This window comes from Bos javanicus, chromosome 10 (assembly GCF_032452875.1).
Source record: "Bos javanicus breed banteng chromosome 10, ARS-OSU_banteng_1.0, whole genome shotgun sequence".
In the NCBI taxonomy this organism is placed as follows: Eukaryota; Metazoa; Chordata; class Mammalia; order Artiodactyla; family Bovidae; genus Bos; species Bos javanicus.
The window spans coordinates 17,256,885-17,401,063 of NC_083877.1; the positions used below are offsets into that span (position 1 = coordinate 17,256,885).

The 144,179-nt window shown below is 47.9% G+C and overlaps 3 long non-coding RNA genes across 9 annotated transcripts; 2 read left to right on the plus strand and 1 right to left on the minus strand.

Moving 5' to 3' along the window:
* Positions 1 to 13,582: 13,582 nt before the first annotated feature.
* LOC133255708 (uncharacterized) lies at positions 13,583 to 19,208 on the plus strand. Of its 2 annotated transcripts, none has more exons than XR_009739024.1 (4): positions 13,583 to 13,668; positions 18,017 to 18,133; positions 18,329 to 18,429; positions 18,917 to 19,208. It is a non-coding gene; the product is annotated as an uncharacterized LOC133255708 (long non-coding RNA). The 2 variants fall into 2 exon arrangements; XR_009739025.1 differs by having other exon boundaries at positions 13,585 to 13,668; positions 18,014 to 18,133.
* A 27,951-nt stretch (positions 19,209 to 47,159) lies between these two features.
* Positions 47,160 to 81,111, minus strand: LOC133255710 (uncharacterized). Of its 6 annotated transcripts, none has more exons than XR_009739031.1 (3): positions 74,788 to 81,111; positions 64,740 to 73,043; positions 47,160 to 64,102 (listed from the first exon to the last, which is right to left on the minus strand). It is a non-coding gene; the product is annotated as an uncharacterized LOC133255710 (long non-coding RNA). The 6 variants fall into 6 exon arrangements; XR_009739028.1 differs by having other exon boundaries at positions 64,740 to 72,136; positions 74,788 to 81,108; XR_009739026.1 differs by lacking the exon at positions 74,788 to 81,111 and adding an exon at positions 74,597 to 74,781 and having other exon boundaries at positions 64,740 to 72,136.
* A 7,547-nt stretch (positions 81,112 to 88,658) lies between these two features.
* On the plus strand, positions 88,659 to 107,228 carry LOC133255711 (uncharacterized). Its single transcript, XR_009739032.1, has 3 exons — positions 88,659 to 96,402; positions 97,405 to 99,767; positions 101,581 to 107,228. It is a non-coding gene; the product is annotated as an uncharacterized LOC133255711 (long non-coding RNA).
* Positions 107,229 to 144,179: the final 36,951 nt, after the last annotated feature.

The window sequence follows — 144,179 nt, forward strand, 5'->3', positions numbered from 1 at the left end:
TGACCTCCCAGCGTCACACAGACTCTGACTGCCTTGAGGATCACTTGCTCATTTCACTTTAATTTTTCTGTTTGAATGGTTTGTTTCTGCAGTCTGATGGGATCTTTGAGAATCCCGTCAGCCACACCTCTGCAAGGCCTGGAGCGTGTCTTGACCCGTGTAAGTACACAGTTAATGTTCCTATTCTTTTAGTGCTAAGGTGTCTGCCCTTGAGGCGATACCCTGAGGAATATTTTGCTAAATGTGTACCCATAGAATTTAGAGCTCAAAGGGACCCAAAAGACCTGTGTCTAGATAAAGAACTACGTCCAGTCCTTGACCCACCTCGAAGGAAGACTAGACTGTAAGGTGAGAAGCAACATTCACTTTTTTTCTGAACCTCAAACTTCAGATGGGGAAAAAAAAACTTAAAAAGTGTTAGCTGGGGGACATCCTTGATGGTCCAATGGCTAAGACTCCACAATCTGAACGCAGGGGGCCCAGGTTGAATCCCTGGCCGGGGAACTAGCTTCCACCTGCTGCAACTAAAGATAAGGTACTATGTGCCACAATACGCCCCCCCCCCCCAAAAAAACCAGCATTGGCTGGGTAGCAGGAGAACTGGATTAGGGTTTAAGTGATGCCATTTGCTTGCTGTGTGACTTTGGGCAAGTCATTTGACCTCTCTGGGCCTCAGTGAGGAATTGGTACAAAATGTACCCCAACGTGTGCACTTTGCTTTAGAATACACACACACACTATTAGTTTTGCTTGCAGAACTTTGTAGGGCATTGTCTCCAGGCTGAGCAGGGGAGAAAGAACTTCATCTTAGAGGAAAACATAGGCAGAACACTCGATGACATAAATCAAAGCAAGATCCTCTATGACCCACCTCCTAGAATAACGGAAATAAAAACAAAAGTAAACAAGTGGGACCTGATTAAACTTAAAAGCTTTTGCACAGCAAAGGAAACTATAAGCAAGGTGAAAAGACAACCCTCGGAATGGGAGAAAATAATATCAAATGAAACAACTGACAAAGGATTAATTTCCAAAATATACAAGCAGCTCATACAATTCAATACCAGGAAAACAAACAACCCAATCAAAAAGTGGGAAAAAGACCTAAACAAACATTTCTCCAAAGAAGACATACAGATGGCTAACAAACACATGAAAAGATGCTCAACATCACTCATTATTAGAGAGATGCAAATCAAAACCACAGTGAGATATCAGCTCACACTGGTCAGAATGGCCATCATCAAAAAGTCTACCAATAATAAATGGTGGAAAGGGTATGGATAAAAGGGAATGCTCTTAAACTGTTGGTGGGAATACAAATTGATATAGCTACTATGGAAGATGGTATGGAGATTCCTTAAAAAACTAGGAATAAAACCAGCATATGACCTCAAAATCCCACTCCTAGGCATATACCCCGAGGAAACCAAAATTGAAAAAGACACATGTATCCCATTGCAGCACTATTTACAATAGCTAGAACATGGAAGCAACCTAGATGCCCATCGACAGATGAACGGATAAAGAAGTTGTACATATACACAATGGAATATTACTCAGCCATAAAAAGGAACTCAATTGAGTCATTTCTGATGAGATGGATGAACCTAGAACAGATGGAAGTGAGTCAGAAAGAGAAAGATAAATATCGTATTCCAACGTGCATATGTGGAATCTAGAAAAATGGTTCTGAAGAATTTATTTACAGGGCAGCAGTGGAGAAACAGACATAGAGAATAGACCTATGGACATGGGGAGAGGGGAGGAGAGGGTGAGATGTATGCAAAGACTAACACCGAAACTTACATTACCGTATGTAAAATAGATAGCCAATGGGAATTTGCTGTATGGCTCAGGAAACTCAAACGGGGGCTCTGTATCAACCTGGAGGGATGGGATGGGGAGGAAGATGGGAGGGAGGTTCAAAAGGGAGGGGATATATGTATACCTATTGGTGATTCATGTTGAGGTTTGACAGAAAACAACAGAATTCTTGAAAGCAATTATCCTTCAATAAAATAATAAATGGAAAAAAAAAAAAGAACTTCATTCACAAGCCTCCTGAATCTAAGCTGTTGAGAAGTGGCCCCGGTGCCTCAGCAGCTTCGAGTTGCCCACACCACAGCTGCCTGCTGTCCTTTCCTCCTCATGCTGTCCCTGAGCCAGTCAGGTGAGCCCCTTTCAAGCCCAGGCTGGCACCTCAGCAAGCCCTGGCTGCTCCCCTACCTTCCCTGAAACCTGGCAAAGCAGGGCCATGGTGGGTCTGGCTCCCTTCTAGACAGGACTCTCATGGAGAATCACCTCGGGCTGGCAGCTTTAGCATCATCTGGACAGGTGGCAGCCGACTGAAGTTTCCCTGACGCCTGTCAGAGGAGCCTGTCGACCTATCCTGGCCCAGCCCTTCCCCTGGTGTGGCCTCAGAGCCTCCACCTCTGTCACCGTGGGAAGCCAAGCCCCAGGTCAGGACAACAGCCTTGTTCTCTGAGGGCACACAGTTTTCTGGAAGAGTCTTGGAGGTTGTGGGGTTGGTGTGGATGGTACCCAACTTGAAGGTATGAAGAGAGGCACTGCTGCTGCTGCTGCTAAGTCGCTTCAGTCGTGTCCGACTCTGTGTGACCCCATAGACAGCAGCCCACCAGGCTCTCTGTCCCTGGGATTCTCCAGGCAAGAACACTGGAGTGGGTTGCCATTTCCTTCTCCAATGCATGAAAGTGAAAAGTGAAAGTGAAGTCGCTCAGTCGTGTCCGACTCTCAGCGACCCCATGGACTGCAGCCCACCAGGCTCCTCCGTCCATGGGATTTTCCAGGCAAGAGTACTGGAGTGGGGTGCCATTGCCTTCTCCAATGAAGAGAGGCAGAGTAAGAGGAAATTCTGAGAGGAGGCCCAGAAGCAAGTTCCTCCCCCAGGGACAATTCAATCGTGCAAGTGCATGCTAAGTCACCTCAGTCGTGTTCGACTCTTTGCCACCCCATGGACTGTAGCCCTCCAGGCCCCTTTGTCCATGGGATTCTTCAGGCAAGAAATACTGGAGTGGGTTGCTATGCCCTCCTCCAAGGGACCTTCCCGACCCAGGGATTGAACTCACATCTCTCACGTCTCCTGCATTGGCAGGTGGGTTCTTTACCACTAGCGCTACCTGGGAAGCCACAATTCAAGCATATCCTTGGGCAATACTAGGCCGGGGTGCCTACCGGTAGGTACAGAATACCCAATAGACAAGAGATCTCTCTTCTTCAACTCTTTATTTTGACAGAGACAGCCACCCATAATCAACAAGGAGAAGACCCCTGGACACTTTCTAAAACAGCCCCCAACTTCCAGAAACATGGAAGGCCATTAATTATTGATCCTTTGGCAAGGCCTTTGCCTCTGTGGGAAGAAGCAGCCCTGAAATGCTCTCCTACATAGACCTGTAATAACCCCCTGTGTTATCACCCACTGGATGGATGAGGAGGGGCCACGTGCAGGCCAGCATTACAGTCTCAGCTCCCTGTCCTCCCAGCCTCCCCTCCAGGTGCAGAGGCCTCAAAGCCAAATAGTTAAAATACTATCACCGTTGCTGTTGCTCAATCTCTCATATTCAACTCTTTGCAACCCCATGGACTGCAGCATGCCAAGCTTCCCTGTGCTTCACTATCTCCCAGGGTTTGCTCAAACTCATGTCCATTGAGTCAATGATGCCATCCAACCATCTCGTTCTCTGTGGCCCCCTTCTCCTCATACCCTCAATGTTTCCCAGCATCACCATTATTGTCTAATTAAAAGAGCCCCAATCCAGGCAGCCCACCTTCCTAATCGGGGCAGCTCATGAAATTCCCATCACAAGCAAGGCCAGGGCTTGAAGATCAAGAAAAACTCAGCACTGAGAAAATAGATACCACCTCGTCCTTGTTTATGATACAGAGCATTTTATATATAAGAAAAGCCGGCCATAATTTGCTTATAAATAATTGACTTCTCCAAGATTAAAATCTCTGGAGGGACTCAGTTTATTCACAACAAGGCGCTTCTGCCTACAGTGCAAATTAGGCCCTTTCAAACCTGTCTTATCTCCACCCCGAACGTTATGAAGAGTGATTTTTTTTCCCTTCATCCCCTGTAATAACCTTCAACTAACCTTTAAACCAGAGTGAATAATTTAAATCTTATTTTCATATCAATGGAGGAGTCAAGCCAAGCAATTATCTTTTATCTGTATATTCTGTCGTCAGAGCGGCAGGCATAATCAAGTTTTCCCAAGCGAGCCAGATGAGAGAGAGAGAGGAAGACTGAGAAAAGTGAGAGATGGTATCTGAAGACATTAACGCAACTATGAATTATTCAATAATGAGTACAAGATCTGTCATAACATACACACACACACACACACACACACACACACACACACAGCCTTATATCTGCCCATTGTCCCAGGCAAGCCAAGGCTGGCGGTCTGGAGGAGGGATACCAGGAAGGGGGCCCGGGCTAAGCATGACAAATCGGCAGATCATCTGCTCAATTAGGACCGAGAGCAGGTGCACGGGTCACTTTTGCAGCCTAGGATGGCACTGTTGTGGGCCAAACAACAGGCGGAGGGAAAACACCTCATTTGCGTGACAGTGATTTAAAGCAGCTCCAGCTATGATTTTGCTAAAAGGGGTTGGGGGAGCAGAAAAAATTTCAGGGAGGGGGTGTGGGAGAGAAAAGGGAAGATAAAAAATAAAATGGAAGTCGAGAAAAGGTTGAAATTCCCCACGGTGCTCATTAAAATTCTACAGCACGCATCGCTTCCCGGGTCCCCCTGGACGGCCCATGATCATTTTTATTAATTCATAAAATATCACACCAGTGATTGAGGCTGATGATTAGTGGGACCGACAAACAGAGGAGCTAGTGAAATATTGCAGCCGCTCCTATCGGGTCCCTCCGAGTGAAAACACAGACGTCACGTGAAAATTCATCCTCCAGCTGGGCGGTGGGCAGCCAGGCTGGCTGGCTGGCTGAGGAAGCAGGCGGAGGGACCAGGGTGTCTGCCATTGCTCCTGCCGCCCCAACTGTCTCCCTCATTCAGACACCCAGTGGTATCGGCAGACATTTCCCGCCCCCACCTCTTGGATTACGGGAAATGCCTGCCTGAGACGGAAGTGTCCTTTAACCTCCCGTGTGAAATGGATTGTCAAGCATTGGCAAGAAGCGGCTTGGAGGTTTGCCCTAGAAGCGAAGCTCCTGGCTTGGCAGCTGTGAGGGCTTGTGTGGGATCAGCAAGAGAGCCGAGATCTCCCACACTCAGCTCAGGCTCTTTTTGAAACATCCAGGCGCCCCTCCCCCCATCCCAGAAATTCCGTTCAATGGCGATAAAGGAACCCCTTCCCTGTGTATCATGTAGTACCACCCCCACTGAACAAGTGTGGAAGCTCGTGGTTGGCTATGTTCAATAGTAAGAGTGATGTCTCACGGGTAGCAAGGGCAGAGGTCCTGGCTGCAGGGAAAGCAGTCAAATTTTGTGTTCAGTTCTACTGTAATTCTTTTGCCTTCTAGTTTCTGATACTATTTTTACTATTTTACTCTTCCTGTGAGTCCATATTTTAAGACACATCAGGGACTTCCCTGGCAGTCCAGTGGTTAAGACTCTGTGCTTCCTCTTCCTTCCAAGGGGCACATGTTCCATCTCTGGGCAGGAAACTAAAATCCTTAATGCCATGCATCTCGGTCACACACCATATACATACTCTGTGATGCTAGGTAGGAAGAAAGAAAGACTAGGTCGGCTTTTCTCAACACTGGCCTCACTCCAAAGGCTTATTAAATGTGAATCTCAAGGAGGACATGAGACATGGGAATCTGTATTTAACCAGCTTGCTAGGTGACTCTCCCTCACTCCCATCTGAGAATCACAGGCCCAGAGAGATCAGAGCTCAAAGTGCAGCCCTGGGTGCGTTTTAGAATCACCAGAAGACCTTGTGAACAAAAAAAATGGTTCCCTTGGGACTTCCCTGGCAGTCCAGTGGTTAAGACTCCATGCTTCCAATGCATGGAGTACACAGATTTGATCCCAGGTCAGGCAATTTTCATCTCATATGCTGAGCGGTACAGCCAAAAAAAGAAAAAAAAAATCACAAAAAAATGTGATCCCTAGAGATTTAGATTCAGTTGATCTGAGATGAGTCCCAGGCACTGGTGTTTGTTAAAAAATTTCCAGGTGTTTCCAGGAGCAGATGAGATTGAGATACACTGAGAAATGACAATACTAGAATCAGTCAGTTCAGTTCAGTCACTCAGTTGTGTCCGACTCTGCGACCCCATGGACTATAGCATGCCAGGCCTCCCTGTCCATCACTAACTCCCTAAGCTTACACAAACTCATGTCCATTGAGTCGGTGATGCCATCCAACCATCTTATGCTCTGTCGTCCCCTTCTCCTCCTACCTTCAGTCTTTCCCTGCATCAGGGTCTTTTCAAAGTAGTCAGTTCTTTGCATCAGGTGGCCAAAGTATTGGAGTTTCAGCTTCCACATCAGTCCTTCCAATAAATATTCAGGACTGATTTCCTTTAGGCTGGACTGGTTGAATCTTCTTGCAGTCCAAGGGACTCTCAAGAGTCTTCTCCAACACCACAGTTCAAAAGCATCAATTCTTCAGCACTCAGCTTTCTTTATAGTCCAACTCTCACGTCCATACATGACTAGTGGAAAAACCATAGCCTTGACTAGATGGTCCTTGGTTGACCAGACTACTAAAACAGTCTCCCTGATTCTACCCTCCCAGATCATCTGTATCTGTTTCCACACACAACCATTTATACAGTGCCCACTAACCTAGGCAGAAAAAAATAAATAAAAGAAGTAGAATGAATTACTTTAAATATATATTTATGATCCTATTCATTTTATCCCTGGACACAGAGCCCAGGCTAATTTGCATGCACAGATGAAATATTTCAGTTTTTACTTAGAAAATAGCGATGCTATCTATTATGTGAGAAGAAAGATGCACTAAGTTCTTGCATGATACACTCAAAATCCTTTCCCTCTCAATTAGCTTGTATAGACATCAAGCTTGCTGGGTATACATTCTGCATTTAATGTATTTGTATAGCTTCTACTGGGATCATTTTAGGATTCTGAGCTCCCAAATCTAGAAGTATACAAAGGCAGTTTTCATCTTATAGGCTTGATTTCAAAGTAAAGCCTTGTTTCTCCTGAGCGGGTAGCTTAATTTTAGACTTAGTGCCAGCATGAATTGTAAAACTGATTGGGTGGCCTTCTTTGCTTTAGCCACTGGGGAACTCAGGGCCAAATGTATATGCTGCGTATATTAACCTTTATCTCCTCTTTCTGCCTTAGGATGTAAGAACACAAATACAGATAAAGAAAAATTAAGTAATAGGAGCTTATTTTGATACCTGCTGGATTCTCATCTATCATCTCCTAGACCAGAAGGTCACAAACTCAAATGCCTTCGGGGACCAGGCAGGCTGCATAAGTGAGTGGAATGGGCTTGGGGCACCCTAGAGAGAGGTTATGAAAACTGGGGAGCAATGTCCCATTATCCCATTTAAAGGCTCAGAAATTAAAAATAAAATGAGTAACCACTTCATTGGTCAATCAAAGCACATCTGCAGGCCAAATCTGGCCCCCTAATCCATGGGGGAATGCCCAGGGCCCAAGCCTCCAGGACGTTTAGGTAAGGGACACGTACCTCATTTTGGAGAGTTTGTTTACACAAGCAGCCAAATTTTCACTTTGGAATAACCATTTCAGCCTGAATGGAGGAAAAGTATTAGATTCCTGATTGAAGAGAAGTCGGAGCCTGGGAAACGTTTCATCAGTTCAGTTCAGTTCAATTCAGTCGCTCAGTCGTGTCTGACTCTTTGCGACCCCATGAATTGCAGCACGCCAGGCCTCCCTGTCCATCACCAACTCCCGGAGTTCACTCAGACTCACGTCCATCAAGTCAGTGATGCCATCCAGCCATCTCGTCCTCTGTCATCCCCTTCTCCTCCTGCCCCCAATCCCTCCCAGCATCAGGGTCTTTTCCAATGAGTCAACTCTTCGCATCAGGTGGCCAAAGGATTGGAGTTTCAGCTTAAGCATCAGTCCTTCCAATGAACACCCAGGACTGATCTCCTTTAGGATGGACAAATACTGCATAGTAAATGGGAGAGTCACAAAATCTCTTCCAAAACCTTCTTAATTAAGTGAAGAAATAAAATAAAATTGCAAAAAGAAAACCAGAATAATATTCCACAAAATTTTAGAAGAAAACTTTCCTGAAATTAAAACTTATATCTACACTTTTTTTACTTTTTATTTTGCATTGGGGTATAGCTGATAAACAATGTTATGAGAGTTTCAGGTGAACAGCGAAGGGACTTAGCCGTACATATACATGTATCCATTTTCTCCCAAACTCCGCTCCCATCCAGGCTGTCACATGATATTGAGCAGAGTTCCCTGTGCTAAACAGTAGGTCCTTGTTGGTTATCCATTTTGAATATAGCAGTGTGTGCATGACCTTCCCAAACTCCCTAACTCTATCTCTCCCCCCACCACCCCCAGCAACCATAAGTTTATGGTCTGTGAGTCTTTCTGCTTTGTAAGTAAATGCATTTGTATCATTTCTTTTTAGATTCCACATATAAGGGATGCCATACAGTATTTCTCCTTCTCTTTGTAAGTAAATGCATTTGTATCATTTCTTTTTAGATTCCACATAAGGGATGCCATACAGTATTTGTCCTTCTCTCTCTGACTTACTTCGCTCAGTGTGATGCTCTCTGGGTTCATCCATGTTGTTACTATTGGCACTATCTCACTCCTTCTAATGGCTGAGTAATATTTCATGTGTATATGTTCTACATCCTCTGTATCCATTCCTGTGTCAATGAGTATTTAGGTTGATTCCATGTCTTGGCTATTGTAAGCAGTGTTGCAATGAACACTGGGGTGCATGTATCCTTTCAGATCATGTTTTCCTCTGGATATATGCCCAAGAGTGGGATTATAGAATCATATGGTAGCTCTATTTTAAGTTTTTTAAGGACCCTCTACACTGTTCTCCATAGTGGCTGTACCAATTTACATTCCCAAAAACAGTGTAGGAGGGTTGCCTTCTCGAAAAATTACATCTGTACTTTAAAGCAGAAAAAATGCAGAACAAATCATCCCACAATATATCTTGATGAAGTTACTAAAATGATAAAAATAATATCAAAATCTCAAGTTTATTCAGGGTGAAAATACAAATCACATCTAAGAAGCAAAGTCAAATGACTTAAAAATTCTTCACAGAAATATTGTATACCAGAAAACAATGTAAAAATATTTATAGAGTTTGGAAATGGGAAAATAACCTGTCAATTTTATGCCTGAGCAAAATTTCCATTCATGTATTGGGTTGGCAAAAAAGAAAAAAAGATATATCAAAACCAAAAGTTAACATGCAATCTATCCTAAACCTCAACCTAAGAGGAAAAACTTAGAAGTTCTAGAAAAGAACATAGGAGAAAATCTTTGCAACCTGTTGCAAAGTTCTATTAGATAATAGTTCACTAATAGTGAACTATATTAGATAATAGTGAATAGAAATGAAAGGGAGCAATAAAGAATTGGAAAAAATGTGTGCAATATGAAAATAGACAAAGGATTTGTGTCTAGAATACAAAAAGAACACTTATGACTCAATAATAAAAGATAACCTAATTTAAAATGAGCTCATATTTAAGAGATCCTTTACCAAAGAAAATGTCTGAAAACTCATATAAACACATCAAAATAATAAGCACAGAAAAAAGGCTCATCCTCATTAGTTATAGCAAACACAAATTATAGCCACAAGGAGACAGCACTTTATATCCCTAAAATGTCTAAAATGGAAAAGACTGACAATACCAAGTGCTGGCAAGAACACAGACCAAGCAGAACTCTCACCCACTGTTGGTGTAAGTGTCAACACAATCACTTTGTTCCAATAGTGTCAGTTGCTCATAAAGCTAAACATACATCTATTATATGATCCAGTCATTTGAACACTGAGTATTTACCCAAGAGTAGTGAAAACAGTGTCAGACTTTATTTTGGGGGCTCCAAAATCACTGCAGATGGTGACTGCAGCCATGAAATTAAAAGACGCTTACTCCTTGGAAGGAAAGTTATGTCCAACCTAGACAGCATATTCAAAAGCAGAGACATTACTTTGCCAACAAAGGTCCATCTAGTCAAGGCTATGGTTTTTCCAGTGGTCATGTATGGATGTGAGAGTTGGACTGTGAAGAAGGCTGAGCGCCGAAGAATTGATGCTTTTGAACTGTGGTATTGGAGAAGACTCTTGAGAGTCCCTTGGACTGCAAGGAGATCCAACCAGTCCATTCTGAAGGAGATCAACCCTGGGAATTCTTTGGAGGGAATGATGCTAAAGCTGAAACTCCAGTACTTTGGCCACCTCATGCGAAGAGTTGACTCATTGGAAAAGACTCTGATGCTGGGAGGGATTGAGGGCAGGAGGAGAAGGGGATGACAGAGGATGAGATGGCTGGATGGCATCACTGACCTGATGGACGTGAGTCTGAGTGAACTCCGGGAGTTGGTGATGGACAGGGAGGCCTGGCGTGCTGCGATTCATGGGGTCGCAAAGAATCAGACACGACTGAGCAACTGAACTGAACTGAGTGAAAACATATGTCCACATAAAGATTTTATACAAGCATGTTCATAGCAGCTTTATTTGGGGTAGCACCAAACTGAAGACAGTCCAACTATCCATTAACAGGTAAGCAGTTCAACCAATTGAGATATTACCATGCAATGGGACACAATCATTGATTAAAAAAAACAACAACAATAACAACTCCTAATAAACACAGCAATGTGGGTAAATCTCATGGACATTATGCTAAACAGAAGTTGTATGCAGAAAAATACAGACTTACTATTCCTTACATATGAAGTTTTAGAACAGACTAAAATAATAATTGTGGTGATTATTTTAAGGGGTAAGCAGTGAGGGGAGATTGACAGTAAAGGGGTACACGAAAATTTGGGGGAAGATGGAAATGTTTTATTATCTTAGTTGTGGCAATAATGGTAATGTGGGCACAGACTTTTGTCAAAGTCAACAGCTTTTATACTTAAATCAGAATGTATGAATTTTATTGAATGAAACGTATACCTCAATAAAAGTATAATTTTGTAAAAAAAAAATTAGTAAACCTGGAAATACAATTATAATACATGTAGTGGATAGTAAGAACTATTTTTTCTGAAAATAAAAAGATCTCTTGAAGCACAGTGGTTAAAAATCTACCGGCCAGTATAGGGGACACAGGTTCCATCCCTGATCCAGGAAGATTCCACATGCTTTGGCATAACTAAGCCCATATGCCACAACTGTTGAAGCCCACACACCTAGAACCTGTGCTTCACAACAAGAGAAGTCATCTCAGTGAGAAACCTGTGCAGTTCAACAAAGAATAGCTCCCACTCTCAGCAACTAGAGAAAGCCCGCAGGCAGCAATGAAGATCCAGTGCAGTCAACAAATAACTAATTAACTAAAAAAGGAAAGTTCTTTTTAATCCCAGTAGATCATCTGGAAGTGGATGTGAACCAACAAATGAAAACAAGTCAATGAATTACAAATAAAATGTGAAAAGATGCTCAATCTTACTTATTAAAAACACATAAAATAACATTCATCATTTCTCATCCACTAGATTTACCAATATTCACAAGATTTATAAAACAGTGTTTCTTGGGGTACATGGAACCCATGCTCGAATATACCTCATCATTTTTTTATGAAACTGATACATTTTTATAAGGAGAAATTTCAAAAACAAACTCAGTTCATCCCCTCTTTGGTTCCAAATGACTTCATGACTCATCATTGCTCGTGAAAGTACACAGTCCTTAGCCTGGCAGCCAAACCCTCCATGCTCTGGATCCGTTTTACAGCATCAGCAGTATTTTTTGATGCACATTCCCTCACTGAATCTTTCCAACAGCCCTATGAATTTGGGTCCAGCTGGGCCACTTTTGACTCCCAGTACTTGGCCTAGCGTCTGGCACACAGTGGGTGTTCAGTAAATACTCAATATTCATCACTTCTACTACCTATGTCAAGGGTCATCTATCTCACCTTTATGATGTGCCTAACCTCTGTAAAATGTCTCAGGTGAAAGAGCAAGAAGACTGGGATGCAAAGCTGAAGTCATGGTCCCTCCTTGTGACTATGGAAATCAAAGAGTTCAGCTGTAGGATGTCTGGCCTCACAGTCACGCCACTCCACCCTCGCATCTGCAAAGTGTGGCCAGGATGCCAAGGATAGCACCAAGATGACCTGGGACGAGTGGGACAAGACTTCCAAGTTCATCTTGATTTCTTCCTTGAGTTCCTCTCATTGTCTCCCAATTCCCACACTCATCAGGACCTCAGGATGTTATCCTGGCATCACCTGTTCCCCCTTTCCTTATATATCAGGAGCCACCAGAATCTGTCTCCAAAGCCTGGTACCAAATCCAGGATCTAGAAGAAAGGGTGTTAACTAAAAATGATCCTTAACTAGGGGAATGAGTCCCCGCTGGTGGTGGTGGTGGGAGGTGGGATCTCTACGTATAGAGAACTCCCTTCCTCCTATATTCCTGTGGACACAGGCTATATCTGATCACCACAGCTCACAGCACTGAGCACCAGGATTAAGTCAGGGACACTGGCTGACTGAACAGTTGTCCCCACTTCTCACATTTCTCCCTGAGCACTAAGCCCAAAGCGATGGAAGAGAGGGCAAATCCTTCAGAGAGTGGAGGGCCTGTCCTCAGTCAAAGAGCTATGAGTTAACCGGCAGCTCTGGTAATCATACCACTGCATGATGTCTGCAATAGATTGAAGATGCCCCATTGGGAATCGTGTCCCGAGCTAGACTGGCTGCCAGCTTCTCCCAGACTCATCCGAATCTTCTTGGGGAGCTCTTCTGGGAATGCAAAGAAAAGAGGATGAAAGGGAGCATCAAGGAAGTTCCCCCACAAAGGCAAGAGTCAGTCATTTCGGGCACTGGTGGTTTACAGACACTGAAATCTGGAGGCCCAGGAGGAAAACTTTTAATGAAAACATCTCTTTCAAATACCATCCAGGATTTTATTTAAAGAAACGATTCCTTCAGAAGTGTAAGTAGGGGGTTCCCAGGGTCTAGGACGCTTAAGGCCAATCAAAGAGGAGCCTCAGGCTGTAGGTTCAACAGAGAGACTCCAGAGGAAGGCATCCCTCAGAGAAGGAACAAGGCACTTGCATTGGGAGCTGGCACTGATTCAGGTGGAGAAAACAAACAGCACAGCTCCAACCCTCCAGATGATGTCGAAACAGAGAGAAAGACACAGAGGACAAGTGCCTCCTCCTCTCTTGGAGTCTGTCCCCTCTGGCAACCTGCTTTCCCTTCCAAAGACCCCTGCACACACAAGAGGCCCCTGTGGGGGCTCCCACACCACAGCAGACCCTGGTGCCCGCTCTCTCCAGGCACCAGGCTAAGCTGGCCAGTCACTGACCCTTGTTTTGTCATTCTGGGCTCACAATCATCTGTGAGGTAAAGACCATTACTGTCCTCATTGTTATGATCAGAAACCGGGCTCAGAGTGTTAAAGAAGTTTCTGGAGGTCATGTGCCCTGTGAGAGAGAAGACGTGAACCCAGATGTGTTCAGGTATGTTGGGTGCCATGTCGGTGGCTCAGATGGTTAAGAATCTTCCTGCAATGCAGGAGACCCAGGTTCAATCCCTGGATTGGGAAGATGCCCTGGAGAAGGGAATGGTTACCCACTCCAATATTCTTGCCTGGAGAATTCCATGGACAGAGGAGCCTGGCAGGCTATATAGTCCATGGGGTCTCAAAGAGTCGCACATGACTGAGAAACTAATGCACATGTGCACACACACACACAAACACACACACACGCTCTCCCAAGAATCATATCTGAGGGGATCTTGGGTGAAAGCTGGAGATCCCACAAGATTCATTCTGTTCAAGGGTACAAGTCAGGCTAACAACCCAGCTATACTCCAGCAAGGTTTGAGGGGCATAAAACCAACGTACTTGGAAAGCATGAAATGAGGTACTTAATTAAGTTGGCAACAGCAGCACAGAGCAGCATCATTTTTATTCTCCTATCAGCTTATTATGGGATGGGATAAGGTGTTCTTTTCCAACAGAATTTTAGAAAAGTAACTTCCAATCTCAATTCTGCTCCCACTTGCTCTGTGCATGGCTTTGAGGCCCAAGAAGGAGATGAAACATAAGCTGGGTCTAGGAAGATGGCAGCATTTGGGGAGGATGGGATGGAGGGCAAGGTCTGGAGGTGGGCAGTCCCCTCCTCTGAGAGCAAGGGTCTCTATTTCCAGAAGGAGACAAGCTGTGCCTATAACACTGTCTGGAGTGTGATCATTTCTGCCAGGAGATGCCCCCTTACTGGAGATGTTCACTGACTCCTGTTGAAGTAACACCTATTATGCTGATCCCAATGCACAAAGCTTGCCCATCATGTTCACCTCCCATCCTCAAGCCAAGCTGGTGTATAACAAAAAACTGTCACTGTGTATACAGCATTGATTCTATGTATAAAATAGATAGGGCTTCCCTGATGGCTCAAGTGGTAAAGAATCCACCTGTAATGCAGGAGACACAGGAGACTTGGGTTCGGTCCCTGGATTGGGAAGATCCCTTGGAGGAGGAAATGGAAACCCACTCCAGTATTCTTGCCAGGAAAATCCCATGGAAAGAGGAGCCCGGTGGACTATGGTCCATGGGATCTCAAAGAGACATGACTGAATCGACGGAGCACGTATGCATGCATAAAATAGATAACTAATAAGAACCTGCTGTATCGCACAGGGAACTCTATTCAACGCTGTGGTGATCTAAATGGGAAGGAAATCCAGAAAAGAGGAGCTATATGTATACCTATAACTGACTCACTTTGCTGTACAGTAGGATCTAAAACAGCGCTATAAACAACCATACTCCAAGCAAAATTAATTTTAAAAAAAAGAAAATATAAAAAAGTGGATATGTGGATATGTGTAACTGATTCACTTTGATGTACACCTGAAACGAACAAGTACAGCCTTGTAAATTAACCATATTCCAATATAACTTTTTTTTTTAATTTTCCATCTGACTTTATTTTCAAATACACTTTCTTTAAAAAAAAAAAAAAAAACCAATACACTTTCTCTGAAGATGACAAATATCAGTATTAGGAAATCCAATTATACAAAAAATACTACATCTAGTCTGGGGTAGATATATTTATTTTTGGTATAACTTTTTTAAATCTAAAAAAATGCTGTTCCCGTAGGGAGTGGTGGTTGTTTTATTAAATGGATCCAACTCAAAGAAAACCATTCATTTTGACAATACTCACATGGGGTGTTCCAGTAGGAAATAGTGCCTCCCCATCTGACAGACACCCCCAACATAGAGGGAGATGGCAGGGACCAAGCATCCCTGACAATTACAGTATGATATCAGGTCTCGGGAACTGCTTTACACTTTCAAGCAAGAACTAACTTGGATTCTCAGAGCAAACAAACATAAAAAAAAAAAATCATTCCCTCAACTTTGGGAACACACCCAGTTTCCCAGACCTTCCCTAATTTCTTCAAGAATGGTCTCTATGCCAACTTAAATATTGCATTTGGTTGGGAGAGGAGGACCCACAAGCCCAGAGTGGAAGTCAAGTTATTCCACAAATACTGCCTACTTAAATAACGTTTTAAAAAAATATATCATGTTCAGTGGTGAAGAACTAGTAAATTATTGAATTCCCTGAAGCATCCTACAGGCTTTAAAGTAGCTCATGAAACCCCATAAAAGAACGTCATAAATAGTCGAAAAGGAATGCTGGGCTCCATGTCAGAATGCCTCTACGAGCCAACGCTAAACATCTTCATGTAATCTTTCCACTTAAACCAATGATTAAACAGATTAAACAGATGATTAAACAAATAAAGATTAATGGAACAAGTAAAGTAATCAAATCTGTATGGGTGTATAAACGAATGATTCCAGACAATATTAGAACAAATTGTCTAAAACTAATAGCGAATGCTTCAGTTCAGTCCCAACAGCTTTTGTTGGGCTCTCGCTTGGATGTAATCAAAACATTTGTTTAAACTAAGATGGATATGAGTCTCTAAGATGTCAGTTTCTTGAAAGGGAAAAATACAACAAAAGCAATGTCTTCGGTAGGGAGGTCGGTATTGCCAGTAGGGCTGCACGCCTGAAGGGCTTGTGAACCTTGTGTCAGGGATATGTGGAAGCTTCACGTCGCTCTGTTTTGTCAAAGAGGCTCTGCTCACATGATAAATATAAGTGAGTCGAAAGAAGGTGGATCTGAGAGGAAGAGAAGAAACTGTTCAAAATCCTCCAACTCTTTTGTTGTTGTTTAGTCGCTAAGTCATGTCCAACTCTTTGCAACCCCGTGGACTGGAGCACGCCAGGCTTCCCTGTCCTTCACTATCTCCTGGAGTTTGCGCAAACTCAACCATCTCATCCTCTGTCTCCCCCTTCTCCTCCTGCTCTCAGTATTTCCCATCTTCAGGGTCTTTTCCAACCAGTTGGTTCTTCATGTGAGGTGGCCAAAGTATTGGAGTTTCAGCTTCAGCACCAGCCCTTCCAGTGAATAACTCTTTAGAAGCGTCAAGTATTAGTTGCTCAGTCGTGTCTGACTCTGTGACTCCATGGACTGTAGCCCACCAGGCTCCTCTGTCCATGGGATTTCCCAGGCAAGAATACTGGAGTGGGTAGCCATTCCCTTCTCCAGGGGATCTTCCTGACAGGGATTGAACTCAGGTCTCCTGCATTGAAGGCAAATTTTTTACCATCTGAGCTATGAAATCTCTTTTAATTATCAATCACTGATATGCTAATTACAGCATTTGCTTATCTGTTCCTTCTTTCCTGGAGAGTAGGCCAACTATTCCCAATGCACTGTGGGAAAGAATAAAATGGAATTTCCTAGCAAGAATGCTCTATTTAGATTTTTTTTTCATTAATTAAAACTAGTGAGCTTCTTGCCCCTACTTAGAGTAGTTACTTGATTTCAGCCATACTGGCTGATTCAGGGGTTCTAATGTGCCACTCATTTGTAATTCCTAGCATAGGGAATCTAACTCCTTGTTAGTCCAAGTGTGGCCCTTACGTGGGAGCCCCAACCTGTTGCATCGGGATCTACATCTTAACATTTATCTCACGAAGGGTTTGAGAAGCACTGATATGTGTAGTTTGGATCCTGTGAAATTTCCTAGGCAAGTTGACAAATGGATGAAGAACAGGGAGGGCCATTTTCATTCTTGAAGGTAAAACTTGTATAAAATGCTTTGAAAAAGTTGCTTTGGAAAGAGTTCCTCTGAAACAGGAGGGAAGGGGGCAGGGCATAGCCTTTAAAAGAATGACATAGCCGTAGGATATGATGAAAACTGATTAGAACCAACTAGGTTCAAGATGGTAGAATATTCAACTTCCAGTGGACACTGAGCCTCATCACACACTCATTGTAACACAGCAGCAAGCTGAATTACACACCCACCAGTGCCATGGCAGTTCCAAGGCCGACCATCAAAATGTGGCGATGGCCCATTTCCTGGAAATCTCTGCCCTTCCCCAAAACAGTTGGAATAATCCTCCCATTCATTAGCCTATGACCTTATCCAGTCCATTGAAACTAACCATGTGGTGTTTCGAAGCCACTCTCACCTTCTGAGATAGCCCATATTCTGTCTGTGGAGTGCATTTTCCTCTAAACAAATCCACTTCTTACCTTTCTCTTTTTCTCTCAATGAATTCTTTCTGCGATGAGACATCAAGAACCTGAGTTTCATTAAGTCCTGAAACTGGGTGTCTGATCTCAGTTAAAAGACCACGGATTCATGTCCCAATCTGAGCTGCATGGTTTCAATTGGGGCGTGGGTGGGTGACATCTGCTGCAAAGTTTCAGCCAGGACCACAGAGCCTATCACTGTAAGTAGATCTCACGTATGCTGTCCACTCAGCAGGGCCTGTCTACTGCCATGCCTGCTCCCGACATGCATTCAGTGTAACGGACAGCTAGGTGGAATGGCTGGATGGCAAGCAACAGAAATTAGACAAGTCTAAGCAAAAAAAAAAAAAAAGTGAGTTATTTGCTCATTTGTTTTCTATAAAAATACAGAGTGCCCTCCCCCTCAGACCCCACAGACAAGATGCTGCTTCAGGAAAACCTTGGGCTATAGTCTGGCAGCCCTCAGGACTCCCCCTTTCACCATTTTTCTGCTTCTCCCTGAGTCTCTACTTCATGCTCTCTGCAAACCAGCTCTCTCTGCCTACAGTGGCTGCACAGATCACAGCTGCCTGCCAGCAATACCCAGGGACACACAGTATTTCCAGCCACCTAGAGGCTTTGTCTCCGAGGCCAAATTACAAGTGCAAGGTGAGAGAACCTGAAATCTGTTTGGATGGTGACCACCTGATCTAATCAGCTAGGGGGTAAGAGTGCACAGAAGAGCCATGCCTGTGGGGAGCCCACTCCAGCGCATGGCTGGGTGAGGGAGACAGAGACACAGGGACACTTGTGTCCCTGAAGCAGGGAAGCACAGCAGCTTGCCCAAGCTCACACAGTGCTGACGCCAGAGTCTGAACCCAGAGGTAGGCTATGACAGACCTCAGCCTGGATACCCAGCAGGCCCTGTGGGGCTCCTGGGCACAAGACCTCTGTGTCCCCCATTCCTTTGATTAAGGGAAACAGCCTCCTTTCAGCCTCTATGACCTTCTCCGGGTTCCAATGGGCAGATTCAAGCAGTTGTTAATCAGGAAAGGGAGAGGACATAAGACCAGGGAGAAACAATCAAGAGCACCCTTGGGGCAAGGTCGTGGCTTCCCATCAAGGAATATGACCATATCTTTGAGCTATTTTGCAGATACTGAAACCCCCTCCAGAAGGGAGAACTTAATGATTAACAATGATATGCTGACCACAAGCATGTTGACGCCAGACCAGTTGGACCTGAAGTTTGATGATGCTGACTAATACTTACCTCACTGACAACCCATCAGAAGAATGTCCATGAGCTGATCATGCTCTGTTTTAACAGTTACTATAAAAATTGTCACTGTCTTCCCCAAATGGGGACACATGGTTTTGAGAGCATGAGTCCATTGTGGCCCCCTCTGCCTGGCAAAGCAATAAAGCTCTCCTTTTCTGCTTCACCCGCAATTCTGTCTCCGAGATTTGACTAGGCACCAGTATCCAGTGAAGCTGAGTTTTCAGCATCAGCCTCCTCTACTTCCTCATTGACATCCTCCTGGATCCCGGCCCAGCTTGGGTCAGTGTTAGGCAAGCGAACCTTGTCATAAGCCACCTTCCCCTCTCTTCATGCTGGCCTCTCCCTTTCAACACCCAAACTCTGGTCTTCAGTACTCATGGGATGGTCCCTCATGGCTCAGAAAACACCCCAGCACTGGGGTCCCTTAGCATTGACATCCTCAGACCCTGATCTCTGAAGGTGATTTGCTCCCTGATACAGGAAAGCAATCTGTGTGATGTTATGGATGCTAAAGTGATGACACATCAGCCTCTGGAGTACCTCACTGGTGTTTTAAGAGAGGCCTCTTTGGAGATGGCTGCTGCTTCTGCTTAGTCGCTTCAGCAGTGCCCAACTCTGTGTGACCCTATGGACTGCAGCCTGCCAGGCTCCTCTGCCCAGGGAATTCTCGAGACAACACATAGATAGCACCTGCTCTGAAAGGTGGAAGGTGCGGGGCTGTTACAGTTTCTAGGGGAGATACTGGGAATGGAATTGCCTCTTAGGAGTTCCTATCATTCCCAAATCAAGTTATTGAGAGAGAAAGAGAGATCAAGATAGAGAAGGAGAGAGAGAAGCTTGTTAAAATGTGAGAAATGTGGGACTTCCCTGATGGTCCAGTGGTTAAGAATCTGCCTTCCAATGCAGAACCAAGTTTGGTCCCTGGTCAGGGAACTAAGATCCCGCATGCCTCTGAGCAACTAAGCCCCAGAGCCACAACTACTGAGCCCGCGTGCTCTGGGCTGCATGTATCACAACCAGAGAGAGGCCCGCGTGCCACAGCAAAGAGCCCAAATGCTGCAACCAAGACCAGATGCAGCCAAATAAATGAGTGATTTTTTTAAGTGAGAAATGAGTTAAAAACACATAAGTCCAGCATGCCCTTGGTATGCTGGATCAGAATCCCAGGAGGTGGAACTGGGAAACCAGTATTTTTAGTGAGTCTCACTCCCCCACCCCACCCTCGCAGATGATGGTCATGGCCAACCCAGATGAGCACTTGGAAGCACTTGGGAACCACTCAAGTGGCCAAATGGGTTAGAGGAGGTACCTTGTTCTATGGTCAAGCAGCAAGTTGATGGTGGGCTTAAGAATGCTGGGTCTGTTGCCTTACATTCTAGTAAGTAGCTCCTAAAGCAGGGTCAGGTGCAAAGAAAAACCAAGGGAAAAAAAACCCAAGAGCAAAACAGAAAATAAACTTTCTTAGGCAGGAAGACATGTCCAGAAATAACCAATAGAGAGACTTCAGTGTGAAGCTGGTAGCCTCACAGCAAGGATTCCAGAACCACCCTCTTCCCTGGGCCAACCAGAGTCCTCCTCCCCACCCATCCCAGGGCACCAGCTCAAATGGGTCAGCCTGACATACTCCTGACCTGACATTAATACTAAATGCTAAGGAAAGGGAAAAGGCAAAGATTGCAGAGTCAAAGCATCTCATGTTCAACCCTTGGCTCTCTGCTCTGGGTGAGCTGAGTATAAGCTCCACATCTGAGTATAATATCTCTACATCTCAGTTCTGAGCCTCAGTGCCCCCAGAAGCAGATCCCAGGAAGCAGGCCCACAGGTCATTGAATTTGGAAGGAATGAAGGAACTGGAGAGAAGGACCAGCCAGTCAAACAAGCTGGAATCCTATATCATGCTTACTGTGCTAAGTCTCTTCAGTCATGTCCAATTCTGTGCAACCCCATGGACTGCAGCCCGCAAGGCTCCTCTGTTCATGGGATTCTCCAGGCAAGAATACTGGAGTGGGTTGCCATGCCCTTCTCTAGGGATCTTCTTGACCCAGGGATCAAACCCGTGTCGTGTTTCCGGCATTGGCAGGCGAATTCTTTACCACTTGTGCCACCTGCGGAGCCCTGGAATCCCATATAATCCTGTATAGTCCCATATTATTGTCAGCCACTGCTGGGTGACCTTCTGAGCAGCCTTATGAAATATGTCGTACAACTGTTGCCCTGGGGGAGGGACAGAGAGAATCTTCCTCCCCTGGCTTCTACTCCTCGCGGGTCAAGGGCAGCTCCATGGCTGCCTTCCTGCACACTGGCTTCCTGGACGCCTCATGCTTTAGCATCACAGAAGGCCCAGGGTAGGAGGTGAGAGTTCCAGAGCCAAGCTGGTAAAAACCTACTCAGAATTAATCATCACAGTGCTTGGAGCAAGATGAAGACAAAGATCTTCAATGACACCAAAAAGTATAGATTGATAGAGTTCCCCAGAGGGTTGTTACAGGAATTACAGGATAAGAGCAGTGTTTCAGCCTGGAATCTGAACTGCAAGCAACAGACACCAGCTTTGGTTACCACAAGCAGAAAGGACCCTCCGAGTTCACAGGAATCTGAAGAATAAGACTTGGAAAGTGGGAGAAAACACTAAGGTAGATGCAGATGAGCAAAGTGCAGGAGGCACAATCAGCTCTTTGCAAGGACAGGCTGCCTAGAGTACTTGCCCCACAGCTACGGCCACTGGACTCTGTCATGAGTGCATTCAAATGGTCCCTTTGTCTTTGATAATTTGCTCATTATTCAGAGTCCAGACAGGAACAGCTGACTGATGAGATCTGAGCCACCATCTAACCTGAAATATTCCAGGATGACTAGGGAGGCAGCATTTTGCCCTATTTGCTTTCCTAAAGATACAACTGTGCCTTCCACCAAGCCTTCCCCAGAGGAATCTGGGATCAGGCACCCCAAAGAATGAAAACCAACCCACCACCTACCATGTGGGAAGTGTTCCCAATGTACAAGCTGACACTTGGTAGATGCTAAATGAATAGCAGTTAATGGTGTGTGATGAAGTTGTCATTCTGACTCTCTGTACACCGTGCTGAAGTCCATCCCATTCTCATACCTCAGGTGACTGACCAGTGGATTTCTAAAAGGAACAGCAGCCCTCATTAAAGCAAAGCTAAAGCCCCCTAGGGGAGACTCCCTATGGGAAAGGGTGGCTGTGCTGACAATTTCTCAGCTGTTTTCACTCAGTTTTTCCTCCCTGCAGGATTCACTTTGATTTCGGCAGCCCAGGGAGATGTCGAGTCTCCCTCAGAAGTCTTTGATCCACTCAAGCCCTGGAGAGTTTGAGGCTTTAGGCTTTGTGTTAAAGAGGGAGGCACTGGGGACTTCCCAGTGGTTCAGATCCAGCGCTTCCATTGCAGGGGGTGTGGGTTCAATCCTTGGTTGAGGAACTAAGATCCCACATGCCATGTCCTGTGGCCAAGAAACAAAAAAAGAAATCTCTCTCTCTCTCTCTAGTTCCTTTATTAAGAAAAAGAAAGAGGGAGGTACTGCTGCACACCATCATGGCATGGGTCAGTTCAGTTCAGTCACTCAGTCGTGTCCAACTCTTTGCTACCCCATGGCCTCAGGCTTCCCTGTCCATCACCAACTCTCGGAGCTTGCTCAAACTCATGTCCATCGAGTCGATGATCCCATCCAACCATCTCATCATTCTCCCCTTCTCCTCCAGCCTTCAATCTTTCCCAGCATCAGGTTCTTTTCCAATGAGTCAGTTCTTCACATCAGGTGGCCAAAGTATTAGAGTTTCAGCTTCAGCATCAGTCCTTCCAATGAATATTCAGGACTGATTTTCTTTAGGATGGACTGGTTGGAGCTCCTTGCAGTCCAAGGGACTCTCAAGAGTCTTCTCCAACATCACAGTTCAAAAGCATCAATTCTTCCATACTCAGCTTTTTTTGCAGTCCAACTCTCACGTCGATACATGACTACTGGAAAAACCATAGCTTTGATTAGATGGACCTTTGTCAGTAAAGTAATGTCTCTGCTTTTTAATATACTGTCTAGGTTGGTCATCGGAGAAGGCAATGGCAACCCACTCCAGTACTCTTGCCTGGAAAATCCCATGGACGGAGGGGCCTGGTAGGCTGCAGTCCATGGGGTCACTAGGAGTCGGACACGACTGAGCGACTTCTCTTTCACTTTTCACTTTCATGCATTGGAGAAGGAAATGGCAACCCACTCCAGTGTTCTTGCCTGGAGAATCCCAGGGACGGAGAGCCTGGTGGGCTGCCGTCTATGGGGTCGCACAAAGTCAGATACGACTGAAGTGACTTAGCAGCAGCAGCAGCAGGTTGGTCATAGCTTTTCTTCCAAGGAGCAAGCATCTTTTAATTTCATAGCTTCAGTCACTATCTGCAGTCATTTTGGAGCCCAAGAAAATGAAGTCTCTCACTGCTTCCATTGTTTCCCCGTCTATTTGCCATGGAGTGATGGGACCAGATGCCATGATCTTAGTTTTTTGAATGTTGAGCTTTAAGCCAATTTTTTCACTCTCTTCTTTCACTTTCATCGAGAGGCTCTTTAGTTTTTCTTCACTTTCTGCCATAAGGATGGTGTCATCTACATATCTGAGGTTATTGATATTTCTCCAGGCTATCTTAATTCCAGCTTGTGCTTCATCCAGCCCAGCATTTTGTATGATGTACTCTGCATGTAAGTTGAATAAGCAGGGTGAAAATATATAGCCTTGACATACTCCTTTCCTGATTTGGAACCAGTCTGTTGTTCCATGTCTGGTTCTAACTGTTGCTTCTTGACCTGCATACAGATTTCTCATGAGGAAGGTAAGGTAGTCCATTGTTCTATCTCTTGAAGAATTTTCCACAGTTTGTTGTGATCTACACAGTCAAAGGCTTTGGCATAGTCAATAAAACAGAAGTAGATGTTCTTCTGGAATTCTCTTGCTTTTTCAATGATCCAGCAGATGTTGGCAATTTGATCTCTGGTTCCTCTGCCTTTTCTAAATCCAGCTTGAACATTTGCAAGTTCACAGTTCATGTGTAGTTGAAGCCTGCCTTAGAAAATTTTGAGCATTACTTTGCTAGAGTGTGAGATGAGTGCAATTGTATGGTAGTTTGAATATTCTTTGGCATTGCCCTTCTTTGGGATTGGAATGAAAACTGACCTTTTCCAGTCTGTGGCCACTGCTGAGTTTTCCAAACTTGCTGGCATATTGAGTGCAGCACTTTCACAGCATCATCTTTTAGGATTTGAAATAGCTCAACTGGAATTTTATCACCTCAGGTGGCTTTGTTTGTAGTGATGCTTCCTAAAGCCCACTTGACTTTGCATTCCAGGATGTCTGGCTTTAGGTGAATGATCACACCATCGTGGTTATCTGGATCATGAAGTTCTTTTCTGAATAGTTTTTCTGTGTATTTTTGCCACCTCTTCTTAATATCTTCTGCTTCTGTTAGGTCCACACCATTTCTGTCCTTTATTGTGCCCATCTTTGCATGATATGTTCCCTTGGTATCTCTAATTTTCTTGAAGAGATCTCTAGTCTTTCCCAAATGGTATGGTACCCTGTGAGTATTGGCAGGGAGTCTAGAGAGTTTCCTTATTGGATGAGGATTCTGAGTTCAGAAAAGTTGGTCCAACATCACACAACTAGTGAACAGCACGCAAGGACACGATTTAATTGCGAAATCCCCTCTCTTCTTTTCTTTGCATGGGTCAGCTACCTGGCCCTACCTCAACATAATGCTTTAACCCAATCACATCTCGAGAAATTGCCTTTAAAAAGGCTCACTAGACACAGGAACGGGCAGAGCCCTATGTCACCCCATCACTCACTCCTGAGTTACAGCCCTTTCCTCTCTATAGGCATAAGGTTGATGACACAATACTTCAAGAGATGATTGCATGCATGCTAAGTCACTTCAGTCATGTCTCATTCTTTGCAACCCTATGAACTGTGTAGCCCACCAGGCTTCTCTGTCCGTGGGATTCTCCAGGCAAGAATACTGAAGTGGGTTGCCATTTCCTCCTCCAGGAATCTTCCTGACCCAGATCAAACCCTTGTCTCTTACATCTCCTGCATTGGCAGGGGGGTTCTTTACCACTAGTGCCACCTGGGAGACCCCAAGAGACTGTTACAAAGAGCCAGTTCAAAGCCCACGAAGCTCTCCAAATGTGTTAAGACAAAGATTTCTCATCTGGACACAAAACCAAGTCCTTCGGGAAAGAATTTAGGAAGCTGTTAAGTTCAGTTACCTTGTTTTGACAAGGAAGAGAAAGCCAGAGATGGATAGTGACCTTCTCAAGCTCACACAGCCAGTCCGTGGCAGATCCAGGCCTAGAGTTTAAAGCTGATTCTCCAGGATTGGTGACCCTCCCATTCCACAATGCTGGAGAACATTTCCAGAGCCAAATCACTCGGCGGTTTTGTCATCTCTGGTAAAGCCCTTTGGCCAACTCTCACCCTTCCTTTGTCTTCAAAAACAGCATCCTTCTAGTCCCCTTTGCAATTGTCCACTGGCTGTCCTAAAATTACTGCAGTCTCATTTGCTTATTTTAGCTACAGTGGGTCTGAAATTTACACTCAGCTTGTGTGAGCTTCTCAAAGCCAGAATCAACCCCCACACACGCTTGTCTTTGAGTGTAGGCCACGAAGTGCAGGCCAGTTATGGCCAAAAAAATCAAGGAGGAAAGGATTTAGTGAGCTTCTGCCCTCTCTACATTTCCTGGGTCACTAGAGAAGCTACTTCCATTAAGAATTCTCACTCGTCTGTAACACAAGAAATAAATCAGATGCTCAACCGAACCACACTGCCAGGGTGGCCTCCCCACCAAGTGTCAAGGAGTTGGCACTGTGGGCACCAACATTTATAGATCAGGTCAAGCAATGACACATTAAGGATGTTCTAAGAAACAGAGGTCTTCACATGCTTGACATCAACAGGGGAGGATGAAAGAAATGGAGTGCTGGGGATCTATAGAAACTTTCCAGCAGCCGAAAGGACCTGGAGGGCAGCATGGGAGGCAAATAGGAACTCCCAGGGGATTTTTAACACCCATCCCATTACCCACTAGTCCCTCCAATTTGCAGTGGTTGTTTGAATTGTAGTGTTTCAGCAAACAGCATACCTCCCAGCTTCAATCCATCTTCGTATTCCTACAGCGCCTAGCACACAGCAGGTACCCAGTAGCTGCCTGCTGTATGCTCAGTCATGTGACCCCATGAACTGCAGCCACCAGGCTCCTCCTGTCCTGGGATTTCCCAGGCAAGAACACTGGAGTGGGTTGCCATTTCCTTCTCCAGGGGATCTTCCCAAGCCAGGGATTAAACCCGCATCTTTTGCATCCCCTGTATTGGTAGGCAGATTCTTTACCACTGGCGCCACCTGGGAAGCCCCAGCTCCCTGCTGAAGGACTTATTTCATGCGGTTAATGGCATAAGGCACTTTACAAAATAAAGTGAAACACATTTTGCTCACAGAACAGAGTTGTCCCCAGCCAGGGAACACTTAGAGTGACCGAGCAGACACCAGTGAGTGACAGGGCGTGCTAAAGGGGGTCACCAGGCTCCCACCTTCGAGAGCAGACAATCTGGCAGAGGACACAAGTGGCACACACACACGTGGTTTGGCTGATGCTTTTAATTTTTAATGTACTTCCTCTTTTGCCTGCTTGGAGGGTGACCTTCCCGTCCATCCCAGGGAACCATCTGCCCGGAAGCAGATTAGCCTTTGTTTCAAAAGGGATGCAGAAAGAAAGATTGAGGCAATTTTCAGTTATTGACACACAAAATAGGATTATACACTGGGGCAATAGTTTTGTAAGCCAAGCTATTGTCTCAGAGAGGATTTCTAAATTCCTTTTTAGCCTCCGTGAGCATACCAACTGCCCCAGAATCCCCCTAATGAGTGGACAGATCCTGGGACCTATTTGCCATTAAGGTTCAGCAAAGATTTGGAGTTAGAAAGGGAGAAGCTATGATGAGTGGAGGCCCTCAGTGTCCCCTGCCACACACACACACACACACACACACACACACACACACACATACACACACACGCACACACTACATGGCCCACTGCAGCAGGGAGGGTGAATCCCTCAGCAGGGAGTAGACCACAGGGCCAGTGGGCTGGACACAGATCTGGCTGTCCCTCCCCCTCCCCCAACAGGACTGCATCCCATGAGAGGTAAAGAGAGACTGAGTCAGCCAAGGGTGTCCTTGGGACCCGGCCAAGGCCAAGCTAAGGTCTTCACTTGCCACTGGCTCTAGCAATGAATGCCCCCAGGCAGACAAAGCAGGGAGCACAGAGGAAATTCTTCCTAAGGACTTGGACTCAACCCTCACCTCCACACAGATTTTTTTTTTTAACTTTGCAATATTGTATTGGTTTTGCCATATATCAAAATGAATGCACCACAGGTATACATGTGTTCCCCATCCTGAACCCTCCTCCCTCCTCCCTCCCTATACCATCCCTCTGGGTCGTTAAGATTTTATAAATCCCTCTCTATATATACACCTGGACCCCATCTTAGCAAGTGCAACAGCTAAGTATTTTTATTCACATGGGTAAAAATGTTCCTAATGAAACTGTTTAAAATGATCAAAGCCAACTATATTCAATCATATTAGACAATTAGTTAAATTTTCTTTTCCCACTGTTCAAGATTGGGAGGGAAGTCTGGTTAGGTATGGGGGAAAAAAACTAGTTATATTTTATTTGCAAATATTAATTGTGTGAATAATCAGGTCAGCCATATACACATCTCCTATATAAGGCAGAGTGTGATTATAGCCAAATGAATGGAAAGATAGGAAGCTAGTGAAAATCCAGAGAACCAGTCAAGGATAGGATGGGCATTTTTTGTTTCTCTCTAACCAACTCCCCTTTCTCACTTCCTCCAGTCATCCTGCTTTTCCTTGAAGGACTGTACCTCCCCAAGTCCACATGGTCAAGGTGAGGTTATCAGTCACAGCCCCCCTGCTCCAACCAAGGCTTAGACAGATGCTCCTCTGACCAATAAGAGAAGTGTTTATCAACTTGAATGCAGTGATTGGTACAGGATAAATACCCCTTCACCAATCAGAGAAATACCTCTTGATATGAACACAGTGATTGGTTCGGGATGGATACTGATCCACGGAGGACCAGTCAGTCTTCTCTGTTCTTTCATATAAAGATGCTGGAAAGAGTGGGGTTGGGAGGAGAGTACATTCTGCTTTTAAATTTCTAGCCATAAAGAACCAAACTTGGGGCTGCTAGGGAGAGTGCATACTTTTTTCTTTTCTTTTTTTTTTTTAATCCCATATGAGGAAGAGCCCTGACATACAGAAGGAAACAAAGAAAAGAGATGGATAGGGAGAGGCAAAGTTCCAAATACACAAATTGTATCCTGGATCCATCTGTGTCTAAAGTTAACCTTAGATTTCAGAGTGACATGAATCACTAGTTTCCATTTTTTTCTCCTCAAGCTAGTTTGAGATGAATTTCTTATCATTACCATCAAAAGAGAAGACTATTCATACAGAAATGCCAAGAAAGTTACCTGGAACAGTTAGGTCTAAAGCTAACTCTTGGAAAATGGGAAGTCTCTTTGAAGTCTATTTGCTTAATTTTTTTGTTAACACAGATAGAGAACAGAGAAGTTAGAAGAGAGAAAAATGAATGCAGGTACCAGCAGTGGTGGGCAGTGTGTGCAGTATTGGGGAAGAGTCAGAGGGCAGAGGGAGCAGTGGGACTAGGGTCAGAGGTTAGGCTGGGCCCAAACTATCCAGATGCTGAATAGCAAAAAGAGGAGTCTTCTTTTTTCCTACAAGCAGTGGAGGTCCATAAACAGTATTTGAGCAGAATATGGCAAAACAGAAACAGTCTCTTGGGAGGATGGCTCTGACCTTGAAGCTAGAGATCTCATCCAAAGGAAGCTACAGCTCCCTGGTGGTCATCCCCATGCATTTTTATGCCAGTGGCTATAATCACAGTCAGAATGAGTGTTCTATGAGAGACCTTAAGGAGCATGGAGTCCCAGTGCAACTTTTACAGAAGAGGATATGGAGGCCCAGAGAGGGTACATGTTTTTCTTGAGATCATCATTAAGCAAGTCAGTGGTAAAAACCTAGACTAAGGTCTGAATCCCCACATGCCTAGATTGTGAAAGAAATGGTCAAGTGTCTCTATGCAGTTTTTCTCCTAGGCCAGTTAGGAGACTTGACACTTACATCAGTTTTCCATTGTTGCATAACAAATTAGTACCAACATGCTACTAATAACTTCCAAATGCATGCATATATTAGCTCAGGGTTCTGTAGGTCAGAAGTCTGGCACAGCATGACTGAGTTCTCTGCTCAAGATATGACACAGCCACAATCAGGTATCGGTCAGGCTGAGTTCTCATCCAGAGGTGCTGAGGAAAAGTCTACTTTCAAGCCCATTCTTGTTGGCAGAATCCAATTGCTTGTGGTTGTAGGACTGAGGATACTGCTTTCTGTCTGGCTGTCACAGGAGAGCTGCTCTCAGCTTCTAAATCTCACCCCAATTTCTTGCTATGTGGCCCCTCCATTTTTAAGCTGTAAATGGTGTGTTGAATCCTTTCCGTGCTTCAAATTTCTGACTTTCTCTTCTGCAACCAACTCGAGGAAACCTCTCTACTTTTAAAGGGAGATTAAATGAAATGAGAAATTAATTAAATGAGATTAAACCTGCAATTAGGTCAGCCCCACCCAATTATCTCTATTTTAAGGCCAACTGATTAGAGATCTTCATTCCATCTGCAAAACCCCTTCATAGCAGTACTAAGATTAGAGGCTGATTTATGAGTCCTGGGCTTCCCAGGTGCTGCTAGAGGTAAAGAACATGCCTACCAATGCAGGAGACTTAAGCGACTCAGGTTCAATCCCAGGATTGGGAAGATCTCCTGGAGGAGGGTATGCCAACCTACTCCAGTAGTCTTGCCTGGAGAATCCCATGGACAGAGGAGCCTGGTGGGCAATGGCCCATAGGGTCACAAAGACTCAACACAACTGAAGTGACTTAGCACACACACACGCACGTGTGTCCAGTAGCCATGTAGCCATGTCACACTACCTGTGCACGCTCAGTCGTCCTAACTCTTGGTGATCCCATGGACTATAGCCCACCGGGCTCCTCTGCTCATGGAGTTTTCCAGGGAAGAATACTGGAGCAAGTTGCCATTTCCTCCTCCAGGGGGATCTTCCTAACCCAGGGACTGAACCCATGTCTCTTACATCTCCTGCGTTGCAGGCAGATTCTTTACCACTGTGCCACCTGTCTAGGGGGTTATCTCAGAATTTTATCCCCACAGTACCGTAGTGCCTCCTGGAATGGACGACTCATGAGGGGAGTCCGACAGCTTATTTCACTGAATTGGAGTGTGTGTGTGTGTGTGTGTGTGTGTGTGTGTGTGTGCATGTGTGTGTGTTGGGAAGGTACATAAATACACACAAGACAAACCCACCATCTTAAATAAGAAAACAAAGTTTAAGGTCAAAGCAAGAAGAACAGCCCACCCTACATCTGTGTGGTACACCTGTGCTGTTCAGCGGCCTCTCCTCATAACTGACGACACTGTAACCCATTCAGGTGTGCCTGTAAAATTCAGTGTAGCCACTAGCAATTCCTTGAGAGCTCCCCCATTTGTTATTTCTGGAACCTCAATGTCCTACTATCTCTGGCATGGCCGCCTCCACCCCACTCTTGCAATCAACCCATGAACCTCAAAAGAGCCGCACTATCCCTCACTCTCTTGGGCCAGCCTGCTTTGGTTTCTGGACAGCCTGGAAAAGCCATCAGAGTAGTGGTCTGTGCACTTGGCCTGTCATTAGGCTGCAGCAATAGGTGGCTCAACATCTGGGTCACTGGCCTGGGTCATCTGCCAGGGACCCAGGAGGTTCACCCTGGGTCCCTTCCAGCCCACCCAAGCACCTTTATGTCAACAGATTTGTCCACAAGCCATGTGGTTGGTCTTCAAAAAGTGGTTGGCACTTAGCTCATTTAATCAGTTCCTTTGCAGAGAGCTTGGAAGAGCTGAGAGGGAAAATCTGCTCAAATAGAGAAATCCAGAGGGAAACAAGGTAGAAGGGAGAAGACACTGGTGTTCTAATTCTGGCCTCTGACTTCACTCCCTTGCCCTTTGGAGCACCCCACTGCCCACCCCCTGGAATCTCAGAGCGCCTGATGGGCCCCACAGCAGGAGCCCCACTGTCTAGGAGAAGCAGCAACTGCCACACCGCCTTGTGCTCCAGCAGAGCCTGACTCTGATCCTCCCAAGCTCCAGCAGTCGGCTCAGCTCCGAGCAGTTTGTTTTTTGAAAAGTCTCATAAATTTCCAAGAAACTTCTCCAGACAACTGTCACGAGGCTGCACCTGCCAAACAAACACAAACAGAGCTCTCCTCCACCAGATTAGTTACTTAATTAAGAAGAGAAAGAGACAAGGCACATAATGTGGAGATAATTACCCGTCTTGCCAAGTCTCCGAGTGTAGCGTGGCACACGCTGGCAAATTGCAGCACTGCCGCTAATGCATATTCATCCAAAGTTGTAACTGCTGTGAACATTTTCCACACAGACAGCAATATGTTCAACCAACAATCTGAGCTCTCTCTCGGATTCCAGCATCTTCCCACACCCTTCCCCTGCCTTCCCCGGCTCCTTCCTTGTCTCTCTGTGAAGGAATTTGCTAAACAAAGCAAATAGCAAACAAGTTACAAGCAAATGTGATCAAAACCCTCTCCAGGGAGGCTGCTGGGAACAATCAATTCTGGACCCCAAAACGAAGTGTTTGGATTTTTTTCCCCTAACCTACTGACTCATTTCATTTAATCTCATGTAATTGAATGATAAGGATTTATTGAGGGTTTGTGTGCCCACCAAGTGCTGTGGGGGCACAGAGATGAGTATGAGGAGGTCTCAGCCTAGAAGGCTCACAGTCCGTGGAGAGAGGAGCTCTCCTCTGTGAACTAGGTAGGGTGGGCATTATGTCAATCCTACTTGACAGATGAAAACACAAGACCAAAGAGACTAACCCTACTGCTAAAACAACATAGTAACTACATAGGTGTTATGGACCTTGAACCAATATTGTATGGTGTGTGTTCAGTCGCTCAATTGTGTTTGACTTTTTGCAACCCTTCGTACTCTAGGCCACCAGGCTCCTCTGTCCATGGGATTTTTCAGGCAAGAATACTGGAGTGGGTTGCCATTTCCTCCTCCAGGGGATCTTCCTAATCTAGGGTTTGCAGTTATGTCTCCTGAATTGCAGGAGGATTCTTTACCCATCATACCTGTATTATCTGACTCCAAATCCTATGTACAAGGCAAACAAGGGGAAATTCTGTCTTGGGGACAAAGGAGGACAGAATAAAAATCAGAACCTGGGAAGGCCCAGGAGATGGCAGGGGGAGGGGGTGTGTCCGCTCCCAGCTTTGTCACTTACTAATTCTACTACCTCTGTCAAATCACTGAACCACAAAGTTACCAATTTTCTCATAAATAAAATATAGATGGGACTTCCCTGGTGGTTCAGTGGTTAAGAATCTGCCTTGCAATGCAGAGAACTAAGATCCCATATTCTGGGGAGCAGCTAAGCCAGAAAGAAAGACAGTGAGATCAAAGAAATAGAAATGCTGGTAAGACTAAGTAAAATCAGAATCCTAAAACTGCTCCCTGGGATAGTGCCTGGATAGTGCTTGAAAAGACAAGCAGAGCAAAATGGAAGAACACGAAGAGAGAGGCAGGAAGTAAGATGGGAGCCTCACGCAGGAGATGTTATTTAAGTGTGGCTTAATATATAGCAAGACATTCTCAGAAAGAAATGGAAGCCAGGACATTTCAAGTGCAGATAAATTCAGGATAACATTGAGGAGATAGAGTCAGAACCTGGGATGGAGTGAAGAGGAGATCAGGAGGGAAGGTTAGGAAGCCCCGGGTGCTATGGGGCCTCGAATGCCAGGGTGAGACATACACACAAAGGCATTTGGAATATAGTTTGAAAAGTGGTGCTAAGTTTAACAATTGGCAGTCAGGCCTTTGAAGAAGAAAGTCCATGAGGAATCCAATACATCCAGAGAAGAAAGAATTTGGCCTGTTTCCAGAACATGCTCAAGTGGTCGGGAAATTGACAATGTTTGACAATGTTGTCAATTTTGTTTGAAAGTACATCCTTATCTGATATCCTGCTCTCTCTACTCAGCCTTCTTCACCCTAGGCCACCCAAGAGAGCCCATGAGAAACCATATGCAGTGTATTTTTAAAAATGAATAAATTAACTCACTTCAAAGAAACTCTAAACTGCCTTTATCATTTCAGGTTAGGCCCTGAGAACCTCAAAGGATATTTAACAGATGACGATGGTCGACCTCCTTGGTATAATCAAAAAGCTCAAGACATAATATTTACTAACCCTGCTTCTCTTTTACTCTATAAACCTCTTTAAACCAAAGATAACAAATAGGTTTCAACTGGGATGCCAGATCCAATTCACTGGAGCTGCCTGGAGTACAGGGTGGTGAAGCACCATGAGGACACTTTTGATTCGGAGGGAAACCGTGCCATGATTGATTAGTGATGCCTGTCAAGGACATGGTACGGAGGAGTGGCTACTTAGATATTTGCATCCCTGGCAGTGGTCCCTGGGCTTTGGGCTAGTTTAAGCCTTCATGGAGTCTTGGATTATTTTTCCCATTCTGAAAGGAGTAGAGAGCAGGCAAGAGCAACAGAAGCTACCAGATACAGAACTCTTATAGTCTTAGAATGCAGGGGAAGTGGTTTTCTTCTCTAATTGCCCTTCCGTGGCTAAGGGTGAGGAGCAGTCTATTACAATGGTTCTCAATCTGGGATGGGGTGAAGAGGGGGATCAGGGGGGAAGGTTAGGTTGGGGCCAGGTGCTATGGAGCCTTGAATGCCAGATTATTCCCTGTGCATCAGAATAACCCAAGAGCTTTCGAAACGATGCAGTGGCCCCACAGAGATTTGGTTTCAGTTGGTCCAGGGTGGGTTCAGGTGTCAGTGTTATTCAAAGCTCCCCAGGTGTTTCTGATGTACAGTCAAGGCGGGCACCTTTGTGCCAACTGTAAGCCCAACTGAGGAAGCAGCATGACTTAGGCCCTGACTTAGGCCCCATTGTGAATCTTCTGTTCCTTGGGACTTCACTGGTGGTCCAGTGGTTAAGAATCTGCCCTGCAATGCAGGGGAAGTGAGTTCCATCCCTGTTTGGGAAACGCGTTAAGCCCCCTCATGCCGTGGAGCAACTAAGCCCCTGTGCTATAACTACTGAGCCCACGCACCACATCTTGAGAGTCACAACAAAAGATCCCGCATGCCACAATTAAGACCTGATGCAGACAAATAAATAAATATATATATTTTTTAAAGTTCCTGTTCCTTGAAGACCATGTGAAGGTTCTAGTCCTCTCCTGGGAGGTGCAGGAAGCTCAGTTGGTGACATGAGGCCAAGATACAAGGATATGAGACTTGTGGAGCGAGTACTCGTTCTGTCGGTATTAGATTTCACAGAGACGGGTCTGAGCCAAGCCTGGGGTCAATGGGCAGACTTTGGATAGATGGACTAACACGCATAGGATGAAGTATGGGGTCACAGAACGCAGACAGCAGCTGGAGCAAGCCGGAGCAGAGGCTCTGGAGGGGGAACATGGGGGAGGGAACCACAGTCGTCCTGGGACCAGGGCCACGTGGCCTGAGAAGAGCTTGCTAAGAACTGAGGTCGTGAACCTGCCAGGTCCTGCCAGGTGTGAGCTCTATCCAGACTTTCTGCCTGCCAAGTCTTTCTTCTGGGAGCCCCACCCCTAGCCAGCTTCTGGCCCCGGTCACTGCTTTCTCCGTTTGTATTTCCTATTCAAACGAGTTACTCAAAACCAAATTTTCCTTCTGGCCACAACGTCTTTCAATATAGTCTAATTCCAAAACTAGGCTTTCAGAGTGGACTTAAAGAGCCTGCCCGTGAGAGTTTACTGGGGCCTCCTCCTTCCAGATGGAACAGTGGTCTCCCTTGGCTGGCATCTCTGCCTGAGCCCCAAGAATCATCCCACCAGCGTGCACTCCAGGGACTGCCAAGAGCCTGTTGTTTCAACTTGGCACCTGCCCATGTTGCTTCTCTTGTCCCTTCCTGTCTCCCACCTGTTCACAGGGACTTCTAAATTAGTCATCTGTTGTCAAGGAAACGTTCTGTTTCCTCTGAGGTGTGAAGCCTGAGGGACTCAGTTATGGGGGAGGGAAAAGTGATTTACCGGGGCTGGCGTGGAGCCTACATTCATCAATACCTGGGTGGCAAAGGCTAGAATTCTCTGGAAAGGTGTGGTCCTCCTACTCCCGGCATTAGCATCAATGGAAAGGTTTGTTAAGACGCAGATTCCTGGCCCCACTCTGACTTCCTAAGTCACCACCTCTGACAGTGGGTCTTGGAACTGCTTATGGTGTCAAGAGACTCATTGTGGGAGCAGAGTCTGGAGGTCAGAAAAGAGCATCTCCGGCTTGGCCAGCGTGCAAAAAGCTTCGGAGGACTGTGGCATTTCCTCGAACTTGACCACATTTGGCTGTTTCTAAAAATTATGTCTTTATCACTTGATATTTGTAGAACTCTGTGTGTGTGTCCCAGAGCTGAACACAGAGGTGGAGAGGAAGAGACTCAAGGATTAAATAATAAAGAAAACCAGAACTGTGCTTTGGAATATTTCCTTTGTGCCCTGTTAAGCAACTTCCTAGTTCCTAGCAAATCCTATGAGCTCTCCCAGTGAAAAGTGCATTCCCAACTTGTTCAAGAAAACTCAGCATTTAATTAGATCTCCATTCCTGATTGAAACAGAACTAAAAGAACAGCAAAGGTCAGAACACTTTTGTGCTGCAATCAGACACGCACAGCTTTGCCTGCTCCCCAGAGATCCACAGAAACTATCCCCCATGGTCAGAGAGGCCAGAGGCTCCCTCTCTATTTATGTATCCGGTGACCATTGCCACTCAGCCCTGTGACGTACTAGAAACTGCTTTGAAAGCTGTGAAGTCCTATTCAAGTATGGGAAATGTTATAGGTGTTTGCTGTCCCCTCTAATACTGCTCAAGCATCTGCTCCAAGTCTGCAGCTTCACCGTACTGAAATAGGAGGGAAGCCGGTAGGGCACAACCCTTGAAAGAATGACATCGCCCAAGGACATGACACGAACTGGAACCAAACAGGTCCAAAATGGCTGAGAGGTCCACTTCTGCTGGAACTTGAACCTCAGTGTACACTCACTGTAACACATCCACAAGCTAAATGACACACCCAGAGCTGCCCAAACAGTTTCAAGTGAAGTGAAACTGTTAGTCTCTAGCTGTGTCCAACTCTTTTGTGACCCCACGGACTATAGCCTGCCAGACTCCTCTGTGCATGGAATTCTCCAGACAAGAATACTGGAGTGAGTAGCCATTCCCTTCTCCAGGGCGTCTTCCTGACCCAGGGATCGAACCCAGGTCTACCCACAGATACTTTACCGTCTGAGCCACCCGGGAAACCTTGTGGTCACCCATAAAGACCGCAAAGTAGGTGGTGGCTCAATTCACAGAAATCTCTACTCCTTCCCCCAAATAACTGGAAATAATTCTCCCACTCATCAGCCTATGAAATTACTCAGCCCATAAAAGCTCACCACACCATGTTTCAGGACCTCTTGCCTTCTGAGAGGGCCCACACTCTGTGGAGTATGTTTCTCTCTAAATAAATCCATGTCTTACCTATCACTCTGTCTCTCACTTGAATTCTTTCTATGATGAGACATCAAGAACCTGAGCTTGAGTCCTGAGACCAGGTATGTGATCTCAGCTGAAAGATCGTGGATTCAATCCCAACCTGAGTTACATGTTTTCAATACGTCATCTCATCCTATATTCTTATCCCCATTCCACAGATGAGACAACGGAAACATAAATGACCTGCCCAAGTCATACAGTTAGTGAGAGACAGGGTTCTGTGTGCTTCTGAGAGGAATCCCCTTTCCATTACCCATCATCCATCCCTGCAGTCTTTTTAACTGAAGCCAGGATCCTCTGCATTGATACTGACTCACAGCATCCAAGGGGACAGCAACACTTTCAAACCAACTCATTTTAATTTCTTCTGATGAAAACCACCCACTGGTATATACACTTGGAGACTGTTAGGAGGAAGAAGGCAACCATGGGAGAAGCAGAAAGCTCTGGGATGTTGGGCAGTGATGCCCCTTGCTGTAGGGACTGTCTACCCATCTCCTTCCTCCAACACGTGTTCACCAAACCCCTACCTGCTCCACAAAGTTTCAGCAGTTGGGGGGCGCATGGGGGAGAAACAGAAAACACGCCCTGCTCCCCAAGAACTCATATTCTGACAGCTTCAGTGTGTGCCTGATGCTGAAGCTCACCTATTCTGTACACTGGTACTGAGTCAAACTTCAAAGACAGAATTTTGGGTAAAGTAGAAAAGGATAACTTTATTACTTTGCCAGGCAAAGGGGGCCCACAGCAGGCTAATGCCCTCCAAACTATGGTGTCCCCACTTGGAGACTTTATAGTAATTGTTCAAAAAGAGTGTGATCAGCTGGTGGATATTCTTCTGATGTGTTGGTGGTGAGGTTAAGTAGGAGTCAGCATCATCAAACTTCAGGTCCAACTGGCCTGGCGTCTATATGCTTGTGGTCAGCCTTCCATCGTAAATTGTTAAGTATTCCCATCTGCAAAATAGCTCAAAGATATTGTTGTGTGTATCTGTTGATGGGGAACCAGGATCTTACCCCAAGGCTGTTCTTAACTGCTTCTCCCTAGTCTCTCATTTTCTCCCTTCCCTAATTAAAAACTCCTTGAATTTGCCCATTGGAACTCAGAGAAGGTCATGGAGGTTGAAAGAAGTCTATTTACCATAATCAAAGAAATGGAGGATACAAGAAGGCCCCGTGCCTAGAAGCCCCACAGGTATCACGCGTAGTATCGTGCAGAACCCAGCCCTTCATCCCTCCTTTACAAGAAGGCGAATGGAGAAGACCCTGCTGTTTTTAAGGAGGGGGTTATTGGCAGGAGGATGGGGGCATCTCAGTGACAATGGAGATGCTCTAGGGGACACATCTAGGTGGACCTGGAGGCTCATTCTCCAGTCAGTGGACCAGCAGATAGATTCAGCTCCTCTTCTTCACACAACTGATAAGCTTCCCTCTGAACCCCTTTCTCCTAACAAGATGAAGGATTATGGAGACAGGAGTCTTTGCCCAGCACATCCAATCCTGTGAGCCTGGCCTGAATATGCTCTGTGAGGGAGGTCATGCAGGCTCTGGGGCTGGGAGAACCCTGCTGCTTCTCTGCTTGGAAGTTTTATCCCAGGGTGCCCCCCTTTACACAAGACCGTCTGGCACTGGATGTGTGGACGCGGGGAGCTTGCTTTGGAGAACAATGGCTATAATAAAGGTATGGGTCACACTACATGATCTTTGTGTTTTTGCAGAGTGGGATGAGAAGACAGGATGCAAAAATAATGAGACTCTCTGCATCTGAGCTGGTTCTGAAGGGTCAACGATTGCTGTGGAAAATCCTTTAAAGCCAGCTGTCTGGGATAGAGAACACAGGTGCAGGGCCTGATAACAGGTCTCCAAAGGCCAGGTATCTCCCAAGGGAGTTCTCAAAGGGCACCCTGAGGTGCTACAGCGAGGCCTCCAACCCAGAGAACACTTGCCCAATCAAGGGCATCCTGACAAGGACCTACAGGTTCTGTCATGACTGTTGCAGGAAGGGCACCCTTTCCAGGACCTAAAAGTAGGCTCTTGTCTAACACTGGGAAATGAATCGTCAGAGGAGACATACGTACTGACAAAGCCCTTTATTAAGAAAGGGTGCTTGAGTGGAGAGCAGGAGGGTAAGGGAACCCAGGAGAATTGGTCTGCTACGTGGCTTGAAGTCTTGGGTTTTATGGTGATGGGATTAGTTTCTGAATTGTCTCTGGCCAATCATTCTGACTCAAAGTCCTTGCTGGTGGTGTGTGTGCAGTGCTCAGTAAAGATGGATTCCAATGAGAAGGATTCTGGGAGATTGGCAGAGCATATGGACTGAAGTCTCCTCTCTCCTTTGACCTTCCTCAAATTCTTCTGGTTGATGGTAGCTTGTCAGTTCCGCGTTCCTTAGCAGGACCTCCTGCAGTAAGATAACTCATGCAAGTGGTTGCTATGAGACCTGAACAGGGCAGGCAGTTTCCGTCAGTGGTTTCCCTGACTTGATGATGGAATGTTCTCTTCTCCAGGTGTCAGAAACAGACGCCGATCCCCCGCCCCGGGAGGCAAACAGAGCTATGTCTGCTCCCTTCTGCCTTTGCCCTAGACACTCAGTCTACCATTTTCTGTTTTCTTCCTTTCCTGGATTCACCAGGAGACTGAAATGTCAGTGAGCAGAGCCCCATCCTCCTCCAGCCTCATTGAGGGGTCTTCTCTTAGGGAGATGGGGTTCATGCTCTGTGAGCAGAGAGGCTATGGCAGGCCTAAGCTGGTATTTTATTGTCTTATTTAATCCTCTTAACTGCTCTAGTCACCTACCATCCACACCCCTGTCTGTGTCCTCTGTGGTCAGACTGCATTAATTCTTGCCTCTATCACTTTTTCTTTTTTTAATGACATATCTTTTTGGTTTTGTGGGTTTTTTTTTTTTTTTTTTTTTGGCTGTGCCAGGTCTCAGTTATGGTGCATGGGATCTAGTTCCCTGACCAGAGATCAAACCTGGGCCTCTTTCATTGCGAGCATGGAGTCTTGGCCACTGAACCAGAAAGGAAGTCCCTCGACCACTCTTGAGTGGTGTGATATTGGCAAAGATTCCTAACTCCTGAGCCCCCACCCCTGCCTCCATAAAAAGTCCTCTTAAACACACTGACCTCTTCCTGTGTTCTTGTGAGGATTCAGAGAGATGATGCCAAATACAGAACATGGCACCCCGTCTGGCACAAGGTGGACACATTTGCACCTTATTATTTTGTGCATTGTTATTATGAGCTAAGGGAGTTATGAGTGACTTCCTAAAGGTCACACAGCTGATAAACAGCAGAACTAGACTTGAACTTAGTTCTGACTAATTCCAGAGTTCATTTACCAGAACACCTTATGGCTGTGGGTCTAAGATGTGGTCCAAGACCAGTAGCATCAGCATCACTGAAAATGCAAATTCTCTAGTCTCATTCCTAAGGAGTCAGAAACTGGGGATGCCCCCAGTGATCAGCCTACCCTCCAGGGGACACTGAGAAGCTTCAGTGTGGGGAAATACAGCAGGACAGTCCCTCAACTTCCCAATGGCCTCAGCCCACCCCTCACTCAGATATAACTTCAGAACTTTTAAAGCTCCATGCAGGAAGTACCAAGCAAAGCAAATCCTTAAGAAGTGAGAGGATGAGGCACAAAGGAGCAATTAGAATCAAGGAGGAAGCTAGCATTAACAGGAGGGTAGTTATTTTGAGTGAATTTTTTAAAAACAACAACAACAACATAAGGTGAGTCACATTTCAGAAATTCACGAAATCCCTCTCCTTCTCCCATGCCTCCTCTGTGCATTCTCTCTCCATTCCTGGTCCTAAGGAGGGCCACAGGGACCTGCCAGGTGTATGATCTTCACCAACTGTGTGAAGATTTCTCCCCCCGTGGAACCCAGGCTCTTAAGAACAGGCGTGACTGGGCGTCAACAGCTGCCACAGTGAGATCTAGAAAAGAAAAGGGGAAAGAAAGACATGCCCCTTTTCCAAGGGAAACTGGAAGAAAAAGCTCGGGAGACCCCATGTGCTTGTCAATGGAGGGACTGGGCAAGCCAGGTGCCTAGGGCATCAAATTGAAGGAGACACTTGCCAGACCCAAGAGTATGTACCTCTTGAAAGTTTGCACCCTTGTCCTGGCCCTACCTGAAGGTAAACCTATACTTTGACATTAAAATGTTGGCTTCTCCCAGATAAGTCACCTGAGTCAGGAGAATCATTTTATTCTTTGATTGGAAAGAGCCACCTGGACCCACACAATAGACAGGTGAGGGCCCAGAAACCTCAGCTAACACCTGCTTGTGATGATCATGAATGCGGAGCTAGCCGGTCTCACCACACCGAGGTGGGACCCATGCTGATGGTACAGCACCCTAGGGACCCCTGTCTGGGCCCTCCCAGCTGCCAGGAGGTGGTGCCCGCCCATGCCAGCTGCCAGGCCAGCCTCTTTGTGCTCAGGAGCCCTGCAGAATCTGAACAGACAGCAGGTGGGAGCCCCACCGGGGAAGGCAATGAAACTCACAGCCATAAACGAGTTTATTATTGTTGTTAACTCAGGAAATAAACGTCTCGAGCACTAATAAAATGTTTTGTTTTCTGTCTTTATGTCTCAGAGCTGAGGTTTTTCCCATCACCACAGCTGCCTGGAGCTGGCATGGCCCTTGGTGACAGGGCCAGGGCGTGCCAATGGGGGTCTCGGGTGGCCCCTCCTCTGTCACTCAAGCCCCACCTGGTTCTTTCAGGAGGTGTCAGGAAAGGTAGGCACAGTGGAGGGGTTCAACCAAGGAGGAAACTTCGTATGAAGGAAACACACACACACCTCAGGTACATAAAGAAGCATGATCAGGAACTTCCCTGATGGCCCAGTGGTTAAGAATTCGCCTTCCAATGCAGGAAATATGGGTTTGATCCCTGGTCAAAGAACTAAGATCCCACATGCCACAGAGCAACTGGACCCACATGTTGCAATTACTGAGCCCCCACGCCGCAGTGAAGATCCTGCGTGCTACAACTAAAATGAAGCCAAAAAATAAATTCTTAAATTTCAAATAAAAAAGAAGCATGATAATTTCCTCTCTGTTCCAGTGTGGTGTGTGCTGCACGTGTCTGCAATTGTGTATGCCGAATGCCCTTTACATTATGAACACTCAGCGTGGAATTGTGGTGACAGGCCAGTTTCAGCTTTCTCTGAGTCTCCATAGAGATTATGCAGAGACCTTCCCGGAGCTGACATTCTATAAATTCATGACTGGATTTTGAGGACAGGGTTTCCTTGACCAGGTAGGCATGGACAAATGCAAGTGAGGACAAATCCATTGGGAATCTTGGGTTTTTTTCTGGCCATGGGTCATGTTTTGGTCGGGTCAAATGCTACTTACTGTATCAAGTAAACTTGAAATCATTAGGGGCTTAACACAAAATAAATGTATCTCTTGCTCCACAAGAGTGTTTCTGGTTGATGGGCAGCTCTCCTCCACGTGGTGACTCTGGGATCCTGGTTTTACTCATCTTGTGAATCTGACCTTCTCCAGGAGACTCTGAGTTCTCTGAGAGAAGGCAGGCTCCTATACCATTGGTAAGAACTAGTCTTATGGCCCAATGGTTTGAAAGGGAGCCTGGGAGATGTAGTATGTGATTGAGGAATGGCCTTAGTATATGAAATTCTGGTAGACAGCTGGTGGCAGAGACCAGCTTGTTAGAGGGATGAGCAAAGAAGCCAAAGTCTTAGGCTCCCAGCATATAGGGCTGAACCTGGCTGCCCCAAGACCTTCTGGTGGGGTAGAAGGCTTCACTGTCACCAAGGTCGGGGGAAAATGGAAGGAAATTGATGGGTGACTCTGCACAGATGCTCTCAGTTTCTCCAACGGCAAAACGGCATTTCTAAGAGTACTTATTAACACTTTCCTGGTTGGGTCGGGATTAAATGAGATGACACGTGAGCACCCTCACCCCATGATACCTGCACTGTGAATGTTAATTAATGAAAAGGGAGTCTCCATTAGAGCCAGTGAAGCTGGGAAAGAGGCAGTTTCTGTGGCTGTGGGAAGGAGACAGTCTACTCTGCCCTCTGTCCTAACAAACATCCCCAAATCTGATCCTGCGGTCCTTACATCTGAGCCTGGCCAAGGCCTTGTAAGTTAGAATCACGTGTGTCTTCTTGATTTAAAACCACTCAAGCAAAACTGAACTGACACCAAACACCTTCCCTTAGACAATGACTGTGGACACAAAAATCACACAGAGAGAAGGAAACAAACTTTAAAAAAAAAAAAAATGCAATTTTAGCTATAGATGCTATACAGCTATATTTAGTGCCAGTTTAGCACAATTTTATACTGCCTTACATTATTTGAAGGTTTAAGTGAGTCCACCAATCCAAAATAATTACCCTGCTAGAAGTTTAGAGAGAGAGAGAAATAAGAGATGTGATGTCCTATTCTCAAATTGCTGACGACAGTGGGGACGTGGGAAAGGACAGCCATTCTTCTTTAAATGAGAACCCCTGTCCTGATAATAATCAAGGGCCCCACCGCTGGGATGGCTCCAAGGGAGGGCAGGGGTCACCTTGCTGTGTACCCTACCAGGCTACGAAGTTGACTCTTCCTCTGTGGTCCCTTGATGGGCGTGGGCGTGCATTGGTGGGGATGTGAAATGGGCCTGGCTTCCCCACAGGCAGATTGGCTCTCCTATCTTCACTGAGCCCCTTGAAAACTGTCTCGACAGATGTAAAGAATCAGAATTGAGCTGTGTACACAGTGCATCCAAAGGCCTCCCGCATGGTTAGCCCACGTACCACAAGTTGCATCAAACTTGCACTTAATGCAAAGGGAACAAGATGTTCTCTTCAGCTCTTGGGGGTGGCCCACATGTTCTACAGACTCTGCTGGGTGCATGGTAAGGGCTCAGGACATCATCAGATGCAATCAGTGATGCTGCTGGCATTCCCCCCTCCCTGCCCTTTGCCTTTTCTCCCCACTCTCTCCCTCTACCCAGGCAGCTGAGACACTCAGTCTGCAAAGAATATTCTTTGCTTTACCAGATTCTCCTGCACTAATCTGAGGGCTCTAACCCAAGAGGAGGCTAATGGTGTATGCGTTTGTGTGTGTGTGTGTGTGTGTGTGTGTGTCCCGCCCCCCTTGGCCTGATTGAATGGAAAGAACACAGACTTGGGGGTCAGGCTGGACTGGGTTCCAATCCCAACTCTGCCACTTACTCATTGTAACTGTGGGCTAATTGTGCAACCTTCCGAAGCCTCACATCCCTGTGTGCAAAATGGAGGACATCCCCACCAGGAGAACTATTGCAAGGGGTAAAGGATGACTTAGCAGATACTAAAGAGCTGTTAGTTTCCTTTCCTCATGCATGTTTGTGTGCTAAGTCACTTCAGCCATGTCTGACTCTTTGTGACACTATGGACTGTAGCCTGCCAGATTCCTCTGTCCATGGGATTCTCCAGGCAAGAAAACTGGAGTGGGTTGCCATGCCTTCAAGGATATGGGTAGCCATGCAGCCTCGCTTCTGTACTCCACTCTGGAATGTCCACCATTAGAACTTCATCTCTTAAGCCTTTGATCCTTGTGAAAGTCCAGCATCCACCGGGAGAAAATCTGCATAGTAGAAAGATCACAGAGGGACTGGGAGACACTGGAAGCGAACATAGAGACATAGACTCCTAGGCTGCATGGCAGGGAGAGCCTAACTCGTTCTAATCTAACCGACTGGCAGCAGGTACTGGGAGTGCTGTGTCGAGGCTGCTGTGCTGAGGACTCTGAGGTCACTTTTGGCTTGGGGGCAGGAGGCATGCCTGGTCAACTGGTGATGTCCGTGAATGAAGACAAGGAGGTCACTGGGTCTCGAAGGGTGTGGGAGAAGAGGGCTAGCAGCTTCCTAGGTGTTTTTATTCCTGGGTACTCAGTTGACCTGTTCCTCTGCCTGCCACAACCCAGATTATTTCTCCAGGAGTTCCTCCTGACTGATCTTCCTAAGCTTTTCCTGCCCTTTGCTGTCCTTTCTCTGGACCAAAGAGCAGCCTGACTGGCTACTGAGTGTTGTTATGCTTTACTGTAAGCCCAGCTGCTTCCAGCCAGAGCTGGCTCTTGCCCACAGAGGAGAGCAGTTTTGAGCATGCAGCACCGTGCCTCAGCATCCTTCTCCCCAAGCCTCATTACGATATTGTCGATATTCCCCTCGAAAGGGCATCTCTCCCGACGCCTTCGCCTTTTTATTAATGTGTGTGAAGGCAAGTCAAGCCTGATTATCATGAAGACAATTGCTAAATCCCTCCTGGAGAAGGCTCATCCAGACTGTGTAGGCGGTTTAATTTCAGAGACCCATTAATTGGCAAAATTGCTTAAGCAGCTGCTCTTGATGTCATTTCAGGACCACGTTGTGAGAAGCAAAGAGGAGGGGATTGGGAAGGAAGGGAGGAAGAGGGCTTCCCAGTGGCCAGCCTGCTCAGCCTTGTGAAGCAGGCCATCAGCCCAGCATCTGCCAAGGTCCACTCTCCCCAGGTAAACAGATATCAACATGAGGAAGACTATATCACGACCTGTGTCTGTGAGTGTGCTCAGCCGCTCAGTTGTGTCCAACTCTTTGCAGTTCCATGGACCGCAACCCATCAGGTTCTTCTGCCCATGGAATTTTTCAGGCAAGAATACTTGGGTAGGGTGCCATCTCCTCCTCCAGGGGATCTTCCTGACCCAGGGACTGAACCCACATCTCTTGCATCTCCTGCATTGGCAGGTGGATTCTTTACCACTAGCGCCACCCAGGAAGCCCCCGGCACATAGAGCCTGCCATAAATAAAGGGCTAAATAAAGTTTTGTTACAAGGAACGTGCAAGGTTTATGTGCATGGAATATAAAGTTCTCCATTCATTCAATAAACATGTGCCAGGCATGGTGCTGAGTAGAGTGTGGGCCTCATTAGAGATAGAAAGTCTGACAAGCTATCAAGGGATGTAGACCTGGGGAGATTCTGAGGGGAGTGTAGCACTCCCATTGGAGACTGGAGAAATTTTTGCAGGGGAAAGACTCAGAGCTGGAATATGGGAAAGGGACATAGCAAAGCTTTTTGACACCAAAGCCTTCCAGAAAGCAACAAATACAAAAATAAATATCTAAATGTTCTGATTAATATTCAGAAGACAGACAAATCCTGGGATGAGCATGTTTTCTAAAAAATTACTGAAGCATAACACATGCAGAAAAGAGGATATATGTTAAGTAAATGCCTCACTAAATTCTTATATTATTATCCCCCTCATAACTGCCACCCAGATCAATAGCTAGAATATTTCTAGCTCCTGAGAAAGCTCCCCTCCCTAATGCCTCCTCCCAGTCGCTGTAACCTTTCTTTTTTCTTTAAACTGTGATTTCCACAGATTGGTTTTGCCTGGAATTGTAGAGAAATCTTTCAGTTTTGGCTTCATTCACTCAACCTTATATCTGTGAGACTCATCCATGTTGTATAGAGCTATTGGAACAAATAGGCTTTTAATGAATAGGCCCCTGTGAGCCCAATTCTGGCAAAGACTTCTCATTACCTATCACACATCCATTTCCCATTCTTACTAGCAGAACTCCAATTTATATAGGGTGGTTACACACACACACAACTATAAGACTACATTTCCCAGACTTCCCTGCACCCCAGAGTAGCCAATGAGAGATCAGTGAAAACCACTCAGTAGGGCTTCTGGGAATCTCTTTACAGGGGACTGAGTCAGCCAGGAAGCCTCCTCCACCTCCCTCCTCCTTATGCCTGGTGTGTCGACATGATTGGAGAACCAGCGGCCATCTGAGGCCCTGAAGAGACTTGAAGATAGGGCCACATGGTAAGGAATGCAGAGCAGAAAGCCAACAGAGTCTGGATCCCTAATGACATCCTGGAGCCTCCATATGAACCCTGGATTGCTTTCCTCCAGGCTGATACTTGGGTTTTCAGTTACAGGCAGGAGAACTGAATCCTAACAACTAGACCATATTGGTGCCTGAAACCTCCTGGTTTCCATATGGTGCACATGCAATAAAATCCAGATTCTTGGCCACGTCCCCCATAGCCCTGTGTGATCTGGCTTACTTTCTGAGTTCTTCTTCCATTCCCTCCCTTGCTTTCCATTCACAGGAACCTTCTTTCTCCTCCTCCTCAAATACCCAGAGCTCTTTTTTGCCTCAGGGCCTTTGCACATGGTATCCCTCTGGCAGGAGCTCTCTTTCCAACATCTGCCTGGTTTCTCCCATTGTTCAATCTCACCACAAGCACCGTCTCTTCGGCCTTCCCCAAGTACCTGATCGAAACTAGATGCTCCTGGTATTTTGCATTTGGGCACTTACCATACTTTTTAATTATACAGTCATTTGTTTATTTGTTCAAAGCCTGTTTACTCCCACTAGACCTCAGTTCCATGATGGCAAGGACCATGAGTTTGACATATGGCAAGTACTTCAGAAATATTTTTGAGTTATTTGAGGGAAATAGAAAGGAAGTTACAGTCCCTAGCTGAAAAATCAAGTAGACTACAGACCTCGGCTCTACAATAAAATGAAAGCAATAATATATAAGATACCAAGACGAGTCAAACAGAGAACCAAGAGACCAAGGCCAGATTGGTGGGGGGACGTCAGGGACTCATACAAACAGGCAGTGTTCTGAGAATCCGCAGAAGAGGACTTGTGTGTGATCAAGGAAGGCTTTGTAAGATGAGGACAATTATAAGAAAAAGAAAGAAAGTAAAAAACAATCAGTAGATGGAGGAAAGTCTATTCATTAGAATTGAGTTCAGTTGTGACAAAAGTATCAAGTTAGCAATGGCTTAAATAAGATAGAAGTTTGTTTTACTCTCACATAAAAGACCTTAAGTCACCAGGGACATTTGTGCTTTCTGCCTTGCTTCTCTGCCATCTTGAGCACATTACTGGATGGTCTGATTTGGCTGCTCAGGCTCCAGCCACTGCATCCAGAATCCATGAAGCAGGAAGAAAGAAGAGAAAGGGACAAAAGATGCATGCCAGTTTCTCTTACCATCTCATTGGCCAGAATCTAGTTACATAGCCTGTCACAGCTTCAGGGAAGTCAGAGATAGGCAGTCATGATTCTGAGCCCAGATAAATGCCAGGATTCCATTATTAAGGAAGAAAGAGTGGATATTGAGGTACGCCATCGCAGTGTCTACCATAGGACAGGGAAGGCATTCCTTCTGTCAAGGTGTGGTAGATTGCAAAGGGGCCGTGGTACACCGAGGCTCCTCCCATCTGGAGGTGGAGCCTGTCTTCCCATCCTTCATAGCTGGACTGACTGATGACCTGCTTGGACCAACAGCATGTAGTGGAAGTGACAGTAGCAGGGGAGCCATTTCTAAGCCAAGGCCTAAAGGGACCTTGCAGCTTCAGCTCTTGCTGCTCTTCTAAAACTGCTGCCACAAGAACAAGCCTGGGCCAGCCTGCCAGAGGAGGGGAGACCAAGAGAAGAAAAAGCAAGGCATTCCTGCTGACCGCTGAATGATCACCAGACACACAGGCAAGGCCAGCCAGGGCCAGCCAGCCCCCAGCCCGTACTCTTTCAACAGAGTACAGACATATAGGAAAGCAGACTAGTAGAACTAACCGACACATGCGTGAGCTGTAGCAATCGTTATTTTGAGTCATCAAGTTTTAGTGCGGTTCCTTACACAATCTTCTTTGGCAACAGACATCTGACACAGGTGGACAGGATGCAGGTAAGGAAGTGTGGGAGGCTGAGTGGAGAGGAGGCTTCTTGGGAGGCTGAAGTCAAGTCTGCTTCTCCCAAATAGTCCCAGTGAGGTTTGTTTATTCCAAATGAAGAGTCTTCCTGAGAACCAAAGTTCTTTCAAGGTGCTTTGGCTGGAAGAGGGAGTCAGGAGTCCCAGACTCCAAGATTCCACCGTCTCTAGCAACTGTGTGGGAAGAAGCAAGTCCCACCCCTTCTCATGTCCCCAGGCTCACCATGCACCAGTGATGGTGTGCACTTAAGCCTCAAGGCACCTTCAATGTTTATAAGGACAAAGTAAGCTAATGAGAAAGCGAAGAAGAAGAAGCTGGAACGTAGAGAAATGGGTCATGGGACATGGATTGTTGGAAAAACTGCAGTGATCTGGAACAGAAACATTGGCTCAAGGTAGACAGAAAGGGCTCAGTGCCGCCCCCAAGTGGCCATGGCCTTCCTCTGAGGGTCTTTCAGGTTCCTTAAAGAGCTATTTGCAACCACTCCTTGTTCTTCCCTGGCAGAATCACAAGACCCCAAAACAAAAAGTAACTTTGATCTGCCTAAGCTCTCTCAGTGAAGAGGTGACAGCTGGAATTTCAGCCCAGATCTCTGGGTTTGGGTCCATTGCACTTGCTACACTGATTGCCCTGACACCGTATAAGTCAGAGGGGCTATGGGTGTGAGACCTTGGGGCCGCAGATCTTGGATGTCACCAGGTCATTCCCTCCATCCAGTTGTGATTGTTCCCTGGACCTCTACACCTCCTCCACATCAGAGGAGCAAAGAGCTAATGGATGCCCCAGGTTGCACTGAGCTAAGACTGCTTTGGCATGTTTTTATGATCACACAGCTCCCCTCCCAAAAGTGGGCAATGGTCAGTCCCCATCTCCCCCAGTACCACTCTGAGCAAGAAATACTGGCCGCAGAATGCAATTGTACTGCCTTTCCACACCCAGGAGGGGAGTGGGCACCTCTGCAGCTCTAGCGCCCAGCAACCTGCTGGTGAACTCGGCCCCTGGGGACCACTTGGGTTTCAGATGCTCCCCACCCCCAAACCCCACTCAGAAGCCTCATCTGCTTTCCTAGCTTCTGCCCAAATCACTGGTTCCTGCTGGGACTGGCCACCTGGTCAAAACCTCAGCTCAACTGAACCCAGTGACCAGCAGTGCCCCCAAGTAAAAAGGAGCAGATGTTCCGGGTTCAAAGATCTGCTCTGCTATTTGCTGGCTGTGTGATCCTGGGCATCTTAGTTAACCTCTCTGAGCTTCATACCTGAAATAGACATGATAAACCTCCCCACCGCTGCCCCCCACAAAAGGTGGTTGAAAGAATCCAGAGTAAACTTTTAAAACAAATCATGTGTCCATCTATCCAATTGCCTCTGGTCGTTCTGAAACCTAGGGGGTACATGTGGTCTCTCAGAGCCCAGTTCTACAATCTCCAATCCACCCCTATCCCTGAAAACTACATTTCCCAAGCTCCCTTGCCTGCTGGCTTCTCATTACGCTCAGCCAATAGGAAATACCAGGGGGAGATTGAAAAGCAGGAAAGAGGGAGCGGTGGCTGTGGCCCTGGGGGCTACAGCAGTAACGGAAACAGCAGCATCTGCAGACTGGTGGCTCAGACAGTAAAGAATCTGCCTGCAATGATTGAAAGGCAGGAAAGAGGGAGCGGTGGCTGTGGCCCTGGGGGCTACAGCAGCAACGGAAACAGTTTCAGCAGCATCTTCAGACTGGTGGCTCAGACAGTAAAGAATCCGCCTGCAATGCGGGAGACCTGGGTTTGATCCCTGGGTTGGGAAGATCCCCTGGATGAGGGCATGGCAACGCACTCCAGTATGCTTGCCTGGAGAATCCCCATGGAGAGAGGAGTCTGGCAGGCTACCGTCCATGGGCTCTCAAAGAGCCAGACAAGACTGACTGACTAAGCGCAGCACAGCTGCAGAAGAGCAGACCCTCAGGTTCCCACTGGGTGGCCGCACCCAATCATGGCACTGGGGCTGCACAAGGGCTGTGGGTGAAAGGTCCCAGGACAGGAGCGGCTTCTTGGTGCAGGGTCAAGAGGCTTCATTTCTATTTGCTCTCTGACCTTTTAGCCCCTTATAACCAATCCCTTGCATTATATCCCTGAAACATTTAGAGCAGCTCTGGTCTCCTGCCTGGGTCCTGGCAGATGCCATGGACAGCAGGTGGCCCACATCTGGAGAATTTCTCACTTTGTGCTCCTTACTGAACTCTAGCCCAGGCCCTTTGGGTGGACTAGACCACCTAGGTACTCCCCCCACCACGTATATACAAACACACACAGCCTGACCCTCAGACCAGTCCCAGACTTGGGGCTCAGTTGCTGTACCCCTCAGGTCAATGAATTGAAACCTTGCTTCTCCAGTCTGTAAAGGGATCCAGCCCCTCCATTCTATTTAATTTCCCCACCCATCCCTGCCCCAGGCCTTGTCTTGGCCCCGGCAGTCCTCAGCTCACTCGTTACCCACCCCTGCCAGGGAAGCCCAGCCACCCCAGTAAGAAAGAACCCTACAATGTGCTTCCTACCCACCCCTTGGACAAAGCAGAGGAATGAATGGTTTCTGCTGCCAGCACAGCTCAGATGTGGCTCTGGGGCTGGAGCAGCCCCATAAACATCTTCCAATCTGGCCTCTGCTCTTCAGAATTACAAGATATGATTATGCCCATTGTACAGATGAAAACAGTGTGTCTCAAAGAGTTGAAGTGACTCGCACATGGCTTTCTTCTGGGAAAGGCTTCCATCTGACATCAACATTCAACTTTTCCCATTGATGGTTCTTGCAACTCCTCTGCCCTGTCTTAGGTGCTCACGGAGGTCAATGCCCCTCACTCCCATCACACGGAGCCCTCAACTCGTGTCCTGAGACCCCAAACAAAACACGTCTCAGATTCCATGTCTGTTAATTGTTATTTTCTACCAGAAAGGGGAAAAATTAATCTATACTAAAGTGTCAGTGAGCTGAAGAGTCTTCTATTTCTTAGAAACACATTTCTTCTGATTCAAGGTCTTCAGCCCATGCGGTCTCCTCCCTGGTAGGCGCTAGCTGAGTGAATAGCCATCTACCCACCACCACCTGGAGTCACGCAGAGCACATTGAGACAGTGGCCCTGCCTTTCCAGAGACCATGTTTAATCCAAGAAACACCCTGTTAGAAAGAACTCATGACCACAGGTCAGGAGACCTGGATCTGATCTGGAATCCTCCACGAGCCCCTGACTCTCTCACTATGGAATTCTGTCTTCTCTCCAGAAATATCAGGGCATATGTTTGTGCAAAACTGAACACCTATATATGCACTATCTCATCCAATCACATACTAGGGGAGGTGAGCCTCTCCTGTTGCCAAAACGAGGAGATGGAGGGCAGAGAGTTAAGGACTTGTCCAGTATCTCATGGTTTAAGAGAGGCAGACTCTAAGGGACTTCCCTGGCGGCTGAGTGGTTAAAACTCTACGCTCCCAGGGCAGGGGGCAGGGGTTCAATCCTGGTGGTGAAATTACAATCCTACATGCTGCAGGGTGTGGTCTATAAAAATAAATGAATAAAATTTGGGGACTTCCCTGGCTGTCCGGAGAAGGCAATGGCAACCCACTCCAGTGTTCTTGCCTTGAGAATCCCAGGGACGGCGGAGCCTGGTGGGCTGCCGTCTATGGGGTCGCACAGAGTCGGACACAACTGAAGCGACTTAGCAGCAGCAGCAACAGCTGGCTGTCCAGTGATTAAGACTTAGCCTCCCAATGCAGGGGGTGCTGGGGTCAGAGAGCTAAGATCCCACATGCCAAAAAAAACAAAGCATAAAACAGAAGCAATATTGTAACAAAAATTCAATAGACTTAGAAAGAGAGAGAGGGAGAGAGCCAGAGCCTGACCTTGGACCCTGTTCTCAGGCTCTGCCTCTGGTCCTTCCATAGTCACTTGGGAGCAGGAAACTCTGTAATCTGTAAAGGCTCTTGAGGGTTTATGCCTGAGCACCCATGAGATGACATCTTGGGCGGCGTGGCGGGTGGTGTCACAGGGCCGCCGAGGCCCATGAGCTCTGTCCATCTGGGTGGACCCTTCTCCAGCTGAAGCTCTGAGCTGCCTCCTCAAGGTGCCGGGTGGAATCCCAGTGTTTCCCCCGCCTGCCTGGGCCTGGCAAGCGGAGCCTGAGAACAGATGCCCGGCACCTTGTTCTTGGCGAGAATGACGGATTTGTGGGTCCCCTTCCAGGAGCTGCACTCACTCCCCCGGTACACGCTGTGTCAGCCCATCCCCAGCTAGTGAAAATAAACAGAGCCATTATCCCTCCGCTGACTGCCACGTAGTCTATTTATACCACTTAAGACGCGGGATAAATGGCTTCTCAGTTTCATAATGAAAGGAATATTTCATTTCGCAGAGCTGAGGAACTGTTTATTGAGTATAAAAACAACATTTATACTGTGTTTTGATAATAAACTGATCTGGAAGTTGGTTCATTTAGGCAATGGCTTGCATCTGAATTGGTTGTCTCTGCTGAGATTGGTGTGGGGGGGGGGATGGGGGTGTGGGTGGGGGCAACAGGGGTGCAAAGTGCCTGTGGTCAGGGGAGGCTCAGGGCCCTAAAATGCCCTTTCCATCGACCACATCAACTCACCAGTCCTCGCAGCACTCTTTTAGGTGGCTATCGTTATTATCCCCATTACACAGGTGAGGCACAGAGAAGCTCGGAAGCTTTCCCAGGTCACAGAGCCAGTATTAAACTGTATTAAGTTGTACAGTTTAAATTAAATGCAAGCAGACTGGTTCCAGAGCCCATCCTCTTAACCACCATGCCAAAGATTTGCTTTCAGCCTGAGAAAGGTTTAGAAGACGACTTCTCTGGTGGGCCAGTGGTTAAGAATCTGTCTTCCAATGCAGGGGATGCAGGTTCGACCCCTAGCCAGGGAACTAAGATCCCACATGCCACTGAACAACTAAGCCTGCACTGCAACTAAACAAGCCCACACGATGGAACTACTGAGCCCATGTGCTCTAGGCTACAGTCCATAGGGTCGCAAAGAGTCGGACATGACTGAGCTATTTCACTTCACCACAAAAGATTCTAGGCCTGTGGAACAAGGATAAAGAGGACCTTATTCTGAGTTTGCATCATCATTCCACTTTCCAGCTGTGGATTTTTTTTGATGAGGAAGAGATAACAGTAAATATTCACCCAAACCAGTTCACATTCTTCCTGGATATGACCCCTGCATCTAGGCAGAGCCATGTGACTAGCTCTAATAAATGGAATGTAGTAGAAATGAGACTTGCCACTTGTAGGCTGGCTCCTAGAGCCTCCACAAACTCCTCTTTTTATGTCTACCTTGCTCATTTGCTGGCTGAATGCAGAAGAAGATCCTGAAGAGGACTTCGAGGACACTAAAGTGTTAATTGCTCAGTCATGTCCAACTCTTTGCAACCCTATGGACTGTACTCCACCAGGCTCCTCTGTCCACGGGATTCTCCAGGCAAGAATACTGGAGTGGGTTGCCATTCCCTTCTCCAGGGGATGTCCCCAACCCAGAGATTGAGCTCAGGTCTCCTGCATTGCAGACAGATTCTTTACCATCTGAACCACTAAGGAAGTCTCTGAGGGCACTACGGTACCCTCTCAAGCTAAACAAAAAGGGGCAGATACTTGAGTCACCTCTTGGAAGAGAGGTGCCCAGCAGAGCCATCTGATGGCAATACCCACACTGGGCATTCCATCAGTGATAAGAACAGTGAACTCTCATTGGGTTAAATCACCGAGAATCATATGCTTGTTACTGCAGCATAACCTAGCCCATCCTGACTAACACAAATGAAAAGAGGGTACCTGATGTCTCTCATGTGTTCAACAAAAATAATTACTGGAAGAGCTCTTAGAAAGGAACTGCTTCTCTGGATAAATATCAGATGGGGTCTGTGAAATAAGTACCCATATATCATCTAACTATATCCTTCTAGCTCCACCTATAAATCCTCAAAAAGACTGAGCGTTAATAATCAAGAGTAGCTTTAACATTCAGAGGAAAATAGCTTAGCAACTTTTCCACCAACTGGTAATTTCTTACCAAACTTACCACTGCTTTGTACCACTTGCCTTTAGACACTGCTCCATCTGGGAGAGTCTAAGGCCGGGACTGAGGTTCCTTGGTCTTAGCTTGAATATTTCCTGGTGGGATTTTCCTGTCCACTGCTCTTGAGGGTCTTCTAGTAAAGACAAGTGATTATTGGAGAGAGGCTCAGGCCCTAGGAGAATTGATGTGGCCCAGGAAGGAGACATGGGAAGAGAATAGAAGGACTCCACCTCTAGAGCAAGAAGAAACAGCAGGGTCTGTCCAGGCAAAGTGAGGCATCAAACTGAGAATTCCCTTCACCTCCACATATTCTCTTCTTTAAGAGATGCCATCTAAGACTTTGGGAAGTAGACCCAAGCCCAGCTAGCTCTAGAGGACAAGTGGCCAATGACCATACAAAAATACGGCCACCTTCCCAAGGAACCTGAGAAATAAGAATTAGAACCACAGTATATTACGGGAAGCTTTAAACTGCTGCCTTTTTTCAATTATAAAACATGTTTCTTTTCACATTTTGGAACTCAGAATATGTCTTCTAGCCCACAGCATATCACAGTATAATTAGGAGCATGGATGAACAGTGCTTTTTCTTTTTCATGCTACATAACAGAACAGTGTCTTAGATCAGATGAAATATAGTAGAGATGTGGTCAGAATCATTTATTAAAAGTGCATTCCTTTGTTCAACTAGAAATTTTAGTGCCGTGTTTAAGTCTTGAGGTACAGGTTAAGATCGCAGGAGATAAATCCCCGAGTTACCAGCTGGAGGAGAGGTGCCCAGCAAAGCAAATATCAGATTTTAAAAAATACCTACTAGATGGTGCTTAATCACCCAAAATACCAAGATTCCAGGATTTCAGAATAGAATGACATATGTAGTCCTAGAGTACTGACCATGAGAATTGCAGTCTTTATATTGAAGTTATCTTTGGGTGAATGCAGAAGACTGTCCTACCAGGATATGTCTGACACATTGCTGTTCAGTCATTCAGTCCTGTCCGACTCTTTGCAGCCCCATGGACTGCAGCACACCAGGCTTCCCTGTCCTTCACTATCTCCAGGAGTTTGCTCAAATTCATGTCCATTTAGTCGATGATGCCATCCAACCATCTCATCATCTGTCACCCCCTTCTCTCACTGCCCTCAACCTTTGCCAGCATCAAGGTCTCTTCCAGTGAGCTGACTCTTCAGTTAGGTGGCCGAAGTATTGGAGCTTTAGCATCAGTCCTTCCAATAAATATTCAGGGTTGATTTCCTTTAGAATTGACTGGTTTGATTCCCTTGCTGTTCAAGGAACTCTCAAGAGTTTTCTCCAGCACCACAGTTGGAAAGCATCAATTATTCAGTGCCTAGCCTTCCCTGGTGGCTCAGACGGTTAAGCGTCTGTCTACAATTCCGGAGACCTGGGTTTGATCCCTGGGTCGGGAAGATCCCCTGGAGAGGGAAATGACAATCCACTCAAGTACTATTGCCTGGAAAATCCTGTGGACAGAGGAGCCTGGTAGGCTACAGTCCATGGGGTCACAAAGAGTTGGTCACAACTGAGCGACTTTACTTTCAGCCTTCTTTATGGTCCAACTCTCACATCCATACATGACTACCAGAAAAACCATAGCTTTGACTAGACAGACTTTTGTCTGCAAAGTGATGTCTCTGCTAGACACTTAAATAGTCGTTGAATTAATCAGAGTCTAGGACTAAGGAGTGACCTTTCTTTAATTCTCTTTCTCTTACATTTTGTTTCTCACCCTAGCCTCCCGTATTCCTCTCTATTTTCTATTATAGGGATTCATGGGGGTAGTTCTCAAAATTATAAAACATTCACAGCCCTTCTTTCAAGTCTATTCCCTTTCTGTGCCCCAGTCCTTCTTTAAAATATACAAGTAATGTTAACAACTGTTACCAAACTCAGTATTTTTCATGTGTCGGGTCTGACACTCAATACTTTTCATGCACTGTAGCATTTTGTTAATATTTTCTTATGGTTTTTAACTCATCATTCTTTGGAATGTATTTGTCTGCTTCTTGTAAATCTCTTTTCAAAAAACTAAGAAAAGATTCAGAAAACAAAGATCATGGCATCCAGTCCCATCACATCATGGCAAATAGGTGGGGAAACAATGGAAACAGAGACAGACTTTATTTTCCTGGGCTCCAAAATCACTCCAGATGGTGACTGCAGCCATGAAATTAAAAGATGCTTGCTCGTTGGAAGAAGAGCTATGACCAACCTAGACAGCATATTAAAAATCAGAGACATTACTTTGCCAACAAAGGTATGTCTAGTTAAAGCTATGGTTTTTCCAGTAGTCATGTATGGATGTGAGAGTTGGACGATAAAGAAAACTGAGCACCAAAGAACTGATGCTTTTGAACTGTGGTGTTCGAGAAGACTCCTTAGAGTCCCTTGAACTGCAAAGAGATCCAACCAGTCCATCCTAAAGGAAATCAGTCCTGAATATTCATTGGAAGGACTGATACTAAAGCTGAAGCTCCAACATTTTGGCCACGTGATGCGAAGAGCCGACTCGTTGGAATAGACCCTGATGCTGGGAAAGATTGAAGGCGGGAGGAGGAGACGACAGAGGATGAGATGGTTAGATGGCATCACTGACTCGATGGACATGAGTTTGAGTAAGCTCCGGGAGTTGATGATGGACAGGGAGGCCTGGCGTGCTGCAGTCCATGGGGTCACAAAGAGTCAGACACGACTGAACTGAACTGTAAATCTCTTAAGAGGGGGATTAGGTCTTTAACTCTTTGTCAGCCCCTGTCCCCCTCACCTGGGACTGAAACTAACATTTAGCAAATATTCACATGATGGAGTAGATGAAAGGATGGATGGATGAACATCTGGATGGACAGTTGGATACAATTATTTACACATTTTTTATTCTTGTGCCATTAAGAAATAGGCCAAAAGAGAGGTTCCCTACAATAACAGAGAGTACGAGGTCACCGAGGCAGGGATAGATTTCACAAGGCACAGCCGATTTATTCAACACTGCAAGTGAGTAAAAATGATAAAGTTCCCCCAAAGTCCAGAAAACCAGATGTGCATCTGTGCCTGGTCAAATACACATGATATATGCTTATTAATAAAGCCAGACTAGTGTCCGAAAATTATCCAAGGAAAACATTCGCCCACCCACAGTGATGGGGGAAGCGATTACTTATTAATAAAGCAATAGCTAAATCTAATTATATCCCCATCAGAGGCAGTTGGTAATAAAACCGGGCTGGTCTTCCAGAGCTCTGTGACCTCGCTGACCTCAAATCAAAGTTTAAACCATCCGTCAGCTTCCAATACATTCCCAGCACACCTACCAATTATCAGCACCCTGGTGCCGCTGTCTGCCGGGGGTCAGAGGTCACCGCATGCACCAGAGAGCTGGGAGCTGGAACGGGGCTTTAGAAATCTCATTATCCTGTTAACCATACATTTATCTGACAAGATAAAAGAGACTAGGTGACCAAGCTATCATTAAAGATTAATAGAAAGTATAAAAAATTCAGCTGCAACCAGCATTGCTGTTTAGAGCTTGTGATCGGCATGACAGGGTTATTAATCAGAGCACCAAAAAGATTTAAGTCTTGCTCTTGATATTTTCTATTTTTGTTTTTAGTTTAGTTTTTTTTTTTCTTCCCTCTGTCTCAAGTCATTACTTCGTCTCTTACTACCCCAAACCAGAGGTCAAAGGAAACTCCTGCTAATTGGCTCTTCTGGTTTCAAATCATAACCCATTGGGCCAATTATAAAATTGCCAGGACTCAGAGGTGACAAGGGATGCAGCAGAGGGATGCTGGTGAGCTAGGGCAGCGATTCAAGCTGCCTACGGGTCTGCCGCCCTTTCTCACGTGCCAGGCCTATTAATCAGTGGGGAAAATCAATAGGTTTTTAAATTAATTCAGCCCTAGAAGGCACACCCAAGCCCCAAGATGATTTCCCCTCATTTGTGATTCCATTTCAGTTTTACACAGAAGATTTTCAGACCACACCTACCCAGGAATCAGAGGGCAGCCTCTGTAGTAAGGCTTAGGGATTCTTAGTCTCTGCAGGTTCCTCCTCATCACCCACCCACCCCACCACCCTGCTTCTTCCCTGGCATTGCCCTGGCATCGTCCTAAAAGGACATAAATCAATGTCCTTTTCCTATTAGCTCTGGATGGTGTGCACTCAGATGACCACTCGGCAGGCTCCCCTTTGGCCTGGGGCCGAGGCCGCAGAGCTAGGAAGACTATGTAGGGAGAGAAGGAAGAGGTGTCCAAAGTGAAAGAGAGGCTCCAGTCTGCCCTGTGGAAGGGATTTGTGCCTCACAGTCCCCACAAGCCTGTTCAGCAGAAGCCCTGGGCTTGGCGCAAGCTCAGTGGCACACACAGGATGTCCACCAGGCCTGCCTGGCCTCACGTCCGCAGCCTCTCCACCACTCACTGGCTGACCTCAGGAAAGTCTCTCTGTGTCTGCTTCCCAGACTGGGAAACGGGAACAACCCCCTCCTTCTCAGGGTTGTTTGAAGATCAAAGGGAAACCTTGAGTCCAATCTCTTCTGTTGTAATCACTTCCTGACTTGCTCCAGCATCCTCTGGGTTCCATTAAAGCTAATCTGATAAATCAATTAAGAATAAAATTCTATTGACCAGCCTCTGGCGAGTTGCCAGAGTTCAAGGACAGCATTTTATTCCTCTTCAACTGCACTCTCCCCACCCACTCAACACTCCCCGCCAACACACAGAGTAAGTGAGTTGTCTGATGACCTCCTCTGCAGATCACAGCACTGTTCACGCCTCATGAGCACAGCCCAGCATACGCCACCTCGACTGCTCCATATGAGTTTGATGAAGGAAGGAAGGAATGCCTGGTCAGATGGAAAATCCAAATCCCCGGCTAGGAGGGACATCCAGGTCAAAGACAAGCCCATGGGGTTGAGGATTCAGCTCAAGGATCCTAGGAAGGTGAAACAGAAAGAAAAATCAGGAAGAGAAGATACTGGTGGGAAAGAGGAGAGAAAGGTAGTCAGAGAGAGTGGCTTGGGATTGAAGTCAGGCACACACTTAGCCTTTAGAAAGTTAAGACTCCAGCTCTGTGGCTTAGAGCTGGAGCAGTCAGTTTCTAGAATCAGGCAGCTCTGAAAAGGATGGAAATGTCACTGGCAGATGCACGCCGGGAGAACCACATCCAAAGATTGCCTCGTTTTCCTGGGAAGTTAAGCAGGAAGAGGGGAAGGAGGGAAGTCTTCCAGCAGGAGGTTCTCTTGAAAAAAGTGACATTTCAAGGGACAAATTTGTCATGATGTTACACAGAATAGAGGAGGAAAGAATGGGGTTGGGAACTGAGAGAGAAAGCTAAAGGAATCGTACAGGGACAACTCCACGAAGGTCCCCCCCGGGATGCTGATGCTTGGACATGATGGAAGACCAACCAGCAGCCCACCTCTCATGTTCCTGCTCCTTGCATCCAGGCACAGCCTGTCTGGTAGGTCCCTCCCAGACCCACATTCCGGGGCCAGACCCAGTTCCACCAGGTAAATAGAAAGGAAGTTAACAGTTACTTCCTTCATTTCTCTCTCCTGCCTCCCTCTTATTCCCCAAATCATTGTCTCATCTGCAAAAATGTGCTGTTTTATACTCAAAGCATTACATGTCTAATTGTGTACTAGATTATTTACTAGCTGTGCATCTAATACAAAATTTCATCTTAAAGTGTCTTTTCCCCCAGAAAATAGTTTTCCTTTAAGCTTCAACGTCCATTGTTTAAAGATCCTACACTTGGAAAACAAATCCAGTGAAAGATAAAGAACTCACGACAGTAATCAGGTGAGCAGGCTGGCTTTGCAGACAGAAAGGGGGGAACAGCGTCCTTAAAGCCACACCCTCATAAAAATCTTTTGAAAGACTCTGGAGCTAAGAAAGGGGTGTGTGTGTGCGTGTATTTGTCTGGGTGTATTTGGATGTATGTGAGTCTGGGTGCATCTGTACTCACGTATATGTAAGCACTTATCTGTGTGTTGGAGGAAAAAGAAAGAAGGAAACTAGTATTAATTAGCAGCCTACCATGTTCAAGTGTTTTGGGCATTAACTTTATTTAACCCTCTTGTAATGTACCCATTTTACAGTTAAGGAAAGTGAAACTTAGGGCAATAAAGAAACTTGCTCATCTGCCCGTGGCAGAGCTGTACCCTCAGGCATAGTCAAACCCATCTTTGCTGAAAGTACTGAGGGAATCAAAGTAAAATGGTTTTTTTCCCAGTGGCATCTCCATACTTTCTCAGATCTATTTGTATATTTTATAAGCATTTTCTGAGTGTCTTCTTCCTAAGCATAGAGGTAGAAACTTTACATATGTTGTCTAATGCCGTGCTCACAACATTTCTGTGAACAAGTTTATTCCAATTTCAGAGATGAGAAAAACTGAAGCTCTGAGAGATTAAGTGATTCCTCTATTTGTTGTTGCTATTGTTTGTCCCTAAGTTGTGTCTTACTCTTTTGCAACCCCCAGGACTGTAGCCCGTCCGACTCCTCTGTCCATGGGATTTCCCAGGCAAGGAAGTGGGTTGCCATTTCCTTCTCCAGGGGATCTTCCTGACCCAGGGATCACATTTGCATCTCTGCAGATTCTTTACCACTGAGCCACCACGGAAGCCCAATTCCTCCATGGTTGGTGGCGGTTTAGTCACCAAGTCATGTCTGACTCTTGTAACCCCATGGACTGTAGCCTGCCAGGCTCCTCTGTCCATGGGATTCTCCAGGCAAGAATACTGGAGTGGGTTGCCATTTCCTTCTCCAGTCAATTCCTCCATAAGGAAAACAATTTTGTTTGACTCCAAAGCCTGAGCCCTTGACACTCTATCATACTGACTTGCTTCATTACAGCCAAGTTTTAAGCCTTGAAAATTCAGAATATAAGTAGATAGGAAAATCATACACATATAAAAACCAGAGTTGTCTCATGATGATCTACATATAAAAGACAGCAGCTACCCTACATCATTAAAACCCATATTCTCCTCATCTTCCCACTTTGTTACCACCCTCAGTCTATTGGCTGCCATGGGCCAGCTTTCCTCATGGTCACAGGATGGCTGCCACAGTGCCACACTTGATACACAGTACTGACAACAAGCAGGAGAAGCAAAGGCACCAGTTAACTCCTGTGTTCTCTCTTTTATACCTTTATTTTCATTTCTATTATGTTGTGTCCACTATTCTAATCTTTTCTCTGTGCGTATGTATGGAGACATGTTGGGAAGACATTCACATAATGTTCCAAAATTCTTTTGGTACTTCGATGCATTGCTTGATTTGTTTTTGTAATAAACAAACATTTTTTCTTTTTTTAGAAATAAAATGGTGAAGTCAAGATTTAAAAAAACACAACCACACAGAACTTATGATGTCAGTCACCTGCTTAAGATATACCATTGTCTCTCCCACTGCTGACAAGATAAAGGCCCAACTCCTGAGCAGAGTACACAAGGCCTGCTGTGATCTATGGTCCCATGGTCTTGCCATGGGACACTGGTCCTCAGACGTGTTGGACACTTCTTTGGCTCTGGCTGCTCCCTCTGGCTGGAGGACCTCTGCTCCCCTGCTCTTGGTGAAAGCCGTTCTTTCCTCAAAACCCAAGCCAAATGATTGCTCCTTGGAGCCTCCCCAGAAAGCTCCATCAGAGGATATTTCTCCCCTGTCCAGGGGTCATAGAATTGTATAGAGAAATATCTTTCTTTTTAGGTATGCTTTACAAACTACCTTGGCCCATGGTTAGTTTGGGACAGTGGTGTGCTGGAGTTGGCTTCCGCTCTCAAGACCTGATTTTCTGCATCTCTGCCAAAGATGCCACACTGGCACCTTGAGAGTGGTTATGGTGAAAACATGCATACCGTGGGAACTGCCAAATGCTGTGATAGGGCATCATGCTTTCCCTGTGGAAAGCTGGTTATTAGACATTCACCAGCATACCCCAGTTTGGGTAGGTATCCTTTCTGTTCCATCCCAGATACAACTCACTGAGGTCAGCCTTACTCCCTCCAGCACGGTGCTTTGCTCAGGGCAGGAAGTTAACATCTAGATGATCAGTTTCTGGAAATGTGGTGTAAGCAGAAGGGCCATCCAGAAATATACTCATTCCCCAGCTGTGGGCGTAGCCCGCCCTCAGCCTTGCTGCGGGCTGTGCATTGCAGATTCCTGTATTCTTCCTGGAGAAATCCTTCTCCACCTGCTGAGAGGGAACAGGCAGGGCAGGGGAGCAGGTGATGTCAAAATGCCCCAGGCCTCCCTAGATCCCTAAATCTTACACAACAGAGAGACTTCAGTGACTCTGGAAATGTGGGAATGAGCCAGATGGTTCACAGGTCTTGGAAAATGCAAGAGAAAGGTGAAGTCACTCAGTCATGTCCGACTCTTTGCGACCCCATGGCCTACCAGGTTTCTCCATCCATAGGATTTTCCAGGCAAGAGTACTGGAGTGGGTTGCCATTTCCTTCTCCAGGGGATCTTCCTGACCCAGGGATAGAACCCAGGTCTTCTGCATTGCAGGCAGACACTTTACCATCTGAGCTACCAGGGAAGCCCAATGGCTGGTTAATCTGGCCCAAGTAGCATTGATCATGTGCTTACTGGGGGTGTCCAAGGGGTCTATCCAGTTACCCAAAGCATTGTCTCTGCTTTCCGAGGGAGATTGTGAGTGACAGGAGATCAAGAAGCGGGCCTGGGTGACAGTCTCACAGGGTCCCTAAGCCCCCAGGTGTGCAGCCGTGGCCCACCACACACCCAAGTCTATGCGGGGCACTAGGGGCTGTGGGGGTCCTCAGAGAACTGGCAGGCTCAGCCCTGAGACCAAGCCACTCACACCACAAGACTGTACAGCCGTCCAAACTCATACCTGCGTGTGCCCTGGAAGCCCATACGAGAGGTAGGGGCTGGGTTCCCGTCCCCATCATGGTGCCAAGTCTGCAAGTCATTCTGAATCATGTTTGTCGAAGAAATCAGTCTGAGTTCTGGTCCTTTGCACTGAGTTTCCCCACACCAACAGTGAGGTGCCTGGGCTTCCTGGGCTCCCACCACATCAACGTTGCCACTTCCTGTTTCTAGGTTTGAGCCAGCCCAGGGCTCAGGAAAGACTGAGTGTTCAGTGAGTTGTCCCCGTGACGGACCTGCCCCTCCTCCCTGAATCAGCCCCTGTGCAAACCAGAGTCTGCTGCCTGGAGCCCGCCCAGCTGGCTGGGAGCCCCTCCGGTGCCTGCCTATGGGAGCCGATGACGAGCTTGAGATGAGAGGGAGGCTCAGCACATGTCCGCACCACTATCACTCGGCTTCCTCGAGGGGAAGATCATCAGAGGCACGTCAACACCCTGGCGGCTGCTCTTCCAGGCAGACGAGACGGGGAGGGCTTGGGGACGCCTGGACCCTGCAGAACCAGCCTGTGGTGGATGAGAGTCAAACCACAGGAGGGGAGCATGTGGGCCTGCACTCCACCTCAACAGGCTTTAGGAGTCTGGGGAGAAAGGGAACAGAGAAACATTTCTTCCTGCAATTTCTAACTAGATGCTTTACAATTTGTTTCCTTTCCTCTCTAACATGACTCCATGGAGAGATGCTCTTGCTCCATTCTTCAGCTGAAGCTCAGTTAAGGTGGCACGTCTTGCCCAAGGTCACTCTGGCCTCCAAGGCCAAGATCGTTATGGATGACAGCTAAAAGGGACTGAGCACCACACTTTGAACAAACCTAGAAGTAGGAACCAGCCATACAGCTGTTCACCACACCGATTTTTACATGTGAGTCCAGCCCTCCTACCCCAACTAGGGGTGTTTTGGGGCCAGGTGCTCCCTGGCTGGCCAGCATCTAAAGCATCCTGCAGGGAGGTGTCCACTTGTTGACAGCCGAGCTCTTTAGTCCAGGAAGCCTCGAAGGGGTGTGGGTGGGGTTTCCATTCATAGGAAGCTGGGGGCAGGTCAGGGTGGGCAGGCTGATATGACCACTCCTGGGTGGGGGGGAACCAGCCTGGGACCCAGACTCAGGCCAGCCTTTCTGGGACACAGCCCCACCGGAGACCCTTCCTGTCTTTGACTCTCCCACCCTCTGCCGCTTCTCCAGTCCCTCTGCTGGTCTTTCTCCAGACCCCCACTCTTACCGACTTTGACTCTCCCCCAGAAGAAAGCCCCAGTCTCTTTCTTTCTCCCATCAGGTTCCAAGAGTTCATATGGAATTGCTAGAAGGTACATTAGACTGTAGCTCCAGTGTCAGTAAAGACAGGCTCTGCTTCCCTGAAAACCAGAGCCTAGATGCTCTACCCGCACACCCTACACACGGCCCATGCCACGCGCTCCGAAGACTTTTCTAGAAGGGAGGGGGACAGGAGACACAAATAAACTAACACAGTTTCAGTTTTCTTATCCCTACCCCAGGAAACTCAAAGAGGCTGGCTAACTTACCCGAAGACACCAGGGAGAATTGCAGGCATCGCCGTCTGAGCCAGGTCAGCACCAAGCCTGTGTGCACCAGACCCTGCCCGCCTGGGTCTCCTGTCTATGTTAGACAGCACTTGCACTTCCGTGCATCCTCTCCTCTCCCAGCCTCTCACAACCCCATCCTTCTCCACAGTTAGCATCTGCCTGGGGCACGAGCCTGGGACCTTCTCAGCCCAGGTGCAGCCCCATCACATCTCTCTCCTTGTAATCCCCACCCTCTACTTGTCAGGACTCCTGGCTGCCTCTCCCTCCATTTTCAGAACGTATTTATCTCAAGCCCAGGACAAGCCAGGGACTCTGCTGGGCACTGGAGAGACAGAAGTGAGTGAGCAGGACAAGGTGAGGGCTCCCTGCTCTTATGAGCCTCAGACAAGAGACATGTGCTGGAAAGGCTCACTGGGAAGGCAAGCTCACCCAGCCTGTCCCTCGTGGTCCTCCATTGCATTTGGTCTGACTGGTCCCCTCACTTGACCTTGAGGAGCAGACGGGGGGCAGGGAGACCTAGAGGAAAAGACCAGCTGAGCCCTTTTGAGTGTGGCATTGTAGATTTTCTCATTCACCCTGGAAGGTCGAGATTATCCTCAGGATTGTCCCCAGGTACAGATGACAAAACTGAGGCTTTGGGAGGTTGCTCAGAGACAAAGGAGCCAATGTAGACCCATGTTGGAAACCAGCTCTCTTTACCTCCAGCCAGCACTATTTCCAAATTATGCTGCCTCCCAGGCCAAATATGAGATGGCAGCTTCCCCCACTACCCTCACCATATGCTCCCCTAACCTGCCTCAGCCTCCCCTCCACCCCACCTACCTCAGCTCCTGCCAAGAGCACAAACCAAGGAGTTCCAGAGACAATCCCACTAGAAGGCATTCAGGAGTTGTCATTCATGGCATAGACTGGTTGCTAAATTGATCTCAGATGAGAGCTTTTGGGGCTTACTAGATTGCTCAGTCATAAGGAATCTGCCTGTCAATGCAGGAGACACAGGAGATTGGGGTTTGATCCCTGCGTGGGGAAGATCCCCTGGAGTAGGAAACAGCAATGCTCTCCAGTATTCTCGCCTGGAAAATTCCATGAACAGAGGAGCCTGGCAGGCTACAGACCATGGGGTCACAAAGAGTTGGACACAACTTAGCAACTAAGTATGCAATGGAGATACAGACACAGAGAATGGACTTACAGACAAGGGTATAGGGGGAGGAAAGAGAGGTGAAGTGAATGGAGAGAGCAGTATGGAAGAATCTACATTAATGTATGTAAAATCAATAGCTGATGGAAATGTGCCGTATGACTCAAGGAACTCAAACTGGGGCTCTGTAACAACCTAGAGGGGTAGGGATGGTGGGAGGGAGGAGGGAGATTCAAGAGGGGAGACATATGTACACCTATGGCTAATTCATATTGATATCTGGCAGAAGTCAAACCAATATTCTAAGGCAATTATCTTTCCATTTAAAATAAATGATTTTAAAAAATGCTAACCACACGACATTTCAAGGCCGCTCTCACCTTCTGCAATAGCCCACACTCTGTGGAGTGTGTTTCTCCCAGGGCCACACTCACCCTCTGAGATGGCCCACACTCTGTCTGTGAAGTGTGTTTCTTTCTAAATAAATCCACTTCTTTCCTATCACTTTGTCTCTCACTGACTTCTTTCTGCAATGAGACATCAAGAACCTGAGCTTCACTGGGTCCTGAAACCAGGTCTGTGAACTGGGTTGGGAGACCGTGGGATTTGGCCGGGTTCAAGAGCCAGCCATGTGGGTTCAAGTCCTAATTTGAGGTGACAGGTTCAAGTCCTAATCTGAGGTAAATGGTTTCATGGTGAGCTCTAGAACCATGGTGAGCTTCCTCCTCTTTCATGGAGGAAGCCAGCGTGGCTAGTGTGACTCTGAAGCAGAAAGAGCAGGCTTACCAGGGCTGTCGGCAGGGCCACACCAGGTGGTGAGTCATAGGATACAGTAAGGCATTTGCCCTTGATCTGAGGCAGTGAGGAGGCTTCAGGGCTTTCAAACGTGTCCGCATAGTGAGGAAGGGGCCAGCAAGTCGGGGGACAGCTTAGTGGGGCAGAGGTGGAGGTGGGAGACCCACTGGAGACTGTAGCAGGGTCCACATGAGTGACCTGGATGCCTTAGAGGCAGGTGGTAACAGCAAGAAAAAGAGAAGCAGGTACATTCCAGGATACGCCAACAGCAAGGCTGAGCGATGCCCTGCGGATGGGGGTGAGACACGGAAGGCGAGGCTGGTCCAGTTACCACTCTATGGAGACCTGGGAGGAGAAAACCTGAGCTTGGGATCTGATTGATAAGACCAAAAGACATGCCCAGACCTCCCAGCCAGCCTCGATCTGGGACTCCTAGTCAGTTTCTGAACATGCAGCTTGTGCTGAGCAAAGCGGGGTCCAGGTGAGAAATGGGGGGTGGGGGCGCTGCCTTCTCTCAGTCCCCTAATGAGATCCTAGAGACAGACCTGAGGCATCAATCTCACACAGCCTGTGATGCATGGGGCTCAGATGGTTAGCCAGGGGTACTGAGAATATTACACCTCCTGGAAACTCAGATTCTATCTCCGTTTAAAGTAGTCTTGCTGACGATAGAATGCTATCAGGTATGCAAAAACTCTATGGATAGTACTAAGCATAAATGAAAGCAAAATATTTTTATGACAAAGTTTGGGGTGGGGTTAAGATGTGAAGATGAGAAGAAAAAGCATCACAGGCCTGAGGATGGGAGAGGGCAAGGCCACCAAAAGGGGAAGGTGGGGAGACCAGCTAAGTGCTTTCATACACGTTATCTCCCTGTGCAGTCATCACAGCATTCTTATTAAGGTAAATATCATGTCCTCATTTTTCAGATAAGGGAACGCAGTGGGGCAAGTTGTCCACGCTCACCAGTTACTAAGTGGCCAAGCCAGCTCATCTCACTCCCAAGCAGCCTGGCCCTTAATAGATGAAAAATCACTTTCCAGGTTAAAAGTTAAAAGTGGCTTTTAGAGGATGACAGCCTTCCCAGGAACTAGTCGAGGGGAGAAACTTTTAGTGGCCAGGACCTCTGAAGGTCAAGTTTAACAACCCAGGGCAATTCTGAGAAAGAAATTGGCCTTTCTCAAAATGGGCCCCCGCAAATAAACGTGCTCTCATTTCAAAAGTCCGAATGTCATGGAGGCAGTGGGCAGGCCAGAGGGGTGAGGCTCTGCCTATGTGACTCTCTCTCCTGCAGCTGCTCCAGAGGAGCTGGAGACATGGAAGACACTGTCTGCTGATCAGCAACTTGGGCAAAACTTAATTGCTTCCCCGAACCTGAAACATATCAAACTGCATAAATAAATGTGCTTTAAATTATTAATAAAGGCATTTACATCTGAAGCCTGAAAATTAATTTAATTTCTTATGCTAAACTGGCTGGCGTGGTATGTGATTTGAAGATTCAAAGACACAAAGAGCAAGGAAGGAAAAAATGGGAGCGGTTATCTTGGGCATTTTGCATTTATGATCCTGGGGGATAATAAAAAAGAAGGAAGGAGTGGAAAGAAAGGGTGGGAGGAAGTTCTCCTGCAGATCCAGATGAAAACCACTTCATCATGAGAAGGAAAACAGACAGGCCACCTTTCTTCAGGGCTCTTGCATATTGAAATGCACTGGAAAACTCAGGGAGTCTGAGTTTCCAGGGAGGCTGAATTGCTTGGCTTTCTCAAGGGCAGACATAATTAGAGCCAAGGTTGGGATGGATGTATTAGATGAGCTTGGAAAGTAGGCTAGGAAGCATCAGCTAATGCCTGTGTGGCTGGGGAGAAAGAAGCCAGAGACCCCTGCGGGTGGGTACCCACAGCCCAACCCGACACTGTCAGAGAGTCATCCCTTCAGCTTCCAGAAGCAAGGTGGTACCAAACATTCCTGCATCAGAACCCTAGCTCGGCCAACTACTAGTTGAACATCCTTGACCCGACCTCTTTCCTCTGAGCCTCAACATCTTCATCTGCAAAGTGGGTTAATAGTATCTATCTCACAGCGTTTTGGTAAAGATGCTGCATGGCATTGGGAATTGCCTGAATCCAGACACTATTTGGACAAGTGACAGTGCTACTGCGCTCTCTAGTATTTTTCATATCCACTGATAATGCCCAGATACTTTTATTTTTTAGGAGAGAGAGTAAAGGAGATGTTGGACTGGGGGCTTGGTCTAGGGAGACAGCAGAAAAAGAGAGGTGATATGGGACCTCTTCTCATCCAGCCACTGGGACAGGGTTGAGCTCTAAGATCTAGACGATGGAGAGTCAGAAGTCAAAATGGGGCTTCCCTGGTGGTCCAGTGGTTAAGAATCCGCCTTGCAATGTAAGGGACACTGGCTCGACCCCTGGTCCAGGAAGATCCCACCTGCTGTGGGGCAACTAAACCCATGTGCCACAACTACTGAACCCGAGCTCTAGAGCCCACAAGCCTCAACTACTAAAGCCTGATAACTCCAGAGCCAGTGCTCTGCAACAAGAGATGCCACAGCAATGAGAAGCTCGTGCACCACAGCTAGAGAGCCGCGCAACTAGAGAAAGCCTGCGTGCAGCAACGAAGACCTAGCACAACCCCTCCCCCTATTGTTTTTAATAAAATAAATTTTTTTAAGTCAAAAGGTTTTGTAAGGTTACTGGAAGCAGAGCTGGCCTGTAGCCCATGGAGGTGGGGAGGGGCACCATCCTCTGTCTGCCTGGAAGGGTCTGTGTGCCAGTGTTCCATGCCCTGGTGGAAGAGGGTGGGTGGTCCCCTCACAGAGCAAGGGTCATGCTTGGATGGGGGAGTGGGCACAGACGTGGGGATTCAAGCAGGAGAGGAAGGGTGTGGTGGATTGCTTGAGTCACGAGGCCCTGAAATATCCAGAGAACACGCAGATCTGGCACTAGGGGACAGTGAAAGCAAATGAGCCAAGACTTTCTAGTTACAGGCTTGGGGGCTGGAACACCTGGAGTACATCTCTGAAATGCCCATCATTAGGCAGGCATACAGTAGGCGTCAATACAAAGTCAGCTCCCTTCCCACTCCTCTTCATTCCTATCTTGTGCATTTATCGGGTATTGATCTTTTCCCTTATCTGGTCTCCAGGAGAGTCAGGGGTTAGGATTCTGTACTTCAAATCCCAAGACTCTGATGCCGGGAAAGATTGAAGGCAAAAGAAGGGGGCAGTAGAGGATGAGATGGTCAGATAGAATCACTGATTCAATGGACGTGAATCCGAGCAAACTCCAAGAATTAGTGAAGGATGGAGGAGCCTGGCGTGCTACATGCCGTGAGGTCACTAAGAGTCAGGCATGACTTAGCAACTAAACAACAACTTTAAACCCCAAAGAGAACCAGGACAAATCCAAACACACCAACCAACACTTGTTAAACATCCGCTAACAGCTGACTCTGCATATTACTTTTAGCAGTTGAGTCAATGTTTTTACTTCAAATTCCCTTGAGTCGCAACAACCATCTTGTAAAGCAGTGTCCCCACTCTACAGTAAAGGCAACTGAGGCCCAAGGAAAGTGACTTAAGGTAATGCAACTTGTAAACAAACCACAGAGCAGGGATTTAGCACATGGTGCCCTGGCAGTATGGAGAGAGTCAGGCTAGCTGGGACTAAAGCCAGCCTTTCCTCCTCACAGCGACTATCACTGGCATAGGGTCAGCCCTTACTGAGTGTCATGCACTGCGCCAAGAGCTTTGCAAGCATCACCCATACATCTTCACCAAAGCCCAATCACCGAGACACTCCTGTTATCCTCTCCTGTTATCCCCGCGTGTAGAGAGTACACTGTTCATTTGAGAAGCTAAGTTTCATTTCCTCTAGTCTAGTGAGTAGAAAGTCAGGATTCCAGCAGCTCAGGCCAGAGGCCACGCCTTTAACTCTGAGCCCCACTGCCTCTCACCTAACAAATTCTGCTTCCTACCCGTCCAACAGACCTAATGACACAGAACATGCAGAGCTACTGTGCAGACCAACGCGGGCCACGGCACCCCCCCACGGCGCAGAGTGAGCTCTCAAAGGACAAGTGTTCCCTTTCCCAGGCCACACGGCTCCCCAGGCTCGTCCCAGAGGGCAGGAATGAAAAGACAGACCTGAGACGGGTGACTGAGCAAGGAAGCCTCCCTCTGCTGCCCGATGAGACAGGTGCCGGCCTCACAGTCTGACACCCACCAGGGACCTGGGCATCTGCCTCAGCCCTGCCCTGGATCTCTCAGCCTAGCAGGGGGGAAAAAGCACAGCGGGTCCTCTTTTCAACAATTCCCACTTTTGTTGCAATTAATTAATGCCCGAACAGCCGTGTGCTGTTCACTTCGCTATTTCTACTGGTAGGACACGGCTTAGTTGAGAGAATGGTGGCTCTAGCGTGACTTGGGCCTGCATTTGAGCCCTGGGGGCCCTTGAGCAGGTCACTGTGCTTCTGGGCATGTCAGGTTCCCAGCTTACAATGAAGGGATCCCTGCCCAAGGTCCCGGCCAGGTGCAGGTCGGGGTTGCGTGTCACTGACAGGGCATCACCGCTCGCTCCTCTAGGGACTGCTCTGGATGCAGCCTCAAAGGCAGCACCATGGAACAGAAGGTCCTGTTTGCCATGAGAATTTGTCTCTAAAAAAAGGGGATACCTGCTTCAACTTCTTTTAGTCATTTTTGTTTCTCAGGTATTAACCTTCCTAATTGCCTTTGAAAATGCTTCTGAATTGCAACACAATAAAAAGATGTTTCTTAAATATGCTTATGAAAGATAGTATATTAGTTTTAGGTTGAATTTACAGTACAGGTGGACATTATAGTATCTTTAGATTTTAGAGCAAACGGGGGCTCCTTTTGTAATCACAGTATGAAGTCAACAGGTATGTGCATGGTACAGGACCTGAACAATAGCTTTCTATGTTACATGACAATAGAAGTTTACAGGTGTTACCTCTTTACCCCCATGCTGTTGGTCACGGCTTTGATTCAGTGTCGCTGGGACATGTGCTGGAAATATCATTGTCAATGACTACATGCCACGGCATAGTTGCTAAGAACGAGAGCAGGGTATTCCTGAATTCCACATGTTCTGTGTTGGGCTTGAGAGAAAAAATCCCATTTATTCAGAATTGTTTCGCCCTACTTTCTTTTTTTTTAAATTTTCATTGGAACATAATTGCTTTATAATATTGTGTTAGTTTTTGCTGTACAGTAAAGTGAATCAGCTACGTGAATACATATATTCTCTCTTTTTTTTTATTTCCTTCCCATTTAGGTCACCACAAAGCATTGAGTAGAATTCCCTACACTGTACAGTAGGTTCTCATTAGTTATCTATTTTATATTCAGAAATTGCTTTCACCCTGAGTGAAGAATTACACTTAGAGGACAAGAATAGCTGAGCTACCCACTGGCTTCAATACCATCCTTTCTTCCTTCCTGGCTCCCATCTCTGTCCCATGTGAGCACCTCTGAGCTTCCTGAAATTGTATATTAACCTACATATGCTATTTTCTGGGAACATATAAATAGCAAGAACCAGACCCCTGCTCCTGCTGGCTGTGGCTGTCCTCAACCCCAAATTCCTATGTAATGATCCCACCCTTAACCTCCTGGCCCCCTTCCTCCTCTCCTGCCTCCCAAGAGCTCAGAGCGTGGTTGGGTTGCTGCTGCTGCTAAGTCACTTCAGTCGTGTCCGACTCTGTGCAACCCCATAGACGGCAGCCCACCAGGCTCCCCCGTCCCTGGGATTCTCCAGGCAAGAACACTGGAGTGAGTTGCCATTTCCTTCTCCAGTGCATGAAAGTGAAAAGTGAAAGTGAAGTCGCTCAGTCGTGTCCGACTTTTAGCGACCCCATAGATTGCAGCCTACGAGGCTCCTCTGTCCATGGGATTTTCCAGGCAAGAGTAGTGGAGTGGGGTGCCATTGACTTCTCCGGTGGTTGGGTTGGGAGTCTCCTAATTCTCATACCATGTGGCCCTAAGCAAGTCTCCTTTTTTCCTCATCTGTAAGACAGGAATGAAATAGTTATCTGCTCCACGGGTTTGATGGGACACACATATATGATCTTGGAGATGACAATATTCATCAACAGTAAAGAGCCATTGGTCATTATCATTACTCTGTCTCAGCTAGGTGATCAGCAGACACACATCGAATTGGATTCATTTCTCCTAAAATAGCAGCGGTCCAAATGGAAGGAGGAGCTTGGGTTTCAACAGATGAAATTGTAGGAGAAGGAACTTATCCCCTCCTTCTCATCCCTACCTGTTCACAGAAAATGGGATGCCGCTCCTCCCCTACTTAGGAGTGAGCTGGGGAAGGGACTTTTCAAGGAGCTGCTGATCTGAATGGTGAGCCCACCCATCCTGGGCTGGATCTCAGTTGGGCAGGGGCAGAGTAACCGTGAGCCATCCCCTGCCTTTTACTTCCTGTGCTCAGGCGTGGGGGGCACCACACTCCCTTCCCCAAGGATGCCAGGTGCTCAGCTGGCCTGTGATGTACTGAGACTGGGCCTTCTTGGAACTGTGGCTTGGGTAGGTAAGCCTCACAGGTTGGACCTAGAGGGAAGAAGGGGTATGGGGTTTCTGAATCCCTAACATGATTCTTGCTGAGCCTACCATATCTTCAAGTAGTAAAATGTCAGACCCTGATTGATTTCTTTGTTCAATGTATACACGCATGCTCAGTCACTTTAGTCATGTCTGACTCTTTGCAACCCCGTGAACAGCAGCCCACCAGTCTCCTCTGTCCGTGGGATTCTCCTGGCGAGAATACTAGAGTGGTAGCTGTGCCTTCCTCCAGGGGATCTTTCCCACCCGGGGATCAAACCCACATTTCTTACGTCTCCAGCATTGGTAGGCATGTTCTTTACCACTAGCATTACCTGAGAAACACTATTTGCTCAATTAACATGTCCTTCCACTCTTGCCTGGAAAATCCCATGGACGGAGGAGCTTGGTGGGCTGCAGTCCACGGGGTCGCTAGGAGTCGGACACGACTGAGCAACTTCACTTTCACTTTTCACTTTCATGCACTGGAGAAGGAAATGGCAATCCACTCCAGTGTTCTTGGAGTCTGGGGGGTCACACAGAGTCGGACACGACTGAAGCAACTGAGCAGCAGCAGCAGCAGTAGCAGCAGCAGTTGTTACTGGGCTTCCCAGGTGGCGATAGTGGCAAGGAACCTGCCTGCCAAAGCAGGAGACATGAGACGCAGGTTCAATCCTGTGTCAAGAAAATCCCTCAGAGGAGGCATGGCAACCCATTCCAACGTTCTTGCCTGGAGAATCCCATGGACAGAGGAGCCTAGTGGGCTATGGCTCATAGGCTCACAAAGAATCAGACACAACTGAAGCGACTGAGCACACACGCAAGCAGTTACCATCAAGCGGTTTCTATGACGGTCACTGGGAAGAAGGACATCAGAGGAGGAGGAGAAAAACCTAGACTCATGGTCACATCTCCTCTCTCACATAAATTCTTCTCTGTGTTATACAGGGTTTCTCTCCTCAGCACACATATACTTTCTCTCTCTACACACAAGCACGCACACACACCTTAGCCTCTGCTCTCCCGAGAGGCCCCTTGTTAAAGCTGTTTTCTGGAAGCCAGAGGGAGCTCCGTAGGAAGAACAGGCTGATTCAGTGGGCAGACTGGCCTGTCCCCTCCTCCAGCCCCTGCCTCCCTTCTCCCACCCAGGGACCTGCTCAGGGCTCCTCCCCTCGCCAGATCAGCCTCGATGGCTCACCAGGACTTGTGTGGCTTCACTTCAGTTTCTTAGATTTAGAAGACAAGACAGAAAGGGAAGCGTGGGGACAGCCCAGCTGGAGGCCGAGGGGGAGCAGAGAGGAAGGGCTGTGCCGCACCCCCCCCCAACCTGCCCCCCTCGCACCCCCAGGCCGGGCTCAGAGCAGAAGTCGCTGATGCACTGCGGTCGCCTTGCGGTTCAGGCCCAGGGGCTTAGGCAGTCGGTTGTGGGAAGCGTGATAACCGGCGAGCCGATTTGCAGAACTTCGAAGGTTTTGTAACAAAAAGTGACAGCACAAAGCTGGAGATGACAAGGTGCCATGGCACTGTGCCAAGAAGCTGGGCAGTGGTGATGAAGGAGGGCCGGCACGAAGGCTGCTCCTCTCTGGCGAGGGAGGGCAAGCGGGCCACTTCCGAGCCGAGACAAGGGAGCGCCTTGGAAGAACTCACTTGGGGGCTGGGGCGGGGCTGTGACAAGAACAGAGATGAGCTCAGGCCATCCCTTCCTGCCGAGCCGGGAGCCCACGCATGTCCCAGACCACAGGCCCCCTGCCATGGGGGTCTCCTCATGTGCTTGTCCTCTCAGTGTAGACGTGACCCTGGCCTGAGCGGCAGCCAGACTGATAAACACACGGGGAACTGACGCCTGGGAGGGAGAGCCCGACAGAAAGCACAGCCCGGTGCCTCAGACACTCTCTGAGTGCAGACAGAGCAGTTGCAGAAGGGACCCACTGATGCTCTGTGGTCATAGGACCATGTCCTCCTTCCTCACGGTGGCATTCAAGGCGGCCTCACTCTGGGCTAGCCTACTTTTCCAGCACCACCTCCTACCCTTTGCCCCATTGACGGAGTCATCTCCCCAGACCATTTGCCAGGCACATCACACGCTCAGCTCTTTGAGGCCTGAGTGCCTCTGCCCCTGCCAGCTCCTTTGCCTTTAATGCCCTCCCCTCTCCTTCCCGCCTGGATGATCCTTCAGGAAACTGCTCATATATTTTCTCTCCTGGGAAGACCTCCTCTGCCCCTCAGGGGAGAATTCAACCCTGCAGACCCAGCCCCTCCACCAGGCTTGCCTATATAGCCATCTGCTTTTCACATCCCTCCACCTAGACCGTTTGTTTTCCCATCGGTCTCTCTTCCAGGCTGTGAGGAGAGGGACTGTGTCTTAATTTACCTTTCACTCCCAAACTCTAGGTCAGAGTCTGGCATTTAGCACTCACCTGATGCTGATAGATGGATGGATAGAGGGTTAGATGCATGGACGGGAAGGATGAGGGAAGGATCCAGGCAGGTGCACCCTGGTGGGGCAAATACTTCAGAACCCCTATCTCAACTGAGGGCCATCCTAGAACCTGTAATTCCTCCCAGGCTAGAGGCCTGGGGTCCTCTTCCTACCTGAAAGCCCCTTCTTCCTCGACCCTCACACTCTCATACCTTGGATCCCAAGTAAGTGCTTGAGCCCTGCAAAGTGGTTTGAACCCCAAAGCTTTAGAAGGGGTCATGGGAAACCATCTTTCCCCTTAGGAATCCCCCCAGGGCAAGTCCTAGCCTGCTCTGTGCAGGAGGGTGGGAGGGTTGGTCAGCCGTAGGTCAGTGCCATTCCTCAGCCCTCACTCAGGCCCAGCTACTCACTGCTGTGTCCTTGCTCACACATCCATAGTGTCCTCTGGCCCAGGACTGGAATCCCCAGGGCCCCTCCCATGCCCTGGGGTGACATCAGCGCCCAGCCCCAGGAGAAGCTTCACCCCCAGAGGCATAGACATGAGCCTCTCAGAACAGACAACAGCCTCGCCCAGGGGCCAGGAGGTGGGCAAAGGCCGACTGAAACGGGTTTAAACCAGACTTAGCCGGTTTTGCTCTGAGCGGTAGAGGAAGTGAGTGGTTCACACCTAGTGAGATGGAGCAGCCAGGGCTATCTGGAAGCATTTTCTACAGCCAGATCCCCTGCAGATTGCACAGGAGACATGGCCCCCACCCTGGGACTCCTCACGGGACAGGGCCCAGCACCCACAAGGGACACTCCAAAACAAGGCTATGACCCTGTCTTCTCAGCCCAGACCTGGCCCAACCCTGTTTGGTGGAGACCGTTCAGAGAAGGGTGTGCATGTGTGCTAAGTCACTTTAGTTGTGTCTGATTCTTTGCCACCCCATGGACTGTAGCCCACCAGGCTCCTCTGTCCATGGGATTCTCCAGGCAAGAATACTGGAGCGGGTTGCCATGCCCTCCTCCAGGGGATCTTCCCCACCCAGGGATCCAACCTGCATCTCTTACTTCTTCCGCACTGGCAGGCAGATTCTTTACCGTTAGCACCACCTGGGAAGCCCTTCACAGAAGTAGGGGGAGTTCTATCAACTCTCCTTCCCTGAACTTACAAGGGTTTCCAGAGAACTCTGTCCATCTCTGTGACCTTTCTCTAGAGTCCTTTAGAGAACTATTTATGCTCCTGGCTTGTGGTGGGTGTCCTCCTTCTGGAAACTTCCATCTCCACCCTCCTCCATGGACCATCAAAGCCAGGTTGCTATACCTCCAGGGAGGCAATGCCCACAGCAGCTGGGGTCCTCAACTCCTTGCCCTGTTTGCCCTGGGAGACTCAAGCTTGCAGAGATCCAGCCAGGTCTCTGCTGGACTGCCCACACAGGCCACCACTCAGCCCTGCCTCTCTTCCTGGACAGAAACAAGCCTTTTCTGCTCCTCTTACCCATGAAGCTGAAATATTCTTCAGAGAAGCCAATGGAAGGGGAAACCCAAACCAAAGACACCAACAGGGACTCTCTGTGCTGGAAAGAAAGGGCTCAGCAGGGACCCCTAGCAGAGCTCACTGGAGTCTGGCCTGTTTCCGGGCTGCGCTGTGTTTAGGCAAGCCCCTTCTCTAAGACGATCCTGAGCATAGACTGCCTGGGCACGTGGCCATACGGGAGCATTTGGTGAGATTTGGATTCTGAAGTCAGGAGGCATGGCACACGGTAGGTGTTCAACAGACCACAATCCCCTTCCTGCTCCTTCACTGCCCGTGTGGGTTTAGGGTCTCCACCTGGAGTGCTCAGGCACTGGGAGCCCACCCGGTGGATCTGAATCCTGGCTGGTTATGCCTGGGGAACTAACCTAGCCTGTGAGACCCACCCTCTCCTTTTAGTGACATGGGCTTGGCCATGGTTGTTATATGGGAGGGCCGTTAGGGGCTGTATGACAGGACAGAAGCAAAGCATTTAGCACAGTGACTGGCATAGAGTTGGTGCTCAGAAAATGCCGGTGGCTCTGCGGTTAATTTTTATCCCATACACCCACACATCAGCACACAGCTCTCCTCCTTAATGCTAGAGCCAGAGACACCACGACCCCAGGAAGAGCCAGGTCGGGGTACAGCTTCAGCCCGAACCCTCAGGAGCTGCTTCATCAACCATATCTCCCCGCTGAATCAGCATCACCTGTGGGGCTTTTGGTACCACAGTGACACCCACAAACCCTGCTCTGGGGGGATGGAGTCAGGTCAGGAAAGGTGCCAATGAGTTCCCAAGGCAAGAGAACACTTCCCTACAAGCTCACCACCCGGGCCCAGTACACTGGGAAGTGCGTGGAGAGGCAGGCCTGCTCCATGTGGCCAACCTGTGACCAACGTACCTTGTGGGAAAGCAAAGGCTTGGAGCTGCAGCCGTGGGACCTGGGGAAAACCCAGAGACTATTTCACAGCGAGAAACCCAGGTTCAAGAGGGGAAGTGAATGTACCAGGTCACCTGACAGCCAGTGCTAGGTCGAATCACCTAGTGATTCTCATCACTGCTTTCGCCTCCTGACCATGGGCCAAGACTTCGAGAGATCTTCCTTCATATACAGACATGTACAGTTGTAATCACTCTTGAAAAGGCATTGTGTTCTATACCCGATTGCTTTGTTAAAAGTCCTTATTGAATTTGTTACAATATTGTTTCTGTTTTATGTTTTGGTTTTTGGGCCACGGGGCATGTAGGATCTTAGCCCTCCGGCCAGGGATCAAACCCACGTCCCCTGCAAGTCCTAACCACTAAACCACCAGAAAAGTCCCTATACCTGACTTCTGACCATTCTGTTCCTCAACTTTTTGTTGTGATCAACTCTTCTGAGGTGAAATTCACATAACGTACCATTAACCGTGTACAATTAAGTGCTTTCACAACGCTGGGCAACCACCAGCTCTCTACTTTCAAAACTTTTTATCACCCCATAAAAAGTCCCACACCTGTGAGATAATCCCTCATCCTCCCCTGGGAACCTCTGGTCTGCTTTCTGTCTCTATGGGCCTTCTGGAGGCATCATATAAAAGGAATCATACAACGTGTGGCCTTTGGTGTCTTCTTGCATTTAGTATAACATTTTGCAGGTTCATCCACTTATAAGATACATCAGTGCTTCATTCCTTTTATGGCTAAATCATAGTCTACCGTTATAGATATGCTATTCATCCTGGAGGGACATTTGGACTGGTTTGGCATTTCTAAACATACAGGAAGCCTGAAAGAATAGTGTAATGAGCACTCCTTTTCCCATACCCCTGACTCAGCAACAGAGTCTGGACTAGAGCGAGGCATGACATATGGATATTGTGTCTCTTTCACATTAAAATGGCCAGGATTTCCCCCTCTGCCCCATGGCATAGGCCTTTTAAAGACTGCAAACCATTTTATACAGAGTGAAATAAGTCAGAAAGAAAAAACCAATACAGTATATTAATGCATATATATGGAATTTATAAAGATGGTAACAACGACCCTATATGCAAGACAGCAAAAGAGACACAGATACAAAGAACAGACTTTTGGACTTTGGGGGAAGGCGAGGATGGGATGATCTGAGAGAAGAGCATTAAAACACGTATATTACCATATGTGAAATAGATGACCAGTCTAAGTTCGATGCATGAAACAGGGCACTCAAAGCTGGTGCACTGGGATGACTCAGAGGGATGGGATGGGGAGAGAGGTGGGAGGAGGGTCCAGGATGGGGGGACACATGTACGCCCATGGCTGACTCATGTCAGTGTAGGAGGCAAAAACCACCATAATGTTGTAAAGTAATTAGCTTCCAATTAAAATAAATTAATTAATTTTTTTAAAAAAAGAGTCCAAATCTTATAGTCTTTTAGAATGGCCCACACCATGGATTTGCCTGATTGTTTTCTCTTGATGTCATTTAACTTGTTCTTCTGTCCCCTGTAGATCCCGTGACCTGGGATTTGGGGCTGGAGATTAAACATGTTGGCAAGAATACTCCATAGGTAAGGTGTGTTCTGCACATCATCTCACACTGGGAAGCCTGTGATGCCAGGTGGTCCTACTATGAATGGATGGTGCTAAATTTGACCAGTTGGATAAATGCATGGCCACCATAGCTGTCTGTTATAATGGTCATTTTTCCTTTTTTAATCAGTAAGTAAGCTGGGGAGACTCTTTGCAGCTGCACAAATATTCTGTTCCCCAATAACCCTTCACTCACTGGCCTTTAGCACCCATTAATGATCCCTGTTGTTCCATGTCCAGTTCTAACTGTTGCTTCCTGACCTGCATACAGATTTCTCAAGAGGCAGGTCAGGTGGTCTGGTATTCCCATCTCTTGAGAAATCTGTATGCAGATCAGGAAGCAACAGTTAGAACTGGACATGGAACAACAGACTGGTTCCAAATAGGAAAAGGAGTACGTCAAGGCTGTATATTGTCACCCTGCTTATTTAACTTATATGCAGAGTACATCATGAGAAACGCTGGGCTGGAAGAAACACAAGCTGGAATCAAGATTGCCAGGAGAAATATCAATAACCTCAGATATGCAGATGACACCACCCTTATGGCAGAAAGTGAAGAGGAACTAAAAAGCCTCTTGATTAAAGTGAAAGTGGAGAGTGAAAAAGTTAGCTTAAAGCTCAACATTCAGAAAACGAAGATCATGGCATCCAGTCCCATCACTTCATGGGAAATAGATGGGGAAACAGTGGAAACAGTGTCAGACTTTATTTTTCTGGGCTCCAAAATCACTGCAGATGGTGACTGCAGCCATGAAATTAAAAGACGCTTACTCCTTGCAAGGAAAGTTATGACCAACCTAGATAGCATATTCAAAAGCAGAGACATTACTTTGCCAACAAAGGTCCGTCTAGTCAAGGCTATGGTTTTTCCAGTGGTCATGTATGGATGTGAGAGTTGGAGTGTGAAGAAGGCTGAGCACCAAAGAATTGATGCTTTTGAACTGTGGTGTTGGAGAAGACTCTTGAGAGTCCCTTGGACTGCAAGGAGATCCAACCAGTCCATTCTGAAGGAGATCAACCCTGGGATTTCTTTGGAGGGAATGATGCTAAAGCTAAAACTCCAGTACTTTGGCCACCTCATGCCAAGAGCTGACTCATTGGAAAAGACTCTGATGCTGGGAGGGATTGGGAACAGGAGGAGAAGGGGATGACAGAGGATGAGATGGCTGGATGGCATCACTGACTCGATGGACGTGAGTCTGAGTGAACTCTGGGAGTTGGTGATGGACAGGGAGGCCTGGCGTGCTGCGATTCATGGGGTTGCAAAGAGTCAGACACGACTGAGTGACTGAACTGAACGGAATGATCCCTGCCCAAATCAAGAATTACACTGGAGGTTGTGAAACGGTGACTTTCTAGCTTTATCATTCCTTCTACAGTTCTCAGCTGGCTTTCTTTTGAAAAGAAGAGCTCCCCTCTTCTGCCTCACCCTCTCTCTTTCTCTTACACACACACACACTGAGTTCATGGATTTCTCTATTTGTCTCATGTGAAGTCTCAAGCAAATTTTCTACTTGTTTCATTAACGATAGCCATTTTTCTTCCTGATGCTCAGAAGCCTCAAATATTGCCAAAGGGATCCCTTCCAGTCTACTTCTGGACTTTTCTGACATGACTTCACTAGTTTTTAAGCACGTCCTCACTTCTTGGGAAAGATTGAAAGCAGGAGGAGAAGGGGATAACAGAGGATGAGATGGTTGGATGGCATCACTGACTCAATGGACATGAGTTTGAACAAGCTCTGGGAGTTGGTGATGGACAGGGAAGCCTGACATGCTGCAGTCCTTGGGGTGGCAAAGAGCTGGACACAACTGAGCAACTGAACTGAATTTGCTTCTTGGAACAAAAAGATGTCCTAAACTTACCTTGTACTTTCCTTTCCTCGAATCTGGAATCAACTGCTTCTCCAGAAAGGTTTAGTTCTTTTTGATGGTTAGTCGTCTCAGAAATCAAGACTGAACAATGCGTGGTCTCATCGCTCCTGGAGTTCTTGCTTCTAAGCTCTTCCGTGGACAAAGGTGGGGAAACTGAAATCAGTTTATAATATTATCAGTTCAAATTTAACCATCTGTTTCTTCTCTTAACTCTTTTGCTGTTGCTAATTTAATACTTGAATTTCTTTTCTCTCACACCGACTTAGTTTCTAACAGCATTAATATACATATTTATTCACTTGATTTTATGATATACATAAAATACTTCCAAAATTACTGTATCATCATCACTACTAATAATAAATGTACTAAGGAAACTAAAGACTTCTTTAGTTTTATTTGTCCATGGAATATATCCCACCTCAGATGTATGGTCAAGGTGTTTTTTTCAAGTTTCTTGAAATTATTCTTTTTGTTGTACAGTTAGGCGCTTAAATTAATTCACAGTCAGGTTTATTTGTTTGCATTTGTGAACAATTTGGGAGTTTTCTCTTTTTTTTCCTATTTGTGATGTAACTTTCAGTTCAGTTCAGTTCAGTCACTCAGTCATGTCCAACTCTGCGACCCCATGAATCACAGCACGCCAGGCCTCCCTGTCCATCACCAACTCCCGGAGTTCACTCAGACTCACGTCCATCCAGTCAGTGATGCCATCCAGCCATCTCATCCTCTGTCTTCCCCTTCTCCTCCTGCCCCCAATCCCTCCCAGCATTAGAGTCTTTTCCAATGAGTCAACTCTTCGAATTAGGTGGCCAAAGTACTGGAGTTTCAGCTTCAGCATCATTCCTTCCAAAGCAATCCCAGGGCTGATCTCCTTCAGAATGGACTGGTTGGATCTCCTTGCAGTCCAAGGGACTCTCAAGAGTCTTCTCCAACACCACAGTTCAAAAGCATCAATTCTTCGGCACTCAGCTTTCTTCACAGTCCAACTCTCACATCCATACATGACCACTGGAAAAACCATAGCCTTGACTAGATGGACCTTTGTTGGCAAAGTAATGTCTCTGCTTTTGAATATGCTGTCTAGGTTGGTCATAACTTTCCTTCAAATCATGTACCTGGTTAAAAACACGAAACTATATTAAAAACCATATTTGGAGCAATTTTACTCCCACATCAATCTTCTCCACCTTGTTTCCATGCCCCTCTATTGGTTTCTGGTTTATTCTTCTTGTGCCTTTTTATATATGTGTGTGCATATATGTTCATGTATATGTATTATTACTTCCCCTTCTTTTCTACAGAATTTATGTTAGGGTGCAGATGAAAGTCTGGAGAAGGCAATGGCACCCCACTCCAGTACTCTTGCCTGGAAAATGCCATGGACAGAGGAGCCTGGTAGGCTGCAGTCCATGGGGTTGCTAAGAGTCAGACACGATTGAGCATCTTCACTTTCACTTTTCACTTTCATGCATTGGAGAAGGAAATGGCAACCCACTCCAGTGTTCTTGCCTGGAGAATCCTAGGCACGGGGGAGCCTCATAGGCTGCCGCCTATGGGGTCGCACAGAGTCGGACACAACTAAAGCGACTTAGCAGTGGCAGCAGCGGCAGATGAAAGTCTAGAGTTCTGTGAGATATAACAAATTTAAAGGGTTCACATTTGCTTCTAAATCTCAGACCTACTCCCTGCTAGCTGTGTGGCTTGAGCTAGTCACATAATTCCTCTGAATCTCTGTCTCCTCATCTGTAAAATGGGATAACAATCCCTGCCTTGTATGGTTTGGGCTAGGATAAAGATATTTCTCATATCATATTAAAATATTAAATTCTAGATAGAATACAGAGCAAAATGTGAAGAACAAACTAAAGAATGTTAATATATATATATATATTTAATATTATGCCTTCCTGGATAAGACACATCCCCAGAATACATAAAAGATCAAAGGTTGTTTTATAGAGATGCAAAACAACTCTATGACAAAGGACACCCTAATCAATGTTAAAACATAAGCCACAGACATGGCAAAAGTGTTTGCAATATATTTAAAACACATCGGGCACAATCACTTTGAAAAACTGTTTGGCAGTTTCTAGTAGAGCTTAAATATACACTCACCCTATGACCCAGTTATTCCACTCCAGGGTATTTACCCAAGAGAAATAAGAACACATGTCCACACAAAGCCCTGTGTACAAATGTTCATAGCAGCTTTATTCCTTATGGCTCTAAACCAGAAATGACCCTTATGTTTATTACCCAGGACAGTGGGGGACCCCTGTGACAGTGGGGCACCACTCAGCAATTGACAAGAACCAACTACAAGGGGCTTCCCTTGTAGCTCAGCTGGTTAAGAATCTGCCTGCAGTGCAGGAGACCCGGGTTCGATCCCTGGGTCAGGGAAGATCCCCTGGAGAAAGAAATGGCAACCCACTCCAGTATTCTTGCTTGGAAAATCTCATGGACACAGAAGCCTGGTGGGCGGCAGTCCATGGGGTTGCAAAGAGTCGGGCACGACTGAGCGACTAACACTTAACACTAACTACAGATAACATGGATGAATCTCAAAAATAGTTTGTTAAGCAAAGGAAGACAGGTATGAAAGTGTCTGCTTGTATTGGATCGCCAAAAAGTTTGCTCAGGTTCTCCCAAACATCTTGCAGAAAAACATGAACAAACTTTTTGGCCAGCTAATATGATCTATTTACAGGAAACTCAGAGTCAAATCTAATGGATTGTGATAGGAATCAGTACGACAGTTGTTCTTGAGGGGTACTGACCAGAAAGGGATCTGAGGGAAACTTCGGGAGCAGGGAGATGTTTGTGCCATGATTTGAGTGATGATCACATGTGTGTGTACGTTTGTCAACAATCTGCAGACCCTACCCTTAAGATCTATATGTTTTGCTATATGTAGAATACACCTCAATTAAAAAGACAATGGGGACTTCCCTGGTGGTGCAGTGGATAAGAATTGGCCTGCCAACACAGGGGTCACAAGTTCAATCCCTGGTCTGAGAAGAGTCCACATGCCTCAGGACAGCTAAGTCTGTGCTCCACAGCTACTGAGCCCACCTGCTGCAAGTGCTGAGGCCCACGTGCCTACAGCCTGTGCTCCACCACCAGAGAAGCCTCTGCTCTCTGAAACCAGGGGAAGTCTGTGCATGCCAACAAAGATCCAGAACAACCAAAAATAAATAAGTAAACAGAGTTTTTTAAAAAAAAAAAACAAAAGTGGATTAAATAGAGGATATATAAAGAGTTCCTAGAAATCACTAAGAAAAGGTTGTGTGTGCTAAGTCGCTTCAGTCATGTCTGACTCTTTGTGACTCTTTGGTCTATAGCCTGCCAGGTTCCTCTGTTCGTGGAATTCTCCAGGCAAGAATTCTGGAGTGGGTTGCCATGCCCTGCTCCAGGGGACCTTCCTGACCCAAGGATGGAACCCTTATTTCCTGTGGTTCCTGCATTGCAGGTGGTTTCTTTACTACTGAGCCACCAGGGAAGTAAAAAAAGGGGTAAATACTGTTTTTAAAAAAAAAAAATGGGCAAAGACTGTAAACAAACAACTTATTATTAAATACATATTCATGTTTAACCAACAAATGAAGAAGAGATGCTCAGCTTCACAAGGAAGCTAGGAAATACAGGATTGTATTTTTGCCCATCAGGTTGGCATAAGTTAAAAAGATTAATAATATCAAATGTTGATAAGAAAAGAAATCAGAGAAACAATCACTCTTATGAACTATAAATTGGTGAAGGTTATTAAATGCCAATTGGTTAGTGCCTATCAAAATTTTAAACGTACATATCCTTTGACCTCGCCCTACAACTTCTGGAAATCTATACAAAAAAGGAATTATTTTAAATCACAATATTTCTGTACCATGGTGTGAAGTAGTTCTAAGAGTACCAATATGAAAGGACATATAACTAAACAAAAGCACAATTCAGAACAATATACAATATAAAGCACAATCCCACTTACACAAAAAACACCTAAGTGAGTAATTATATGCAGGCATGCATGCATGCTCAGTCACATCCGACTCTTTGAGACCCCATGGACTTCACCCCGCCAGGCTCCTCTGTCCATGGAATTTTCCTGGCAAGAATACTGAAGTGGACATTTCCTCCTTCAGGGGATCTTCCTGACCCGGGGATTGAAATTTTGTCTCCCGAGTCTCCTGCCTTGCAGGCGGATTCTTTACTGCTGAGCCACTGGGGAAGCCAATACAGATAATTACATGGAGAGAGAGAGAGAGAGAGGCATCCCTGGTAGATCATCTGATAAAGAATCCGCCTGCAATTGGAAGACCTGGGTTCGATCCCTGACTTGGGGAGATCCCCTGGAGGAGGAGGGCATGGCAACCCACTCCAGTATTGTTGCCTGGAGAATCCCATGGACAAAGGAGCCTGGCAGGATACAGTCCATGGGGTCTCAAAGAGTCAGACACGAATGAGTAACTAAGCACAGTCCAAAGAGTGAACAGGAAATATTTGCTTTAAGTGCTGACAGGGTTATTTCCTGGGAAGGGTATCAGGAGTGTTTGGTAAAGGAGAAGTTTCCTATGTTACACTGTATGTTTTGAGTACTATTTTTATAATAAAAGTATATTTCTGCACTGTTTCTGCCATTGTGAAAACAAACATAAAGGTTTCTTGACAAACTTTTTGACACTAACTAAGGGTTTATGAAGGAGTCATTGAAAACCCCATGGGCAGAGGAGCCTGGTGGGCTGCAGTCCATGGGGTCACGAAGAGTCAGGCACGACTGAGTGACTTCACTTTCACTTTTCACTTTCATGCACTGGAGAAGGAAATGGCAACCCACTCCAGTGTTCTTGCCTGGAGAATCCCAGGGACAGCAGAGCCTGGTGAGCTGCCGTCTATGGGGTCGCACAGAGTTGGACACGACTGAAGCGACTTAGCAGCAGCAGCAGCACTGAATATATATATTTTGTCCTCTTTACATGTCCAGCATTGTCCAAGGGGTGAAAGAACCCCCAAAGAAACATATCCCACTCAAATCCCTGTACATTCACCTTGTGATGATCATGCAATGCTAATCATGGAAATACAGTCCCTACTGTCATCCAACGGGCACCATAAACATTCAACAATTGTGTGTTCAAATGTATTCTTACATGTGTGGTGCTTGTGAGAGTAGGGTTGAGGGAATCTTTTCCTTCAAACTTAATCCCATAGGATGCCAACCCTTACAGGACCTGACAGCCATTCGTGTTTTGGAAATCAGAAGTTTTATGATTTTAGTTGGTGCTAGTGGACAGAGTCTATATCTCATACAGTGCATGCATGTATGCTAAGTCGCTTCAGTCATATCTGACTCTTTGCAAGCCCATGGACTGTAACCCACAGGCTACTCTGTCCATGGGATTCTGCAGGCAAGAATACTAGAGTGGGTTGCAGGCCCTCCTCCAGGGGATCTTCCCAACCCAGGGATCAAACCCGCATCTCCTGTGGCTCCTGTATTGCAGACAGATTCTTTACCACTGAGCCACTGGGGAATATAGGAGATTTAGCAGAATCTGGGGCAGCACCTTATGATCAGGCACATACCCAATATTTCTGTAGCAAAATGCATGAATGTCCATATCAAATATGCAGACTAGTTAACCACAGGTCAGTCCAAGTCAGATTCTCCAGTCAAATGAGCTCGTGCTAATCTGACAAAATCAGCTTTTGATGTTTGAGATCTCTCTGGATTTTGGAACTGTGGAGGAGGGACTGTATTGCAAGATGCTCTCTAAACCTTACCTTATTTTTGTTTTATTGCAGCGTAGATGACTTGGGGTTCCCCAGGTGGCGCTAATGGTAAAAAACCTGCCTGCCAATGCAGGAGACACAAGATGCTTCACTACAACTGAAGCGCCATAGCACACACATAGATGATTTACTAAGCTTCACTTTGAAAAGCGATTTCTGACAACATAATGTCAGCGTGATGTGCCTGTATTTAATATCATTCCTCCCCTCATCATTGAGCACACAGCGGATGCCATCACGTTAAGGGAGTGATGGTGTCCCTGAGGCTGGCCTTAGTCAGGCCAGATAATTTGCATGTTTAGCCCAGCTGTACTAAGATTAAGGAACCTACTGTTCCTACAATAAGTTTTGCATTTTTTAAATTTTCTAATTACTTCTAGGAAATGATGTAGTACAAAATACTATAGCATAGTCACATTCACGCACACATGAGGCAGGGTGGACTGAACGGAAGTCATACTCAAGCCACATTTGTTAAGTCCAAGCTCAGCTCTTCACTCATTAGTTGATGTAGAGAAATCCAAAGCCAGCAAATGGAGGTCGGCTCCAGCTCATCCAAGTCTAACACACAAAATTTCTTATTGCCAGTTCTCATGGAAGTCTGGGGTTTGAATATATGCTACCTATGTGACGCAGAACCCCCAAGCCAGAATAGTGAGCGAATTGGTCCCAGGTTGGCAGTGCCCCCTGGTGGTTAGAAGAAGCAAATACAAATCCTCGAGTAAAGTGTTCTCACTTTGATTTGCCAAACTCCAAAAAACAAAACCCACTCCAGTACTCTTGCCTGGAAAATCCCATGGACGGAGGAGCCTGGTGGGCTGCCGTCGCTAAGACCCAGACACGACTGAGCGACTTCACTTTCACTTTCATGCACTGGAGAAGGAAACAGCAACCCACGCCAGTGTTCTTGCCTGGAGAAACCCAGGGACGGGGAGCCTGGTGGGCTGCCGTCTATGGGGTCGCACAGAGTCAGACATGACTGAAGCGAATTAGCAGCAGCAAAAAACAAAAAAAAACCCAAACTCAAAGCAATGAGTCACCATGAACTAGAGTCAGCAGAGACAACAAGCCACAGATTTCAACCAGGATTTCTCAGCCTCAGAGCTATTGGCATTCGGGACCAGATAATTATTTTCCATAAGGGCTCTCCTGTGCATGTTTAGTAGAATACCTGGCCTCCACCCACTAAAGGCCAGAAGTGTGTGTGCACACTCACACACACACACACACACACACACACACCCCACCAGTTTTGACAACTAAAATGTCTCCAGACATTTCCAAATGTCTTGAAGGAGAAAAATTGCCCTCACTTGAAAAACATTGATTTAGATCTTCAAAGACTTAAAATATTAGAATAATAAGATAGATCATAAAATAGCTGTGTATGAAAAACCTAAAGGCTTAAAAGACAGAACAAAGACAAATGATAAAGGGATAAGAAACTACCAAAATTTACAGGCAGGTGTTTATGAAGGCTCAAATAGAACTTCTGGAAATGAGAAAAATATAATCTATGAAATTAAAAATTCAGTGGATATACCAGACTAGATAAAGAATCACTGAATTAGAGGAGAGATTTAAAGAAATTGCCCAACTATATTGGAAGAGCAAAACAAAACAGAAAATGGAACAGAGAGGACAAAAATAAAAATCAAGGAAAATATAATGCAGAGGTTAAGCTACAACCAACTGAAGCTCCAGAAGGAAAGAATAAGGAGAATGAGAGATAGGCAATATATGCAGAGATAATGCCTGAGACTCTTCTGGATCCATATACACAGGAACTCCTGAAAATATCAAGCTGGGTGAGAGTGCAAGTTGTTATGTGCTAGATGGAGGAAAGCTGAAGACTAAGCCTCAAGGGCTTATCACTGAAACTGGTACACCAGTCCAACCCAGGGGCCACATGAGGGCCATGCTGGCATCAACGGCGCAGATGTGGGAGAGCCGAAAAGGGAGTGATACTGTGGCAGTGGCCTGAGTTTGGCCTTGAAGGATGTTGAGGGATGTTCACCCAATGTGACTTAAGAGACCTTGATTTGAGCCCTCTATTTTATAGGACAACCTGCAAGATTGATTGGAGGTGGAATGTAGAAGGGTAGAGAGGAAATGGGAAAAAAGGAGAAAGAGCATAAGCTAAGTTTGGAGGCAAGCCTAACACTTCATGAGCCAAAGACCAAAAGGAGTCCTGTTCAATGGATTGGGGAATATTTGAGAGAGGAATTACAAAACTTATTGAATGGACAAAGTGAAACCAGCCTGGGGAAGTCCCTTGGGAGATAACCAGGTGTGTTTAGTCTTGAAATTGTAGGCCAAGGGTTGGTCAGCTGCAGCCTATGGGCAAGTCTGGCCCACAGCCTGTTTTTGCCAATAAAGTTTTATTGGAGCACAGGCACATCAGTTCATTTACAAACCATCTATGGCTGTTTTTGCACTATGATAGCAGAGAGGAGTAGCTGCCATAGACACCACACCATGTGGCCTGCAAAGCCTAAAATATTTACTCTATGGCCCTTCACAGAGAAAGTTTGCTGATCTCTGATCTAGGCAGAAGCAGCCAGGCAAAGAGGCCTTGCAGCCATTAACCAAGATTAAGAGGATAAACCTAGAAGTGGCTGGAGGACTGTGTGTTTTGTACGAGGAGGAAGAAAAGTGCTTAACCTTTACTGAGTTCCTACAAATGGCCCCCACTCCAGTACTCTTGCCTGGAGAATCCCATGGACGGAGGAGCCTGGTGGGCTGCAGTCCATGGGGTCGCTGAGGGTCAGACACGACCGAGCGACTTCACTTTCACTTTCATGCGTTGGAGAAGGAAATGGCAACCCACTCCAGTGTTCTTGCCTGGAGAATCCCAGGGACGGGGGAGCCTGGTGGGCTGCCGTCTATGGGGTCGCACAGAGTCGGACACGACTGAAGCGACTTAGCAGCAGCAGCAGCACATGTGCCATCCCTCCTCCCACATTATCATTAGTTTTCACAACGATCCTGACTAGAAATTGTTACTATTTTATTTTTTTCAGAGATGAGTCAAATGGGATCCAGAGAAGTTAAGCGATTTACCCAAGGTCAGCCTGAGATTTAATTTCAGGTTGGTCAGATTCCAAAGCTGATGTTCTTCCTACCACACCTCACTGCCTTTCCAGGCGCTGTGTATCCCAGACAGAAGGTGACAGCCTCAGGCTGATGAGCTGGCTACTGTGTGTCATAGCCAGCAACAGTTTAAATGGGGGTGGTGGTGGTGTGGTCAGTGTTAACCTCTTCCCTTGAAAACAGATCCAGGGGCCTACTCTGACCCGAAGTGAGGGGGACCTCTGGCTCAGGGCTCCTCCAACAATTGCTTCCAACTTGTCCAAACATTGGCTCCACCTTGGCCCCCTCCACCCCACCCTGCCAGAGCCATTGGCTCGGCCAAGAATGCCTATCATACAACTTCCCTCCAGCTTCATCTCACAGCACGATGCTGAAGGCAGTTGGGCCATGTGATAGCATCTCTGTATCTATGAAAAAAAACACACAAGGGTTGGCAGCCCTGCGCAGTGCCACCCACAAGAGATGGCCCAGTTGATCTGCAGTGAAATTGCAACACAGCCTCTGCTTCTGCCCCAGCTGGATCCCAGGCCCTGGAGCAGAGCCCATCGGGGCTTGCTTCCACCCCCAGCCTGGCTCCTGTTCCTCCCATGACTAATTTGGATCCCCATCTGACAGCTACCATGACCACTCTGTCCAGATAGGGCCTAACAGACCTGCTTCTCGGTTTTGTGGTCAAACTGGTTCTTGAAACTTCCCCAGAGTTCCAGCAGGCTTGGGTCTGTCTGTGGGGAACTGTAACTGGCTGCCCCTTGGGGTTGAGCTGGTTGAGGGTTTGAGAAACCAAAAGAAAGAGATTAGGAAAGTACGAATTCTACCTAAGGCCTTGGTTATCTACATGGTTGTGGGACGAAATGGAAGTCTCCCTGGTGGATCCCAGTGGCTGGGTCTGTACCTTGTCAGCTCTCCCCTTTATAGTCAGATGCCATGCCACATGATCTCTAACCTCCAGCTTGTCCATGGGGAAATGGATGTAAACAGAGGCAGACAACCTTCCCAGAGGATATGGGAGGAACCCTGTGACCCCAGGCCTACTGACAGCCTCCCATGGACAGTTGCTACACCCTCCTACTCCTCTGGGAAACAGAGATGTGTGTCAGCTCCAGGGACACTGGGCCCATGCCTGCTAGTGTGCTGAACTGCTTGCTGGCTGTCCCCGATGCAGAGGGACAGGGGGAAGTGTGAGACACCGGCTCAGGCTTATCCCACCAGCCTTCCTCAAACACAGCCTGTTGGCCCCCTTGCTGTAGCCATAAGGTGTGTCCACACGGGGGGCAAGAAAGAAAGGGGTGGGGGAGCCAGAAGAGGACAAGGAGGACAAGGAAGGTTTAAAGAGCATCTATTATATGCCAAGCTAGCACAGGGCACATACAAACATCATTACATTTATTCCTTATGTGGGAAAGGAGACATAATTTATTAGACAAACATGTGCATCCCTGAGACATAGCACAGCTATAAGGACTATAGACCTGACTCCTCCTGTATCCCACCTCTACCATAACTGCTTGTGTGATCTCACTTAACTCATCTAAAATATAGGGGTTCAAAACTATGACTAATGTCGTATGGGTGTTACAGTGATTAAATGAGATAATGTGTATAAAGTATCTTAGAGCAATGCCTGATCTGAGCTCCCTGTGTTATATAGCAGCTTCCCACTAACCACCTGTTTTACACATGGCAGTGTGTACACATTAATGCTACTTTTTCAATTCGTCTCAACCTCTCTATTCCCCTCTGTGTCCATTCTCTATCTCTGCACCTCTATTCCTGCCCTGCAAATAGATTCATCAGTACCATTTTTCTAGATTCCATATATATGCATTAATATACAATATTTATTTTTCTCTTTCTGACTTACTTCACTCTCTATGACAGACTCTAGGTGCTCTGTGATGACCTAGAGGGATGGAAGAGGGGGTGGAGGGATAGGCGGAAGGCTCAAGAGGGTTGGGATATATATACAAATGGCTGATTCGTGTTGTTGCACAGCAGAAACTAACACAACATTGTAAAGCAATTATATTCCAATTTTTTTAAGTGCTAAAGGAAAAAATATAGACCTAGAAAATATAGCCAGCATGTTCTCCAAAACCTAAGACAAAGATTTTTTTTTCAGACAAAAATATATATATATAATACCTGATACAGAGACAGTAAAGTCATAGTGTTAACTAATTCTGATTTTTTAATCTTTATTCTTGTTTTACTGTTGAAGAAATTGAGGCTCAGAGAGGAGCAGTGACCTGCCCAAGATCACACAACTAAAGAATAACAGATGCTGGCGTTCACCTCTGGGTCTGTCTGATGCCACTACCCGCTATTTGAAGATTCTGAGTCCACACGGGGATTGAGATAGAAAGAGAAACCTGAGCGCCCTTGGGCAAGATAACTGCTGCAAAGGCAGCAGCTGGAGCTGTGGCTGGCCTCAGGAAGGGAGTGAGTCAGCCTCACAAGGTCGCGGGGTGAGGTCCCCTGGGAGGGGCTCAGGGTTTCTTGGCACCCTCAGGCCCTGAAAGGAACCCAGGTGGGGAAATGGCTCTGGGTGACAGGAGTCTACCCATCCCTGAAGAAACCAGCAAACGATTATGCAGAAAGAATTGAGAAGCACGCTCGGCCTCCAGGAGGGCAGGCTTAATGGTGGTGAAAGAGCCCCTGGCAACAGATAAACAGGAAGTCCTGTTGCCCAATACCAGATAGACACGCAAGCGGCCCCCACACACGAATGGTGGTACCGAAGCATGGCGCAGCAGCCCAGGATCCTGCCTCAGCCAGTCCACACACAGCCACAAAGTGGGCCAGGCCTCTGGCAACCGGGGAAGGTACACAGCCTCCCTGGGCACCCCTTTTTCCAGGCATGAAGTGCAGATGATGAGACCCAACTCCCAGGGCAGTTCTAAGGATTGAGGTTAGATTATGGGGTGGGATGTGGTGTGAGTGCCCTTTCTCAGTACAGAGTTCATGACCCCCTGCACCCTTAATGCTATGCCCAAACTGTCTCCCGTTCCCTCAAAGCGCTGGACTCAAGACAGGTTTCTACTGAGCTTCTCAGGTTCCTGGAGGGCAGGACTGAGCCTTTTCATATTTACAGCAACCCCACCCCTCTCCCACACCTGATGGAAAATAATAGTGCTACTTCAATATCCCTGGGGACTTCCCTGGCTGTCCAGGGGTTAAGAATCTGCCTTGCAGTGCAGGGGATGCAGGTTCAATACCTGGTCAGGAAACTAAGATCCCATATGCTGCGAGGCAACTAAGCCTGAGCGCCCCAACTTCTGAGCACGTGCACCTCAACTAGAGAGTCTGTGCGCCCGAACGAAGATCCTGCCTGCCACAATCAAGACCTGAGGCAGCCAATAAGTAAATAAATATTTAAAAAAAAAATATCCCTGGACAGGTGCAGCTTCTGGCCTCATCCCCATGTCCCTGGAACCAACCAACCAATCCGAGCTACCTCGACACATAATCACTGGCTGCCTCTGAAGGTCTTGAGCTCTGCATCACCCGTGTTTAGAGAGGCCAGCACCACTTGGAGAGGAGGTTACAAAGCGGATTCAATCACTGACTAGGAGTCAGATCTGCAGCCTTTGAAGCCCTCACGGGCCAGCCAAAGCCTCTGTTCCTGTGTTGTTGGACTTTGTGGCTGTTTTACAGACAGAGCCCAAAGCCTCCTTGATAAAAAGTGCTATCTACCTAATGAATGTATTTCTAGGGCGTTTAAGTTCAAAGCCAGTACAATACTGGAAGGAAGGAAAGACCAAAGAATGGAAAAAACAGGATGGGAGCTAGGGACCCCTGAGCCCAGCAGATGTTTCTACCAAAAGAGTCTCCTCACTTCCTGGGATCCCTGAGACTGAGCCCTACGGTCTAAGCAGGCAGGTCTGTGATCCCATCCAGCCCGACCTGTCCTAAGGCCTGAGGCACACCAGGCATCTGAGCAGAGGCTACATCACACGCAGTCTTTGGATTCCCTAATTGTTGCTCTGAAAATCTGTCAGAAGCTCCAAGGGGCACCAAAGCAGTTCTTTGGAAAACAAGCGGACAGCAGTGAAGGGAACCAAAGCCTCAATTACGCTGGGGACAGAAGCCTTTCAAAAGAGATGGTTTAATGAAAAGGTGCTGTCAAGAGCTCACTGTGTGGAAAGCAGCCTGTCCTTAGCTTCCTTTCTCCCTGTCCCCACCCTCCCCCACCTAGTCAGGAGCCAGCACGGCAGGCCCAGGACTTCAATGCCTAAGGATTAAGCCTGGCCAGAGAAGGCAATGGCACCCCACTCCAGTACTCTTGCCTGGAAAATCCCATGGACGGAGGAGCCTGGTAGGCTGCACTCCATGGGGTCGCTAAGAGTCAGATACGACTGAGCGACTTCACTTTCACTTTTCACTTTCATGCATTAGAGAAGGCAATGGCAACCCACTCCAGTGTTCTTGCCTGGAGAATCCCAGGGACAGGGGAGCCTGGTGGGCTGCCGTCTGTGGGGTCGCACAGAGTCGGACACGACTAAAGCGACTTAGCAGCAGCAGCAGCAGTAAGCCTGGCAGGGTTGGGAAGGAAGGAGCTGCCAGGCCAGTGCACAGGTCAGCTCTCTCAGGTCCTGTCCCCTTACCCAGCCTGTAACCTGGGTTCTGGACCCGTGGTTCTGTGACCCAGGCTTGGAGAAGACAATGCAGCCACGGTAGTTTTCTACAGCACTACTCATTGTTTGATGAAGGGGACTTTGAGCATAGATTTAGTCTTTATTAGTTACCTTGACAAGTAATTTCTAATCTAGCCTTTAAACAATCCTTTAAGTTGCTTACTCCATGATTCCCATTTTACAGATGGAGCAACTGCGGCGCAGGGGATCAGGGGAAGCAACTTGCTCTTGGTCACATAGCCAGAAAGCAACAGAGCAAGTGTTTAAACTAGGCAGTCTGGGTTTACAGCCACCTTTTCACAACTTTCCTCCTAGTCTTGCCCTTTCTAGTGTTGATATGCTTTCTTGATTAGCCTTCCAGACTGAGTCCAAGCTCCACCTGTAATCCCCAGGTGTTTCCAAGTCAAGCCTGCTTCCAGGCTCAACCCCTCTCCCCAACACAGATTATCTTCTTGGGTCCGGGAGTCGCTGCCACCTACAGGCCTCATGTGCAAAGACGCTTGAGCTCTTAGAGGTTCCCTGGGCAGAAAGGTGGCCTGGGGACCCAGCACCCACTGCGCTGCTGTGCTCCGCCATATGGCTAAGCAATGGGAGAGGGTGGGGAGCTTTAGCTCTGCAGAGTTCTGCATCTGGCCCCTTCTGCAATGACAATCTGGACCCCACAGGAAGAAAAAGGGTGGTGGGCTCTACAGGGAGGCAGACACAGTGGTGGGAGATGAGCCCCCACGGAAGCCTCACCACCTGGGATGAGTCAGCCTCCTGGTGCAGTCCCGCCTAAAGACAGGAATTAATGGAGCTCAGAAAGAATATTTATCATTTCCGTGCTACCTTTCTTTTGTAGCTTGCTAAAGACTTTAATGCCTGCACCATAATCCTGCCGGAGGAAACCCATGAAGCTCCGAATGTCCCTGTGTTTCAGAACTGTGCCGGACTCTTCTCCGCCAAGTAATTGGTAGGTATACACAGATTGAGGAGGGATTGAGAGAGCCAAGACCACTGGGGACAAACAGATTTAGCCGAAATGCAGTCAAAATGTAGACCGAGCAACAAAGATAGGCATTTTCTGCCAACCCAGTCTAGTCTGAGGCTTTATTTCTAGACTGATCACTGGCTTGCTGCGACAGCCGCAGAAACCACCTCCCTGGGCCTTAGTGCTAATCGATACATGTGAATGGGGAAGAGGAGAGGGGAAAGAGAATGGTGGTTAACTTTGCACCTATTGAGAGGTGGGCACCGTGCAAGGTGTGCATGCGTGCAAAGTCGCTTCAGTCATGTCTAACTCTACAACCCTATGGACTGTAGCCCCCCAGACTCCTCTGTCCATGGGATTCTCCAGGCAAGACCACTGGAGTGGGTTGCCATGCCCTCCTCCAGGGTATCTTTCCAACCCAAGGATCAAACCCATGTCTCTCGTAAGTCTCCTGCATTGGCAGGTAGGTTCTTTACCACTAGCGCTACCTGGGAACCCCACTGTGCAAGGTGCTTTATGTGAAATACCTCCCAAGACCCCAAGTGGCAATTTTTATATCCCTGTTTTAAAAAGGAGGAAATGAAGTCAGGTAAACCCAGAGTCACATAGCTAGAATGCAAAGCAATGACAACAATGGTAACCAATACAACAATCATAGTCAGTGTTTATATGGTGCTTGCTGTGGTCTGGGAAATACACTGACATGTTTAAGCCTCACTGAAAACCACGGGGCTTCTCCAGTGGCTCCGTGGTAAAGAATCTGCCTGCAGTGCAGGAGGTGTAGGAGACGCGGGTTTGATCCCTGGGACAGGAACATCCTCTGGAGGAGGGCATGGCAACCCAGTCCAATATTCTTGCCTGGAGAATCCCATGGACAGAGGAGCCTGGTGGGCTACCGTTCATAGGGTCGTACAGCATTGGACATAACTGAAGCAACTGAGCTCGAGCTCACATTAGGTTAGTGTTGTTATGCCCATTTTGCAGATGAGGAAGCTGAGCAGAGACCTGTATGTCCCACCCAGTACCAGCAGCACCACCTTCCCTCCTGTTCATGCCACAGAACTGTTGTGAGCACCAGCAGTATTGGGGAGCAGAAACAATGTTCCTGCTGAGGAAAGGCACCCCTGGATCCACCTTTACTTCCTTCCTGGAGAGGGTCCCTCTCTGGCAGCAACAGGCACTTCACCTCTGTTGATGAGTTGAAAGCCCCAGGGCTTATACATGAGTGTTACAATTTTTCCTGTGTCCCCAGAAAACTGGAGTGGGTGGTTTCAGAGGTGCAGAGCACAGTTGGGAAGAATCGTGGAAAGAGGGACTGGAGAACCGATTTAGTCATGAATGAGGAATGGATAAGAAAGTGGGAGAATAAATCTAAGATGGGCAATCAAGAATAGAAAGGTAAGAAAAGGAGGGAAAGAGCCCCTCCTCAAGGAGCCCCCCAGTGCCTGAACACCTGTGCCTACAGCCCCAGACCCTGACCCTTCTCTTTGATCCCATAGGAACAAGAATGTACAGGGCCAAGGGTTAGGCTGGGCAAGGAGAGAACTGAGAGGAAGTCAGACAGACTGAATTTTGAGACCCACCTCTTCCACTTACTCACTGTGTCACCCTGGATAGGTAGCTTAACCTCTCTGAGACTTAACCTCTTTCCTCACCTGTAGAAGGGAGATTACATCCTTGCCTTACAGGGATGATGTGTGGATTAACCACGGTGATGTCCAGACAGTTCTAAGCACAGAAGTGACTGGCCTCCGGCAGAGCTCGGTAAATTTTGGCTACAATTATAAGCTGTTTTAAAAGCACTTGGCATGGAGTAAATACTCCACAAATAAGCACCATACAAGTGTAAATAATTATTAATTATTATGATGACTAATCATCATTATTGTTGATGATAAACGTGAGAACTGCTACCCAAATGCCAGCTCCCCCACTCAATCTGTCTGCAGTTTTCACTCCTCAGCAACAAAGAAATATCCTGAGACGCAGAGCAATTGCTGGTCCCATGTAGGCAGACAGGGAGCACTGACACTGTCTCGGTCCCCACCTCCGCCACTCCCCCTCCCCTTTCCCACCCCACCCCACCCCCAGCAGCACAGCAGGGTCTGGTCTCACCCAGGCAGGTGACGTTCAACCAAATGCACCCATCTGGTTGTGCATCTACTTAGCTCCTCTGCCTCTGCATTGTTAAATATTTTGGATAGCACCTAAACAGAGTACCTCTTTGCAATTCCTTGAGCCCTGGCTCATGTGCAACAAGGCAGACCTGCATACAGAAAGTGAACCAAGGAAATCCTGGTTCCCGGAAGCTCTGCCTCTGAGATGAGGCTGGTAGGCAAGGAACAGGCTCTCCTGAGCATGCAGATTTCAGCCTCGTACTGAAGAATCAGAGCAAGGCCTACAGAAGTGCCTAAGTCAGCACCCCGCATAGCAGAAACTCAATAAATACATGGATGACTGGATAGTCAGATGGATGCATGGATAGATGGATGAGTGAGAGTGAACATAATAATCATGTCTTTTTTCCCCCTGACTTTCTGATGCTTTGAAATCTGGGGCTTTGCTGGCCCTGAAGAGTCTGCAGCTCCCAAGGCTAGTAAACTCTGAGATAGTATGAGTTTCATATGCAAACCAGCCAGTCCCTCTTTCCACCCATCCCCTTACCCTGCCCCCCAGCTACCTCCTTTTTCAGGCTTACACTTTGGGTCACTACCTACTTTCCCTCCTCACCCCAGGGGCCAGGTACCAGATTGTTAGGGTCAGTCCCTGCACCCCAGAGCACTGCTGAAATCATTCTAACTAGCAAATCCTAAACCTGCTTAGCTTGCCTCATTTGTTCCTTCCCTTGGAAACCACAGTAAAGACTCTCGCCCACATTTTCCCCTCACTCCTGCCTCCTGATCTACCCTGGTACTTCCCCACATAGCCCCTTGTGGCATGGCCTGCCCTCCTCTGGGGAACTGTGAGTAATAATCTACCTTTTCAACAGCAATCATCTTCTGAACTGCTGGCTTTACCATACCTGAAGAATAATAAAACCTACATTGTAAAACAGGAGGGGGAAGGATAGAGGGAAGGAAGGGAGGAGAGAAGGAAGGATGGAAGGAGAAAGGGAGGGAGGGAGGAAGAAATTAACCTATTGATTTCAAGTTTCTGTAGGAATGATCTGATCCACAAGTTTGCTCTATGCTTTGAAAGAAGCAGCTTCCTCCTAGCAGATTCTGGATGTGTTGAGAGAATGATCCTCCACAGTGCCATAGGCCAGCAGTTATAACACTCTACCTTTGGGGACATACAGGCTTGGCTTTGAATCATGACCCTGCCTTTCACTGGCTATGAGACCTCGGGTAACTGACTTGACCTCTCTTGATTTGTTTCATATATATATATAATAACCATGCACCATCTCACTCTAGCATCAAAAATCTTGGAAGGTAGGTACCGTCCAGTAGATAGATACCTCCCAGTACCCAGTATCCAGCTTACAGTACACATTCCACAAATGATGAATATTATTACTTGGCCATTCTGCAGTCCTGCACCCCGAGTGCTATCTGGTAGCAAGACTGTTATCAAAATGTCATCTTTACCCAGAAATTCCTATTTGGGTCTCTTGGTTTCAGCATCCCAGAAAGGTGTCTCAAACTCCCTGCCCAGTCCCTGGCCCAGAGTTTGGGTTCAGCAGACGGAAGGCTGGCTGTGCTTAGTGAAGGAACTAGAGGGGCCCTGTATCCCACCTTGTGCTTCGATTTCCACAGCCCTGGAGTCACACTGACCCCCTTCCTGTAGAGATGCTGTTTGGCTTCCCCTGCTGATTTCAAAGTGAGGAGCAGGAGGACCTTTAAACTGGAATAGCATTTCCATTTTCCCATCTCCCCCGTACACCATCACTCAGTAAAAATAGCTAATTTTAAAATGGCTGCTCTTATGATGGACGAGATTAATGGATCTTGAAGAGCAGCCAGTATACCAACTGCTCCTGCAGCCATGATGAAAGCTAATAATGTAGAAAATTCTGCCAATTCCTTTAATTCATGAATATTTAAGCCTGTGAAAAATCTGTCAGATTATATCATTTTTTTCTGGTGATTTTCCGCCTAAGTACATTCGTGGCGGCCTGCCAGTTGCTCAAGAAACTTCAGCGGGAGCAAAACTGTTCTTGTTGTTGTTGCTGTAACCATGGGTTGTCGTCTTCCTGCTGAAATGATCCCCCCTCCCCATCCCAGGATGGAATCAGGTTCACCTGACAGAGCCAAAGGCAACCCCTAGGATTTTACCTCAACAGGTACAGATTCTTCTAACCCAAAGCCTGGCACAGACCTATGAGATCTGAGCCCACGGTTTTCAAATGGTGTTCCACGGTACCCAGGGGTTCCTCCAGGGTCCCCGAGGTCCCCTAGCTAGAGATGCTAGGTGGTTGGAGTTGGGGGATGCAATCTCCACCTCCATCCAGTAGTTCTGCTTTCAGCAGTGAGGTTCTATCTAATATTTCCCTGGGAAGACATTTCAATGGAGTTTGGAAACCACCTTGTAGCCCAACCCCCACCTCCCGAAATAACAGATGGAGAAACTGAACCCCCCACAAGGGTAAGCAGTTTGTCCATGTCACTAAGTACATGAGCGGCGGCCTCTGAACTGTAGCCAGGGTCCCCAGCTCCAAGCCAGCTCGCTCTCCTTTCCAGCACATTCTGGCCGACCTCTCAACGGCCCAGCACAGCCTGGGTGGGGGAAGCAGGAAGCCGCCGGGCTCAGATGGGATGGCCGCCGCTCCCCAGCCAGGGTGGACAGGCCTCTCTCGGAAGCCAAGCTGTTTCCTCGCAGAGACAAGAGACAGACAATGAGCGTGGTTAGCGGCTTGGGAGGGAGGGGCGGCCCACTTCAGAGATGATTATCATGTGGGGACTTGGCTGGAGGAAGGAGCGAGCTGCTTTTTATAGGAACTCCAGTTCCTCGTTTTGTTCCCCTCGGGTGATTCTCCAAAGAAAGCCGACTTGAGTCAGCTGGCAGTGGCAGGGCGAGGCTGAGGCGGCCGGGCTGCAATGGCCCTGGTTCAGCACCTGCCCCAGCTGGTCACGTCCTCACCAGGGCGGCCCGCACTCTGCCAGGAGCCCAGGTCAGCCCCCATCCAAAATCAACAAGTCTTTTGTGCTTCTCCTTTAGACACGGTGTAATTACAGCAAACACGCATTGGCGGCGAGCAGCAATCATGAGACAACTGTTGAGGATTTCAGATGCGCTTGGCGGTGGCTCCTGGAGCGCAGCGCGAGGAACCGCAGCTCCAGTTGGCCCGTGCTGGCCCGAAAACAAGGGATTTGCAGAAGTCAGGAGCGGTGTGTTGGCACGGTGTCCACGCCATGTCGTTCATCAGCTATTTCCTTGATAGCGGGTTGCGTCTTACCACCAAGCCAACCGACTGACTCATGAGTCAGTGACTTAAAAAATAAATAAATACTTGAGGCCAGCTGTGCCCGCCGAGCAAAACCTGTTAGGCTGCGGACAAAGTGGGCCCCTGCCACTTTCCCGGGTGGTTTCATTTTTCCTCTTTTTGTCTTCTTGTTTGAAAACTATGAAAGTGAAACCGCACACCTCCCCCTGAAAGCTGCTGTGTTCCCACGGCTGGAGGAGGTGGGTGGGGGCGAGTCTCCTGCTAGCATCAGCATTGCCCTTCCGCAGGCCCCAGGGTCCGGCCACACGGCTGGAACCCAGGCCCTACTGTGCCTGGCTCTGAGCAAAGGCCTGCACAGGGAAGTGGCCAAAACCCGCTGTTAGGTGGCTACAGTACATGGCCAAGAACCCACCCAGGTGTAGCTAGATTCGTCCTCCCAACAGGTGATGAGGAAAATAGTGATGTGTGTGGGAAGTGTGTTAGTCGCTCAGTCACGTCCGACTCTTTATGACCCAATGGACCATAGCCCTCCAGGCACCTCTTTCCATGGGGTTTTCCTGGCAAAAGTACTGGAGTGGGTAGCCATTCCCTTCTCCAGGGGATCTTGCCGACCCAGGGATTGAACCCGGGTCTCCTGCTTTGCAGGCAGATTCTTTACCGTCTGAGCCACCAGGGAAGCCCCAAATAGTGATCAGTATCCTCAATTTATAGATGAGGGAATAAAGGCTTCTTAGTTTAAGATTCATGCTCTGGTCCCACACTTAGTAAGCGGCAGAATTGGGTTTAAAACCCAGATTTATCTGATTCCAGTGTTTTTCATATTCTCAGATGTATCATACCAAGAATATGTAATACTATAGGGTGATTAACACTGACATGGCCCACTCACACCCCTCCCCCCAACCCCAAGGCTGACATTTAAGCTTGGGAAGCACAATCAAGGACGAATTAGACAATTGATGGTTTCACTGTAATTGTGGTTAACACCCTCAAGGAAGAAGGACAGGGTGTTTTCATCAGTGGACAGAGGGCCTGGCCTGGCCTGAGAGGCCTGAGAGGGATGAGGAGGAATTAAGTGGGCAAACATTCCTGGCAAAGGGAAGGGCAGGAACAAAGACCCTGAGGCCAGGAAGACTGTGTGCTGGATGCTGATGGAAGGGCACAGAGCTTGGAATGAGGGGGCCTTTAATGGTGGAGAACTTGGTGGGGCATTGAAGGCCAAGGAAATAATTAGGGGCTCTATCCTAACAACATGGGGTAGCCATTGATGGGTTTTAAGTAGCGGCATACACAAATCTGAGATTTTTTTAAAGGATCCCCCTGGTTGTTTTATAAACAATTGGCTGAGGGACAGGAGAAGGTGCAGGGAGAGTTACCGATCGGCCAGCAATGCTGGTGGCTCTCAGTTTCCAGACTGGCTGAGGGCACAGGCTCTCTCCATCACCTCCCCGCACTGTGCCTCAAAGATGCTCCAAAGGCTCCATCAGCTAACAAGACAATCTCATAATCAGGGACTAAGTTTACAGATGTGAAGCCAGAAGGACTACTGCAGCCTGGCAGCGTGGTTCTGGGGATCTCGTCCTCCTCCCCCAACCCCTCCAGCTGAAGCCAGGGTTGGGGTGACTGCAAAAGCAGCACCCCTTTCCTCCTCTGCCTCCTGGTTCCACACTGTTCTAAGTCATTCTTTTGAGCAGTCCCAAATATTCCCTGGACCAGTCCCAGGACCTTGCAAAGGACACCGCCATTATCTTCAATACCTCCACCATAGTTTGGCCTCAGGTCAAACAACAGGGAGGGAACACAACCCCGCCCACCAACAGAAAATTGGATTAAAGATTTACTGAGCATGGCTCCACCCATCAGAACAAGACCCAGTTTTCCCCTCAGTCAGTCTCTCCCATCAGGAAGCTTCCATAATCCTCTTATCCTTATCCATCAGAAGGCAGACAGGAGGAAAACCACAATCACAGAAAACTAACCAATCTGATCACATGGACCATAGCCTTGTCTAACTCAATGAAACTATGAGCCATGCCGTGTAGGGCCACCCAAGACGGACAGGTCATGGTGAAGAGTTCTGAAAAAACGTGGTCCACTGGAGAAGGGAATGGCAAACCACTTCAGTATTCTTGCCTTGAGAACCCCATGAACAGTATGAAAAGGCAAAAAGATAGGACACTGAAAGATGAACTCCCCAGGTCAGTAGGTGCCCAATATGCTACTGGAGATCAGTGGAGAAATAACTCCAGGAAGAATGAAGAGACGGAGCCAAAGCAAAAACATCACCCAGTTGTGCATGTGACTGGTGATAGAAGTAAAGTCTGATGCTGTAAAGAGTAATATTGCATAGGAAGCTGGAATGTTAGGTCCATGAATCAAGGCAAGTTGGAAGTGGTCAAACAGGAGATGGCAAGAGTGAACACCGACATTTTAGGAATCAGTGAACTAAAATGGACTGAAATGGGTGAATTTAACTCAGATGACCATTATATCTACTATTGTGGGCAAGAATCCCTTAGAAGTAATGGAGTAGCCCTCATAGTCAACAGAGAGTCCAAAATGCAGTACTTGAATGCAATCTCAAAAATGACAGAATGATCTCTGTTCATTTCCAAGGCTGCTGCTGCTGCTAAGTCGCTTCAGTCGTGTCCGACTCTGTGTGACCCCATAGACGGCAGCCCACCAGGCTTCCCCGTCCCTGGGATTCTCCAGGCAAGAACACTGGAGTGGGTTGCCATTTCCTTCTCCAATGCATGAAAGTGAAAAGTGAAAGTGAAGTCGCTCAGTCGTGTCCGACTCTTAGCGACCCCATGGACTGCAGCCTTCCAGGCTCCTCCATCCATGGGATTTTCCAGGCAAGAGTACTGGAGTGGGGTGCCATTGCCTTCTCTGATTTCCAAGACAAACCATCCAATATCACAGTAATCCAAGTCTATGCCCTGACCAGTAATGCTAAAGAAGCTGAAGTTGAATGGTTCTATGAACACCTACAAGACTTTCTAGAACTAACACCCCCAAAAGATGTCCTTTTCATTATAGAGGACTGGAATGCAAAAGTAGGAAGTCAAAAGATACTTGGAGTAACAGGCAAATTGGCCTTGGAGTACAAAATGAAGCAGGGCAAAGGCTAACAGAGTTTTGCCAAGAGAACACACTGGTCATAGCAAACACCCTCTTCCAACAACACAAGAGAAGACTCTACACATGGACATCACCAGATGGTCAACACCAAAATCAGATTGATTATATTCTTTGCAGCCAAAGGTGGAGAAGCTCTATACAGTCAGCAAAAACAAGACCGGGAGCTGACTGTGGCTCAGATCATGAACTCCTTATTGCCAAATTCAGACTTAAATTAAAGAAAGTGGGGAAAACCAGACCATTCAGGTATGACCTAAATCAAATCCTTTATGATTATAGAGTCGTGTCCAACTCTTTGTGACCCCATGGACTGTAGCCTACCAGGCTCTCCCATCCATGAGATTTTCCAGGCAACAGTACTGGAGAGGGTTGCCATTTCCTTCTCCAGAGGATCTTCCCGACCCAGGGAATTGAACCCAGGTCTCCCGCATTGTAGGCAGACACTTTACCATCTGAGCCACCAGGGAAGTCAGGAGACAGGTCTATGATTATACAGTGGAAGTGACAAATAGATTCGAGGGATTAGATCTGGTAGACAGAATGCCTGAAGAACTATGGATTGAGGTTCATGACATTGTACAGGAGGCAGTGATCAAGACCATCCCCAAGAAAAAGAAATGCAAAAAGGCAAAATGGTTGTCTGAGGAGGCCTCACAAATAGCTAAGAAAAGAAGAGAAGCGAAAGGCAATGAGAAAAGGAAAGATACCCATTTTAATGCAGAGTTCCAAAGAATAACAAGGAGAGATAAGAAAGCCTTCCTCGGTGATCAATGCAAATAGAGGAAAACAATAAAATGGGGAAAACTAGAGATCTCTTCAAGAAAATAAGAGATACCAAGGGAATATTTCATACAAAGATGGGCACAATAAAGGACAGAAATGGTATGGACCTAACAGAAGTAGAAGATATTAAGAAGAGGTGGCAAGAATACCCAGAAGAACTGTACAAAAAAAGATCTTCATGATCCAGATAACCATAATGCTGTGATCACACCTAGAGCCAAACATCCTGGAATGTGAAGTCAAGTGGGCCTTAGGAAGCATCACTAAGAACAAAGCTAGTGGAGGTGATGGAATTCCAGTTGAGCTATTGCAAATCCTAAAAGATGATGCTGTGAAAGTGCTGCACCCAATATGCCAGCAAATTTGGAAAACTCAGCAGTGGCCACAGGACTGGAAAAGGTCAGTTTTCATTCCAATCCCAAAGAAAGGCAATGCCAAAGAATGTTCAAACTACAGCACAATTGCACTGATCTAGCTAGCAAAGTCATGCTCAAAATTCTCTAAACTAGGCTTCAACTGTATGTGAACCGTGAACTTCCAAGTGTTCAAACTGGACTTAGAAAAAGCAGAGGATGCAAAAATCAAATTGCCAACATCCGTTGGATCATCAAAAAATCAAGAGAATTCCAGAAAAACATCTGTTTCTGCTTTATTGACTATGCCAAAGCCTTTGACTGTATGGATCACAACAAACTGTGGAAAATTCTGAAAGAGATGGGAATACCAGACCACCTGACCTGCCTCCTAGGATATCTGTATATAGGTCAAGAAGCAACAGTTAGAACTGAACATGGAACAACAGACTGGTTCCAAATTAGGAAAGGAGTACATCAAGGCTGCATGTTGTCACCCTGCTTATTTAACTTATATGAAGAGTAGATCATGTGAAATTCTGGCCTAGATGAATCACAAGCTGGAATCAAGATTTCCAGGAGAAATATCAATAACCTCAGATATGCAGATGACACCACCCTTATGGCAGAAAGCAAAGAAGAACTAAAGAACCTCTTGATGAAAGTGAATGAGGAAGATGAAAAAGTTAACTTAAAGCTCAACATTCAGAAAACTAAGATCACAGCATCCAGTCCCATCACTTCATGGCAAATAGATGGGGAAACAATGGAAGCAGTGACAGACTTTATTTTTCTGGGTTCCAAAATCACTGCAGATGTTGACTGAAGCCATGAAATTTAAAAATGTTTGCTCCTTGGAAGAAATGCTATGACCAACCTAGATAGCATATTAAAAAACAGAGACATTACTTTGCCAACAATGGTCCATCTAGTCAAAGCTATGGTTTTTCCAGTAGTCATGTATGGATGTAAGAGTTGGACCATAAAGAAAGCTGAGCACTGAAGAATTGATGCTTTTGAACTGTGATGTTGGAGAAGACTCTTGAGAGTCCCTTGGACTGCAAGGAGATCCAACCAGTCCATCCTAAAGGAGATCAGTCCTGAATATTCATTGGAAGGACTGATATTGAAGCTGAAACTCCAATACTTCGGCCATCTGATGCGAAGAACTGACTCATTTGAAAAGACCTTGAAGCTGGGAAAGATTGAAGGTGGGAGGAGAAGGGGATGACAGAGGATGAGATGGTTGGATGGCATCACTGACTCGATGGACATGAGTTTGAGCAAGCTCCGAGAGTTGGTGATGGACAGGGAAGCCTGGTGAGCTGCAGTCCATGGGGTTGCAAAGAGTCGGACACTACTGAGTGACTGAACTGAATGTAATTAAAGGTATTTCCTTTAACCTGCTTTTGAAATCTGCTTAACCAGTTTTCATCAATATTGAAAAGCTCTTCTGGTTCAGGCCTCCCCTCCTCACCCTATTAATCCCCCAGGAGGGCCCCTCCAGGTCACACCATATCCAGCTGGAGCTTGGCTGCCCCTTGGAGACCCCGTTTTCAGGAGAGCTCAGAAATCCTTCCCCAACTCTGACGCGCTCTGCCCACCCCTCCCTCCTGAAAGATGAGAAGAGGGTGGTCTGGGGCAAAGGAAGAGCTGCTCCTCCCCTCCCTCATCCTTCCTCGGTGTCTGGGCCAGACCATCTCTCCTGGCCTAGAGGGCCTCGGACTGGCTGGGCTACTAGGTTCGGTGCCATGAGGAGGTGCCCTCTCCTGCCTTCTGTCTGCCCCCTGTCCCCCAATTATTCCCACCCCTCTTACAGGACAGAGCAACACTCAGATCTGGGCCCTTGTATAAGTGAAGGGCAGGGATTCCAGGAGCCCTACACCTGCCCAGGCACCAAGGTGCCAATGCTGTAATGTATCCCTTTGGCCATTTTGTCTCCTTTGCCATGAAGACCCTTCAGGGCACTTGTGGGGAAGGGCCATATTTTGACCTAACACTATCCTCAGAGCACTGTAATCTCACCACAATTTCAAAGCTCCATTCTACAGATGGGGAAGTGGAGGTTCAGAGGGGCTCAAGAGCTTGCCTGCTGCTAAGCGGGAATCCGCAGCTGAAGCCAAGCCTGTTCCTTACATGCGTCCTGGTTGAGTGAGGACAGAGAGAGGGACCCTGAGGGGCTTTGTCCCCACCAGCAGGGCTGTGGCGACACCCCCAGGACCTCAGCACACACCGGCCCCGCACCACATCCTAACAGTCAGCGTGGGCCAGGGTCTGGAGACTGGAGGTGCATCACTGAGGTCCCACAGAGAGCCACCACCATGCCCCAGTGATGGCTACGCACCCCTGCTCAGGGTCCTCAAGGCTCAGCAGCCTGGAGGACATCAGCAAGAGAAGGTAAGGCATGAATGCAATTTAGGGTTTTCAGCCTTTCCTGTCAGCTCCAGATGGGAGCACCCCTGTCCCCCTGCCCTGCTGGCACCCCTCCTCCAGTCTCCCACCCCAGCACCCCACCACCACGCAGAGCAGGCCTTGCTCCATCTCCTGGTATCAGGGCAAACTTACAGCTAAGAGCGTGGTGGGAGGGACCACCAGCGGGATTAATGCGCCAGCAGCCCCAGAGGGGCAGCTGCCAAGCTCACCAAACACACATCATGAAAAGTTATTGCTCAGAAAACATCAGGAGTGGCACTCACTCATAAATATTTAATGCCCCCACCCCAGGCAGCCAGAGTTCCTGCAAGGCGGTTAATTGCCTCCAGGACAAGGAGGCCAGGGTCTCAGTGCCAAGACAACTCCTTCAGCCCCCTCCTCATCCTTCCACCGCAGCCCCACAGTCCCCCACCCCCTCATTCCCCAGCCCCCACCCACCCACCTTGCCCAACAGCTGAGCAGGTCCTTTCACTTCCTGGCTCTGCTGGCCGAGGATGAAGAAGCCCCTTAAGTCTTTATTTTTTTACAAATTTTTTTTAATTTTAATTGGAGGCTAATTACAATATTATAGTGGTTTGTGCCATACATTGACCTTAAGTCTTTAAATGTCACAACACAGGTTCTATCCGCTCTTCCTACCCGACCTCCAGGAAATCTTCCTTACTGGCTTTACACTCCAGTCATATTGAGTCCGTGACTGTTCCCTAAATAAGCCAAATTTTTACCAGGCAGGAGAGAGATGGTCCCTTTCCCCCTGCCCCAGGGTAAAGCCATTGGAGATTCACTCCCTGTGGATTAGAATAGCAGGACAATTAAGGGAGAGGCTGGGCCCTGCCCAGACCACATATTTCTTATTCTCAGAGTCAGAAGACCCCCTGAAACACACGTGTGCAGAAAAGTTCCTTGGAGATCAAAGGGAGAGTGATGTCAAGAGATGCTCTACCCACAGGCCTTTTCAATAAAATCCATCTTAGCTAAGAGGTGCCTCCACATACATGGAAGGAAAATGAGATACACCAAATATGGACTGCTGCTGCTAAGTCACTTCAGTCGTGTCTGACTCTGTGCGACCCCATAGACGGCAGCCCACCAGGCTCCCCCGTCCCTGGGATTCTCCAGGCAAGAACACTGGAGTGGGTTGCCATTTCCTTCTCCAATGCATGAAAGTGAAAAGTGAAAGTGAAGGCGCTCAGTCGTGCCTGACCCTCAGCAACCCCATGGACTGCAGCCTTCCAGGCTCCTCTGTCCATGGGATTTTCCAGGCAAGAGTACTGGAGTGGGGTGCCATTGCCCTCTCCGAAATATGGACTGAGAACCAAGCAAATCAAAACAACTGACCTCAGGAAACCTGGAAGAAATGCCCCATAAAAGTAATTCAAACTGCCATGAGAGTGAGACTCAGGGACTTTCCATCTGAGTCTGCCCATGTGTCTAGCCACAGGTTGTTTTTGCTGTTTAGTCACTAAGTCATGTCCTCTTTGCAACCCCATGGACTGCAGCACACCAGGCTTCTCTGTCCTTCACTATCTCCCAGAGCTTGCTCAAACTCATGTCCATTGAGTCAGTGATGTCATCCAACCATCTCATCCTCTGCCTTCCCCTTATCTTGCCTTCAATCTTTCCCAGCATCAGGGTCTTTTCCAGTGAGTCAGCTCTTTGCATCAGGTGGCCAAAATATTGGAGCTTCAGCTTCAGCATTGGTCCTTCCAATGAACATTCAGGGTTGATTTCCTTTAAGATTGCTTGGTTTGATCTCCTTGCAGTCCAAGGGACTCTCAAGAGTCTTCTCCAACACCACAGTTCAAAAGCCCCAATTCTTTGGTGCTCAGCCTTCTTTGTGGTCCAACTCTCACATGTACTGTACCCTTTTCCCTCAATAAATAATTTACTTGCTTCATTACTTTTCATCTTTGTGGGAATTCCCACAAAGTCCCCGGTCCACCCCACTCCCAACCTTGTCCTCCAGGGACACGTCTAAAGTCCCAGCTCAAGGGTTCTCCCTGTGTCACAGGTGCTGTGCGTGTTTCTGGTGGAGTACCATGCAGGATGGCACCCATCTACTGACATGGCACAACCCCCACCAAGTCAAGTTCCTGGAGGGAAGAACCTAGATTTGCCCTATTTAGAAGCATCCTGGCTCTCCCTCTCTCTCCCTCTCTCTCTCTCTCTCTCTGTTGCTCTGTCTGCTGTCCCCCAAGGAGCTCCCAATAAAGATGAAAACACCAAAGGAAGGAAGCAGATGGAGAGAAAGGGAGAGAGCTTCTCATCTGGAAGATGGGATAAGTGCCTCTTTGTCAAGATTGGCATAAAACTGAAATAATACATGCAAAGCACAGTGCCTGGGATGTAATAGATGCTTCAAAAATATTTTTGGACAAAATTAAAGAATGAAGGAGGCAGTGAATGGTGTCCACAAGGAGAAGAAATTGGAGAGGAAAGAAACTGGGGGCAGGAAGGGAGAAAACAAATTCTTAATGAGCATCTATTTCATACCAGGCACGATCCCAGGCTCCAGATATACTCAATGATGGAGAAAAAAAAAAACCACCACCATATCACTGCATCCATGAACCTACAACCTAGAGGGAAGACAGAGCTCGGTCTTAGCCCCAGTGTGGGGTATAGGCACTGCCATTCTAAGACTTTATTATTCACTTCCCATGGCCTCCAAGATCAAGGTCAATCTCCTGAGCTTGCATTTATGGAGTCAGGATAGATAGACCATGCTTGTGTGTGTGCATGCCTGCTAAGTCGTTCCAGTCGTGTCTGACTCTTTGCAACTCTATGGACCATAGCCCACCAGGCTCCTCTGGTCAATGGATTCTCCAGGCAAGAATACTGGAGTGGGTTTCCATGCCTTCCTCCAGGGGATCTTACTGGCCCAGGGATCTAACCAGTGTCTCTTACATCTCCTGCAATGGCAGGCGCCACCTGGGAAGCCCGGATGGACCATGCTATGTAACAAACAGCCCCCCAGATTTCAGTAGCTTACAGGAGTTTGTCATTCAGGCAAATCCACACTGGTCCAGGCATGATCTAGCCTGTGTAGACCCTGTGTTTTGGGCTGCTCTGCTCCAGTGACACCTCCATGTGTCACTGCCCATTTCTTTTCTGCTCAGGTTGGTAAGGTTGAAACCATGACCCATTCCAGGGCCCTTACTCTGAGCCTCTGCACATCCTCCTCTCCCTGGACAGAAGACACTGCCACCCGCTCCCACCAGCAGATCCCGGAGGATCCCACAATTCTGACATACGGAGCTCGGCCGTGCTGTTGGTTCAGAAAGAGAGGAGGAGAGCAAGGCACTCGCCACGTTTCCCTGAGGACTCATCCTCTCCACCTGAGAAATGGGCAGAATTGTTCCTGCTGCTGTGGATGGGGAGTAGGATGCCTCTTTCTGCCTCTGGGAAGAATCCACCCCCTGGAATCCTCACAGTCCTTGAAGACAGTTTCTACCCAAGGGCAGTTGTAGGCTGTGAAGCAGAGAGAGGAAAGAAATTGGCCTTGAGGTTGGAAGCCCTCAGCCTGTGGCCACAACATGTTAGCTAAAGGGGAAGCAAGCCATGGAGTTCAAAATAGAGAAAGAAGAGGAAACGAAACCAGCTCATCTCCCAGTCCCCACCGCCCCCTCCCCTGCAGCGCATTAGAGGATGAATCAGCTTGTGCTCTTCATTTCTTTTCCTCTTGGAGGTAGTGGTAGAGCTGGGGGTGAGTAAGCCGTATGGTTCCCCAATGCGGTCGCGGTCAGGGTCACTGGACACTTGGTTCAGCCCCCTCTCAGGCCCGTGAGAATGAGTTCCACATCCTCTCACACCAACTCCATTTCCCCTCCGCCCCCCCACCGCCCCTGGCAATCCCCTTCTGGCTTTTGCTTCCCTCTCCCAAGTCCAAGTCAAAGCACAGTCCACCCCAGCCCCCAGCCCACTGGCCCAGCCAGCCCCTCACAGAGCACAGGGCATGGTCCGAAACCACATCGTGCAACGTGATTCACTTCATCTGTGGAAAGACTGATGCAATTGTGGGTAAGGAGTCATTTCTGCTGATGAGGAAACCACAGTAACCCAGCAGGGGTGAGAGGGCAATCCATCAGGGCAATAGGGACCCACCCTGAGAAAGCGCACTACCCAGAGGCCTCAGGCTTCCCGGAGCAACCCAGCCACACTGCAGCGGCAGCCAGAGAACAGAACAGAACCCCCAGAGCACGGCTCCCGCTGGCTGAGGTGCAGCAGGTGTGGGGCTGGGAGGGAGGCCGGGCCCCTGGCAAGGGTGGGCCTGGTTCACACACACCAGTTCTTCCAGGGCCCCGGGTGAGCCACCTTTCTGGCTGTACAATATAGAGGCAGATGTGTGAGGTTCTCAGAGGAGGCCAGGGAGCCACGATAAGAGAAGTCTTCTCTGGATCCGATGCCTGGACCAAAGATGACGACCATCTTGAGGCTCACTCCACTGCGCTGAAAGCATCTGCGTCTGTCTCTAGTGAATGAGCCCTGCAGCCAGAGCGGGTGCCCAGAAACACCCTGAGCTGAATCTGAAGTCCCAGGAGCCAACAGCCTGTGTGCTGTGACCCGGCTCCCCGGCACACCCGCTCTGGTTGTCTGATCCACTGCTCATGTCCATGGGCCAACAAGCCCAGTCAGCCTCCTGCCCAGTGAGCCCTGAGCTTGTGCCCCCAGCTATGAGTGATCAAGCCAGAGCCCTCTCTGGGTGGTGGCACCCCGACCCTCCTCACAGAGTTGTGCTTACTTCCAGAAGTTGGCAAGGGATCACGTGGGTCTCGTCATTGCCCCCACACTGGGTTCTTTTCGTCTATTCTTTATCATCTGGGTAGTTTGTGCTCGGGGTGGGTCTCCAGCTTCAAACATAAGCCATTCTAGACAGATGCTAGAGACATTAGCCCTGCCAGAAAGCGACACATCACCTCACCAGATCAACAGACCTGTAAAAGGGAGGCATTGTTTCTTTTTTTAAAAAAATATTTTGTTTATTTTGCTGCACTGGGTCTTAGTTGCGGTACACCAGATCTTTGATCTTTAGTTGCGGCATGTGGGATCCAGCTCCTTGTCCGGGGATCGATCGCAGGCCCCTTGCATTGGAATTGAGGAGACCTAGCCACTGAAAGTCTAAGGGAGGCAGGGAAATCCCAAGTGAGGCATTCTTATCCCATTCTACTGCAGAAGGAGCCAAGGCTCAGAAGGCAATATAACCCACAAAGACACCAGTAACTTGGCAGAGAGCAGCCCAAAGTCTCTTCAAACTCCCTGCTCAGAATTCTCTCCAGATTCCAGCTACTGACTAACTCAGCTTCCTTCATGGGGATCTCTAGATGAGGGCCAAAGAGATGAGGAGTCCTCTAAGAAGCACCAAGCAAAATATAAAAGGAGAGAGCAGGGCAGTTCACCCTCCACATCTGTAGGTCACTGCCCCACAGGGCCAAGAACCATGTCAAACACAGGCTACTGCCCCATCCTTATACCCCCCAACCCCCACGCGCCCCCAGGCTGAAGGGCCCCTGGGGCACCATAAAGGCTGAGCTCAGCCATCCATGTGCAAGCCTGACCCCTGGTGCCATAACCTGGAACTGCATGGACAGCCAAGGAGGCCCAAGACGTCAAGAAGCTTGGCACTCACAGTGGAGCCAAGCGCTGAGGCTCAGAGCTTTTGAATATGGCCACACTCCCAGCCCCCCAGTCTGGGTGGCTCTGGAACCCCACGCTACAGGGTCTTGATAACCCCATCACATGGCCAGTTCTTGGAATATGCTCATGAGTCACGAATCTCATAATGACCTATGAGGCAGATAGAGTTTTAGCCCCTTTCTATAGATGAATGAACTGAGGCCACAGCAGTGAGAAAAACTCCCCAACTTACAGTTAGGAAGTCAATGACAGATCCTACACTTGAACCCAGATTTTCTAATTTAAAAGACCACCCCCTCCAATTTTCCTAAAATCTCCACCCCTTGGGTCACTAAAGGTAGAAAAGAGATAGGAGAACATGGCTTCTAGGACACCCCACATACATCAGGTAGATTTATTTTGGAAAAATAAATGTATTTAAAATTCATGCCTTTACTTGAAATTGAAGAGTTTATTTAAAATAACTGTACTTAAACACGCTTATGTAAAATAAGATACTTGCAAGATAGCTTTCCACCTGCTCCTAATAGCCCATGAGCACAGGACAGTTGATCTAATAAATATCATGTCTAGAGGGAGTGGGCAATGGCACCCGACTCCAGTACTCTTGCCTGGAAAATCCCATGGACGGAGGAGCCTTGTAGGCTGCACTCCACGGGGTCGAGAAGAGTCGGACACGATTGAGCAACTTCACTTTCACTTTTCACTTTTATGCGTTGGAGAAGGAAATGGCAACCCACTCTAGTGTTCTTGCCTGGAGAATCCCAGGGACAGGGGATCCTGGTGAGCTGTCGTCTATGGGGTCGCACAGAGTCGGACACGACTGAAGCGACTTAGCAGCAGCAGCAGCAGCAGAGGGAGTGGACAGGACTAAGATTGCTAGATTTAGCAAATAAAAGTACGGACTGTGCAGTTACATTTAAACTTCAGATAAGCAATGAATCTGCTATTTGGGACACATTTATGCTAAAAAAAAAAAAAGAAAAGAAAAAAGATTTGTTGTTTATATAAATTCAAATGTAACTGGATGTCCTCTGTTTAATCTGGCAATCCTAGATTAGGTGCTACTGGGGATGGGAGAGAACTGCAGCTAGATTGGGGGTTCCAGGAACAGTTTGGAGGCCTGTTAACCAGCGAGGGATGAAGAGGGAGGGAGGTGGTGAAGTTGGAGATCCAGGCAGAAATTTGGAAGCTGCTCAGGGTTTTGGGTTCAGGAGTGGCATGGTAATGTTCTTCTTTTCTTACAGATTATTCTGACCCCACATGGAATATAAGAAAGGGGGAGTAGGGACTTCCCTGGCAGTCCAGTGGTTAAGACTTTGCACTTCCACCGCAAGACGCATGAGTTGGATCCCTGGTTAGGGAAATGAGATCCCGCATGCCATGCGGCCAAATTTTATTTAAATAAATAAAAATAAAATTGACATCTATAATTTAAAAAAAGAAGAAGAAGGGGGAGCAGTCCGTCAGGGAGGGCCAATAAGGATGCGTGTGAGGGCATGTGGTTCAAGCAGGGTTGCTCGCCCGGTGGGGGTGGTGGGAAGTGGTAGGTTCGGGACATGTTCTGAAGGCGGAGCCCACGGAACCCCACCCTCAGGGCCTGGAGGCCAGTGTCTTCTCATCGTGCTTTGTTGCTCAGTTGTGTCCGACTCTTTGCAACCCCATGGACTGTGGCCCACCAGGTTCCTCTGTCCATGGGATTCTCCAAACGAGAATACTGGATGGGGTGCCATGCCCTCCACCAGGGGATCTGCCCAATCCAGGGATCAGACCCAGGTCTCCTGCATTGCAGGCAGATTCTTTCCTGTCTGAGCCACCACCAGGGAACCTTCTCATCTTAGCCCTTCCCAATCCTGCTCTCTGAACCACGCACCCTAGGTTTTGCATCCTCAGTTCTGACTTCTGCTGTTTTCCTTCTCCCTCCATGAACTTCCCACCCGGGTGCCACCTGATGGGGCTGTCCCTGCTCCTCTTGGCAGGCAGGTCCACAGAGGGAAGAGAAAGAGAAGTCATTGTGTTGTTTTTCTTGTTCACCTTAAGGCCACCGTGCGTCCCCCAAGGGACCCAGCCAAGTGGCCAATGTCAGGTTTTCCTGAGAGAAGCCTGTCCCTCTGCACCCAACCAAGGACCAAGGCAGGATGGGCCCCCTGCCAGCCCTCCCCTGGAAGCAGGGCCCCTAAAGGACCCCTGAAGAGGCTGTGTTCACCCTTCAAGTTTCAGGTAGGGTAAAGAGACCAGCACTCCAGGCCCTGACTCAGCACCTACCAACCCCACTGCAGGGAAAAGCTCCTGGATGCAGAGCAAACCACCCCCCACCAGCACCACCACTGCATATTCTTTCCCTTACAGACCTCAGAAGGACAAAACGCTGGTCTTTCAGCTCAAGGTCAGTGACTTTCAAACTTATTCCCAAATTAGGCCATTGTGGAGGGGGAGAAGGGGAGGCAAATCCAGGAACTAACTGTCCCCCACATCAGCCACGTTTTGTAAACTGGGGCTTCTGGTAAAATTATTTTTTTAAATAACATTTTTTAAACATTAAACTTTAATTTAATGTTAAAAAATGTTAATTAAAATTTAAAAATAAATTAATTTATTTTTATTTGGCTGCACTGGGTCTTCGTTGCATCACACCGACTCTAGTGGTGCAGGCTCCAGAGTGCGCAGGCTCAGTAGCTGCAACTCTTGGGCTTAGTTGCTCTGAGGCATGTGGGTTCTTGGTTCCCCAACTAGGGGTCAAACCCACGTCCCTTACATCGGAAGGCAGATTTTTAATGATGGGACCACCAAGGAAGTCCTTAGAATTCTTCTTTCAAAGGATGCCTTGGTGAAAAATACTCCCACCTGTATGCACATGTTGAGGCCTTGTTCTCCTGTATAAAGACTCCTGGGTTCAGCTTTCCCAGTACCGTATCATCTAAGCCTGGCTCCCTTAGCTTTCATTCCTGTACTGTCATTCCACCTGAGACTTTATGTCCTGGTACTGCCTGAACCTCTCTCCAAGGGTCTCCATATCAGAATCCCCACAGCAGCCTCCTAACACCACCTGGGCTGAGGATGATATGGCCCATTTTACAGATGAGATCACTGAGGCCCAGAGGCAGCAGAACCTGAACTGGATGCTGGGAGTCTGACTTTGGATGCTGGCCCTCAGCAGGCTCCTACTGAGGCCCCAACCCCAGCTCCCTTCCAGGATCCCCATCCAGGCCACCAGAGTCCCAAGTCTTTGGATGGATTGACTCCTGCTGGAAGTCTGCCTCAGAGCTGGAGGCCATGATCTAATCAGAGCAGCCCAGACTGGCCTGTGCAGAGAAAAATATCATCTCTGGGGTCTCAGCCCTGGAGTCCAATCCCTGGGTGGCCTTCTCCTGGCAGCACCCAGGGGCTCACTGCCTGTCATCTGTTACACAGCAGGAGAGAAATGCTGGGGAACACTTCCAGCTGAGATGGATGGCCAACCAAAGCCAAGAGGAGATGTAGAACCCTATACACAGCAGCCTATTGAGAACCCATGCAGCTCAAGGACCCCCTCACTCCCCAATCACCCTTTGCTGGGCATCAGAATCAAAACCACAGATGCTCAGATGGAACTCACTGAATTTCAGTTGACTCAGGGTGAGCCTTGGGCCTGGGGATTGTTTGAAAGCTGCCCAGGTGATGTTCTGGACAGCCAGGGTTGAGAACCACCAGCTGGTTCAACTTCTCCCTTCCACAGAGAAGAAAGCTGAGGCCCACAGGAAAGGGCTGGTGACACCTTAGGACTAGGATCCAAGACCTACGACCTAGGACTAGGACCCTGGAGCCAGGAGTCTTTGCACCCTCAAACCAGTACCCCCCACAATATTCAGACCTGGGTCATGACATGTACAAGGGAGAGGGGAGAACATACACTCTGGCCCCTGGCCCTGGAGGAAACTCTGGCCTTCACTCCTGTCCTCCTGGACTCTTCTGTGAGTCAAACAGTGTGAAAGTGACTCTGGGTAGGCAAACACAGCTGTGTCAGCCTCAGTTAGCAGTTCTGAGCATCTACTGTATGCAGACACTCTTGCTAAATACTTTGGTGGCATTTTCATCTAGTAGATCTGCAGGTTTCTGGCCAGAACTGTTCCACATTCCCCAAGAGAAACAGGAAGCTGCTGTCCATCACCGGATGAACTGGATAAAGAAAATGTGCTTTACATACATGGAATGAAACATTCCATTGCATTGGAATATTGTTCAGCCATAAAAAGGACATCCTGCCATTTGCCACAACGTGGATGGATCTTGAGGGTATTAGGCTAAGTGAAATAAGTCAGATGGAGAAAGATAAAAGCCGTATCATTTCACTTACCTGTGGAATCTAAAACCATCAAACTCATAGAAACAGAGAGTACAAGGATGGTTTCAGGGCCTGAGGAGTGGGGTAAACAGGAAGAGTTGGTCAACAAGCACAAACTTTCAGTTATAAAATGATTAAGTCCCAGAGATGTAATGCACAGCATGGTGAACTATACAGTCAAGTGATACTGCATTGTGTACTTGAAAAGTGGCCAAGGGAGTAGCTATTAAATGTTCTCACCATAACAATGACAACAATAAAATGGTATTTATGGGAGGTGAAAGATGTGTTAACTAACCTTATTGTGGTGAACACCTTATAGTATATGGGTGCATCAAATCATCATACTGTGCACTTGAAACTTACAATATTTTTTTAACTTTTTATTTTATATTGGAGTATAGCCAGTTAACAATGCTGTGACCGTCTCAGGTGGACAGCAAAGGGATTCAGCCAAATATATACATGTATTCATTCTCCCTCAAACTCCCCTCCCATGCATGCTGCCACATAACATTGAGCAGCGTTCCCTGGGCTATACAGTAGGTCCTTGTTGATTATCCACTTTAATATAGCAGTGGGTACATGTCAGTCTCAAACTCCCTAACTATCCCATCCCTCTCCCTTCCTGCTTGGTAACCATTGGTTCAAAACTTACACTATATTATATGTCAGTTATATCAATAAAGATGGAGAGGGGAATGTAAGTAAGCTGGGTTTCCCCTACTTTAGTAGTCATGTCCTGCTTAATAAAACCCAAAAAGGCCTTGCTTGAAATTTCTGTCTGACAAGGAAAGAGCTTCCATTCTTATTCTAGGCAGGCAGCTCCTGGTCCCGCCTGGCCTGAGCTGTGGTGGGCATGAAGCACAGAGTTCAGAGTCAGGACACGTGAGTTCTGGGCCCAGCTCTGCCATCAACTGCTCGTGGAGCAAGTCACTCTCCTTCTCTGAGCCTCAGTGTCACTATTCATTAAACAGGGTGGGGTGAACTCCATCAGGATACTCAAATTTGTTTTGTGCGAGCCAACACTTTCTTCCCATAAAACTGCACGTGGGTTCCACAGCTTATCGTGCACCCAGTAAAAGCAGCAGCTGGACCCTCAGAATGGGCACATGCAGCCCGTCCATCTGCCTAACCACCACCCCCCCCCACACACACCCCAAGGAAGCTCCCCAGAACTCCCTGAAGCTTCACTCTGCTTGGCCAATAAGGTTGCCTTTGGTTCTGTCACCTGGAATTGATGGGGGACAGGGGAGTCGGGGTGGTGGTAAGGCATCTGAACAGCAGGGTCCAGCATTCCTCTTTCCTAGAACAGAGAAAGCAATTTCTTATCCCTTTGGCATGACTCCATAGCTAAGGAGGAAGCATGAGAGGGAGGAACAATGCAGGCCAGGGGCTCTAGGGCACGGGGAGGGGGCAGCAAGGGGACACGGGGGGCCTGGTAGCACCTCAGCTCAGAATCAGAAGATTTCCCCTCCTCTCCAGGACGCGGGCCAGATTTGTCCCACCGGTAGCTCCCTGTGACTTTTTCATCTATTTCCTAATCTGTGAAATGGGCACATCAGGGCTGTTGGGAGGGTTGGCCAAAAAATTCATCAGGGTTTTTCCATAACATCTTACAGAAAAACCGGAACGAACTTTCTGGTCAACTCAATAGAAAGCATGCAAAGGGCTCAGAGCAGGGCCCAGCACATCCCCAGCAGTTACTACTTGTTAACTGTGGTTTTCTGTGTTGTTATTTTTCTGCCTGCGGTTTGTACGCGCCTTTGATTGGGTGGGGGCGGGGGAGAGTCATCTAATTCTTAGAGCTGGTGGAAACGGTGGAAACCTCCTTTGAGAGATAAAGAAAGAAAGTGAGTCTCAGAGAAAGAAGAGGGCCTTGCCCAAATTCACGTGGTGAGTCAGAATCGAGCTGGGGCTCCGGCGAAGACTGCAGCCTCCCTCCGGGAGCCCTCCGCGCAGGCAGAGCGCTCACCGCCAGTTTCCCTCCTCGGCTCACGCCCATTGGCCTTCGTCGACTCGTCCGCCCACAGGCCCTCTGCCCACTGGGCGGTGGGGAAACCGCGGACCCCTAGGGCGGCCTTGGGTTCCTGAGGCCCCATTCGGCCTCTCCCTCAGAGCACACACCCTCCCTTTCCTGCCCAACCAGGGCCTGTAATTGCACTAACTGCCCCCTGGGGAAGGGGAGCCTCAGCTTCGTCCACATGAGTCAGGTTTCCAGGGCAGAAACCACATCGAACAGCCTCAGCCTCGTCACCGCTCCCCACAAACCACTTCCTGCCCCTTTCCTGGCACCGCCAGCCTGAGGCTCGTGGCAGCTGCCGGGCCTTGGTCTCTGCTGCTCCAGTCCTAGCCCTCTGCAAACCCAGCTGCACATGCCCGCTACCCCCACCCCAGCAGCAGGAATCTGTCCAGGTGGAGGGGCCATGCGCTGGGTCACGGAGACTGTGGGAAGTCCCACCAGGATAATCTAAGCCCTGACTGTTCCTGACTCCTCAGTCACTGTCTGTAATTTGATTGTTCAAGCAGCCCCGTGTCTCCCACTGCAGAGGGAGACAGAGATGCAGGGCTGGCTGCCCCCTGCCCGTCCACCCAGGGCTGTGGCCCAGCTATGCCCATTTCTCCACAGGAGGTTGTAGGGAGAACAGAAAGAGCATGGGCTTTGGAGGCAGACCGATCTAAGTTTGGATTCCAGCCTTGCCATCGCCTTACTGTGACTTGATCAGGGACTTCATCTTCCTTAGCCTCAGTTTTCCCACCTATAAAATGGACAGCATAGCATCACTTCTTCTGGATGTGTCAGGAGGAGTGACTGAACTAATACACACAAAAGCCTACAAAGTACACTGTACATAGTAGATGCTCAGTAACTGTTGGTGTCCTTCCTCCACCATAGCAGTTCTGGTGAAGGATGACAGGCGGCCCAATGTCAGGAAGAGTCCTCCAGTGGGAATCAAGAGACTGGATCCAACCTTGGTGCTGCCTCTGACTTTCTGTGTGGCCTTAGGCCGGCTGGACAGCCTCTCTGGTCCTCAGTTTCCTTGGGCATAAATATGAGGGTGGGTTAGATGGTTTCCAGGGTCTCTCTGACACACCTGGGGGCTTGCTAACAGGATAGTGACCCTGGGGGAGGGGGACGGTGAGTGGAACAAGGTTATTACCATCGTCAGGGCGATGGTTCAGCTTACAGGTGACAATGACACAGGGCTGGGGATTTGAGCTCACTCAGATGGTGCCAGAAGATGGCCCCCAGGGACACACTAGGTTGGGGGCAGATCATCCTGCACCCAGGATAGGTGAGCTCCCAGCACCTCCCTCCACCTGGTCAGCCTCACCTGCCGCTCTCTGGAGACATGCCCAGTACGTGGGGCACCAAAGATCCCACAAAAAACTAAGGCTTGTCTCTGCCTTTGGGGAGCTCCGCTGGGCAACGACAGACTTCCCGGAGCTTTTGCTGGGAAGACAGACTTTTCAATGCATGATCAATAACTGGATTCACAAGAGACATCATGATACTTATTCACTGATTACCGCAGAGCACACCCTGTGTCACACCCTTGATGAGCATCATCTCATTTAATTCCCCGTGACAACCCCAGTGAGGTCTTTATTACCATTATTTCTGCTCTACAGGCGAGGAAAACAAAATGCAGAGAGACTACGTTCCCTGGCTCCAGGGCATGCAGCAGTATGCACCAGGCTCAGGCTAGGGCACCCTGACAGAGCAGAGGTGTGAACAAGGTGCCAAGGAGCCCAGAGGAGAGGCCTCCCCCTGTCGGTTGGGGGTTTGGGAACATGGCCCAGAGGTGGGGCATTTGAGTCAGTCCAAGCTCCCACTTATTCAGTACACCCGTCCGACCCCTCCGCTAGGTGCTACCATTATTCCTGTTATAAGGAGGCACAGAGAAGTCAAAGCCTTTGGCATCGGGGGGGCATGGGAGCAGGGGGCCCAACAGAGGGAGCAGCTTAGAATAAACGTGCTCAGGAAAAAGCAGGCATAACTGAAGCCTTAGGTGTTGGGAACAGAGGCTAGACAGGTAAGTGAGGCCAGGTCCTGAGCCTCCACCCAAGCACACAAACACCTTGGCAAGAGGGGACCCAGGTCCTCACCTCACGTTAGAGCATGGCGTTTGAGCTTCAGGGCCTCCCCCTCCTGCAGTTCTCAGGAGGTGGCCATTACCCACCCTGTCTGTGACTTACACACACAGACTCTGAGTAAGCAAACAGATCATGGGGCTCCTAATCCCATCACACCCAGAAAGCTGGGGAGAGGCTGGGGTGATGGGCCTGGAATCTGTGCCCTCCAGGAGAGACGAAGGCAAACCTCATTCCACCCTCCTCAAACCAGTAAAGCAGAATGCCTGGGTGATTCATTTTTCTTGAAGACACAGAATAAACACAGCCTGAGAAGAAATTTGGTCTTTGTTCCCCAGGATGAAAGACAGTTGGAAAGCAGGGTTGAAAATGCTGAAACCCAGGCTTGGCAAACAGAAAATTAGTGGCAGATTAATTTCACTGTCTCACTGGGGAGTGGAATCTTGTACATTAAGTATAGGATTAAAGGGAATTAATTTCCCATCTCACCAGGCCTGGAGGGAATTCACAGGAGTTCTGTGCCTCTGGGGGACAGGGAGGTCAGTTCCAGTGGAGGAGAGGCAAGGTTCGTCCCAGGGCTTGTGAGGTGGGTCAGGACAGGCTGTGGGGTCCCAGGCCCCTGACAAATGGGAGGGAAGCTCTGACCTTTCATAAAACTGGAGCCTCTACAGTCATGACCCCTCTAGGTGCCTTTCCTGCCCTGCAAGGTCATATTCAGAACCATTCTATCCTATTTACAAGCCCTCTGTGTACCCATTCTGTCCTTCCTTCCTTACAATAATTAATCTTTATAAGGTGATTACTAAATGCCAGCACTTTTTAAAAAAAGAATCAGTCAGTTTATCCTTGCAAAAAACCTAAGAGGAATTACTATTATCATCCCCATTTTACAGATAAGAAAACTGAGGCAGAGAGAAGCAAACTGGTAACACTGGTAAATAGCAGAGCCAGGATTTGACTCCACACTGTCTGGAAACTGAGTCTTGTGTTCTTCACTCCAGCCTCTCCAAGGACAGGGTTTGCTTCAGTGGAGCAGGCCTGACCTACGTGGTACTGTCTGGGCTATTCCGGTCCCTGCCGCAGTGGCCAGTCTCAGAGGGAGCCCCGCCCTGCTCACATCCCTCACTCACACAAGCACCATGAGATTCTGGCCAAATTGGAATCATCTTGGGCGAGGAAGGTTGTTACTGGGCCTGATGTGGTGGACCTGGGCTGCAGTTGCTACAGGTGGAGAGAAAGCCAGACCCAGCAGAGGGATCCGCCCACCCACAGAGTCAACCCTGGTTGGGGCTGGGTGGTACTGCTGCCTTCGCTGTGGGGAGGGTGGGGTGGAACAGCCTAGGGCCAGCCAGACCTCAAATGGCAGGCTGCTCCAGCTGCCTCCTAGACCCGCGGTTAGGACATGGACCCAGAGAAGTCTAATCTAAAGGAAGGAAAGACTATGGCTTGCCAGCTCACTGCAGCCCAAACCACAGTGTGGCAGAGACAGGAAAGGTTTGATAAGACTCCCCACTGGGGGCAGGGATACATGAGTGGGTTCTGGAAGGACCTGTCTCTAGTCCTCACTCAGGGATGGCAAATAGCCTTCAGCTTGCAGGTCAGTGCCAATCAGGTGGCTGGAGAATTTGCCCACAGTGTCAGAGTCATATTCTGGCTCAGCAAAGAAGAGGTCTGTGATTGATTAGCAATGTCTGCGATGGGTGAAGCATCCGAGAGTGGCAGCATGGCCGTGGTGTACTAACGATCCCTGTTAGCTCTATCACATGGCACCTAGGATCCACTCCAACAGTTTTACCTCCCACTCCTCTCCCATCCTTCTCACCTCCAGCCACTCCCAAGTGATTAAGGTTCTCTGACCACATCCTCGAAAACAATACATTACTATACGCTTCAGGCAGCCTTTGTACAGCGTGTTCCCACTGCCTCCATCCTCAACTGCCTGGTGAGCTCATTTTCATCCTTCAAAACTCTGTCCTGGCGTCACTGCCCCGATCTTGACCTTCACGGAGTTCGTCACTTTCCCTTTTGTACATCATGATCCACAGAGCTGACATTGCTGAGTGACTCCCGGGGCCGGCAGTGGTGCATCAGCTGCAGCACTATTTAGACACCCTGCCTTACGTCCTAAAACGATCCCGTTATACACACGGGGACCTGATGCTGAATGATCTTAGGAATTTCCCCCAGGTGCCCAGCTGGGCCGTGTTGGAACTGAGATCTGACCCCAGCTTATCCAAGCCCAAAGCCCATATTTTAATCATCATGCTGTGATCTGCCTGTTGCCTTCTCTCTGTATACCACATCGAGGTGTAATCTTTTATTCACTTGTCTGTCTCCCTCTCTAAACAGTTCCTTCTTAGATGGCAGAAACCATGTCTCTCTCCCATATCCTCGGCAGCTAGCCCGGGGCCCACCATGCAGGAGGCACTCAATAAATGTTGGTTAAACTGGATCCGACAAAAATGGTGGAGAGTTTACTTATTCTGCCCCAATCCTCGTCCAGGGACTTGCCTCAGCCCTGCCTGTCTGATCTGGGCATTAGTCTCTCCACTGTGTCCCACTTTTTGCGACCCCACGGACTGTAGTCCACCAGACTCCTCTGTCTGTGGAGTTCGCCAGACAAGAATACTGGAGTGGGTTGCCATTTCCTTCTTCAGGGGTTCTTCCTGACCCAGGGATTGAACCCCTGTCTCCCTCATTGCACCAGATTCTTTACTGTCTGAGCCTCTAGGGAAGCCCTGTCTGATCCAGGCAGTGGATGTTTAATAGAGCCTATGAGAGGACAGAATCATGAGTCTTTTTGATGTGGGTGATTTGTCTCCCCAGAGAGATTATAAACTCACAGTGGAAAAGAATAAGGTATGCATCTTTCTTTTTTTTAATTTTCTTGTATATTTTTCTTCCTGTTTTTCACTTCTTATTTATTGAGTGCTTCCATTGTTTCAGGCCAGGGCTGGGTCCGAGGGAACATGTACCCTCCTGACGCATTGTGTGGGCTCTGTGGACAATCCACTGGTTTAAAACACAAGTTCCCTGACTCCCCTCAACCCTCCAGATTCTGACTCTGTAGGACCAGGGCAAAGCTGTGCACTACCCAGCTTTATCATTATTATTATTAATTTATTTATTTGGCTGCACCAGGTCTTTGTATGACATATGGGTTCTCTTTTTTTTTTCTTTTTTTAACTTGTAGCATGAGGGATCTTTTAGCTGTGGCACGCAGAATCTTTAGCTGTGGCATGTGAACTCTTAGTTGCAGCATGCGGAATCTAGTTCCCCAACCAGGGATCAAACTCAGGCCCCCTGGATTGGCAGCATGGAATCTTAGCCACTAGACCACCAGGGACGTCCCTGCACTGCCCAACTTTGACTACATTTCTGATGCAAAGCCATCAGCAGCCGCCAATCTGTTGAAATTCCCAAGTTCTCATCTCACCGTCAGTGGTGCTGGCAACCCAGTGATGAACTGAAGGTCTGGTTGTGCAGGGAAGGCGGTACATTGGGTGTCCTGGTCTCCCCTCTGCCTGCAAGAGGACTGAGGGTCCTAATTCCATCTATTCTTCCTTCAGACTCAAACACCTCTTCCCTGAGGAATGCTCTCTGGTCCCTCAGGCTGGGTTCAAAGCAGTCACTTCTCCCATCATAGACGAGCCTCCCTAAGATGGCCTGGTTATTTGCCTCACACCGAGCCTAGACTATGAGCCCCCTGAGGGGAAAAGATTCTTATTAATTGATTTTGTCCACCCAGAGTTTGTTGAATTGTCACTGGCTTTTCCATGCCCATGACTGAGGAAGAATGCTGACTGGTGATTTCGTTAGCAAGCCAACCATAGCCAGAACTCCAAGGAGCAGTAGCAATGACGCAGGCCTTGGAACCAGCTAGACCTGGGTTCCCCTCTAGGGTCTTGCTATTAGCGGTGTGACTTGGAATGCATGCCGTACTTCTCTGAGCCTCGTTGTCCTCGCCAGTAAAATGGAAGTAACTACATCTGTACCTCACAAAGCTGTGAAAGTGAAAGTCGCTCAGTTGTGTCCAACTCTTTGGGACCCCGTAGACCATACAGTCCATGGAATTCTCCAGGCCAGAATACTGGAGTGGGTAGCCTTTCCCTTTTCCAGGGGATCTTCCCAACCCAGGGATCAAACCCAGGTCTCCCGCTTTGCAAGCGGATTCTTTACCAGCTGAGCCACAAGGGAAGTCCAAGAATACTGGAGTGGGTAGCCTATCCCTTCTCCAGCAGATCTTCCCGACCCAGGAATCAAACCGGGGTCTCCTGCATTGCAGGCAGATTCTTTACCAATGAGCTATGAGGGAAGCCCAGGAATAAATGATAATAAATGTATGTGGAATCTAGAAAAATGGTACAGATGAGCCTATTTGCACAGCTGGAATAGAGACACAGATGCAGAGTACAGACATGTGGACACAAAGCCGGGTGAGGGCAGGGATGAATTGGGAGAATGGAATTGATATACATACTCTACTATTTATAAAATAGATAACTAGTGGGAACCTGGTGTAGAGTGCAGGGAGCTCAGCTCAGTGCTCTGTGATGACCTGGGGGTGGGGGAGGCGGGGTATGGGATGGGGAAGGTGGGGAGGGAGGGAGACCCAAGAGGGAGGGGATATATGTATACACAGAGCTGATTCACTGCACTGTACAGCAGAAACTAGCACAACATTGTAAAGAAACTATATTCCAATTTTTTTAACGCATATAATAGAAAAGGCCCCAAAAATTATAAAACAATTCTAGAGAGCCCATGACTCCTCCTGCCCTGCCCTGCCCTGCCCTACCTTGACCAAGTCCCCCTTCTTGTGCTGAGACTCTCCCAGCTGGCCATGCACCTGCCTGAATGTCCTCTTCCAACAGGCTCTTACTTGGTGAGGTCAGCCTGCTCCTCTGGGTCCTGGTTAAGGCAGAGGTTTTCTGTCCATGCTTTTAGATGAATCATCGTTTCATTAAGGCTAAAATGTGCCTTTTCTAAGCTCCGGGCAGCACAGGATACGATTCCCCAAGAGGTCCCAAGCTCAATAAGCAAACACTGGGTTTGTGACACATCTGAATTCCGGTCGCACTGCCTCCTGATGGAGCTCAGGATGAGGGTGTCCTCTTCTTAGTTTTCCCAGGTTCCCCTCAGAGCCTGTATGCTACAGAGCTCACCACATCAATTGGCATCTTGGAATGCGGAGGCGCCTTCCACACGCACTTGATGAGCGTCGTGGGCTCTTCCTAGGCCTGGGCAGAGCAAAGGGAGACCCTGTCCCCGCCAGCAGGGGCGGGTGGTCTCCTTCCTTCCACAGAGCTGTGGCAGGCACAGTGGACAGTACAGCAAAGTGAGGTACATAGAATTCAGAGGAGCATTGCTCCAGACAGAATTTGTGGAGAGGAACGAATGTGCTGTGAGCGCCTCCCGTGCGCCAGGCTGAGGCTGTTCACAGACATCAGTGTCTTGACCCTGGTGTTGATCCTAACAGATAGCCTCGTTTTACAAATAAGGACACTGAGATGTAAGAATGTAAGTGGCTTGAACCTGGCATGGGGAAAGTCAACGACCATCCAGGATCCAAACTCCCCAACTTTGACTCCAGAACTGTCTCCCCCCAAAGAAAAGTAAAGGGTCTCAGTTCTCATGGGCTGGAATGTGATCTTCCAGCATCTTCCCAGTCATCCCACCCTCCCCCGAGTGGGTCCCACCCAGAGCCAAGTAAGGACAGTCTGAGTCCCCAAGCTAGCAGGCCAGGAGCCAGCATGTTCCAAACCTGACCCTGTCACCCAGAAGCTGCTAGCAGCTATTGCTCCCACAGGAAGCCACATAACACAGTGCTCTCAAACCAGGCCTTGGTGGCACAGAGACTCAGGTTTGAATTCCAGTTCCTCCAGCCTCTGGCTGTGTGACTTTAGGTAAGTCACTTGACCTCTCTGAGCATCTTGTGAAACTGGGAAAAGAATCTTCAGTTCAGAGGATTTTTGTACAAATGCAGACAATACAAAGCACGTGGCTCATGGGGAGGGCTCAGTCAATGCTGATTATTCTCATGAGTCCCTCAGAAGGCAGCACATCTTCCAGAGAATGAATCATCACCCACCTCCGCTGCTTCCATCTTCTCCCAGTCCCTTATCTCCCACCAGGAAGAGAGATAACTAAATATCTCTAGGCAGGAGAGAGAAAATAACTAGGTAGGAGCTGGCTGCCTCTGCACAGGAGTTTAAATTTTTATGAAGTGAGGAAATTTCCTCTCCCCTTTCCAAGCGCCTGGCTTAATGAGCCCAGTCAGAAGGAAAACATTCACTGGTTCTCTCAAGTGGGCACCTGGGCAGGAAAAGCAGGTCGTCCCTGGGGCCCACCTGTCCCAGGCCTGCTGAATGAGAAGAGGGCATTTCCTCTGTGATGCCAGGCATCAGAGGTGAAAATAGATTGAATTTTCTTATAATGGGTCTTTAACACTTAAATGTACTTCTAGACTCTAGGAATAACCAGGATTTGAAAAGCCCAATGTATAGAACAATTCTTTTCTTTTTAATTGCACACGCCAAGGATTAGGTGTTTTTCTGTTTTGCTTGTTTGTATGTGTTTTAATATTTACTTATTTGGCTGCACTGGGTCTTCATTGCAGCATGCAGGGTCTTTTAGTTATGGCATGCAGAATTCTTAGTTGCAGCGTGTGAGATCTTTTCTTTTTTTTTTTTTCAGTTGTAACACGTGAACTCTTCTCACAGCATGTGGGATCTAGTTCCCAGACCAGGATCAAACCATGGCCCCTGCATCGGGAGCACAAAGTCTTAGCCACTGGACCACCAGGGAAGTCTGTATAGTTTTATCAGGAGACCAGGAGGTCTCAGCAATTCAAGGGTTAGGACCCAAGAGCATGCGCATAATTGCTTAGAGAGTCCCCCAAAGTCAGGAGCACCGGCGGGCCTGCTTCATGTATCCTTGTGACCACTTGTCAGGCCAAAAACCTTGACTCTGTGTGTCAGAGTCTTGAATCTCACAGACCTGCCTCTGCAAACGTGTCTTCCAAGATCACACAAGCAGCCTTTTACCAAAACTTGTGAAAAACAGTTCTTTGGGGGCAGTAGATGAATAGACGCAGTCAATGCTTTCACCTGAGAGGTGGGCCAGGTCCTGCGCTTCAGACCCTCTTTGCCAAGATCCTACTCCTCCCCTTCACGAGCCCATAGCGTTACCACGGTGACTAGGTGTGCCTAGGGGTGCAGGTGTGAGCAGGTGGAGGAGAAGGAGACCTATTACCTGCTGGTACTTCAAGAGCATGAGGCTCCCACACAAACAACCCAGAGGCACCCCAAGCCCTCCTCATGGAGCCAGGCTGGCTTTGGATCCCAGCTCTGCCATTGGGTGTGTAGCCTCCAGCAAGTCACTCAACCTCTCTACGCCTTGGCTTCCTTTGCAGGGCAAGGAGGAATATAAATGCTTCACTGGATTAAATAACAATGACTGTGCCTGTGATATCATTTGAGATCAAGATCTGGAATCTATTATTATTCACAATAGCCCTTCTGACCAAGGAGGAGGGTTGGGTGCCCATCCACTTCCTCCCCAAAGACCCACAGCTGCCGTCGGTGTACATTCTAGGGGTTCTTCCCTCATCATAGTGTCCTTGTCCCCAATATCTGCTTCACCTGGGTGCCACCTGCATCTTCTGACCTCTCTTGGCCTCATCTTACCTCCAGAAAGCACCTGAAATGCCCCAGCACTGACCAGGTGTGTTGGAGGGAAGGCTCAGGTCTCCAAGAAGAGACCAAGGCGGGGGGGGGGGTGGGGGGGCTTTGGGAGAAGTTAAACTAAACTGGAAGAGACTTGGGACCTGGGGAGAGGAGATCTTGGAAGTTGGGGCACAGGGGTTCCAGCCCCAGTTCTGCCATCAATCCGCTGAGTGACCTAAGCAAAGCCCTCTCTGCTGCTGCTGGTGCTGCTGAGTTGCTTCAGTCGTGTCTGACTCTGTGCGACGCCATAGATGGTAGCCCACCAGGCTCCCCTGTCCCTGGGATTCTCCAGGCAAGAACACTGGAGTGGGTTGCCATTTCCTTCTCCAATGCATGAAAGTGAAAAGTGAGAGTGAAGTCGCTCAGTCGTGTCTGACTCTTAGCGACCCCATGGACTGCAGCCCACCAGGCTCCTCTGTCCATGGGATTTTCCCACTGGAGTGGGGTCCCATTGCCTTGAAACAAAGGGTTGGAGCAGAGCTGAGAATTTCCATCTATACTGTTTGGGGACACGTCCATGCCCAGCAAGGACCCAGGAGGGCAAGGTCAAGATGGTGCAGCTCTCTCTGTATCTTTTTACACATTAGGAGTCCATGGGCACTTTAACTGAGAAAAACCAACTCTTGCAAATCAGAACTGCCAATCAACCAACCTGGGCATCTGCCTAGACCCTGCGTGGAGTAAGGAGGAGGCAGTCAGTTAAGTTTCTGAATGAATGAAGGAAAGAAAGGGCCTCAGAGATGGGGAGGGCAAGCCCAATGGAAGGGAAGGTCAAAAGGAGGAAGGAGAAAAACTGGCAAACAGGAAGGGGGAGTGTCTAGAACAAGAAAGGAGATGAAAGAAGAGGGGTGGGTACAGGCTTCCAGGGCACCCACAGGCGGGCCCACACATCAGCCTCATGGAGGGCTGGCTAACCTGAAGGCCAGGAGGGGCTGCTTTCCCCGGCTCATAGCTCCACCATCTTCTGCTCTGAATATTTGATGGCTCCACCCGAAGGATAGTGCTTCCTGGGTTGGGAGCATGGAGAGGTGGAAGCAAAGCCAGTAATGAGCCCTCCCAGGTCCTCTCATGCAGTAGCCGTGCCTGCATCTGGGAACCAGCTGGGCCCTCCCTCCACAACACAGCCCCCTGCACCCAAGTGCTGCTTGTTCGTTCTGATGGAAATCCGCAGCATAAGAGCCGAGGGTCTTACACAGCTAATGGCCAGAGCTGGGGCACCGGGCTGGATGGCCTGGCCTCCATCCCACCCATTTTCTTGTTAGACTCTCAGCCTGCTATGGAGTTCACCCAGGTTACAATGCTCAATAGTTCCAAGCGCTGACATCTGATACCTCCATCATCTGGGAGACAGGTGGACTGATTTTACAGATGAGAAAATGAGGTTTGGAGACAGAAGCTTGCCCAAGTCCACACGGTTACTTGGGGTAAAAGCAGCCCTCGAGCCTGTGATTTCAAAACTGGTGCTCTTTTCAACAATAACAACCACTTCATATCAGTCATATCATGTCAGTCTGTTATTCGTTTGCACCACAAGATTAAAAAGGAACAAAAAGCCAGAACAAGGAACAAGCTGGAGGGCTTGAGAAACGAGTCTTCCCAGTGTCAAGTCCAAGGAAAGAAGGGACCGTATATTTGTCCCCATTTCCTAGATGTAGGGTGGGCCACCTACATCCTCACTTTACAGATGAGGAAACTGAGGCTCAAGAGGGTTAAAGAATTTGCCCCAAGCTTCATCACTGTAGCTGTGTCCATAAGCCATGCTCGTCTGACTCCCGACTCATCTCCCCAGGCTTCACAGAGCACCACTGGGCCCCCACTACTATGCTTTTGTTGGGAAGACACCAGAGGGCTAGATCTTGAGGTCCCTAACCTTGAGGAACCAGTGGCACTTAAGGAGGGGGTAGAATAACGTCACTCCCTGTAGGAGAGTTCCCTGCTTCTCCCAGCAGGCCAGGACTCACACACACTATTCGCCCTCGTGCTTTCCCATTATGGCCTGAATCACAGGCCTCCTGGGATGATGGGGAGAGTCTCCATTTGAAGTCTCTGCTGTTTTCTAGAACATGCAAGACCCAGGTCTGGCTAGCCCAGAACAGAGCCTGGGACATGGAGGTGTTTGTAAACCCTTGATCAAGGAATGAGCGCATGGATGGATAGATAGATGGAAGGACGAATGGACAGACAAACAACTGCTTGAAGCAGGCAGGGCAGTGGGAGGTCAGAGAATAGAGAGACAAGAATATAAACTCGGAAGCCCAGGGGAAAGTGTCAAAGAGAAAAGGTTCCTTGTATGTGCTGTGAGGAAAACAGCGGAGCAGCAGCCTATATCTAGGGCAGAGTTTACTGGAAAGAGACAAGCTCTGGGGCCACGTGGAGAGGTGGCTAGGAGACCAGGGTCAGTTTCCTCTGTGCTCACAACTCGCTGGCGACCTTATCTGGGATCTTGGCCCCTCTGAGCCTCAGGCATTTCTGCTGTAAACAGAGAGGGTGGGGTTGACCTCACCAAAGTTTGAGTTCCCTTCTAATTCCAAAACTCTATATGCAGCCCAGCCAGCAGCTCTCACAACTTTCTCCCTCGGGCCAAAAGCCCCAGCCCCAGTCCAGGGGCCCTGAAACCCTGCCTGGACTGACCCTGAAGTGACCACGCGGCTGCAGAAACCTATGATTTTCCCTAAATCACCCCAAGCCCACATGGGGCCATGGGGCCCAGCTGGATCTTACAGCCACAAAACCCGGCTCTGCTGAATCTTGGTTCTGTGACTTTGGGCAAGTCACCGTGAACCTTGGGGGCCTCATCCGTGATGCAGGATAGAAGCTATGTACCCACTCCCACCCCCCACCCCCACCCTCAGGTACCTTGAGCTCTATGAAAACCAGGTTTGTGTAAGAGTTTAGGCTCAGTGAAGCTCTGGAGGCAAAGGTCAGACAGCCGCATGGAGGAAGTTGTCTTTGAGTTCTCCGCTCGCCGGGCCCCTCTTGCTCCCACAAGTGCCCCGAGTCCTGGAGCCGCGCCCCCTACAATGATCCTAGTCCCAGTGGCAGTGACTCCAGCGTTACTTCTGTCCCTGGGTGTGTTAATGGAGGAAATCCTCTGAAAGCCAGATGCGGGCTCTCTGATGGGGCAGTTTCCTGCCAGCAGTGAAGGGAGCTGGCAGGACAAGAAGCCATTCAGAAACTATCATTCAGCTGCCCACTCCACATGCTTCTGCGAAATGCCTGGAGTCCAAACATCCTGGCGACAGGCGCACCTCCCCAGACTCCAGCATCTGACCCTTTTTGGGGCTGTTCTGGCTGGTAGGAGTGACAGAGCCAAGACGCCCGAACATCCCTCAGGGCACCTCTCGTCCACCCGTCACTGCACAGACAGGGCCTCCCAAGGGGTGGGTGAGAGTCAGCCCCAGGCCCCCGCCTCTTAACTGCACATGCTGTGTTCCCAAGGCGCTTCCCAGCTCCCCAGATCACGGTGATGACTGTGGCAGAGGGGACAGCCCTGCAAGATTCCTCCACCTGGGACATGGGGGCATGTGAAGGGCCAGGGGCCTGAGAACTGAACCTGGCCCCCCATCCTGGCGGTGGGGGGGTGTTCAGGATGCCACATCCTCACTAGGAGGCTCAGATTTGGGTGCCAAATTCAAGCCATCTGCTCTCCAGCTGCAGAACACCCCCATCCCTAAGGAAGTGTCACGCCTTCACTTTCCAGCCCTCAGGTTCTCCCCTCAAACCCAGACACCACCCTCTAGCTTGGTCTTAGACACCAAAACAGCGACCCCTGCTGGTGGTTAGATGTTTGTAACGTCAGGCTCCAGCATTCAGATGCCTCAGGGCCATCTGGGCAGCAAGATGGGCATTGGGCACAGACAGAGGAACCTGGATGCCCGTTCTATCCCTCGGCCTGGGGGCAAAGTCCCAGAGGGAGACCCCTGGCTCCCGGTCTTCAGGGGCCCTCCTGAAAGCCTCCAGGCCTGCCCGCCCCAGAGCACTTTCTTCTGCTCAAACAAGGCCTTTCAATGCCAAGGGCAGCTGTCTTCTCATCCTTACACTCTGCTGCTTATACAGACTGATGCAAAGCTGAGTGATTCTGAAAGGCAGGGCTCACTAGAGCTTCTTGAGTAATCTAGGCCCTTACTCTACTTCAGTCAAAATCCCCTTCCTTTGGGGACAGTGAGGGGGAGAAATCTGATTAAGTCATGCGCACTTGGCTGTGGCTGACAGGACTACTGAAGGGGTGGGGAGAGCTGGGGAGGGTGACTGTCTGGGTACCTTGCTGACTCCAAATAGAGGGAGAAATCTGAGACAGCTGACCAACCCATGAAAGCAGACCTGAGGGTAGTTCAAGAGAGGATCCAAGGGATTTGAAAGGTCCCTGACATCCCTGACAAGGTAAGGACCTCCACAATCCATTACGCATTTGCAAGGTTAATCCTAGAGTTACAGACCCTCAGAGTGGAAAGGACCTTAAAAACCAAGGGGAGACTGGGGTTTGTGAATCCAGACACACTGACACACATTCGCCACTTCAGAGTCAACCTGCAGGGCAAGGTCTGGGGAGCAGAGCTGGGCTGATGGTGAGCCCTGTGCTATCCAGTTATCTTCTGCTGGAAACGCCCGAAGGGGCCCTGGAGAAGCTCCAGAGAGGGCAGAGTGGCTGGCCTACTGGACGCAGCCTCAGTGGGCCAGCTGTTCCATCTCAGCCAACAGAGAAATGCGGGGAGAAAGAAGTGGCAGTGGTTTGAGCCCAGGCCGAGGCGTTTGTGCAGCCGCTCACAGCAGAGTCCCAGCCATGGGTTTTAGTAAAGGGTGCATGATGAGATGATATGAAGCAAATTACTGAGGCAGGGCCACAAAACAAATCCCCCTCTGTTCTTAGGGTAATGAGCCTATGACCTTGGCAGAGCCTGTGCAGAGAGAGGCTCTGAGGGAGTGAATGGCTGGCATTCTCATCACACTCAAAGGCCCACTGCCACCATACTCTACCCCCACAATTCAGAGGTAGCTGTCTTTTCTTCTCCTTCCCTCCCTGCTTCCTTCCCCAACCTGTTTCCCTGCCTTTAACTTGAGCTACACAACTTGAGCGGTGCTCCAGGCCAGGCACCTGTGCTGGGTATCACGGGGGCACCCAGCTGTGACTCAGGCAGGGTTGCCCCCCACGCAAGGGGCTGTTGGAGTCACATGCATAACCCTGAATCAGCTCAGAACTCAAACTCACGGCTTGGGATGCCAAGAACAGCACTTTGAACGTTGATTATCCTCTATTGCTTGTGTAGACAGGGCTAAGCTGAGTATCAGACCTCAGGGCAGGGCCCGCCCTGCCCACAGCACTGCACTCACTGGTGTTAAAACCTGCCAAAAAGTGGATTTAAATGGAGGGGTAGGAAGATTGGTTTTTACTGAGCCTGTAGCATGAGTCAAGCCCAGTCAATAGGTATCTCATTTACTCACACTGGCCTGCAGAGGAAGGGATTAGCATCTCCAATTTGCTTTGAAGAACTAAGATTCAGAAAGGTTAAACGACTCATCAAAGCCGCACAGCCAGAAACTGGTGTGACCTCAAAGCCCCAGGAGGAGGGAGGGGGAGTGGAGGGAGCTGAGGTTGGAGTGGGTGGTGTCTGGTGGTGTGACTTCTGGCTACCCTGCCCCCAGCCTGTGCTGGCCCCGCCCACACACAGCTTGCACACACTTCAGCCCTCCCATCCACACACGTCTGGGGTGCAGAGCGCAGCCAGGCCCGCCAAGCATGAGGCAGGGTTGAATTCTGCCCCCACACCAAGACGCAAAAGAGGGAGAGTCAGGCATAGAGGCCCCTCCCAGCTCCTCCCTCACCTCCCCCAGTCTGCCGCAGCCTCAGCCTCCCCAGGGTCAGCATCAAAGATTCATCAAAGCTGAAGCCCAGCAAAGTGTGCGCTTCACATCTCTAAATGTGCTTCTTCCCAATGAAAAATTCAGTGGGAAAACGCAGGGAGTTAAAGGCAGGGAAACAGGTTGGGAAAGGAAGCAGGGAGGGAAGGAAAAGAAAAGAGACCTACCTCTGAATTGTGGTTCTGCTGAATTCGCCCACATTTATGGAGCATCTGCCTCAAGTAGGACCTTGAGCCTGACACCAAGGCAGGGCTGTAAAATACAGTTGCCCAGGCTGTGCACTGCACAACTCCAGAAGATTCATTCCCAGAGACAACAGAGGTGGTTCTGCAGAGGAAGCAGGCTGGCTCCCACCCAGATGGTGTGGGAGTCAGGAGGCCTGGCTTCTGCTCATCTAACATTCTGAGTCTTAGATTTCTCATGTCCAAACAGGGGTTTACAGTACTCACACTTCTCATCTCCCAGTGTCTCAAGGAAGACTCACAGGGTGTTAATTGATGTGATAAAAAGAGAGAAAGCAGATAACTCCTCCCACAGAAAAGCCCAAACAGTGGATTCAGGAATAAAGAGGAAGAGGGAACTGCTTCCAGGTGGGGAGACTGGAGAAGGTAATATTTGATACAGGTTGTAAAGAATGAGGAGGCATTCTACAGGCAAGCCAGTGGGGTCAGGGTGCAGCATTGCAGGCCAGGCAGGGGGACAGCGTGAGCTAAGGCCTAGAAGTGGGAGTGAAGAGCTGGGGCAATGGAAGGGAATGTGTGGTTTGGCCTAGGAGGAGCTGGCGCAGGGAGTAAGGAGGGGAGAGCATGGGTTTAGTCTCCAATAAGATAGCAGAAGACCCCAGGGTCCCTGCAGGGAAGGCCTGGGGTAGCCCAAAAGTGTGCTGAGAAGTCAGAAGCCTGTTCCCCTCTGCCCCTCGCTGGTTTTGTCATTTGAGATGAGTCACAGCCTCCCTCAAGTCTCAGTTTCCTCATCTGTAAAATGAGGATTTCAGACAAGTTCCTCTTGTGGCTAATTTGGTCTGTACTTCTAGTTCTAAGAAGCTGGTTGTTGACCATGGGGTGTCACAGGAAGCTTAGACTGACAAGACCTGCCCTGTGCTTCCCTGTTCCCCAGAGAGCACTCCCATCCTTACCCTACACCCCCATTTTGAAACAGCCTTGGGTTACTGTGCTGCACGGGTGCGAGCCTCCCTGGAGTGAGGCTGCACTTCCTCCTGGCTGAAGACTGAGCTCAGCAGGACTCCAGCCCCACCCTTCAGATAAGCCAGGAACACCCACACCTGGAGCTGCCCCTGAGCCAGCAAGCAGCCTCACAGCCCTGGTGTCATTGGCTGAGACCCAGGAACCCTCAGGGAGAGCAGCTGCTCACCACATACCACACATCCTGCACACCAGCATCCCTAGTCAGACTGAACCAAAAGGTAAGCCTCCACTTCCTGGTCAGGCCTGATGGCTCCCTGTGAAAAGCAGAGCGACCCCCACGGAATGGCAGTTCCATGACACCTGGTCCCTGGGCAGGGTTAGTGGGCTTCTTGCTGCTCGGCCAAAACCCTCCCCTTCCCCACAAGGACTACGATGCTTTCTCAGCTTGATTCTGGGGGCAACACAGAGAAGTAGTGGCTTGTGGCTTGGACTTTGGGGTCAGTGGTGCGAGTTGAGATTCTCAGCCCCACTCCTTGCTAGTAGAATGATCCTGACCTTGAACCACTTCCCTATTTTTTCTAACTTTCCACTTGCTCCCCTTCATAAAATAGGAATAATAACATCTCCCTTCTAGGGTTATTGTGAAGATGAAATGTAGTCATGTTTTAAGGTACCCTGCCTAGGTGCCTTAAGGCCCCGAACATAAGGGTTGAGTTGTAGAAGATGGTAGACTTTGCTGGTGGGGTGCCCTTGGACCAAGTGGAGGACTTGCAACATACCAAGTGGGTCTCCAGAGGGGCTTCCCATGAGGTGAAGTGGTAAAGAATCTGTCTGCAAATGCAGGAGACGCAGGAGACACCAGTTCAATCCCTGGGTCAGGAATATCCCCTGGCATAGAAAATGGCAACCAGCTGCACTATTCCTGCCTGGAAAATTCTATGGACAGAGGAGCCTGGAGGGCTACAGTCCAGGGGGTCGCAAAGAGTCAGACATGACTGAGCGACGGAGCACAAGGTGAATTCTTCAAGGTGTGACTGGCAGGGGCACAAGTTACAGTGTTGGGTTGCTTGGCTCCACAGCGCCCCCTTCCTACCAAGCAAGGCCACTACCACCAAGCAAGGCCACTACCACGCCGGCGCAGCCCACGACTTGAGCGCCCTCCAGTGGTCGCTCCTCTGCCCTCGGGCACCACAGCTTAGTCCCCACAACACTCAAGACTCTGCCCGACAGCAGCAGGTGCCTTTTGGCCCCAGAAAAACAAAACAGCCCAATTGCAATACCTTGCAGGCTTCTCAAGCTTATAGTCCCCCAGATTAAGTGAGATCAAATTTTTACCATAGGCATATGAGTTATGTTAAAAAATACGAAGAAACAAGGGCTGCCCTGGTGGCTTAATGATAAAAAAAAAAATCTACTTGCCAATGCGAGAGACATGGGTTCAATCCCTGGTCTGGGCAGATCCCACATGCCTCGGAGCAACCAAGCCTGTGTGCCACAAATATTGAGCCTGTGCGCCACAACTATTGAGCCTGTGCTCTAGAACCCGAGAGCCACACCACTGAGCCCACAGGCCTGGAGCCCATGCTCAGCAACAAGAGCAGCCACCGCAATGAGAAGCCACACATGGCAGCTAGAGAGTAGCTCCTGCTTGCCACAGCTAGAGAAAAGGCCGAGCAGCAACAGAGACCCAGCACAGACAAATAAATACGTTTTTAAAATATGAAGAAACAAATGATTTGTTTTTAAATAAAAAATACAATGGAGATGGAAGGGGGGAAGTTAGGGTGGAAAAAGAGAAAAAAAGGTCCATTTTTCATAAGCTGTGTTGTAGGGATGAAATGAAGTAGAGAACAGGGAAATTTCAGTTCCTAAAACCACTCCTGCAGTGCCTAAAAAAAGAAGAAAGTCCAGTTGGGACGAGGAACGTGAAGCTGTGGGGGGAATGCAGCCCGGCAGGCATGTGTGTGAGCAGAGGGGGCCCCAGGCAGGAGTGCAGCTCATCCAGCCCCTGGCTCTCAGGGGTGGGAGCCCACAGCACCCCCACCTCTGGGATCTTGGCTGCAGCTGGCTCAGGGCCCTCCCGTTAGTCATGTCAAGTACCTTTAAACTCAGGGTTTTAGAGCCGCCCACAAACGCTCAGGTGAGAATAGCTGTGCATTTCCTGAAATGAGGACGGGGAGATGCACACTCGACCTAAGCAACCCAAATGCCTCCATCCTCCAGATTTCTGGGGTCACCGTTCCTTTAACAGTCCCATAACAAGTCCAAGCGTCCATTTCCTGTGACGGGGTAGGGTGGGGGCAGTGCTTCCCAGGATTCCTCTCCGTGGACTTCTGAGCCTCCCTGCAGAATGCAAACATGTTCATAGGACTCTGGTCGTTTCTTATTATGTGACTCCCCCTCTCTACCACCCCACACAGCTCCACACAGGGGATCACCGCCTACCAGCTCATAATCTGATTCTCCAGCCACCGCACCCACCACCCTCCTTAGTGTGTCTTCTCAGTCCTGGATGCAGGCCAGTGTCTCCACCCTCCAACTCATCCAAGACCTAACTGATACCTTACGACAATTTTACTGAAGGTGGAAACTAATTGCAACTGCTACCAGATGTTTTTGGTCTTAAAGCTCATAGTCAAAATCTGACCTAGAGTCTGCCCAGCTCCTAGCAGGATTCCAGGTAGGGGGAACAGTCCTAGGAGTCTCCAGGAGTCTGCACACCTCAAAGACCACTCATTTTGGCCCCAGAGAAAGAGAAGAAAATCTGCCTCTCCCCAGTGCAAAGCCTGTGTCCCTTATGGCCTCGGGACACACCTCTCCTTTTGGACAGCTCTGAGCCACACGCATGTGGCCTGAACAGCAGGGCCCAGATGTGACAATCAGAAGGACTCTAAAATACAGCACAAATGAATGTATCTGAGAAACAAAAACACAACAGACTTGTGGTTGCCTAGGGGAGGGAAGGATTGGGAGTTTGGGATTATCAGATGCAAACATACACAGGATGGGTGCTGCTGTGCAGCGCGGGGAACCATTCAGGATCTTTAATAAACCATAATGGAAAAGAAAAAAAAAGAATGACTTCCGGTTTTCGGAATAACTCTGTTGGGTAAGGGAAGCTCAACAGTAACTCATGCCCAGTTCCACGCACAGTCACCCCGCCCCCAAGAAGATCTGTAGGTTTGGGGGAACGCAGCTCCCACACCTAGTGATGCCTGGTTCTTGGCTCCAGATATCTCGGGAGAAAACGTAAGAGAAGAGGACAGGAACAAGCCACTGTGAGAATATCGTAAATCCAGGTGTTGGATGGGGAGTGGGGTGTAGGCAGGACCCTAACTGCACGGGACCAGACTCTCCTAACGTACCAGGTACGTCCTAAACAAGCCAGAACCTTGCAGGCTGCAGACGCTGATGCTGGTACACTTCACCCATGTTTCAGAGATTCCCCAAGAAAAATGGATAGGCACTTGCTGCCCTGATGAAGAGGTCACTCCCAGAACTGTCCAAGAGATGAATTCCAGTCTTACACTACACTGCTTCAAACGTTCACAAGCCCCCAGAGGAGTTTTTCCAGCTCCAACTTTATTTTAAAATCCAGGCTCTACCTACCGGGTACCCCATTATAAACATGGAGAATTGAGAAACCCCTCATCAAAAGTAGGGAGGGAAGAGGCAGTCCACCAAAATTCTTTTGTTCTTCATCATCTAGCTTCTTTCCATCCGGGATTCTCCTATGGATCCCAATCTATCCATCACCAATCATCTAACTATATGTCTCTATATCATCTATCTGCTTACCTACCTACCAATCTACTACCCCATGCCAATCTTAGCTGAAATGGCCACATTTTTCATCAGAGAATTTGCAGGTGCTCTCTGTAGTTGCTCACAGGCTAGTCCTTCAATTTCAAGTCTCTGCCCTGCTGATTCCTACAGCATTAACCCCTTCTCTTCTGATCACTTCCAGACTTTAGTCAATATCCCAAACTAGGATCATTTGCTTTCCTTCAAAGTGTGCCTCCTGCAAAATGTTTATTTCTTTCTTTTTATTTGCATCACTTTCTTTAATTTAGGATTTTTTATTTTTAAAAATTTGAAAACTACAGGAAAAAGCAATAGATAACTACTCTTGGTATCTATTCTTGGGAAAAAAATAGTATCCCATTACCAACACTCAGAATTAAAAACACTGTTAACTTCTTGGTATGGTTATGTTCAGGGGTTTCTACAACAATAAACAGAAAAGAAAATCACTGTATAGTTTTTATTTTTAAAAATATACATATGTTCATCATAAAGAACTTAAGCAAAGCAGAAAAGTACAAGATCAAAGCTAATTATCAACCAGAAATAACCATTATTAACATTAGGTAAACATCATTGCAGATAACTTTCTCTGCATTTATATGAAGAGAAAGCCAAACAATTGGATACATATGTAGAGAGAAAGTCAGAAATACTTTAATAAAAATGGGATAATGCTATATATGCTATTTTAATAAAAAGTATTAAATTTAATTTTACATGAATTTATCAGCAGAAAAGGAAACTGAAATGAAACAGAAGAAATCATTGAACTTCAAATAAATGTTCTTTACCATAAAAAAAAAAAATTAAGATTCCTGTTCAGTTCAGTTCAGTCGCTCAGTCGTGTCCGACTCTTCGAGACCCCATGAATCACAGCACGCCAGGCCTCCCTGTCCATCACCAACTCCCGGAGTTCACCCAGACTCACATCTATCGAGTCATTGATGCCATCCAGCCATCTCACCCTCTGTCGTCCCCTTCTCCTCCTGCCCCCAATCCCTCCCAGCATCAGAGTCTTTTCCAATGAGTCAACTCTTCGCATGAGGTGGCCAAAGTACTGGAGTTTCAGCTTCAGCATCATTCCTTCCAAGAAATCCCAGGGCTGATCTCCTTCAGAATGGACTGGTTAGATCTCCTTGCAGACCAAGGGACTCTCAAGAGTCTTCTCCAACACCACAGTTCAAAAGCATCAATTCTTTGGCATTCAGCCTTCTTCACAGTCCAACTCTCACATCCATACATGACCACAGGAAAAACCATAGCCTTGACTAGATGGACCTTTGTTGGCAAAGTAATGTCTCTGCTTTTGAATATGCTATCTAGGTTGGACATAACTTTCCTTCCAAGGAGTAAGCATCTTTTAATTTCATGGCTGCAGTCACCATCTGCAGTGATTTTGGAGCCCAGAAAAATAAAGTCTGACACTGTTTCCACTGTTTCCCTATGTTTCCCCATTTATTTCCCATGAAGTGATGGGACTGGATGCCATGATCCTCGTTTTCTGAATGTTGAGCTTTAAGCCAACTTTTTCACTCTCCACTTTCACTTTCATCAAGAGGCTCTTTAGTTCCTCTTCACTTTCTGCCATAAGGGTGGTGTCATCTGCATATCTGAGGTTATTGATATTTCTCCCGGAAATCTTGATTCCAGCTTGTGTTTCTTCCAGTCCAGCGTTTCTCATGATGTACTCTGCATATAAGTTAAACAAGCAGGGTGACAATATACAGCCTTGAAGATTCCTGTAAGGTTAACTAACAGTGAAAAATTGTTAGTCACTCAGTCATGTCCAAGTCTTTGTGACCCCATGGACTGTAGCCCGCCAGGCTCCTCTGTCCATGGAATTCTCCAGACAAGAATACTGAAGTGAGTAGCCATTCCCTTCTCCAGGGGATCTTCCCGACCCAGGGGTTGAACCCCATTCTCCTGCACTGCAGTCAGATTCTTTACCATCTGAGGCACCATGAAAAAGCACTATACATTATAATGAGTATTTTCTCAAACTGCTGCTGCTGCTGCTGCTAAGTCGCTTCAGTCATGTCTGACTCTGTGCGACCCCATAGACGGCAGCCCACCAGGCTCCCCCATCCCTGGGATTCTCCAGGCAAGAACACTGGAGTGGGTTGCCATTTCCTTCTCCAATGCATGAAAGTGAAAAGTGAAAGTGAAGTCGCTCAGTCGTGTCCGACTCTTCGCGACCCCATGGACTGCAGCCTACTAGGCTCCTCCATCCATGGGATTTTCCAGGCAAGAGTGCTGGAGTTGGATTGCTGTTGTGCTCAGTCAGTCATGTCCGACTCTTTGTGACCTCATGGACTGTGTAGCCCACCAGGCTCCTCTGTCCATGGAATTTTCCAAGCAAGAAGACTGAAGCGGGTTTCTATTTCCTACTCCAGAGGATCTTCCCAACCCAGGGATTGAACCTGCATTTCTGGGGCCTCCTGCATTGGCAGACGGGTTCTTTACCACTGTGCCACCTGGGAAGCCTGTTTGAATAATAAACAGTATCAACTGATCTCCCACTTTGTATAAAGACATTAGTATTTTTTATTTTATGTTTATAAGGTTTAAGAGTTCATGTTTGATAACTGTAACTCTCATAGTTGTTTGAAACTTTATTTTTAAATGCATTTGTGATCACCATCAATATTTCTTAATTCCTGAATTCTTTACTTTTATTCATAACTTATTTGGCTGGGTTTTCTTACCAAGTAGAGCTCAACTAAGTGTTCATGCCTGATATGTTCACAAATTCTCTTAGACTTGAGAATGCCTGTCTGCCTGGTCTTTGTACTTAAACAATAGCATGCCTGTGTGTTTTATTCTTAGATGACATTCCATTTCTCCCAGAGTTTTGGAGACATTATTTTATGGTCTTCAGGAATTGATGACTATGACAGAGAAAGCCCATAGTCAGCCTGATTTCCTCCTACATCACTCCCCTCCCCCACCATCTCTCTAACTCCTGTTGGTGATTTGCTTTTTCTTTCCTAATATCCAAAGATACTGTTGTTTTTATCCTGGAAGTTCAGTAGCCTACCTAAGCTATGTTCAGCAATGAGTGTTTATAATCACCTATGC